Source organism: Cydia pomonella, chromosome 20 (genome assembly GCF_033807575.1).
Source record: "Cydia pomonella isolate Wapato2018A chromosome 20, ilCydPomo1, whole genome shotgun sequence".
In the NCBI taxonomy this organism is placed as follows: Eukaryota; Metazoa; Arthropoda; class Insecta; order Lepidoptera; family Tortricidae; genus Cydia; species Cydia pomonella.
In genome coordinates, this window is record NC_084722.1 from 12,876,425 (window position 1) to 12,998,320 (window position 121,896).

At 39.2% G+C, this 121,896-nt stretch overlaps 9 protein-coding genes across 13 annotated transcripts in view; 4 read left to right on the forward strand and 5 right to left on the reverse strand.

The window, feature by feature from the left end:
- The window catches only part of LOC133529075 (asparagine--tRNA ligase, cytoplasmic), a 14,232-nt gene extending 8,213 nt beyond the window's left edge, over window positions 1–6,019 (forward strand). Inside the window, exons 8-10 of the mRNA XM_061866691.1 lie at window positions 910–1,014; window positions 2,933–3,143; window positions 5,407–6,019. Coding sequence (XP_061722675.1) covers window positions 910–1,014; window positions 2,933–3,143; window positions 5,407–5,591 — 501 coding nt within the window. The 3' untranslated portion in view covers window positions 5,592–6,019. The remainder of the gene's footprint in view (window positions 1–909; window positions 1,015–2,932; window positions 3,144–5,406) is intronic.
- A 6,377-nt stretch (window positions 6,020–12,396) lies between these two features.
- LOC133529076 (apolipoprotein D-like) lies at window positions 12,397–25,900 on the reverse strand. Its single transcript, XM_061866692.1, has 6 exons — window positions 25,586–25,900; window positions 19,530–19,684; window positions 19,053–19,120; window positions 18,072–18,223; window positions 17,272–17,449; window positions 12,397–15,434 (listed from the first exon to the last, which is right to left on the reverse strand). The coding sequence occupies exons 1-6, from the start codon at window positions 25,700–25,702 to the stop codon at window positions 15,301–15,303; spliced, it is 804 nt and encodes a 267-aa protein (XP_061722676.1). The 5' UTR covers window positions 25,703–25,900; the 3' UTR covers window positions 12,397–15,300.
- Window positions 25,901–33,308: 7,408 nt separating this feature from the next.
- On the reverse strand, window positions 33,309–52,456 carry LOC133529138 (putative glucosylceramidase 3). The gene is made up of 12 exons (XM_061866775.1): window positions 52,334–52,456; window positions 47,481–47,608; window positions 44,777–44,831; window positions 43,417–43,558; window positions 42,379–42,535; window positions 41,698–41,858; window positions 41,262–41,385; window positions 39,960–40,076; window positions 38,882–39,029; window positions 37,568–37,647; window positions 36,611–36,900; window positions 33,309–35,766 (listed from the first exon to the last, which is right to left on the reverse strand). The coding sequence occupies exons 1-12, from the start codon at window positions 52,392–52,394 to the stop codon at window positions 35,655–35,657; spliced, it is 1,575 nt and encodes a 524-aa protein (XP_061722759.1). The 5' UTR covers window positions 52,395–52,456; the 3' UTR covers window positions 33,309–35,654.
- LOC133529137 (uncharacterized) lies at window positions 51,695–63,077 on the reverse strand. The gene is made up of 4 exons (XM_061866773.1): window positions 62,876–63,077; window positions 59,527–59,780; window positions 53,828–59,076; window positions 51,695–51,833 (listed from the first exon to the last, which is right to left on the reverse strand). The coding sequence occupies exons 1-3, from the start codon at window positions 62,921–62,923 to the stop codon at window positions 54,072–54,074; spliced, it is 5,307 nt and encodes a 1,768-aa protein (XP_061722757.1). The 5' UTR covers window positions 62,924–63,077; the 3' UTR covers window positions 51,695–51,833; window positions 53,828–54,071.
- Window positions 63,078–63,151: 74 nt separating this feature from the next.
- LOC133529139 (cyclin-dependent kinase 1) lies at window positions 63,152–76,961 on the forward strand. Of its 3 annotated transcripts, none has more exons than XM_061866778.1 (7): window positions 63,152–63,256; window positions 67,859–68,003; window positions 70,003–70,137; window positions 70,431–70,540; window positions 73,398–73,511; window positions 74,054–74,156; window positions 74,639–76,961. In XM_061866778.1, exons 2-7 carry the CDS (start codon window positions 67,920–67,922, stop codon window positions 74,816–74,818), a joined length of 726 nt encoding a protein of 241 aa, XP_061722762.1. In that variant the 5' UTR covers window positions 63,152–63,256; window positions 67,859–67,919; the 3' UTR covers window positions 74,819–76,961. The 3 variants fall into 3 exon arrangements, with proteins under 3 accessions (XP_061722762.1, XP_061722761.1, XP_061722760.1); XM_061866777.1 differs by having other exon boundaries at window positions 63,156–63,283; XM_061866776.1 differs by lacking the exon at window positions 63,152–63,256 and adding an exon at window positions 65,606–66,058.
- Window positions 76,962–83,442: 6,481 nt separating this feature from the next.
- Window positions 83,443–100,348, reverse strand: LOC133529367 (zinc finger protein 436-like). 2 transcript variants are annotated; one of them, XM_061867073.1, is made up of 10 exons: window positions 100,241–100,348; window positions 99,105–99,282; window positions 97,760–97,953; window positions 96,663–96,805; window positions 93,908–94,027; window positions 92,000–92,206; window positions 90,092–90,169; window positions 88,564–88,629; window positions 87,122–87,205; window positions 83,443–83,629 (listed from the first exon to the last, which is right to left on the reverse strand). In XM_061867073.1, exons 1-10 carry the CDS (start codon window positions 100,338–100,340, stop codon window positions 83,513–83,515), a joined length of 1,287 nt encoding a protein of 428 aa, XP_061723057.1. In that variant the 5' UTR covers window positions 100,341–100,348; the 3' UTR covers window positions 83,443–83,512. The 2 variants fall into 2 exon arrangements, with proteins under 2 accessions (XP_061723057.1, XP_061723058.1); XM_061867074.1 differs by lacking the exon at window positions 100,241–100,348 and adding an exon at window positions 100,077–100,191.
- Window positions 100,349–100,384: 36 nt separating this feature from the next.
- Window positions 100,385–111,223, reverse strand: LOC133529368 (zinc finger protein 664-like). Of its 2 annotated transcripts, none has more exons than XM_061867075.1 (8): window positions 110,678–111,223; window positions 110,397–110,571; window positions 109,504–109,656; window positions 107,727–107,867; window positions 106,831–107,073; window positions 104,949–105,115; window positions 104,202–104,310; window positions 100,385–100,594 (listed from the first exon to the last, which is right to left on the reverse strand). In XM_061867075.1, the coding sequence occupies exons 2-8, from the start codon at window positions 110,523–110,525 to the stop codon at window positions 100,385–100,387; spliced, it is 1,152 nt and encodes a 383-aa protein (XP_061723059.1). In that variant the 5' UTR covers window positions 110,526–110,571; window positions 110,678–111,223. The 2 variants fall into 2 exon arrangements, with proteins under 2 accessions (XP_061723059.1, XP_061723060.1); XM_061867076.1 differs by having other exon boundaries at window positions 110,697–110,717.
- On the forward strand, window positions 101,194–103,124 carry LOC133529369 (dnaJ homolog subfamily B member 13-like). Its single transcript, XM_061867077.1, has 2 exons — window positions 101,194–101,516; window positions 102,288–103,124. The coding sequence occupies exons 1-2, from the start codon at window positions 101,273–101,275 to the stop codon at window positions 103,058–103,060; spliced, it is 1,017 nt and encodes a 338-aa protein (XP_061723061.1). The 5' UTR covers window positions 101,194–101,272; the 3' UTR covers window positions 103,061–103,124.
- A 279-nt stretch (window positions 111,224–111,502) lies between the features above and the next one.
- LOC133529370 (Golgi SNAP receptor complex member 1) lies at window positions 111,503–121,214 on the forward strand. The gene is made up of 6 exons (XM_061867078.1): window positions 111,503–111,681; window positions 113,809–113,984; window positions 116,143–116,232; window positions 116,483–116,628; window positions 116,994–117,110; window positions 121,035–121,214. Exons 1-6 carry the CDS (start codon window positions 111,651–111,653, stop codon window positions 121,153–121,155), a joined length of 681 nt encoding a protein of 226 aa, XP_061723062.1. The 5' UTR covers window positions 111,503–111,650; the 3' UTR covers window positions 121,156–121,214.
- Window positions 121,215–121,896: the final 682 nt, after the last annotated feature.

The following is a 121,896-nucleotide window of genomic DNA, read 5'->3' on the forward strand; positions in this document are numbered from 1 at the left end:
CCAACTTCAAGGTCAGTCACACACACAGAGACAGACACGCGTGTTCGCCTCCCTTGACGCGCACCTTATCCATGAGCTCAACCTCAACTTCAAGGTATGTGACTGTATTTTTTATGTGTACAAAGTCAACACACAGGGAAGTTGTCCCTAAAAAATGGGTCTTACGAGGCTATGAGAGTGCCAAACCATTAATGGGTAGATGGATTTTCACCACAGACTACACAGACACCGCATTATGAAGCATTTACAAAGAACACGAAGTCACCACACATATATGCACTTTTACTAGTAAAATGCTACGATTTAAGCATCATAACATAACAGAGTTGTATTTCACACCCCCAGTTAATCGTAAGCTAAATTTTTGTTGATATTTTTAATTTACACGAATACTCGTCATAATTAGGTATGTTACAGAGTTCCGGTGCCGTTAAGTCGGAACTTCCGATTGGTATTACACATCCGCTTCGGTTCCGGTTCCGTTACTTTTGAATCTGAAGTTATATTGGATGTCAAAGCTTAGCGCGGCGGCGGGACGAGAGCGGCGTACATAAAAAACAAACAGGTTTATACCTGTCATTCATCACACATGTCCCCGCTCGCCACGTGCTGCACTAATTAGTTGTTTTGTTTAATTTGGGTTATTAAATTAAAAATACCTATTTGTATGTGTTGTATTGAGTAATGTGTGCCTACTGACAGTACTGACTCAGGTTCCGGTTCATTTTGCGGTAACTTTGATTTTCAAAAGTTTGACAGTTCAGTACAGCGCCTTCTGTTTTGGATGTCAAACTAAGGGGCACGGTTTTTTCTTAGACTACCTCTCTATTGGCTTTGTCTAGCAGTTGAGATGGTCTGTAATTTGCGTAATATCATCTGTATCTTGTAGCAATGTGTTTTGTGCTACAGAGGCCCCAAAGGCCGTTCAAGCGGATGGCGTACACCGAGGCGCTGGAGTACCTCAAGGAGCACAACATCACCAAGGACGACGGCTCTTTCTACGAGTTCGGAGATGTAAGTTCCTTATGGCTGATTATCTGTAGTGACCTGTAATAGTCTGCTTTCATTTTTATGGCATCGTATTTGAATTGTAGAAATCGGCAAAGTATTTTTTAGCTGAAGTTAATAACGTTTATATAAGTCTTCATATACCATCCCTCTTAAAAATTCAAGAGTCAGTATTCATATGAATTCATTGATCGTAATATTTACTACGTCTAAGACATTCGTGCTTCGTTTTTGACAGCTATGCTATGGCGCTGCACACAGCTCTGTTTAGGTATGAAGTCATTCTGGTTGCCAAAAGTTAATGTTGGATAATACAGTTAACACAACAACATGCAACAGTTGTGTGTAAGTACATATGCTGCATCTCGTTTGAGACACACTCTTAAGTCGGCGGGATTGGCGGCAGAAACGGCTGCAAGACTCGAATACGCCAAGTACTCCTACCTACCTTGGAAGTAGGGTACGATTTCGTACCGGTCGCCGTGGAGACTGTTGGACCCTGGGGTAATGAGGCTCTGGAGCTTTTTATGGAGTTGGGCAGGCGTTTGAACGTTATGAATAAAAGATTGTTTTTTTTTTGTTAACACAATATATGTGACGTATGTGCTTCATAAGTAGGGAATGCAAACCGGTATTAACCGAAACAACTGGTTAAAACCGGTTTTTTGACGGAAACCCAAAACCGGGTTTTTAGAATTTGAAAAAACCGGTTTCGGTTTTATTCGGTTTTTTTATTTACCTAAGTTGCATGTTTTATTTATTAAAAGGGTCCTAAACCGGTTGAATCGACATCAAATCAAATAATGTGGTGTTGTGTTCGTTTGATCATTTGTAACGCTAAATGAAATAATGTCCTATAATATTTATTTAATTTTATTATGCGATGCGCTGTAGAAAAAATCCACGTAATCAATTATATCAATGGCAGCTTTAGTGTTTTGTTGGTTCGGTGATAACGACTTACCGACAACCTTTCTTGTCTCTTTCGCACTAATAGGAAAGGGTAGTTCAAACCCTAAAGAATGGAGAATTACTTTGTTTGCCCAGTTTAAGCTAACACCATCAGTTTCTAATATACTAGAAGACAGCGAAAAACTTAGAGCAAGATTTCGGATTGGGCCATTTGATTTAAGACAAATAACATTAAATTATAAATTGATATTGTAATATATTTAAGAAAAAATGACCTATCCCATCGGTGTCTAACCAACAAACCAAAAAAATAACTTAAGAAAATTGGTTTTTTCCTATTCCTAGTTACAAATAACATTAAGTCATTTGACATTCCCATATAATACAATAAAATAGTCAGATATTTTGTCTTTAATTTCGTGATAAAATCGTGTATATACTATACTAGCATTCGTTTTTATACGTGAAGCAATCTTTTCTTTATTCCATGGCGATGAATTTAAGAATTGTTGAAAAAACCGAAACCGAAAATTTTGAAAAACCTCCGGTTTTTGCATTCCCTATTCATAAGGCGAACGGGCACCTCCATCATTTGCAGCTGTCAAACTCGAAAACAAGATTTTTTTGAATGTCTTACACCTTATAATAATAATAATAATAATTCAGCCTATATACGTCCCACTGCTGGGCACAGGCCTCCTCTCATGTGCGAGAGGGCTCGGGCTATAGTCCCCACGCTAGCCCAATGCGGATTGGGGACTTCACATACACCTTTGAATTTCTTCGCAGATGTATGCAGGTTTCCTCACGATGTTTTCCTTCACCGAAAAGCTAGTGGTAAATATCAAATGATATTTCGTACATAAGTTCCGAAAAACTCATTGGTACGAGCCAGGATTTGAACCCGCGACCTCCGGATTGAAAGTCGGACGCCATATCCACTCGGCCACCACCGCTTACACCTTATAAAATCCATAAATCTTTGGTATAAACTGAAACATATCATCGACAGGACATCCCCGAGCAGCCCGAGCGCAAGATGACCGACGCGATCGGCGTCCCGATACTACTGCACAAGTTCCCCGCCGAGATCAAGTCCTTCTACATGCAGCGCTGCGCCGACGACCCGCGCCTCACGGAGTCTGTGGACGTGCTCATGCCGGGGGTCGGCGAGATCGTCGGCGGCTCCATGAGGTCCTGGGACTACGACCAGCTCATGGAAGGTGGGTGACGTTCTATCTGTGACTACAGGACGTGCCCATGCCGGGGGTCGGCGAGATCGTCGGCGGCTCCATGAGGTCCTGGGACTACGACCAGCTCATGGAAGGTGGGTGACGTTCTATCTGTGACTACAGGACGTGCCCATGCCGGGGGTCGGCGAGATCGTCGGCGGCTCCATGAGGTCCTGGGACTACGACCAGCTCATGGAAGGTGGGTGACGTTCTATCTGTGACTACAGGACGTGCCCATGCCGGGGGTCGGCGAGATCGTCGGCGGCTCCATGAGGTCCTGGGACTACGACCAGCTCATGTAAGGTGGGTGACGTTCTATCTGTGACTACAGGACGTGCCCATGCCGGGGGTCGGCGAGATCGTCGGCGGCTCCATGAGGTCCTGGGACTACGACCAGCTCATGGAAGGTGGGTGACGTTCTATCTGTGACTACAGGACGTGCCCATGCCGGGGGTCGGCGAGATCGTCGGCGGCTCCATGAGGTCCTGGGACTACGACCAGCTCATGGAAGGTGGGTGACGTTCTATCTGTGACTACAGGACGTGCCCATGCCGGGGGTCGGCGAGATCGTCGGCGGCTCCATGAGGTCCTGGGACTACGACCAGCTCATGGAAGGTGGGTGACGTTCTATCTGTGACTACAGGACGTGCCCATGCCGGGGGTCGGCGAGATCGTCGGCGGCTCCATGAGGTCCTGGGACTACGACCAGCTCATGGAAGGTGGGTGACGTTCTATCTGTGACTACAGGACGTGCCCATGCCGGGGGTCGGCGAGATCGTCGGCGGCTCCATGAGGTCCTGGGACTACGACCAGCTCATGGAAGGTGGGTGACGTTCTATCTGTGACTACAGGACGTGCCCATGCCGGGGGTCGGCGAGATCGTCGGCGGCTCCATGAGGTCCTGGGACTACGACCAGCTCATGGAAGGTGGGTGACGTTCTATCTGTGACACACGCACGCACGGCTGTCCGCTCAGTGCTTAGCGAGTTGCGTTCGGAGAAGGGCCTAAACTCACTGCATCGTAAACGCGCGCAGTGCATTCCCATTTTTTCAACAAAAGCAGCGTAGGCACTTGGCGCTTGCGCTCGCGAAACACGCTCGGATCGTGGAGCTCGGCCCGGCCTAGTGTCTTGCGCACGGCGCCCGGACTGGCGCGATTTTATCGCCAAGCCGGTCATTATCACTGTTCCTATTCTCTGTACTGCAAACGCTTGTATCTCAAAGTCCTATTCTCTGTATTGAAAACGCTTGTATCTCAAAATGTTTCTCAATTTGCTGTACAATTACATTAAAAGTAGCTGATCAAACTACGCGTCAAAATTATCTGCCATTTTCTAATAGCTTAACGAAAATGATATGTCTATATATGTAGAACAATTAAACTTTAACCGATACTTTTGAACAGATTGTATAGATTTATCTCTAGTTGGATACTTTTGGCGCGTTGTCATCCGCTACTATTGATGCTGACTAGTTTAATTATCACTTATAAAATAAAAATAATAAATTAAATATTATAGGACATTATTACACAAATTGACTAAGTCCCACAGTAAGCTCAATAAGGCTTGTGTTGAGGGTACTTAGACAACGATATATATAATATATAAATATTTATAAATACTTAAATACATAGAAAACACCCATGACTCAGGAACAAATATCCTTGCTCATCACACGAATAAATGCCCTTACCAGGATTTGAACCCGGGACCATCGGCTTCGAAGGCAGGGTCACTACCCACTAGGCCAAACTGGTCGTCATAATTGAATTAAAAGCAAAAGAATGTAAATAATGTATTTTACAAGTGTTTTTTAGGGTTCCCGTACCCAAAAGGTAAAATGGGACCCTATTACTAAGACTCCGAGACAGTTGAAATTTTCCCCTCGGTGAGCGAGTCCGACTCGCACTTGCCCGGTTTTTTCTTTTTTAATAAAAAGACACGTCAAGATAGCTTACCCTCTTTCTAATGCTTAAAACAATTATAATAAAACGACCGGTTTGGCCTAGTGGGTAGTGACCCTGCCTACGAAGCTGATGGTCCCGGGTTCAAATCCTGGTAAGGTCATTTATTCGTGTGATGAGCATGGATATTTGTTCCTGAGTCATGGGTGTATTTTATGTATTTAAGTATTTATAAATATTTATATCGTTGTCTAGGTACCCTCAACATAAGCCTTATTGAGCTTACTGTGGGACTTAGTCAATTTGTGTAATAATGTCCTATAATATAAAAAAAACCCTTGTCCTCAGGCTACAAGCGCGAGGGCATCGACCCGTCCCCGTACTACTGGTACACGGACCAGCGCAAGTTCGGCAGCTGCCCGCACGGCGGCTACGGGCTGGGCCTGGAGCGCTTCCTGTGCTGGCTGCTCGACCGCTACCACATCCGCGAGGTCTGTCTCTACCCGCGCTTCCTCGAGCGCTGCACTCCCTAGGTGCCTTGGCTACTGCTGCAGCTCATCACGCCGGCTGAACTGTGCACCGACTTTTAACACATTCACTGCCGGGAACCCACATGGTGGGCGCTCGTGAACTTTGTTCAGATGCCGGACAACCCGCTGGGCGGGTTGTTTTGTACGCAGCTATAGACCACCGGTTTCTGGGGTAGTGCGCCGTTTTTGTCTGGCAGTGGATGTGTTAAGTGACCACTATACATGTCATTATTTCATAGGAATATGACACACTGCCGCTTGACAGTCCGTCTACGATAACTTTGACTGTTACATAACGCCATAGAGAAATAAGAAGTAGTGCTCACTCCATACATCAGTTTTGGTATCAAAATGATTTTATACGCAGTCGAGATCTAGCATCGAGTAGCGGGACTCTCAGTACTGCTACTCGACGATAGATATCGCGGCAAACCAGGCGCGGATACAAGATTTGGCTTAGGGGGGGGGCATTTTGAGAAAATCATATATTTTTGCACAGAAAATAAAATTTACTCAATTTAGTAATGTGAGAGCCAGGGTTTTAGGGGGGGGCCATTGCCCCTATGGCCCCCCCCCCTTGTATCCGCGCCTGCGGCAAACAAAAAGTCTAATGCTCAACTATTTTCAGCTAATATTATAAACAGAGTAAGTGTAGGAGTTGAAAATAGAGTTCCGGTTACTCTGGTTATAATATTACCGGAAAATCGTTGAGGATTAAACTTTTTGTTTGCCGCGATATATATTGTCGAGTAGCAGTATGTTTTTCAGCTAATATTATAACCAGAGTAAGTGTAGGAGTTGAAAATAGAGTTCCGGTTACTCTGGTTATAATATTACCGGAAAATCGTTGAGCATTAAACTTTTTGTTTGCCGCGATATCTATTGTCGAGTAGCAGTATGTTTTTCAGCTAATATTATAACCAGAGTAAGTGTAGGAGTTGAAAATAGAGTTCCGGTTACTCTGGTTATAATATTACCGGAAAATCGTTGAGCATTAAACTTTTTGTTTGCCGCGATATCTATTGTCGAGTAGCAGTATGTCGACCGCGTATATAATAAGCATTTTGTTACGAAAACTGATGTATGGAGTGAGCACTCTATTACTTGTTATTTCTCTATGATAACGCTAAAGCAAAGTTTGGACTGGCAAGAACTTGCACGAAATTTTCATTATATTGTGGTGTCTGATCAAATTCTTGAATGCAGTTTACCTCAGTAGTCGACAATGTAACGTAAATTGCATGCAAGTTCTTGCTAGTCTAAGCCTCGCTTTACTTGTCTGACTTGAATGGAATAGAAGGACTGTCACTGTCATATTTTTATGGAAATTTTGACATTAATGATGACATTGACATAATTTGTCATTTCAAATACCGTGTAGAAATAGTGAAACTCTAAATCGGTGCAGAGACAGCTTTCTGATGTATTCATCTTTATAAGGGACGTCACACTGCCTCGCATGCGGTGTGAAGTGTCTTATGAAGATTCATACATTATAACGCGTACGTGGATGGCATAATTGGGCGTCTGCGTATGCATCAGGCCTTTAGTGTAAAAAGCGCACTAAAGTGGTCGTATATAAAAAAACATTATTTCATTGAAGTATATTTAAAATGCGATTAAGATGGACAAACACACTTTGAAATGGACTTAGTCTCAATAAATTTACTAACAGATGTATCATTAAAAAAAACTTGCGTGGTTCAATTAATACTCGCTTCACCCATTCTCCGAGCTGGTTGTACGAAATGAGACCTTAATTAAGTATGTCTTTTAAATGAAGTTTATAAACGGTTACTTCAGTGTGCTCATTAAATCTGCAATAGCCATAGACATGTTTAAAATTAAATTGTTCCAGTGTTTTACCATAAATATTGTTTATAAATAAATACTATTTATTTTGCACTATTCTATCGTTGCTAGTTTTAAGGCCAGAACACACCGGCTGCGTATGCGTAGACATGCAGGTGGGCTAAAATGTTTGAGCCGTGCACGCACAGTCGCTCACGTTACGCAAGCGGTGTGCCGTCTCTCATAAGGATTTGTATGGTTCTCTAAATTATGGCCAAAAATTATTTTGCCGAATGTCATTTCCCAACCAATTTTTCGCATAATTTCATTTCGCCGAATGATCAAGTAGCAACTCAATATAATAATTCGTATTATTTCCCAACCCAACAGTTAGCAACTGTATTTTTGGACAACAACTTAAAAAGACTTTTTAAAACGCAATGTTTTAGGCAGCAGAATGACTTTGCAAGTCTAATACGAAACATAAAAAGTTCATTATTGTAATCCAACATCGTTCAATGCAAAAAAGTCAGTTCTGGCTGCTGTTAGGTGTCGCAGTTCACCTAACACGCTCCTCTCTCGCACCTATCTTGTCTCTGTCAAATGACTAGACGTTATCGTGTTATTTTTTTTTAGCCAAATCAATGATTTGGCAAAAGAAATTTATTCCAAATATTGTATGCCATAATAATAATGTACTTAAATAAATAAGATCAAAAATAAATAAAGATAATAATGTACTAAACAAGTAGGCGTAGGGATGTGACGATCCCATCGCCTCTGGTTTTACCAGTGCAATCAGTCAATGCAGGGCAGCCTGTGGCGAGCTGTTGGGGAGTAGCGACCTCGCGTACCCGAGTGCTCCTGGGGAGTTCTGTTTTTTTTTTTTTTTTTTTTTTACTATCTACCTCCACATGGGTCGGAGCGAGCCTATTCTATAGAGTTTCGCTTTCATTCCAGTTCTCGCTATTTTGCTTCTCGCACTTTTATTCAGCATACGTTTCTTTCTTGCATTCATCATCTTTCATTCTGTACGGCTGGGACTGCCGTTACTATTTGTTTCCTTATACTAATTGAGCTACTTTTACTTTATTTATTTACTTCTGGGATCAAGGGGGAGGTATGGTCCTCTGACATGGGTTAGGTCAGAGTCTTTGTTTACATTTTATAAATAAGAATATAAAAATAAAACTATAACACGAATAATAACAGATTTATAAAAATGTAGAGTCAAATAAGTTTATTCTAAATGTAGAGTCAATGACTCTGTCGCTTTTCTGTGCCAGAGCAATGTTCTGGTCTATGTTTGTTAGGCCGCGTAGCTCCAGGGGCCAAAAACGATTTTTTCTACTAGAGACAAAATTCCGACTCTAGATAGAGTTGAAATTTGGTCACCAATAGATAGCCCTTCTTAAGCCCTTTTCAACGATACCAAGCACGCCCGGAATACTCCTAAGGGTTTAGCAGATATTAAGTTATAAAATTTCCGGTACCGAGCTCAAGATGGCCCCCGCAAACCGGTACGTGAGCGTATCTCCGTGAATACTGGGCCAAAAATCCCGTGCTTGGGCTCGATTTAAAGAGCTCAATGGACTCTATCGTTTGGCTCTATCTTTAGGATCTAAAAATTTTGGCTCTCCAAATTGATCCGCAGCTACTTAGGAAGGTAGAGTAGTGCCGGCCGTCGGCACCAAAGAAAACCCCGACTTCCTAGGACTCTCCGTTGAGGAGATATATGGTTTTTAAAATTTTCAAGATGGCTGCTGAGCTGTCAAACTCAAACTTTGACAGGTTATATCTCCCCTTCTAGTGGTCGTACAAAGTCCGGGTTTCCGCTGTCCGCGGTATGTCCGACCTTGTCTGTCGGATAGGACCACTTTTAGAAAGCCAAAATTTCTGATCGGTTTTCTTGCAATTTCCTATGCGGCCTGTACAAGTACTTAATCCTATTTCAAACAGTGAAAACCGCAGGTTCCTCTGGTCTCCGGTTGCGGAGATACAGGTGTTTAAAAAAATTCAAGATGGCCGCCTAGCTGTCAAAGTCGAACTTTGACGGCGGATATCTCGGCAACCAATGACCGCAGGAGGCTCGGACTTTCACTGACGTCCCCTATGTTATCTCGGCTATACAATAGTATTTATTAATAGTATATATTATTAATAGGGCTATTTTTAACCGTTAAAATTTTTGATCGAGATTTTCGATCAAAACCATAGACAGTTGGTGGATTTTAATTTGCACTATATCACTATGAAAATTTATTTTTAATAGTTATTTTGTTAATTGAAATTCCGGTACTTAAAAAACAAAATGGCGATTTTCCGGTACTCCACGGATTCTCGCACTAGACGACCCGCATTTCGTGTTCGGACACTTAATAAAGGTATTCTAAGACTAATGAAATCAAGAAAAAACAGGTATTATTAAGGGGGGGCTAAAAACACTAAAAATACTGTAACTTTGCAACCGCTAAACCTAAAATTACACAAAAAATGGCAAAATTATCTAAAAATACACAGCTATAATCTACAATAATAATCTAAAAAAGTTTCATACAAAATGTTTTCACTATCTGTATTTTACAAAAAAATTTGAAAACTTAAAATTTTTCTAACTAAAATTGTCCAAAAAATTTTCAAACTCCGCAGATGTATTGTCCCAATTAGCGCGCAGCAGGAACTCCAGTAAAAAAGATAGGGTCTGCCTGAAGTTTTTGAGTTATTCACTGCTGAAGTTTGGACTTTATAACTTTTGTAACTTCCACAATATGAGTTCAAAAATTTTAAACAAAATACCGATTTACTCCGAGTGATGTCTTCTTTAATACTGCAGCGTCAAATGCAGCCGTACACGTCCCGATTTTTGACCACGCCACCACGTGGTTTTTGTTTTTCTGCAGTTTGTGCTTCGACGGTGTATCGCCCAGACGCGTGTGAGGTGTCGGCGTGTGGGGCTCGTTGAGGCGCTTCCAACGGTGTATCGCACGTAGTGATATCAATGTCCAGTGACGCAGCGTATTGCTGTTTATGTTCACATAACCTCTAAAAACACGGTTTTTTGCACTTTGCGGTTTTTTCCGAAGTCTCACTTTCACACACTGCAATCCAATAGATGGCTCACACTGTCCCGCACACAACGACACTTGTTTGGGCTCGATACGATGAAAATTGCCACGTCCACGAATTTTTAACTGCGGAGCTCGAAGAAAAAGATGATGCTACGACGCAGGGTGGCACGTGACTTGGGGAGTTCTGTTACCCGCAAGGAGGGCGGGTGGGACAGGATTCTCTGCCTCTGGCTTGCCTTAGCCGACCGCCCAGAGTTGAGTCGTTAGAGCTTTAAACTCCAGGAGTGGAAGTGAAAAATTGCATAAGACGCAAGTTGGCACAGTGGCTGCTCGCAGCCACTGGGTAGAAAGCGGCGCACACCTCTCGATACCCCTTGAGGCGTCCGGTTTTTTATCCCATAGCCCAGTATGTAGTCCATCGCTTTCACCCAATTGCCCAGTAGTTTTAGATTCCATCAACTCTCAAATAGTCCTTACACCCTGGCGGGTGCTGCCTCTGCGTGCGTCCCATGACGCGAGCAAAGGCAACATCCGCTAGATGTACCCCTTACATTTCATTAAAGTGTCAAAAGGGCCTCTACGTGTTGGCTTCGGCTCCGCGCACGCCTCCCAAAGGTCCGGAACACCACTTCCGTGATGGGAAAAATCTACTAAACAATAATTCTACCAAGTAACACGTTGTCTTAAGGAAAGTTTGCCGAATGTTGGTTGTCAAAATAAATCATCTGCGAAAAGTTGGTCGGCAAATGAAATTCGGTTAATAAAACTTCGGCGAAAAGGCAGAACAACGTTTTGTATATTACAACTCGCACGTGCACGTGCAAAGGCCTTTAAACGAGAGTCGAAAGGTAAATCTAGTAATATGATGTACATTTTCTTTGAAATATGAACCCTAATGTAAGGACTATAGAGTTCTTATTTCAAAGTCAAGCATCATGGATGAAGTTCAATAAGCCATGGCATTTCTTGTGTTTTTAAGACTAAATAATGTAAGCATTTTTGTGTTATGATAGATATTGGAAATAATATCTAAAAAATGTTTTATGAAGAGTTTGATAATAACGGAATGTATTGAAGGGAAATACAGCTTGTTTTACTAAGTTACAGTGTGTTTTTTTAAATTAGGATAGATTTATTTTACAGTTTATGACGTATTGTCATTTTTCCCCGCCCCATGTGACCATCACTATGTCACTATGCATGAGGCGGGGACAGATTGGAATGATTCAAATGAATGCACCTATTCCCATCTGTGCCCGGCGGGGACAAATAGGAATACGCCAAGGTTATATATCGGAATAATATGGGCCACATCTCAAATCTGTTCAAATATCATCATATAAAAGAAATATTTAATTATTTTTTACTTCCTAGGGCGATATGTACCGTGGCGAGCGCAAGTGTAGCGATAAATTCATGAATAGTCTCGCACGATCGACGCGGTGTGTTGTACCGCTTAAGTTTTATTAATAACTAATGAATTCATTGTTGACGACTACGTAGTCAAAGTAGCTCTGGATTTACCCGGGACCTCGTGCAGACATGGAAGACCCCCACCACCTGGTGGACGACGGACCAAAGACATCTGAAATCTTTAAAGTCAGACCCATAGATGGCACTAAATCGTGCAGAATGGAAAAAAGGAGGAGGAAGTCCAGGCAGAATCCATTGTTTGTGACACTGATATTTTGCGGTGTCAGCGTGTTAACCGCCTTATTGTACGACATATAGCATTAATATCTCCACTCTTAAATACTGGCTAGTGCAGTATCAGATATATCTGAGCGGCCAATGTGCTCACAAATATTTCACTCAATCTCAAACATCGTTACAGTGGGTGTTCCGATATTTTTGAGCAACTCGGCCGTTCTGATATATTTGATGGAGAGTGTACGAGCCGATTACTTTTCCACACTGACAGTTTCTCTTACACTTAAAAAAAAACGCAATTTATATTTCACTCTTTATTCTTCACAAAAAAATAGTATAAAAATAATGTCACTAGTTAAATATGTCTTCTGTGATATTGTTTTTTTTTTCCACGTGGTTCTTTGGTCTCAGTACCGTAAGGTAAACAATAGTATGTAAATTTAAGTCTCAGGACAAATAGACCAGATATAGGTGTTTTCAATTTGTCCCCGCCCCACGTAACCGCCGCCATGTATGTGGCGGGGACAGATAGGAATTATTCATATGAATGCACCTATTCTCAACTGTGCCCGGCGGGGACAAATGAGAATACACCCAAATATACAATGTTTGAGGCACATATGAAAGGCTTAAAATATTGAGTATTTAGTTAAAACTAGATGTATAACACGTTCGGTTTTTTCAACGCTCCGTAGCGAACGAAACACCAATATCTCTATCGCATTAATATGAAAGCGTGATAGAGAGATTACTGTATCATTCGCCACGGAGCGAACGATTGGCACCTTGGCTAGTCACCCTGGGCTTACAATAGTTGCATTAGATTACCTATTTTATTAAACCCAAAAATAATGTCATTCGTCACCCACGGCCACGTAGGTATGGGTCATGGATTGAATGCTCAAGGCATTAATTAGGTACTTACTATTCAAATATTGATTATGTATTTACTACTGTGTAAATACTGCTCAAATATAACTGTCGGCTCGATTCGAACTCTAAGATCGCCAAAAATTTCGCAATGATACGATATGACAAAAGTGACGTTTTATTTGAAGAAACGTCACTTTCGACACTGACATCTAATCCATATCGTATCTACCAGAGACATGTCAGTCGCTTCGCTTGACAGAAAATGAAGTGTGCGAAAGGGAAGCCATGACGTATATGAACAAGGCATTAAGTGCAAAAGAGGCAGACTACATATGAGAAAACGTAACCAATTTTGAGTTTGAAGGCGGCCGAGGCGGCCAAAATCATATTGCCGTATTTTTTAATGTGAAAAATATAAGCGAATCAAAAAGAAAATTATACATTAAGTAATTTAGTGACGATGGTGTCATGTTGTGTGCCGGGTTGTAGTGTTTCAGGGCCAAAAAACCCAGGAAAATACTCATTTCACAGGTAATTATGATATTCCTAGCGAAATTTTCGTAACGATATTTTATCAAATTAACAGCATAAAAAGTGTAAAAAACCAATTATAACAGTTCATTAAAAGTTTTTCTTCAATTATGTGTTAATATTTCATCATATTAGTCAATAATTTAGAATATTTTGTGTAAAAACCTAAACTGTTACTTTACGCTAGGGCTTGACAAAATGTTCATATGACTGTATCGATAACTTGTCGGTATATTAGTAGGTATGGAATTAGTTGTTCACAAGACATCATTAAGATATTACCTTTATAACCGACTTAAAATAATAACGATTGTTATAATACCTTTTTTGAACGTGTACTTACATGTTTAGCGATAAATTTAAACTTCACTTTCCAACACAGTACTTACATTTTAACCACTTTTCCACGGCTTTGCCGCCAACACAAGGAAACACAAGACAGCGTATACTTGTATACAGCGTATACACATCCAACCCAAGTTGTCAGCAGGAAAAGGCGCGAAATTCAAATTTTCTTTGGTAAGTCAACTCTTTGCGAACACATTTTCAAACAACTTCAACTTTATCATTTTCAACTTTTTCAAACACATTTGAAAAAGTAGTCGATAAAGCAGTTAAACATCGATAGATTATTAATATGTTGTAACATGACATCACTATTTTTGTTCGCACATAGACAATTTACGCACACACTTGCATTTCATTTTTGGTCACACTTTCCAAGTTTGACAGTCGTTCTATGCTATCCTATTTCTATGGTATCTACGGAGGTAAGGAACTAAATCTCCATGTACCTAAAAGTGTCATCAAAAAACTTTAAATAGGTGGCGCTACAATACCTAGAGTACTTGAACAAAAAAATCAAATCATAGACAGCGCAATTCACTCCGTCAATAACGAAGTTCTTAGCTACTCTAGCGCTATTCTGGAGAGATTTGGAACTATTATTTATAGCTGACAGCTGGACACTTTTGCAACAGTTCTACCATAAGAGATGTCACTCCTCGTATCTTTAGCAAATGTTTGACGTATATTAAAGTTCGTATTGGGCCGTATGTGTTTACTACTAGCATATATCGAATCGATTATCGAACTAGAGAGGTCCGCATCAATCAGTCCACGGATTAACATCAACTCGTCATTAGGTACTATTTCAAATGGTTTGGTGCAAGTGATGAGTAGCTACAGGTCCTATTATGCTTAGAATAAATTTATAAGTCGAAAAATTACTGTCTTGGATGAGACTTGGACTCACGGCCTCTGGATAGTAATGTTTCCACTTTTAAATTTATTGTTAAAAAATAATTTAGGTCCTATTATGGTTGCGCTTATCATGCAAAAATGTCAATAATTATGTATGTAAATGCTAAACGAGGTTGCAGTGTCACCTACTGGGTTCACGGTTTCCACAGTATCCACACATTCCACACCCATACTTATTAATCTTGTTGCAGCTATCCATTGCAGTTCTTCTTACAGTAAATGTTGATTAACTATCGTACATATATGCTAGTTGAGAAAGTTTCTATAGTGTAGATAGTTCTCGGAAACTGTTGTATAATATAACTTCACAGGAATCTTTATTGCCGCAAAATGATCAAGCTTCCTTAAAGCTCCGTCCTAATGATGCTGTCGCAAAAGGGGTCAAAATTCCTCTTGATAAGGCGCGAAATTAAGGGTTAAAATTTCTATTTGAGACACTTTTAAAAATGGATAATTTTCAAAAGTTTCCAAGAACTTTCCATGCGTTTATCCATTTTAGAAACTTTCCATCCCCACATAGGTATTTAGGTGAATGTTCAAGGCATCCACTCGGCGTCGGCGTCATAGTTCCTGGCGGCGCCGGCGGGCGGCTCGGTCAGGTCCTCCTTGCTGCTCGCCACCTTGTGGTACACCTTCTTGCCGGCTTCCACTACGTATTCTACGCCGTCGGCTGAAACAATAAAGAATATCTTGAGGACGAGGAAGTCTGAACATGTTGAAAAAGTCCTAACCCTTAATAATTTAGACTGCACAGTACTGCCCAGGAAAAAAAGGTTTCACCTCGGAATGACAGATAATAAGCTGGAAACTCGTATAACTTCATTATGGCGTTCTAAAGGATCTCTTAAAAGTCGACGAAACTCGTGTGCGTGACGAAAGGACACGTTACAAAATTCGGATTTTCGCGAATATCAAGATTTCTTTAGAAATTTCTCATGAGGTTTTTGTCAACTTATCAGAGAATTTGAGAATGAGTTTCCAGCTTCTTATCTCTCATGCTGAGGTTGACCCCCTTTTTCGGCATAAGATGACTGGGCAAAATAGTGGCTCAGACAACAATAACTGCCTTATTTACTATGCAAATAAATCTAGGCAAGTACTTACCTACTTATACTTTAGAATGTTGCATATCAAGGAACATACCTACCTCAATCTGAAATGCAATTTACTGTTTGTTTCTTCCATGTTGTTTGTGTTATAAATCGTAATTATTGAGTCCATCTACCCACGCCAGAGACCAGAGACAATGTAAGACCGCGTCGTGCTTATGTAGGATTTGGTGTCCTGCCTTAATGTATTGGCTTTAATATGGAATCTATGTCGGATGTTACGCTATAGAATAGATAGCTAAACATCCTTCTACCAAAAATGGAAATGAAGATTATACAAAGCCGGAAATGCTTTAAATCACACTTAGATTTGTTCTCTCGTGCGTGACGAGTCACAATAGTATCGTTCATACATTTGGCACGGTGTGATTCACAATATAAATAAGTCTGAGCACATGACACAAAGCGAAAGAGGATTGAATTGGTTATTGCGGTAGTATGTAATGAAACTGGTTTACCTTTAATTACTAGGAATCATATTGCTAAGGTAACAGAGTTTAAAATCGAATAGCTTTTAAGACGAGAAGACAAAGAACAGATGTAGACTCCTATTGTATTTAATATAGCTTGACGGAAATGGATCACACCAAAAGAGTTTGTTACCTAATTAAGTGTTATTATCACGTTAAGCTCAGGTGCTTGTTTCTTAGAAACATACTCGGCTGTTTTAGGCTGTAGTAGCCTGGTCATTACTTCAATAGATGAGTATCTTCAATCTTATGTTGTGCCGATGTTGTGTGACGACAACATGTTAGATTCGATGTTGATGTTGACGATGATGCCTTCAATCTTCAATTCAAATCAAGCCTTCGACGTGCTTCGGACAGTTTGCTGACAAGGATTTTAAATAAATAAATATTTGGGGACAATCTTACACAGATCAACCTACAAACTAAGCAAAACTTATACAATGGTACCCACTAGGCCACGATATACCTACATTACTTAAATAGATAGATACATACTTAGATACGTAGATATAACATCCATAACTCGGGGACAAATATTCGGGATTAGCTCACAAATAAATGCCCTCACCGCGAGTCAAATCCAGGGCCTTCTGCTTCGTAGGCAGGATCACTACCGACTAAGCTAGGAGGCTTTCAAATAGATATAACCGTTTATTTTACCTATGACGCCGCCAGTCTTTCGCACTGCCTCCCCGATGTTGTGTGACGAGAATGTTGACGCCTTCCGTCGTGCCGTTGATGTGCTTCGGACAGTTTGCTTTCAAGATGATGATGATTAACTAGAGATATTTTACCTATAACGCCGCCAGTCTTTCGCACTGCCTCCCCGATGTTGTGTGACGAGAATGTTGACGCCTTCCGTCGTGCCGTTGATGTGCTTCGGACAGTTTGCTTTCAAGATGATGATGATTAACTAGAGATATTTTACCTATAACGCCGCCAGTCTTTCGCACTGCCTCCCCGATGTTGTGTGACGAGAATGTGTCAGGTTCGATGTTGATGTTGACGCCTTCCGTCGTGCCGTTGACGTGCTTCGGGCAGTTGGACTGCGAGATGATGGACAGGTCGTACGGGCTCACGTTGAACGAGGATAGTTTGGTCCGTAACTGTGGACAAGAAAAAATATTTGAGAAATTGCAATTTATTAAATCAAATCAAATATTATTTATTTTCATGGCAAGTAAGGCCTATAGATAAAAATAAAAATCTTATAAGCTAAAAATCATGTTGGCGACACAGTTTCCTGTTGCGATGTAGGTATCCGCAGATTCCCACGGAACCGCCGAAATACTAGAACAACCTTTGGCCAGAAATCCGCGCTCGTGATGGTGTAGGCTCTTAGATCAAGGGCGAGACTTGGAAGAGAAGTGTTCAAATAAGTCGTTATCAAATTCGTATAGAGCGCGGTGAGCTAGTTTTGTGATGGGTAGTCGATAAATATGTCCTCAGAGTAGTAGATTTATGAAAAAAATGGAATTGGATTTAACTTTTTAAGGCTGTTTAATTATGATAGGGTTGTATTTTGGATGGACTATTTTTGATCTAGTCGTAGATAACACATGGGTATAGGTCGTAACAGTGTTGGCCGATCGTTATTTCTAATTAACCATTACAAATTGAACCGTAAACTGTAGCCGTCCATTACGGTTCAATTTGTAATGGTTATTGGTCAATTAGAATGGACGTTCGGCCAACACTGGGTCATAAGTGTAACATCAAAACACGAACCTTATCAACGTAGATCCTGTCGAGCTCCTTGGTACGCGAGAGGATGGTGGCCGACCGTCGGTGGCCGAACAGGATGCTCTGGCATGTGAATATGGCGGCGTACGTAGCGTAATCCGTGGCTAGCACCACGTAGCTCGCGGAGCCGGCCACGCCTGCAAACAATATTAACTAAATTACAGAGGCCACATACGGCAAGTAAAAAAAACCGATACATATAAAATCCAGCCGATCTAAGACCTGTGTAATGTTTTGACGGTAGTCACATTAAACCAATAGATAAGCAGGATAGGTTCGTTAGGTTGCTTCAGATGCCCGAAGGGCAATGTGTTCAGAAATTTCATGATCTGCCGGATTTAACGATCGGCCTACGATGTATAACTAACTGTATTGCTGTAAGATCGTTTGTTGTTTATCTCCAGTCCGCGTCTTGTATTGTTTTCTTTATTTGCAGTGTGCACATTTCTATTTGTGTACCTTGCAGCAATTGGACAAGGGAAGCCCTGGATAGGTAGGTACGAATAATGCCTAATTAGCTTGGGTTGTTGTCTGTCGATTGTTTTTTAACCCAAGTGCCTAGCCAAAATGACAATCGTTTGCAGAAAACGAAACGAAGCGCCATTATTTTCATATATACATATTAGCGTCTCGTTTCTTTTTCTGCAAACAAGTATCATCTTAGCTACGCCCCCAGCCCGCGTAGCCAACGTGCATATCGTTTACGCTCCGTGGCGAACGAAACGCAACTGTCACAGTCGCGCTAATATGGAAGAATGATAGAGAGAGTAGCGTAGTCATCTACGCTACGCAGCGTTAACGATTGTAACGTTGGCTACGCGGCCTGGTTAGAATGTGCGTCGAAATGTGAAAAGGGCATTCAAATAACGAATTTAATATCTGGTCAATAGAATGTAATATCAATTCTTATCAAGTTTTCTAAAACGTAAGTGATTATGAATGATCAATAAAAAAGATAACACTTACTAAGAGGGAAGCGCACTTTCATCCTCGCAGGCACCGCAGGGTCGGGCACGGTGAGCACGCCAGTGTATCTGAAAACATATATCTCGTAGTTAGTACTTTACTAGACGTACACGTAGAGATATGAAGCTATTAAAATACAACTTAAAACCTTCGATGGCCGAGTTATGCATAAACTAAGCGGCCTATGGCTGTATCGCACTCGAGTATTTTTTTATACTACGTCGGTGGTAAACAGGCATACGGCCCGCCTGATGGTATGGTCTCCGTAGCCTATGTGCGCCTGCAACTCCAGAGGAGTTACATGCACGTTGCCGACCCTAACACTTCGCACCCTCGTTGAGTTCTGGCAACCTTACTCATCGGCAGGAACACAACACTATGAGTCTAGTGTTGTTTGGCTACGATTTCTGTAAGGTGGAGGTACTTCCCCAGTTGGGCTCTTCAAAGAATGTAGATGATGGAACGACTAAAACCAACCTATAGTCATGCTTCAACGGCGTGAGCCCCAACACGAGATGCTGCGAGACCTGCTCGAGCTCGTAAGTTCCAGGCTCCGAGGTCTTGGTGAAGTTGTATGTGATGCAGCTGGAGCCGGTTGAGGTCTTCTGGATAACGTACCACACGCCGAGGAACTGAAACAATCGGCAAGTCATTTTCTGTATTTTTCATTTCTCATGCTCGGAAAGTAGTTTTTGTTAGATGAAGAATAAGTGTGCAGAAAATGATACGACTGAACTTTTAAGTGCGTTTTTTTAATAATATAAGCTTGAAAATTATGGTTTTAAATAGATTTTCCCCATACCAACTGGTAAAGCCCCTCTTGATTGTTCAAACACTAATGAGAAAGTTGCATTTTATCCACATGTGGGGCAAAGTAATCAGATGCACATTTTGAGTGGTTTTCTTATGTTAGCTGGTAGAATTTACTTTTAAATGATGATTTTGAATGAAAAAATATTTTATCACGTTAATTTAGATTTGATTTGGTTTGATTTTTTTGGTACTTCATAGTTAGTAATTTTCTCGCGTTGGTGTGGTGAAAAATTTTGTGTTTCTCTCAGAGGCAAAGTTTGTTCAACACTCGTGCCTTGGAACCCTCGCAACGCTCAAGATTCCAATTCTCGAACCACTCGCTACGCTCGTGGTTCAATTTTGGAATTTTTCGCTTGCTCGGGTATCAATATTAGCACGAGCGGTTAAACAACAACTTTGGCCGCTTGTAAAACAAATAACTATTGTTATACAATTTCCATTCTGGAAAATAACTCTCCATTCCATAAATAACGATATTTTTACCTAAATTGTTAATCGAAAGTACCCTCAAGAAATATTACTAAAGTTTATACCTGTCTTTTTAGCCGTGCCTTTTTAATGCACATGTAAAATACATCGTATATTTGAAATGAAAAGTAGACTCAGGTGAAAGGCACTATATAGGTATTTCAGTCTCGGACCACCAACTTCCTCTACATTAATGCCTTTCACCCCTTGGTTAACAATCTACTATAATTTAGAAATATATTAGTATCTCTGTTTATTTTCAAGTACCTACAAGTTTTTCTTGCCCTATAGTTTTTCTCATCCGACCTAACCTTAATTAAAGAGAGCACGTAGGTCACATTTAACGAATGTTTGTTTAAATTGGCTCTACGGTAAAAATGATGGTGGTGTGTCGTTAAACAGGCTATTCAAACAGAGTAAGCGACAAAGAAGAAGGTCCAACACGTCATTCAGTTAACAGTCAGTCTGAAATCTCCTCTGAGGTATTAAGTATTAATTAGCTAGCGTACCTATAACCGCGGGGATCCTAGTCGAAGCTTGACTCACTGACAAATTCTTAATTACATTTATCAAAAATCCAGTCCAAATGATTTCGGATAATAACAATTAAACATTAAAAAACGGTTATAAAAAGACACGGTTTGAATCTGAACACTATTTGATCCAAAATAACATTGATTCAAAAACAAACAATGCACTTGTGAATGAAACAATGGTATTCATTACGACCAAGTTACAATACACGCGAATGCCAATGTGGCGAGGAAATTAGTATTTCGAAGACAAAAATGACTTTGGTTTTCGATTATGCATCGCGCGATCGCCTATTATGGACCTGTAGTTATTTACTTATATATATACCCTTTCATAATAGGAATGTTTGTATTGTACAGTCGTCATCAGATATATCGGAGCTGGCGAGGTGCTCAAAAACTGAATACGCACTCTAATGCCTTGAAAATAAAGGCTATGTAGCTGTGGTATTACCATCCGGCAGGCCATACCCCTGTTTCCAACGTCGAAGCGTAAAAAATATTAACATGCGTCACCATTTTATTTTTATACTGGTTGACACCTAACTTTCATTGCTAGCGTTTTCAAAGTGAGAAGTGCTATGATAAGCATAGGTATCTATCCAGAAAATATGAGTCATTAACTAATATTACTAATAGTACCTGGGCGACCGAGCTTTGCTCGGTTATAACTATTTATTGTAATATGGTGGTGTATAGGTGATAATCTTAACTACATTTTTTTACTAAATTAAACTTGTCTAAAACAATAAAAATTTAAAAAATTATATATAACCTTGAACATATAAAAAAAAAAGTTAATCACCGGGCGAGATTCGAACCCGTAACACTTGTTTCTAGCCGTCCGCGTTTTAACCCGCTGGACCAGACGGACAGTGGCCGGCAACACGAAATTAGCGACCATATTCTGCGCCGAAAGAAAAACGCATGAAAACTCGAAAACACGCGTTTTCCCAAACATAAGACTAATCTAGATCGATTGTTTACCCCCAAAAAGCCCCATATACCAAATTTCAGCAAAATCGTTAGAGCAGTTTCTGAGATCCCGGAAATATATATATATACAAGAATTGCTCGTTTAAAGGTATAAGATTGACGACGACGTGCAGTACGATTCTAAGACATACACAAGAAGGTCAATGTACGATAAAAATGAAATTTAAGACGTTTTCTGCGTCATTATTGACATGACGATCTATCCTGAATGCGCGACTGTCCTTTTTTCTTTTGATATTTTTCTTCCACCGAGTAATTAGTGGTTTGCTGATAAAATAATATTATTATCATTTTCCGTTCCTAGATAAAATGATATCTCGGAAACTACTAGAGTCAAAGGTTACGCAAAGATATCAGCGATCGTTTGTTGACTTTGTTGTTGTGATGTTTTTCAAAAACAATTATTTTTGCAAATGCCCGTGCCCGAGAGGAAAACTAGTGAAAATATACGAGTAGCTACATAGCTCTACTTTTCTCTTATTGTACTTTTACTTTACGGCCTGTAGTCTACCTACAACCGATATATTTTCTTAGAAGTTTCTTGATTATGATATGGTGGCCCTGTTGTTGTAAAATCTGTGCAAATTAAGCGTAGTCCGTCTCTACTAACATAACCACAACATATCAATTAAACACCTATCCTAAAACCGTCAAAGTGTTTCAAAACAACTAAACTAACGTGGCTCAACGACCCAAAGAGGGTCTTGGCTTCCGAAACAGGAACACGCCTCTTTTATCCCGATACTGCGCCGCTTCCTGCCAAATATTGGCTTCGAGCTGCCGCAGCAGGTCCGCTTCAACACTGTCTCTCCAGCGGTCTCTCTTCTTCCATTCTAAGTAGGTGGCCGAACCAGCGATGTCTGTGGGATTTGATTTCGCCGGTGATATTAGGTTCAAAACAAGTTCTTTCATTTTCTGTGCTAAATAAAGTGAACCTACGTCATGTCACATGACCCATATTATTATCCAAGCTCGTACAAGAAGTCATAAATTTATATTTCTTTAGCGACAATGCATTCGTTATACACACGATCAATAAGACACGTCTAAATTCATACTGTTCTGATAGATGTATTGAAATGAATCTACAGATAGAGACGTCTAGATAACACACAAAGCAAACTTGACCTGAGAGTCACTTTGGTCCGATAAGAATGACTCACGTCAGTGCCGTTAACTTCGTCTTAAATAACTTATTATGTTCTTGGAAACTGTTAAGTGAAGATAAACCATTAACTACTCGAGTACCTACCTATTTGAAGATAAAAATAATGACGACTGTATTTTAAAAGACTTTCACTAGGCACCGATGCTTTGATAATTTCTATACCTATTTACCTAATGTCGGATCTATAAACTTTCGAAAAGACAACTGCATTAAAAAAATGTATAAATCATGATTGTTATTTTGAATGGTCGTTATACTTTAAATGATGTACAGTCAGCATCAAAAGTAGCGGATGAAACAACGCGCCAAAAGTATCTGATATTCCGGATAACTTTTCCAATTATAGATAAATTTCTCAAATTCGGGTCGAAAGGTATATCTTTTACGGTCTTAGTTGTTCTGTATTAAAGACATCACCTTTTGTTAAGCTGTTACGGAGTGGTAAATACTTATGAGGCGTTATTTGATCCGCTACTTTTGATGCTGACTGTACGTAGTTATTTATTATATATATGGGTGACTTAAAGCGCCGCAATTTATTTACCTCTAAAGAGACTCGATCGATCGATTGATCCTGACATAATTTGAGTTTATAAGTACTGTGCAATTTTCTTTCATCAATCTTCTTTGAATTTATAACTAAAACATCGTCTTAAGCAATAGCGCCTATAGCGCGTCCCACTGCTGCTGGGCACAGGCCTCTTCTAAAAAGCAGTAACTGAAATTTAGTTTAGATTTATCGGTATTCTTACTTATTGGTAGACATATAACCCTGTGGCCCAATAGTTGAAGTTTTTTACATTTTATCACACAATAGATAACTATTGATTTTGTAGGTTGCTATATCTACCGTGTCATTGGGACATTCACTCTTTGATAGAGTAGGTACCTACGTTGTCCTCGATTTCTAAGTAGAAGTAGGAAAATATACATAAGTACAGTCAGCAATGATAGCATCAAAAGTTGATATCAAAATAATCTTTACTTAATTTAGTCGTTATCTTTTATCTATTTTTTTTTTTCAATTTGTTCACTCTATATTATTTTATGTCTTTTTCCTTTTTGTCTGTTACCTTTCGTGATTTTTTTTCACTTGATGGTCTCATCGCAAGATCAGCGCTGGAAGCCACCAGCAACATGCTGAGATGAGGCCATTTCGTGGCACTTTATACTTCCTTTGTTTTGTTATATCATGTAATTTAATGTGTCTTGTTTGTGTCTACGAATAAAAATTATTCTATTCTATTCTATTATAAAAGTAGCGTTCAGACTATGCGTCAAAAGGCGTTCTCTGATAGTTAAGCTATCAGAGAATGCTATAATATTGTAATTATGTCTCTGTGTGTAATATACTTATAAATAGAACAATTTAAACTTTTGCAGATACTTTCGAACGCAAACTGTCGAGGTATCGTGTCATCCACGATGACGCGCAATTTGTCAAATCTAACCTTTAATAACATGACATACGCGACTTCCGGTTCGAGCGCCATCTTGATAGTCACACCTCTTGATTAATTGCTTTGTTTTTTGCTCATTAATATTGTTTAAAGTGTAATATCGGTAGCTTATTGTACAGTAAACTAATGTGGTAGTGTGCAGTGAATGGAGAATTAATCTTGAAACGCGTTTAACCACCATTTTGGAGTCAACGGCCTACCGGTCGACATGCTCCTTGTAAAGTCCAGCTATCGCTTTACAAGAGCTGATAAAATCACCGTACACTGTCTTGTACTAACCGTACAATTTTAGCAGTATTTAAAGCTCCTAAGACCTTGATACTGGCGAAATAGTCCCACTGGACTGAAGCGATAATTTAAAAAAAGAAGATGAAGAATGACAATACGAGGCATGGCACGCGTCGTCGTGAATGACACGATCTATTTACATATCTCTAATTCGAAAAGTATTCAAGAGTGGCAGATACTTTTGTTCCGTGGTTTGGTATGCTGCTATTGATGGTGACTGTACCCAGTTATTTTTTTAAACATGTTGAAAGCAGCGTTAGTAATATATATACCTAAAGTCATCCATGTTTTATTCTACGTTTTATAATTTTAAGCACTGAAGTTTACATAAACTAAGCTTTTTAGGGTTCCGTAGTCAATTAGGAACCCTTATAGTTTCGCCATGTCCGTCCTATAAAAAATATGTGGGGTATCGTTGGGTAGGTCTTTTAAAAGGTCTCCAACAACCACGGAAATAAAATCGCTCCGAAAGAAAATATACATGTTAAAAATATGAAAAAATCGCAAAACAAAAGATTATTTTCTGTGAAAACTATAGCGAACATGATCGGTCCAGTGGTATTCGAGTTATTGCAAAAAGTCTTCTCTTCTTACGCACAAAGCGCTGCGAAGGTACAGTGAGCTGCAAAATTGCATGGAGAAATGATGAATTAATTCATTGATAAAGTCACCATGCAGTTTTGCGGCTGATGGTACTCCCGACCCTTATGCTTGTAATGTACACGATACTGACTAATAGCTAAGGAACCCTACACTGACCATGGCCCGACATGCTCTAGGTCGATATATTATTTATCTACAACTGACCTTGTTCATTTCAAATCCAGGCATTGGCTCGACTACGGGACACTTCCCCAAGTGCATCGTATGTGCCGCCGCACCACCCCACAGCGCCACCAACAACAATCCCCAATACATCTTCATTCTTTCAATCACAACGTCGAATCCAACAATCTTACAACCCTACACAGATGAACGTCTTCGAAATTCAAATTAAAAACGTTCAAAACAAGCGCCGATCACAGCCGAAGAAGTCAAACAAATGGTCGAGTATCGTCTTCGAAATTCGAATTCAGAACGTTCGAAACATACGACGATCGCGAGCCGGCGCAACGGACTGACTGGATCTGTCGCTCTACGGTCATTTAAGCCGACCTCAAAGCGCGTGCAATACCACGAATGTGCTTAAACTAGTTCTGGAAAATTGTTTTTATTTTAGTTGTTTCTTAGGTAAGTGTTTATTGTTTCTGTTTTAATTAAATTAAACGGTCAATAGCATGAATGTAAGTTTCTTAGAACTTAATTTGTAGGCTTATTTGTTTGTCGCCCGTAACCACCGTAAACTGTGAGGGTTAAGATATCTTAATTCGACTATTCTTAAGACATTTCTAATTAAGTTTTTGGCTAGAGATTCGTTTTTGGTAGAAGCTTTTATCGTTGACTGTACTTTTCTTTCCACTGGCAACTAATACTCATCCAGACAATTCTAACGACCCCAAACACAATTAGTTTGTGTTGTTTTATCACAGATGAGTTCCAATGGCCACCTACTCCATCATCAGATCAGCTCCATTCCGTCATAATATTGTATTGTCATCCGATTTACTTATATATGTATGCAAAACTTCAGTTTAATTGGAATTCCGAAATTTGACCCACACTAACAGAGCAAGTTAAATAGTTTGACAACCGGTCTGACCCAGTGGGTAGTGACCCTGCATATGAAGCCGATGGTTATATATGTATTATTCACATTTAAGTTAAGGCAGACGAACCTGAGATAAAATAGGAGAAATGCAACACTTTTCGAGTATTTTTGTTGGACCAAAATATACCTCTGCGAATAATATTGGCCCACATAATAGGTATGTAGGTATATTCTTATTGGTAAGCTGCAAAAATATTTTTCCAAAAGAATAGGATAATGACATAAGTTCGTCAATTATTCATATATGCATATTCAATGCTCTCCTATCTAACTTACTAGCTATTAAGCTGTCAACAGTAACGTCAGAACTAAGTGGACCACCTTTTGTTAGTACTGATAAAACCAAAAAATATCTTCTTTCGATGCTGCAAGCTGACCAAAATTCGTTGGCTCGGACTAGACTCCAGGAGACCTACCGCGAAAACCGAAATTCGCAAAGTGCGGGGCTCTTTCTCTTTTACTCTCACTAAGTCGTAAGTCGTATTTAGAGTGACAGAGAAAAATGCCTGCAATTGACGAACTGTCCCGCGCGGTTAAGTCTCGTTAGCTAACTTGGTAGAGTGACCCGGCTGGTCACGAGTTCCGATGTCACCCGAAGACTGCGTCGGGAATAGTGGGCGTATATCAGACTATCGGAACCACATCCTAACCTTCAAATTGTGGATTATTAGGGCTCTCAATGAAATATCATCTTAAACTCACAGTCTTTACTGAACAAGACTGATTACAAATCACAGCACACGTTACATTTCTTATCTCAAGCAAACCACTTAGGAGATTTGTCCAAGAACCGCCACAGACGTCATCTTCTCCCGTTCGTTCTCTCCTGAAGATTGATTGACAGCATAACTTCAATTGTTCTGGATTATATTTGTTTTGACAGCGCACTCTATGACGCCATGGTGGCACTAAGTCGAACGCCACTCAGGTGTACGTAACACCCTAGTTATTTCACTCTATTTGTCAAATAGAGAATGCCAGAATTTCTCACTTTTTCCTTTATTTAGATCATTGTGATTTTCATATACTTAGATAGGTAGCAGAAGTTTATGCTTATTAGTGCTTATTACAAAATTAATTTACTAATGAGATTTACCTAATACCCAACACTTTTAAACACGTTGAAATTGCATGTCAAAGTGTCAAGACTCGTCAAGCCATTGTGTTTAATCTATTGAAAATTAGGCCCTAATGTAGGGCAACAATCAAGTCTATTGTGACCCCGATACCATTGTGATTGGTAGACGGACCCTATCCCTGAATGTAAACAAGTAAATGAATGAAAAAATATGGATTTGAAGCTTATTACCTCACTTCCCAACGCTTATCTGCACAAATGTGAATATGACACATTTGTACCTAATGTCGAGCATCAGTTTACGTCCATACAATGGACGTACTGTTGAGTTTGTGTTCATGTAATGCGAAACAATGTCCGGTGCACTCTTTAAGGGTTTTTCCGTCAGGGCACTTTCTGCTGAAGGCTGAGGGTACTGAGAGGTGCTGAGAATAGTAGATTGTGTCACAAGAGAGCAAAATGACATATTTTCGGCGAGGGCGTACATTTCTAAAGGAAGGGAGAGATTCTATTATAGAATACTGAACGTTGTGAGAGGCTCAAGTGTTAACGCCCAAGGTGAAAATAATTTTGCTGCCCTGTAACATATACTGTTTTTCACATGAGGAAATTATTGTTTCAATATAATATATAAGCCAAAAAAATAGTATGAACAAAAAGTGTCCTTGAATAGAAAAGTGCCACTTTGATCAACCCTAGTAGGAAAGAAAAAGCCCTTTTCCGAGTAGGTGATGGGAAAGGGTATATGTTGTTTTTCTGTCGCTCTGAATAGCAATTTAGCAGAAAGTGTCCGTCGAAAGAATCATATCAGCCGAAAGATATCCACTGCTGGGCTATGGCCTCCCCTGGGTCTCCACAACGACTTCAATACTTGTATGCAGGTGAATTGTACTTTGTTACAAATCCCATTATTGTCATATCCAGACCATTTCTCGTCTGGGAACTACCATCTTAAGAAAGTTTGCTATCCATTCTGGGGACTTGTCTTTTATTTGTCGCATTCACTGCCAGGGGGCGTGGCCTAGGAACAAACTTGTATGACGGTGAACGCATATATGCGTCGGTGGCAGTGAATGCGTTAAAATCTGCATATGCACTTGGTACTTATAGGCAAAGTAAAATGAAAATTTACCTTGCCTATACGTACCAAGACAATACAAAGTATTTATGCATGTTTATTGATAATAGTATTGTTTAGATAGTGACTTTTATCTCTCTGTACTAATTTTCTTTTCCGCACCAATTGTAAGTTTCTGTTTGGCCCAATGGTTGACTGGTAGAGAATGCCTTAAGGCATTAAGTCCGCCATTTGTACTTTTTTGTATTGTGCAATAAAGGTTAAATAAATATATAAATAATAAAATTTGTTATTTATTTATTCTTCGTCTTTCCTGTAGACATCGCAAATTTAAGGGAATCTAAAGCTAATTTTACCCAGCACCTTTACAGGCGGGATACAAATACGGACAAATAGACTCAAATACGGAATAAAACGGGATATCTATGTACCAGAGTCGTTAACTTTTAATGTATTGTCCACAGAAGAGATCTTTTTTAAAATGTGTTTCATCGACCTACCCATACAATCATAGTCTAAATTTGAAAATTTTAAGACATGATACCTAATCGGGGCTACAGTTTTCAATCCGAGTCAAATTTTATAACATTATAACTGTCGTCACATCTGCTTCTAAGTATCGAGTGAATTAAATATTAAATTGTTTATTTTCCTATTGTCCTATTATAATTATAAACGCTAAAGAGTATTAAGTTCATAAGTCATCAAGTATTACAAAGATGTTTGGCTGACGCACACATTTGTTAGCCTACTTAAATCGTTGGCCAAGTTTCATCTTATTCATATACTTTCTGATTTAATACATAAACGGGTTCCGTATGAATACATGGGAGTTTTTGGAAATAAATATTGAAAACCAGATTTTTACAGATCTGGACATTCTTGGGCTCATTCTACTCAGAATTTACAGCATTCTCCATCCTATCATTAAAAAAAGATGTTCCAAAATGTCCTTTCCATTAGGTATAGGTACGTCAACATTTTTCACATTTTTTCACATGTGCGTGAAGTAGTGGAACTACAAATTTCATTTAAAAAATTGGGATAGGTCTTTTTGCAACAGAATTTAATATGATAGCGATTCTGAGTTGAAAGAACCGAAAAACACCAGGATCTGTGAGATCAGATTTTCAATACTTTTTTTTTAGAAAAAGTGAGTAAAGAAAAAAGCCACAAAATTATTCTATGAAATAAAAATAATCATACCAACTAGTTACTATGGTCTACTGAGGGCCTACTGCGAACACCGAAGTTCTTGTTCTAATTACCTACGCCGTAATAGGAGTTTATTTCCTTTTTTGCGAACTTCGGTGTTCGTGGTAGGCCCTCAGTAGACCATCCCCCAAACCCCCTCCCCTCTGACCCTCTGAGCCTGTTCATCAAAAAAATTTAAAATCAGATTCTGACCGTTGCGTCTGCCTAAATATCTTAGGCATATAGAATCTCAGTAGAATAAACGCTTTTTTGTTTTTTAAGACGATGCGAACAAAATGATGAGTAATTCTCATGTAATTTGTAAAGCTTTTTTTTAATTTTATAGGTGTACGTAGTTTTAGTAAATCGTAATGTGATTTTTTGGTATTATGCAAATAATATGTAATTGTCTACTTAGGTATTCAATTTCCGTTTGCGGAACTCTAAAAATGAATCACACGCAGACAGTGCAAAGGTAAACATCGCGTTTATGAATGACTAAGCCCCCATCACAGCCGTCACACTTCTCGCTGCGATAGCGAGTTCAGCAGAAACAGGCACATTCGCGGTTTTGAGCGCAGGAGGAAGGAGTAAGGCGATTTACTAGTTATGAGTCATAGTAGTGAAGCCGTAGTGGTGGTAGTGTGGCGTCCAATTGGCATATTTGTGGATAACAAAGGCTGGTTTCTTTTTTTTAGTGCTACTTTTCTTTGTTAAACATTTGTACTTATTGGGTTTTCCTTTATTTTTAAGAATGTACGTTCCATCAGCTGCTATCCCGACTGATATGCGGCTAACAAATGTGCAAGTTGTGGAAGGTTCATAATTTTAAAACTAATAAAGGACTTAATCGCGTAAACTTACGTTTATTATATGGCCTGACGTTTCGAACGTGACGTTACGCTCGTGGTCACAGGCCGACTGGCGAGGAATTGTATCAACATCTTGCTGCGCGGTATTTTGCGAACTACCCGCACTTGATCTTAATTATTCACTTGTACGCTAGGCTTGTCACTTTGCCTACACACAACACTCACGACATCCGATGGTATGTGTTGGAAAGTTTTTTCACCCTTACATTTGCTAATCACTGGATTCCACGAAGACGAAATTCCCTATCCCTCATTTTGATTGAAATTTCTGTGTTTTCTTATTTCAAATGCTTCACGTACTTTCCTGCTGTAGTAAAGACGTTCCGTTGAGAGGACTTTGTGATTGTGGAGCTCAATCCAGTGGTTTGGTTCCGACTGTATCAAGTGTTCGGCTACCGCAGACTTATTTATTTGACGTTTTTTAACAGCCGCGATATGTTCCTTGACCCTTTCCGCTATGGTGCGTTTGCGATGGTCTCCCCAATATAGGAACTACCACAGCTGCATTCAATCTTATAAACGCCCAGAGTTTGATAAGGGATAACATCTTTTGACGACCGGTCTGGCCTAGTGGGTAGTGACCCTGCCTATGAAGCCGATGGTCCCGGGTTCAAATCCTGGTAAGGGCATTTATTCGTGTGATGAGCATGGATATTTGTTCCTGAGTCATGGGTGTTTTCTATGTATTTAAGTATTTATAAATATTTATATATTATATATATATCGTTGTCTAAGTACCCTCAACACAAGCCTTATTGAGCTTACTGTGGGACTTTTTCAATTTGTGTAATAATGTCCTATAATATTTATTATTTATTATTATTTATTATCTTTTGCTGACCTTAGTTGCCCCGCCAAAATGAACGAAAATCGTGTTGGTTTTAATCAATATATTGTGGAAGGTTTCCAAAAAGTTACAAAGTTGTCGGAACATTTAGGAAAAAATCACAGGAAACAAAGAAAACTTTCATTTTGGAAATGGAATATTTCGATTCCTGTAGGTACAAAACTATGAAAAGTTTCCGAATTTTTTCCAAGTCGAAATTAATGCAATTTTGGAAACTTTTCGACGGCACATGAGCGTGTGGGCCACAAGTATTTCGACGGGTACTTAACTTACACAAATATAAAAAAGCTTAGAAATAAATGAAAAATGGACAAATTCACTGTCTTTCAAGAGACGAGGCTCGAACTCGCGACTCTACTCGTAGATCACTAGCCCATTGCTCTGCCAACATTGACATATATCTAAGGACGGGCCTTACGGGCACTAAGAATGGTGTGTGGGTTTCATTCGACAGCACCCTTCCTTGCGTAAGGGTTTGAGGGGTCTCTTCCGCATCCCTGCTTTGGAGACTGTGTCCGTTCGCGCCCCACCGTGTGGAGCGGTCATTCGTCGTCGTTTTGGGGATGACTGTGTGATTTGGTGTGGACCAGCTTTATCGCTACCGGCCGTTATCCAACCCCGCGACCCCCGGCCCGGCCTAGCCCGGTGATACCGTTTGAGCGGGGCCGCAGTGAAGGTGACCGGTAGCTTAGGCTGGCGTCTAAGAATGGTGCCAGTTCAGTGGTGTCAATCACGAATTCTTACGCATCTAGTTGCGACCAATCGCGTTGTGGCGTTAGACTGCGCGATTGTCGCGAATTCGCATGCATGACACCGCTGTACTGGCCCCATTTTTATCGCCCGTAAGGCCTGTCCTTAGATATCTGTCAATGTCTGCCAACTGAGCTACCAAGACTTCACTCGAGGACAGCTAATATTTTCGCCATATGCGCCTTAGGGAGGCGCCTAGCAACATTTTGTTAGAGTATTACACATCTTAAACGGCTACTGGAGTTCCAAGTTATAATATTGGAAATCAGCAGTAACGATGCGCCACCTCTGAATAATATTTTTCCACTTTTAATTGATTTCTAAGCTTTATGGCATTGTTGCAGACGTTTCTGCGAAATATTAAGGTCATAACGGTACCGCACATACAGCATAAATTATAAACAATACTATCAAGTTTGACCTGAGCCAGCAGTGTCAGATGGTATGTTATTCATAAATGCGAGATGGTCACCCGAGCGCACAATCTAGTAACATTAGCTGCGATTGACGCGACGATGATGCGCCTGCGTCGAGTAACTGCGTTCTTCCTGCCATCAATGTCATAGAGACCCCTTTATCGCTTGTATTTTATTATTGTTTATAAAAGAATCATTCTCTAGCGAGAGGACTAGAACTACCGCTTGGCTTTCGCAAGTATATCTTTGTCATGTTTTTTTTTGCAATGGCGTCCACAACACTCGTTTTTACTTTTATATTCAATACATTTAATAGCAATGTTGTAAAGTTGCAAAATGATGCTGCATCGTGCGACGATAAGCAATGATCGTTTGTCCGTTTACTTATAATCAATGCCAGAATAATATTGTTCATCACTCATCCTCCTTCCCCGTTTTTAAAAATAGGAAAGTTTTTTATTTTGGGTAAAAATTCTTTTCGTTGTATTGTTTCTGACCACTGTCACGCTTGTATTTATGTTTTCTATCAAAAAAAGAACGAGTGCTATTGTATGTCTTTCTAGCTGTAGATTTAATAATAATACGAGTATAATAATAATAACGTTTATTGCTTTCACATTGGTGTTCATACAGATTCTTAATAATATAATGTTTCACAATATGACACCCTGTAGGTAAGGGTATTGCAATTTTATCTAACACTAACACATAAAACAATTCTATTTTTTTATTTACTTAAAGGCCATAGTCGGGTTTCCATCGTAAGTCGGCCCTTAAATCAATTTGACTCAGTGTTTTTTTTTTGTTAGTACCTCTTATGGTGAATGATTTATCCTAAGTATCAACATCCTACCTACTAGTCACTGTTTTTGACTAATGATTTTTTTAAATTTTTCTATAGTGTATTACAATACACTCAAGCGATTTGCTTAAAATTTTAAAATGATGTTTTTTAGTGAGATATGCATCGATACTCAAAAAACGAGTAGCAGTTAAAAAATAAAACATTTTTTTTATGTGGCTGTGAAGTAGTGACACCTCAATTTTTTCTTCTAGTTATAGACCATATCATTGGCCTACTATTTGCCTAAATAACAAAATTTTCCAGGCGGTACTTCCTACCAAAAATCAGCAAAATTAGAGTGACAGAGAAAAATGCCCGCAATTAACGAACTTCGATTTTCGCGGTTATAGCCCAGAGAGCATCAGAGATTATATTAAACGTGTGAAAATTTTAAAACTAAATCTCATCTCATACAAAAAGCTTCACTCCGGCACATTTTTTGGGGACGAAAAATAAGACAATGAAAAGGATTTTGACCCTTTTACAATAATTTGCACAGTATTTAGTGTGCATGGAGCCTATGAAGGGACCTGGTCTTCAACAGGACAGGATGTTACGATCCTCGGCATTTAAGGAACGACTGAAGAAAAGATTGTGCATGGATCGGCGGGTGGGTGAAGCAGACCAGACTAGGGCATCCAAAAACGGACGATTGTCAATACCGGTATTCGATATTGGCTCTCAAAACCGGAATTCCGGTATTAATAATGGTATCTAAGATGACCATTTAAAATAGTTTTAAGGTAAAATCAGTCAAGTAGTCAGTGAAAATGCTTCGTATTTGAGTAATATTTTGTTAACATAGGTTAACCTTTAAATTTTCTGTCCTAACAGGCATTTTTTTTTTTCAAAACTTTTACAGTTTTCGTGTCCTGGGCATGTTCAAAACAATAAAATGCTAAAATTATTTAACTTTGACTCTTGCACGGAGTTGAATTTTCCAGTATGGACCGCAAGTAGGTGTTTTTTTGAAAAATTACTAAGTAAGAAATCTTAATTTATTATATTATGCAATATTACGAAACTTGGCGATCGTTTATTCATTTTCATAAGATACCGGGAATAAGGGTAAAGTGAAAAATCACAGATACGTTAGGTACTGAGATGTAAACATTACAATAGGCACCTATTTATAGCTTTCCATGGGTTAATATAACTAGATAATACTTATAGTACAAATTACCTCAGCGATTAAGTTGCACTCGTCAACTCACTTCTAAAATCGATTAAGTTTTTTGGCGTTCGTGACCCATCCGTACAACTATGTTTGCGATATAATGGTTTCCCCTGTGCCATTATTGTAGCGAATACGCAGGAACATAATCCGATAAAATTACGCTAAATAATTACCGATACAGACGCAATGCACAATGCACATGTTACAAACGTTTTTTCAATATATTTGCTTTACAAGCACCAGCTGACTTTGCCAATTCGAACGGAACTCCTTTATGACGCAATCTTTCAATTTAAGTATATATATATTCAATTGTTCGACTGTCGTGTTGTATGTCGACAGAATGACGTACTTATATTATTATGTCCACAGTTTCTTAAAAGCAAAACCTGTCAGCTCCATCTTTGACTCCGTCTTTACTCTTTACTTTCCGTCAAGTGCGGCAAGGGTCAATCGCCGGTCAGTTTATATAAAAAAATCGTTTTAAAGCGAGGCCGAAAGCAGTGCTTCCAAGCGTTCTTACAAGTCAACTCTGTTGATAAGCGGAGGTTTATCTGGTTAGCCTAAAAAAAATAACATATTTATTCCACAGATACTGGGAAACTTTTCACTCTTTCCGGGCCTTTCTACCAACCTACCTATATATGTTAATACGCGTCGATAACAAATAAATTCTCACCACACCAGCTTGTAAAGGTTCTCTATTTTCTTCAAAAACTGATGAGAGAGTTGCATTTCATCCAAGAGATGGGCAAAGTAATTTGATGCTAATTATGAGTCGTTTTCTCATGTAGGCTTTTTTTATAGTGATAAATTTGAATAATAAATATTTAATAACGTTCACCTGGATTTTATTTGTAATTTTGTATGATTAATATTTTTCAAAACTTTGTTTAACTTCGCTACGGCGTCCTACGATGAGATAGAAGGAGCCAGGAACTCCAGTGTGGTAACAGAAGCCATCTCCAGAGCGAGAACGGTGTGTTCTTCGCCTAACTGCACGCGGATGTTGCGGGCGTTGCCCCTGCGCATAATAATACAACAGAATTATGAAAAGATAACTAAATTTTATGAAGAAAAAAAACGTTCAGACCCACAACAAATTGTTAGTTACAATTCCTTAGACTATATTAGTACCTACTCGTGTTCAAAAAGTAATTACAGTGAAATTATTAATAATTAAAAATGAAAATAAATAATACAAAATAATAATATTCCACAATTATCAAATTTCTTCTTCTTCCTAGGCTTGTCCTGGCATATTGCCACGGCTCATGGAAGCCTGGGGTCCACTTGACAACTAATCCCAAGATTTGGCGTAGGCACTAGTTTTTACGAAAGCAACAGCCACCGACCTTCCAACGCAGAGTGTAAAACTAGGCCTTGTTGGGATTAGTCCGGTTTCGTTCACTAAAAAGAGACTGGTAAATATTAAATGATATTTCGTACATAAGTTCCGAAAAACTCATTGGTACGACCCGGGGTTTGAACCCGCGACCTCCGGATTGAAAGTCGCACGCTCTTACCGCTAGGCCACCAGCAGTGGCAGCATGGTTACATTTTTATCACTTGTCACTATGTCCGTCACTTTCGCGCTTACATACTTGTTAGAACGTGACAGGCATGGTGACAAATGATAAAGATCCGATCATCTTAGCCCTACAGCGCTTGTTATCCCACAATAATTAAATAAATAAAAATAATCAAATTAATAATTCAAAATACAATACATAATTTTTAGGCCAAGCATTATTTGCCTCCATTTGTCATAATTGGGACAGTCAAAACTATAACTAGTAGGTCAAATTTAACTTGCAAGATTTGATACAGACATCGGGACAGAAAAAAAAAAGCTTGTAAGAACTTACGTGTTATGAAGAACGACAACAATAGTATTCCTGGGAGTCAAGAACGCGACGTGATCAACCGACTTCTCCAACAGACCCTTCTGTTCCTCCACGTCCAGCCTCACGGAACCCCTCGGGATCCACTTGGAGAAGTGTCCCATAGCGTAAAACATGGGCTGCTTCACAAACTCGTTATTCTCGGGGAACACGATGATAGGGGAGTCCACGAAGTTCTTGACCCAGTTGGGTCCGCCTGTCTTGTCCAGGCAAAGGTTCCAGTCGATCCAGCCGACAAGGTTGTAGTTGAGGTCCTAGTAAACATTTTTGTTTAATTGTCACAGTACGGTTTTCTGCAGGATTCAGTTTTCTGTAGTATGCTATGCGTACAGTATCCCGCAAATATAATGCTCGTGTGAATGTTACTATATTAGCACGTATACTACAAAAACGGGATCCTGCAGAACACCGTCCCCGCAAAAAACTGGACATCAGTGGGAAAGAGCTCATAGTTGACCTAATCCGCAGAACCCTGTACGTAAGCTGCACTTATGACGATAACTTTTCATACTCGTAGGGACACCACAGCGGGGCCGATTGGTTGCGCAACAAAGTGGAGTATAGTGGTGATATACCCTACATAGAACTGTATACTTTGTTGGTGCTGTATACTTTGTTTGGTCTAAAGCCAACTTTGGTCTTTAGACCAAAATAAATGGCAATACGTAAGACAGGCGGCTAACGAAGTAAGAAGGAGGAAACAATTCATCGTGTTGCCCAACTGTGCTCAAAGCACCAAACGAAATGAACTTTGATAACTTAGGTTTGGTCCCTGATATGATACCAACTGAGACTATATTGGGGCAATGCATGTCAAAAGACTAGGTCCTGGTCTACTACCTGCTTCATATTAGATTCTTTTAAAGTTTCAGTTCAGAAAGGGACCCTCATATCATATCATAATGTAGTAAAGTAACTTACTTCCAAGATGTCATGGATGTAGGACTGGGCACGTGACCAGTCTCCGAGTGACACTTTTTCCGTCTGCCAAGGCATAGAGCCTGTAGGACAATACGTAAATTCGTTTGTATGTGGTTTTTTATTACTTATTGATGAAATTAATGATTCATTTTAATGTAATGATGAAAATTTGATACAAACTGATAACTATAATTTGTAATATTTGCACAGATAAGTTCTCTTTTTAATTTAATATTTTAAAAGTCCTTGTCAAACGTGTTAGTGTAGGCTAAACTTATAAAATAAACTTGTGAATACAACCTTATATGCATATGCTGGGTGTTTCCTGTAACACGAGCAAATAGTTAAACCATAATATATATTGTAGGTACTCCTAAAACGATTATGACTCTAAAAAATAATGAAATCTTTAGATTTTAACTTTTTCATACAAATTTAATATTATTTTCAATGTACGGTCGCGGAAATTGATTCTTTAGCAACTTGCGGTTCAAGTAAATTTGGCTGTACATACTTATGGTAAGAATTGTCCATTGTAACGTGACACGTTAACTGCTAAAGAATCAATTTCCTCGACTGTACGCTGATATCAGTGTGTTTGACTTTGACGTTGCTTATCACGCTTTAAACATAACAAAATTCGTAATACATTGCGTCTTAGAATTAACTTCAATGTGTAATAAATAAAAATCAAAACATAAATTATTATTATTATTATTATTTTTAAGTTTATGTATAAGTTTTTTAAGTTTAGTATTATTTATGTTTACATTATGGAAGTTAATTTTGTAATCTCTAAACATAAATTATTTTTCAAAGTTGTTGAACAAATGTTGGTCAGTCTGAGGAGTACAACCTACAGTTTAATTTAGTGCTCCTGTTACAGGAACACCCGGTATAAAACCTCGTCATAATAACCAATGTCAAAAGTAAACTGTCGATGACAAAAAGTCTATTTTTTAAGCAAAATGTGCTTTATATATATGTTCATAATTAATATTTTTTAGTCAACCTTAGAGCCTGTTAACAGTGAACATCGAAAGTACATCCGTTATCTACTATCGCTCGAATATGCGAGAGCGATGGAAAAATAGTAGGTAAGTTCGTGGTAACCCTGTTAAATATACACAGAGCGTTTGCCATAAATGCATCTATTTGTGACCTCAAAAAATCAAATCGGGTCAGAAATGACGGAGTTCTGAGGTAACTACACGTACATACAAAAAAATACGGTTCAATACGGCTAACATACTCGTACATACAAAACAAAAATAAATGTGAAGTTAATTAAAAAACAGTTGTAATAGGCATCACCTTCGCAGGCTTCAGTAGCAATGACGAACTTATCTGGGTGGTTCTTGACGGTTTCCTCGAGTATGAAAGCAGGCGTGAATTTGTCGGTGTACCAGTGCACGCCTATACCGTCGATCCAGTCCAATACTTCTGGATGCTTCGCTACCATCTGTGGGCAATATCTATCTAAGTTTATATACGGACCGATTTCCATTTTGTTGTAGATTTTTTCGTCTAATTCCGATAAATTTTGGTGGATTTAGGGTGGGATCACATCCAGCAGCATCGAGCCGTATTTTGCCTATGAGGAATCGCTCGTTAGTATAAAGATGCGCACGCATGCTTTCAGTTTTCCGATGCTTACGTATCACATCTTCATACAACAGCAATTTCTCATAAACAAAATCCCGCTTGATGCTGATAGATAATTCCACCCAGCTCTGTACATAATAAGCGCAATTTCAAGGTACGTCTTAAAAATTCTTCCACTGAGTTACGATTCTCGTACTCAACGGAAAATTACATAGGTACATTAGGGTTCAAAATAGAATGGACAAGTTATGAATGAAATCATTCATAAACTGTCCATGGAAATTTGAACCTGATGGTACCTATTTTGTCCCAAATTGGGATTTTGTGCCTATTTAATCCATCCAGTATTCGTTCAAACATTCGTTAAAACTTTGGTGATCTAATAATTATCTCCTAAAAAATATATTGAAATTTATTTCAGGAGCTTAGGAAGGAAGAATAGCTTTGAGATCCTAGCGAAATAAAGGTACTTTTTGTATGAAATTTCATTTCGGAAAAAAACGTTTTCCTTGTTGTCGATCGCTTCAGCAAACTATGTTCTAGGTTTATAGGATTAGGTTTAAAAAGGTTTTTCAAAACTTTTGAAAACTTAACAAGTTTTGAAAGAAAGTAAAACCTATAAACCTGTTTTTTCATTGTGTCAATAAAATAGAAAATAATCATGGAAAATAGAAAATATTTAGAAATGGAAAAACGTTTTAACGTGACGTAAACGTTTAAACGTTCTATATGGACGATCACGTCGTAGTCCCTATTAATCGTTTCTAATATACCTACGAGTACTTACCACATTAAACCATAATGGAATAGTGAACCTCTGGTCATCTACTGTCAGAATCTTCACGTGGTTAATATCAGAGGAGTTCTTTATCGTAGGCCCCAAGTTGTTAATAATCCACTGGCCCTAGTAACATATAATCAATATATTTAATAAAAATAAGTAATCTTCAGCCCTTATATCTTAGATACATCTGCGACGACTGTAGAGACTCCACCTACATTACAATGTTGAAACTAAAAACAACCGTTGCTTTATGGTCTTGATGTTATAGTTGTTCGTTTTGTAGGTGGCCCTGAACGGCTAATCCTTTGTCTATTGTAAGTTAAACTGCACGTGCTACTACTTGCAAAAAATAATTCTAATTGGCACCTGAGCGCGGGCTAGTCCAACGGTCAAAAAACAGTGTAAGTGCGCTCTCCGATAACGCGCCTTTGTTACGCATCTTGAGAACACATTTTAGACTGGTTCTGTAGCGTTCGACTCACCGGCACTCAGTAACCGTAGAGGGACACACAGCCTTGCTACATATTTTTCCATTAGTTCATTTTGAATCTTATTGCAATTCCCATAGACTCGTAATTACATTTATTTATTTATTTTTTTATAAGCCATTTGGAGCCAGCTACAAAACGAACCACTATGACAAGAGTTTAATTTTGTGAAATAAGACCAAAAGGATTATATCGCGTATAATGAATTTAAAATACATCCCGACATTTAGAACTCTTTACAGCATTCGTGATCAATGGGTGACCGAGGAAAAGTATTAACCTGTGTCAAAATGACAATGTGCATACTTACTTTTGGTACAGAAATATGACTCAAAATAATTGCATGGATACGTGATAGAATCCGTTTAAATAGTTTTATTTCCTGAATAAGTATCGCGGTAACCGAAGACAATATTAATGTAATTTCTATTGAAAAATGCGATCGTGTACGGAATTTCCTGCAGATGGATTTGGCGGCATTGATTTACTCGTTGCCACACTAATAAATAAATAAATAAATAAATATTATAGGACATTATTACACAAATTGACTAAGCCCCACAGTAAGCTCAATAAGGCTTGTGTTGTAGGTACCTAGACAACGATATATATAATATATACTTAAATACATAGAAAACACCTACGACTCAGAAACAAATATCCGTGTTCATCACACAAATATATGCTCTTACCATTACATTTAAACCCGGGACCATCAGCTTCATAGGCAGGGTCACTACCCACTAGGCCAGACCGATCGTCAAAGCTAATATTAGAGCAACTAATATAATAGGAGCATCAAACCGAAAGTATTAACCATTTTTCCAGGTGTCCATCCCAAATCTTGGAATCTCGTGAATGGTAAAAACGCGTTCTGAGGCTCATTGGTAGTGGTGACAGCCCAAACGTCGATATCGTGCTTCTTATATTCACGTATGAATCTGAAAAAAAAGAGCTGTGTAAGATTGTACCGGTATATCACTGGATTTAGTGTTTCATCCAATTCTTCAGTTACACAGAACCTATAAGGGCGTGCGGGTGAACGGATTAACGAAGAATAGAATGAGCAACGCTAACTGGCGTGGCGTGGAGGTGTACGACGGATTTTACCTACAATGGCACCCGCACAAGCAAGCGGACGCCCAGAGGCCAGTCAGCCTGAACAGTTAGCCAAATAGCGAGTTGAGCATTGTCGTATTTTATACAACAGGTAGCGAGCCTTGTAAACGTTTTAAATGCGAGACAAATCTTACTTCGCGATGTAATCGGCATATGTTTGCATGAATTCATTCTTGATTACGCCGGGGCCTGAGGGCTTCTCGTTGGTCTTCATCCATTTCGGTGGGGACCACACCGTGGCCACGATGTGTATATCCGCCGTGGCCACTTCTTTGATATGCTGGATCATCGGGATCTGCATACAAATTAACAATGTTGTTATTCCATCTCGAGAGCACTTAAACTGGGACTATTCAATATACTCTATGACTGGAACTCTGGTTTTGGTATAGATATTTTGCTGAGGAGAACCATTTACAAATAGATCACGTATCACGTTAACGCATGTCGCTGATGACGTTTTCTTCTTCTCGCTCACTATTGTTAATTTTGTGTGCCTTTAATAGCAGTAGTCAGCTGAGCGCGCCCGAACAATTGAGTGAAATACCATTGGTTGTGGGATTGAGGGCGGCTTAGCGAAATGGCCAAGCCACAATATTTTGACCATTAGGCCGGTTGTAGATGTCCGGTGTTTTCGCCGGACAATTGTCCGGGTTAGGCGACGATGTCTGGTTTTCTTGGGTGTAGCTGTCGCTAGCCATGTACAAAACCGGACGTAGTCGCGTAACACGGTCCGGTTTCCGGCGAAAACACCGGACATCTACAACCGGCCTAAGACGAAAAGTTTTATAACATAGTCAACAATAAAGTCGGACCTTATAGTTGAAGTCCTCCGGCGCAAGCGTGTAATTGGTGAGCTGCCCGTCGTTCCACGGCAGCTCGTTATACGCGTAGAAGTGTGTCGAAAAGTCGCAGCCGCCGATGGGTACGCGCAGCATGTTGTATTCGAGGCCATTCTTGCCGAAATATGAACTAGGTGCAACAAACATTGAATTATTTAGTTTATAAGAGTAATTAAAAAAGGTTGTGTGCATTGGTTAATATAATCTTAAGCTCTACGAGGCAATATCTATGGTTAAAAGAACCCAGTAAGGACCTAGGACGTGCGCACTTTTTTATTGATGATAGTTATACTGTTGAAAATTACAATTAGAGTAGGCGCTCGGTAATCCGGCACTGAATAATTTTCCTCCGTGCCGGATTATGGGAAGTGCCGGATAATTGATGCTGACGACGTATTCATATTCATACTCTACTGCAGAGACATGAAGTATATTAATCCCTTCCCATAAGAGAAACAAATTGTCCACGCAGCTCTGTGATGAATCTAGTTTGAACAATTGGGTTTATAGGAATATGCAGTGCTCGTTATGAAGGTGGTCGAAAGTCTTTGCTTATGACTCCAAAACGGCAGCAGAGACGATACACCCTCAAATTGCTTGTAGAGTAACAAGGCGCAAAAAGAAACACCATACATCGTTCAAATGAAAGACACTGGAACCCACCGATAGCTCAAATAAGAGCCACCGTTTATTTTAAAAACCAACAATTTTTTTACAGCTTTTGAGAGAAAACTGCGTTACCTATACGGTGGGGTCAGCTGGGGTAAATATAAGACACGGGTTAAAATAAGACAAACTCAACAACTAACTCGTATTATAAGTATTTCATTTCTATTCCACTAAAAAAGAAGCCTTCTTATAAATGTAATAGGAATGAATTAGAATAAGTTTATGAGTCTTAAAAACTTTGTTTTATTTACCCCACCTGACCCCACCGTATAGGTAAAGCAGTTTTCTCTCAAAAGCTTGAAAAAAATTGTGGGTTTTCTCCTTGTTCAAAATTACACTTACTTGATCAGATAGTCTTGCAAACGCGCAGACGAGAAGTTAGACCAGTGAATGCCGGCCGCGTCCGTAACCGCGCCTCCGAACCCTTCGATGGTCTGCCTCTTCTTCGATAGATCTATTACTAGAGTATGCGAAGCTCCTTCATCTGAAAAGCAAATCGCGGGTTACGGTAATCAAATTTCATTAACACAATTGAGTCAATCCAAGTTAACTCTACACCGACTTCACATGCGACAGAGTATAGAGGTGTTGCCGTCAATCATTTATTAATTGAATGAATGTGCAAAATAGGTAGGGACGGTAGGGTAGGTGGACCGTTGGTGGTGGGTACGCGGGAAAATGGGCATCGGGCATTTTAGGTGGTATATCAAACAATAGTCATCACTGGTCTGACTTGAAAATCGAGGTCGGAGCGTGTACCTACGAAAGGACTTTTCATACAAAATAAGGGTCAACAATGGACAAAGTTCGCCATCTTAAATTGCTTCATAATTGATCCAACCAATCATGACCAAAATTGATAACAGGGAATCTGAAAAGCCGCCTAATATGACTCCGTAGTCAAAATTGGCACAACCGGCCACCATTTTGAATTTCTTCATTTTTGGAATAATCATGTTGAAATCATGTGTCTGAAAATCCGAACTCCGAACGAAATCCGAAGTAAAAAAACTATTTATTGATAAGAGTCCGTAAACAGAATTGTAAAAACTGGCCGCCATTTAGCATTTCTTCATTTTTATCCCGATCATAATGAAAATCACGGAACATGTTTTGTGATGAAAATTTATGTCTGAGCATCTGAAAGGCCCATCTTGAACATCTACATTTTTTATTAAATTGCATTGAAAATTAAGGGAACATTAAAAAGTCTTTGAATCAACTGGAATAAATAATTCTGTCTTATTTGATAGCCCGTTTTGACGAATCCCGAGATTTTAGTTCAGGGCGAACTATATGTATATAAAATAGAGGTATGTATTACATAAACGCTTATAATATGCTTAAAGCAGCGGTAGCATCATGGTTCCATTTTTATCACTTGTCATTGTCACTATGCCCGTCACTTTCACGCTTACATACTTGTTAGAACGTGACAGGCATGGTGACAAATGACAAAGAGCCGACCATCTTAACCCTACAGCACTATGCCCGTCACTTTCGCGCTTACATACTTGTTAGAACGTGACAGGCCTGGTGACAAATGACAAAGAGCCGACCATCTTAACCCTACAGCACTATGCCCGTCACTTTCACGCTTACATACTTGTTAGAACGTGACAGGCATGGCATGGTGACAAATGATAAAGAGCCGACCATCATAGCCTTACAGGTATAGGTAACATTTGACAAATACACTTACTCCATTTGTAGTACGAAGTAAACTCTCCTTCGTGTTTCTTGAAACGCGATCCAGCCTGAAACGCAACAACATGTTATATAAATAATATTTGACATGATTTATAGGTACGTTATGTATATTAATATATGTTGCAGTAAAACAATCACTTTTGCAGAATACGTATAATTTTAAACATTTTTCAAAAAAAAAATAAAAACAAAATTGAATTTCATCCTGTATAAAAAATTTAAAATTTACAAAATTTACCAAAATCACTTTTTAATCGTAAAACTAAAAGTCTGCCTTCCGCATAAGGGGGGGGAGGGGGGGGGGGGTAAAACTGAAAGGTAAATAAATATAAATACGGCTGAAAATTTAGCTGGAAGGAAAAAAAAACCGACAGATGTTGATTATGTAGCAATTTTGCTACAGCTATTAGAAACAGCCAGGAGTTACACGAAAAAGGTCGGCGTTTTTTTTTTTTTTGTATGAGCGCCATCTAACCATCAACGCCTGAATTATGAAACCGCATAGAGAGACAACAGAAAGAGAACTGAGCCAGCTGACAACTAGTCACTGGAGAAGTTCAAAAATAAACCGACAGATGTTGATTATGTAGCAATTTTGCTACAATGTATATCAAGGGAAATGACACTGGCTAAATTGTAGTCAATATTGTGTTGATAAAAGTGAGAGTATTTTAACTACTAAGTACTATTGATAGTAGTAATTAGGTAGGTCTTCGTTTATCTTTGTTATTATATCTTAAAAATATAAGTTTGACAGTCAAACAGACATAGTTTCGCATTTACGAGTATAAAATTGTCACTTACCTGAGGAGGTATTGATATATCATTATCATAACGACTACATATAATATATTTATCTAACTAATTCATTTTCGATACAGCTGGCAACTAAAAAGAAACAACATAAAAAATATACATACAGATGTACTTGTATGCTCTACATTATGTCGCTATTGTTGCGATGCCAATAATGCTGTGGGTACATGGATCGAAACCGGTTTTTTTGCAAAAAATTTGGAAGAAACAAATATTTCGGTTTATTTTATATTCCAAATGTAGGACTCAGTTGTGTTTTTAGATACCTAACTACTTTGTATATTACATTTCCAGTTAAACAGGAAATAATTAACAAAGAACGAATAAATACCGTTTTACTTTACCTTACCTTAAATACCTGTAGTTAAAGTGGAGTTCAATAGAAATGGCAAATAATGTAAACAAATCAATTTAAATCCATTTCTTCGTAATCTCACACTTTTGATTTTATCAACAGTTTATTACTGGGTGTTTATTTACTCACCTGCAATAATTTACGTGCTGAATATACAGGTCATACTGAGTAACTTTTACCGTGGGACCAACCACGAAATCACGAAAAATAATTGAATATTTTCATACATTTTGGCTGTCTGACCTTGACATTTTCTATGGGAGAGTACTTTTTTTCGCAATTTCGGGGTTGGCCTCATAGTAAAATTTGCTCAGTATTACCTAAATATTTACCCCGTAAATTATTGCAGGTAACTAAAAAAACAACCTGTATATATTTTTATTTATTTAAGTATATCAATCACTAGTTAAAACATAAGTCAATTTAATAATTGAAAATAACGTGACATGATAAGTTTAGAGTCTTAGGAGTTATTACATCTACTCTTGCACAAAGAAAGCCAAGAAACCGATTCAGTTTAATAATTTGTTACGATTTTAATCTTATTTTGATACCACTATGATACGTTCACAATGACTGGTGCATGCGAAATGAAGATCGTCGTGCGTGAAACTGAGTAGCGCGTAAATCACGAAGACCTAGATGATCGTCAAATTCGTGTCAAAACCAGATACCTTAACTAATTGTTGAATAACAATCGGCCTCTATGTTTTCAGTTTGACAAACGTGAAACAATAACATGTTCAAATTTCCGCGTGTCGTTTTAACATGGTATAACTACGATTGTATTGCGGTAGCTATAGTTCTTGTGACTCTTAAGACGAAAGCACGGAATCGCCTTTTCATACAATCGTAGTCCTCATTTTCCTCTCTGGATATTAACATTATTGACATATGATTATTGAAAATATTTCGACACAATTTGTTGTATATCAACTACAGGTTGCCAACTACAAGCCCCTACGTTTGAATATATTTAAAATATATAAGAGCAAGGAGCATTTAAAAATTTGTATAAATCTCTTAATTTTTACAATAATCAAAAAATCTAAAGAAGTCAAACATAGGGCATATCTATAGTTACATTATACATCAAATTACCTTCGTAATATATTTTCCATAATGTCTATAGAGAGGAAAATGGGGACTAAGTTTGTATGGAGAAAGGACCGTCCCCTTTCGCAAAGGTCGCATTCCAGCGGAGTGCACAGTTGATTCGTACGGGTAGTATCTGCCGCTCGCGGGCTCCTCTGCTCTCGTGTGTGGGTTGTCTTGCACAGTCCACACGCACACTACGGAAGCAAAAGTATTAAGTAGGATTAGTCTGATTCTAAAGCTGGCCATACACACTAGGGTAATGCCTATGCCTGCGCAGTTTTATCAACTGCACAGGTAAAACGGAGCGTGTGTGGCATTCGACTGTGCAGTTTCCTATACAGCTTTACCTGTGCAGTTGGACTGTACATGAAAACTGTGCAGCATACCCTAGTGTGTATAGCCAGCTTAACATTAAGAAAGTACCTACCTCAGATGAAGTGTAGGCGACGTATTTGCCGCTCGCGGGCTCCGCTCGTGTGATCTCGTCGCAATAGGTCGCGTTGCACACACACACTACGGACCTTTTCTCTATCTGACGTGGTGCACATGGTTTGTCTGTGAACACATAAAAATGGTCAGGTAAACAAGTCTGCCGTGGCTGAGCATTTATTGGAGTCAGGACCAAACCACTGGATTACCCTAAAATCTTTTCCGCGGTTCGCCGTTTATGCAGTATAAAAGTGCGGGAACCCACATTAAAATCGAAACAACATTGCAGTTTCAATCCGGACGAGGGTTTTAGGATCTCATCCACATGGAATACAGTCATTAGAAATTCTTCTCCGAGACCACGAGGACAACGCCGTCCTCGAAACGAAGGAGGTAAATTTAAAAACTTAATGAACTATACGCGATGAAGTTTTAGAAAAGAGAATATGAAATGAATGAATATGAAACAGCCACAGTAATTTTACTGCCATCTTTAGACACATGATTAAAACATTCAGAACGCCATTTTTTTTATGATAGAGGAGGCAAACGAGCAGACGGATCACCTGATGGTAAGCGATTACCGCCGCGCATGGACACCTGCAACACCAGAGGGGTTGTAAGTACGTTGCCGGCATTTAAGATGGGAGTACGCTTTAAATACGCTCTGCTCCTGCTTCATTTGACTCTGATCCTCATTCTTTTTTTTATACTACGTCGGTGGCAAACAAGCATACGGCCACCTGATGGTAAGCAGCCTCCGTAGCCTATGTACGCCTGCAACTCCAGAGAAGTTACATGCGCGTTGCCGACCCTAACACTCCGCACCCTCGTTGAGCTCTGGCAACGTTACTCACCGGCAGGAACACAACACTATTCTTTCACTGATACCTATGTGTTAAATTTCTTAAATATCAAAAAGTGACGCAATCTAATAGATCAAAGGCCAAAGCAAAGGTATGGCGGCATCGTTTCGAGCGATGGCGCCACAACCTTTGGGTTATGTCGGGTAAGATGGCGCCGACTCTATTTCAAATTCTGTTTGGTTTTACTAAATAATAATCACAGACAGAAATAATCGTCATAGGTACTCCTCCTGCGATTAGAACGGGCTTAGCGAGCGGTTTTAAAAGTAATGTTCAAAAAACCTTTCTTATTTCCAACGGTTCAACATTATCGGGACTGTAAAGTGCTAACTGTGCGAGGCTTATTTATTCGGCAGGTGATTAGTAGGAAGCATAAAACATTGCCATTTAACTCAGAACTAACACGTAATAGGCGACGTTCGGACCAAGTCTGTCTTGTGCATAATTATAGGATGAAGCACTCTGGTCGTCATTTCCACTACCTGAGCCCAAAGTTATATTTATAATCGTATTAATAAAATAAATGATATTTATAAATTAACACTTAAAGAATGCAAGTCAAAACTTACTTCCTGGCTGATGACCCTAACCTATGATGAATTGGAGGATCTTGTAAAATGAAATTAAATATGCCATATTTATGGTCACCCCCCCCCCCCCACACACACACACACACGCACGCACGCACGCACGGACGCACACACCCACACACACACGCGCACACACACACACACACACACACACACACACATACATTAAAAAAATAAAATAAAATATCTTTATTTCAGAACCATAAAAATTCCATAAAACATTGTTAGTACCATTCGTTATAGCTAGGGGTTAGTAAGTACATTAAAATCAAATCTAAATATAATAAGAATAATAAATAATGAATAATATTGAAATCATGATTTAAAAATTAGTTAAAATAATGAATACAAAAATAATTAATAAATTAGCATGCAAATTCAAATTCCTTTTAGTTCACTTTTTCTTCTTCTTTTTTATACCAATGTGATGTTTTTGTTATTTTAATAACCTCACTAATGTAATTCTAATACATTGCAAATTATTTCTTAAGAGTAAATCTTACTACTAGTTTCCGGGGTGAGGGCCTGGAGATCTGTATTACAGGTTTACGCCTAGTTCAGACTCCAGTCTCTCACAAAGGGTATAAATCTAATTTGCCTTTGCTCTATATAATAGCAATTGTTAAATGTACCTATCCTTTGTGAGGTGAAAATAAATATAAATTTTTTTTTTTTTTTTTTATTACTTAGCTAGTGGATGGGGCGTAAATTGCAATCTCTGATCCTTCATTAGTCGAGACTGTAGGTTATATATAGTTTTGGAATACGAGAACACTCACATAACTCACATTGTTTAATACATCGGGAAGAATGAACAAAAGCCAATTAATATCAGAATTGTATTTCAGTAGCCTTACCTCGAATTTGACACTGACATGTTCGCTAGGATGTGCGTAACTTACTTTCTATGCATCTCGCTCTGGCATATTAGCGCGAGCGAGATGTATAGAAAGTAAATTACTAAGACGTTAGCGAATACGTCAGTTACGATAAGGCAGTAGAAAGGTTACATATTCAGGGGGCTTACCGTGAAAATCGAATCAAATTAAGGGGATCTTTCTCTTTTACTCCAATGAAATTGTAATAAGAGTGACAGAGAAAGATGCCCGTAATTTTCGAATTTCGATTTTCACGGTTATAGCCCTGAGTGCGTAGACAAGATGCCAATCGTCACGCTCCGTTCTCTACTGATGATCTCAGTCCCGTAACCCGTAGCCTAAGCGAAGTCTAAATAAAATATGTTTAGAATCCGTTAATATTTTCATTAATAAAATTATATTTTCTATATACTTATAGATAATATTATTGTGTATGATAATGTTAATCGAATTGAAACTGTCGTGAGTCATACTAACATAAACAAATTTTACGGTTTAACTAACGTATAATCGTGACCGCTACTCATGCACTGTTAAGGCCACCCCACACTAGCGTATTGTCTGCGTCTAGTCAACTCGATGGCTGCTGCTCGACGCAACGTCGGCGCAACTGCGCAGCGACACCATTTTCCATAGTGCTGACTAGACGCCGACGCTCAAAAGACGCTAGTGTGGGGTGGCACTTAGTGCTTGAATATGGAATCCTTGGCACTCCGAAACATGTCGCGCGAGTGACTAAAAACAGGTAAAGCACTTAACACTTATCCTGCCGTCAGGCCTTACGATCGTGACCGATTTCTGCGCCGACGCACGACGCTGAACCAGATCGTTTTGCGTTTCACGAAATATAAGAACATCGTCAACAATATTCGATATACTTACCGGGTGTATCCTGTAACAGGAGCAATAAATTAAACTGTAGGTAGGCTGTACTCTTCAAACTCACCAACATTTGTTCAGCAACTTTTAAAACAAACTTATGTTTTCATTTTTATTACACATTGAAGTTAATTAACTAAGACGCAATGTATTGCGGATTTTGTTACGTTTAAAGCGTGACAAGCAACGTCAAACACACTGATGTCAGCGTACACTGAAAATAATATTAAATTTGCATGAAAAAGATAAAATCTAAAGATTTCATAATTTTTAAAAGTTGTTAATCGAAAGTTAAATCGTTTTAGGAGTACAATATATGGTTTAATTATTTGCTCGTGTTACAGGAGACACGCGGTATAAGAAATACTTTGTCTCGAATTGCAATAATGTTTGATATTTCTGCAGTTGAACTATTTTTTTTACATCAAGAAATATTGTAAACGATGTGGTAAAATTTGGTGAAACGTAAAACGATCATTTGGCCCGATATCGGGGCCGATGTTATCCGTCCGAAGGCAGGATAAGTGTAATCAATCCTTAAGAAAAAATCCGTAAAATTAACTTAATCTTTGACGTTGTACTACGACGGGTATTAGAAGAAGTATTATAATACCTAATCAATATTAGGTAATTTAGACCGCCCATTCTCTACCATAGTCTAAGTTGTTTGTTTAATTTGTATGTCATTATGTTCTTCTCATATTGGTAAGCAATAAAGCATATTTGTATTGTATTGGTTTGTATTGTATTTTACTTTGACTTTTGAGTAACGTATAAAATAAAATAAAAAATAAACGCAGCAAATTAACCTTAAAGTCTATTCATCTGTCTTTGATAATTAATATACTTAATCGTATTAAATTATATGTAGATAATAAATAAATTATGTTAAATAATATAGTAACGACCAGACTCAACCGGTGATTACAAGGAGTTGACTCCAGGGATCGGAAACCGGTATTTTTTGTATGGGAACGAAAACGGTATTTTTTCGTTCTTTGTTAATTACTTAATTTCTAGGCAATCTAATAATACGAAGTCGTTATCTGAAAACACAACTGAGTCCTACATTTAGAGTATAAAATAAACCGAAATATATGGTTATTTCGATGTTTTTGCAAAAAACCGGTTCCGATCCCTGGTTGACTCACTATACTACATACAATGAACGAATTAGGTACCTACTTAGGTACAACATGTATTATTGATTCCATAATTATCCACAATGTGGTCGTGTATAATCATTCTAGCCGAAAAGTTACAACCAACCAAGGTTAAGAGGAAATGGGAGGACTTCTGCTCCACACAAACGTAGTTCCCATTTCCCTCTCATGATATTGACATTATGGAAAATATGTTTATACAATTTGATGTAAGTGTATTAACCATAGCTATGCTCAATGCTCATTCGTTTATTTTTTTTTCGATTTTTGGATTATTATAAGAGTTAGGAGAGAAAGATAAATGCATACAAAATAAAAGCTCCTAACTCTTAATAATGTAATTAAAAATTCTACAAAATCAAATGAATCCTCATTTTATGAAACTGTCCACAGTTTGGCGAAAAAATATGTATACCTAGTATACCTACCACTTAAGATTTCTCTTGAAATAAATAAATAAACATATGGTTCTTACCAGCAGCGACGATTCCCGAAGTAATCAGCGTGAAGATTGTCACGGCGATCAACGACGCCATTTTAACGTGTCTCCAGCTCGATAGCCGGAAACGAACTGGGTTCCGCCGGTGTTCCGTAGATTACTTTATCTGCTTGTTGGTACCTACAGCTGAGTAATCATTAAAAGGCGATTTTTTGCGAAAACAAACGCCGATCAATTGTTGAGTACATAATAAATACAACCGGCAAATATGAGTATATCGTATATCGATATGTGATTGATCAGGCAGGGGGCTGATTTTTACCCGACTGCCAAAGGGAGGAGGGTAATGTTTTTCGAGTGTACATTAGTATACAACTATACCTACCTACATCTCATTTCGTCAAATATGCATAAATTTAATGCATACATTTTACTCCGAGTACTCGCTTTCAGAGTCCAGGTTTCCGAAAAATACAGAAATATAAATAAATAAATAAATAAGTTGTATGGTTTGGGTTGCTATGGTTGTTCTGTGTTCCGCGGAGATCCAGATCTTTTATAACCGCCTTACGACCTTGCCTTCCCTCGCCTTGCGGCTTTTCCTGACTCCTGAGCTCTTCTGATCATATCCCGCTCACAGTCGCAGTAATCTGGGATAAATGAAGTCCTGTACGATATCCAGATTCGATAGTTAAGTTTAACGGGTCCGTCCTTTGCACAAACATCGGCTTGATCTTAGATCTATTAATAACTTAATAAGGAGACCGTATTCCGCGCTCTTTTTTCGTAACTCTTTGTGGAAACACAGCAAATAAGATTCGTGTGGGCCGTAGATTATTAATGAGGAGCCCGCATATTCATATGCCCCTAATCAAATATCCAATCCCTCAAGACCCTTCTCATGATTTGTCTACGACCCTTGAATAATTCTGTTTTAGACGACAGCGGCGCGGCGGCCGCAAGCCGCGTGGCCCGCCGCGCCGCGTCCAGTCCTCGGCCTTAGGGTTCACAAGATCTACAGCGAACAGGGGCCCATATCTCGAACGATATTAGTCTAATATTATTAGTGTGTTGCCATGGTAACCCATATGAACTAACAATTCCTGGACTAATATTATTTATACTCCCTTCGGTCGTGTTTTAATTTATCACCGCTCGTTGCGAATTTTCTATTTTCTGCACTTGTATCGTAAATAACTATAGTCTAATACCGTTTGAGAAATGGGCCCCAGAACTACCTAGGAACAAGTTTATAATTATCTGTGTCAAATAACAGATAGCAGCAAGACATTATGAGAGGTTATGTTGACGGACTCGGAAATAATACCCATTGAATAATCAATTATATTTTATTACAATAACGTATAAAAATAATTGCTACTATAATTTAAATTTCTATTTACACTTCACATTCCCACTTATATTAATAATTTAATTTCCTTTTTTACACATGTTACATACACAAATGCCGATCTCTTACAGATCGATCTCTTACACTTACATTATAACAGTTTTACATACATACCAAACGTGGTAAGAACACAACATTTTTATATAACGTATCAGCCTAAAACACATACGGTATTCATGACGTGCAATATTGGTACAATGGGGTTGGCCGGGCAAAGTATTTACGCGAAATCTCATAAAGCTAAACTTGAGACAGGGACAAGCTATGATGGTGCCATCCATGCAAACCTTCGACATTGTTGATGATAGTACAATATTTATAGCTCATTTCAACACTTTAAAAAATCCCTTACACGGCACATCACTATTCTTCGTTTAAATCAACTTTTACACACATCATCTTACATTTGTACGGAACATTTTCTTTCATGGGTTCCTCCAAAGCTACGACCTTTTCAAAACGTTCAGAGGCGGATGGTGCCATTTCTTCAGTTCTCGCTCTTGGGGTCTGGCTCAACTTGCTAAGAGGTTTACTCTTTAATGCATCCGTTAATTTTGTCAATAAAGGACTTTTAGGCTTATTTAGACCTAGTTGACTGGGAGCACTCGCTCGACCTAGTGTCCGTGGAGTTGTTTTTAAAATTGGTTTTGATGTAGACTGGGGTTTAAGTTTTGATTCAGGGGACAAACGTGACGTTCCTATTTTGATTGGTTTACTAATTGGTTTTGCTGATTTTGCTTTTACAGGAGTTCGGAGAGTTGGAGCGGTTTTGCTAGGAGATGTTAAAGGTTCGCCTAAACGCTTCGGAGCGGTTCTCACCTCTCCCTTCCCATGCCATGGAGTAGGTTGTCGTACAAGTGGCTTAGGCTTGAAACGTTTGTTAGCAGACACTTTTGGTTTAGCAGTCGTTGGAGATCCCTTGGATTTACCAACAAGACTTGGACGTTGTGTTGTAGAACCGAAAGTGATCGTAACTTTATTTTTTGTTAAAGGTTTTAATTTTGGCAAAACCGGCTTTTTTAGCTCTTGCAAGCCTTTGATTGACTTTTTAGAGGTTAGTGACAGAGTCGGGCGTTCTATACGGGTTTGGGTCGGCAAGCTTGCTGTAGAAGACATTCTAAAGGATTTAGAAGGGCTGCTTCCTTTTGAACCTCGCATAGAATTTGGCTTTGCGTTTTCTGTTCTTGGTTTTGTTACGGTAGAAGCTGTTTTAGGCTGTTTCCTTTGTGACGCAAGTACCGGTTGCTTAGCTTGCAGTATCAGCCTTTCTTGCTTTGGTACGCTTATACTCCTGGAACTCATAGGTAACGGTATAGCAAATAATTCAAAATTCATATTTCCAGGAGGGGACAAAATAGATCGCAGCCTAGCAGGATCTGTGATCTCATTGTGAATCGATTCGAGTCGATCATTTAAATCCGTATGCAAAGCATATATCTTGTCGTTGATATCAGCGTGATGATCGGTTAAGGTCTGAATTACGTCATTTGGATGAGGAAGTGGTGGTAAGTCTTTAATGGGACTATTTCTGAGGGTCGCTTTTAATGTTCTCTGTAAATCTTTTGCAACCTGTTCTGCATGTGGTGTTAAGTTGATTGGGCTACTGGCTTGTAATACTTGCTTGAAAGCGTCTCGCCCAGTAGAAGCTACTGGTGAATTTAATAAATTTTGTGCGTGCTTCTGTACTGTTGTACTTATATCAGAGAGAGTTGGGGCGTTTAAAGAATTTTGAATAGTTTTCATAGTATTTTGAGTTTGAGATCGTAGATTATCAACGACTGTATCTATTGAAGTAGTTGGCTGTAAGGTACTTTTAAGCATTTGTGGCCTGTTGTTCGTTATTGGAGAATTCAACACTTGCTGTGCACTTTTCTGAATAGATGTGCTAATATCAGATATAGTTGGTGTATTTAAAGTTTGTTGAATGTTTCTCAATGTACTTTGAGTATGGGATCGAAGATTACTTGTTACTTCATCTATAGAAGGCACGGCTTGCATAGTACTCCCTAATACATTTCTTGTGGGATTTATAGCAGCAGAAGACTTTAAAATGTTTTGAGTACCTTTGTGGATTGATTCACTTAGGTCAGCCAGTCTTGAAGTGTCTAATGTTTGCTTGACGTTATTAAAAGTATGTACAGATTGAGCTTTAAGATTATCGACTGCAGCATCCAAGGAACTCTTCGGTGATTTTAAAATACTATTTGTATTTTTTAGAACATCACTAGCGGCTCTGGGAGAATTTAATGTATTGTGTAGATGTTGGATCCTATTTTGCGTTTGTGATTTAAGGTTTTCTACAACAGAATCGATCTGTGAAGGAGTCTGTAGAGTGTTTTGCAAGTTTTTTCTGCCGGAAGCTAACAAATTGTTAGCATTCTTCAATACATTATTGTGTACTTCAGCTAAAGCAGAAGGACTCATTGATTCATGAATACTTTTTACAGTGTCTTCTGCGTGAGATTTTATTCTCTCAGCTAAGTTCCCTACTGTATTACTTGCTTGTAAATTTGGATTTTTGGGAATATTCAATAAATTCAATGCATTCTTATGCATGGTTGAAGTTATGTCAGCTAAGGTCGGATTATTATTTAACGCACCACGAGACGATACAAATTGAGCATTTTTATGAGATTTTACTTGAGTTGTACCCGTTTTCTTTTTTTTCTGTGGACCTATAGTCAATGTAGTGCCAACAAGTCCACCATTATTGCCTAATGTTGAAGCCAAATTCAATGGTTTCAAATCTAACGACTTGGGAACTGCTAGTTTAGCTTTATATCTATTCAAATTTAGCCCTGGCAGGTCTGTGGTTTGTGAACTAGATCCTAGCAATGACGGAAGAGGCTTTAACTGAATGATATCTAAGTTAATGTCCTCCAATGGTTTCAAAGGTGAGAAAATAGAAACAGGATTAGAAGAACTTGGACTAGCAGATTGTACAGGATTAACGTCTGAAGCAAAATCGTCTGAGTCTAATTCAGAAGAACCATCGTCGTCGTTCGCCGTTCTAGCCAAACCGTCTAGAATTTCGGAGACCCTTGTTCTAATATCATCTAAAGTAGGAATATTAGTATTTAATGCAGACAAATCTGGAAGATTGAAACTAGGGGTACTAAATATATTGAAGTCGTTTGGGTTTATCAAAGGCGCTGGTTGCACGATACTTTGACGCAATTTCGTCCCGAAATCGTTTAGATGTTCAACTAAGGATTTAGAATTGGGCCGAAGTATATTGATAATTGGTCTGCTAGATAATGAAGTCGGTCGAAGTATATCCATTATTGGGTCACTTGCCAAAGTTTCTAAGTCGTTTTCAGTATTTACATTATTTATTGAATTACTTTCTTCAAGTTCAGCTTGTTTGGATATCTTAAGTAGATCGCTTGGGCATAATAATTTGTCTGTTTTAGTGCTATCATCAATATTCTGATTAAGGTCATTCTTGGTTTCTTTTCCATCCATACCAAGGATATTATCAATGTCACTTTCATTTGCTTCTTGTGATACGGTATCGTCTTCTTTCGATTCCAGTATTTCTTCGTTTTGCTCTTGTGCTCTCTGTTCATGATTTTCACTTGCCATTAAAATAGAATCAGACATATTTTGAAGATCTTGAAAACTGACTGCTTCCGCTGATGCACTCTTATCTTGTAATCCTTCTTCAATGGGATTACCAGATGTAGGAGATATGAATGTTGATTCTACGTTAGAGATTTGGTCAATGTTTTCCTCAGAACCTTGGTTTCGTGTTTCGGCAGAGTCTCCAAGAGGAGATATCTCTTCAACGTTGTGTTTTATGCTATCAAGTGCATTTATGTTACTTTTTTGCAGAGCTTCCAATTCCTCTACAACACTTCTTCTAATTTCCTCCAGTGATTTAAGTGGATGAAGTATTACTGGCACAGAATTACTTCTATCTTCTGCTTCGTTTATTTCGCTTAAGTCAACAGAACCGGGAGCAACATCACTTATATCTTCTTGAGAGATTATTTGTGTATCACTCTCGCTTTCTAGCGTTTGTGTATCATCTATGATATGAAAATCTTCCGAATCATCAACTTCTTCATCTTGAAAGATTTCACTGCTTTTTAATTGTACAACTTCAGCGCTATTACTAGTTATAATATCTGTACTCTTAGCGATTAAGTCATCGGCCCGCTCATTGCCAATTTCACCTGTTTCAGTACTAGAATCTAGCAGTGAATCCTCCAGCTGCTCCATATCTACTCCTACTGACTTATTGGTTTCTGGTTTCAGTCTCACACAGTTATCGTCAGATGGACTTGGAACAGCGTCTAAAATGTCTGTAGCTACCGGTTTTCTTTTTGGTATAATTTGTATATTGGCTGACTTGGATTTATTTAATTTGTTTAAGACAGTTGTGATTTTAGACGGCTTAGTTGTCAGTTTGACAGGCTGTCTTGCTTCTGTTTTTTGCAATGGATGTAATTTTAAGCTAGGTATATTAATTTTTGTTTTTGGTTTATTGTTCAGCACATCCAAAGGAATCAATTCCACGTCCCTTAGTTTAAGCAGATTTTTCAGAGGAAAAGATAACCCTGGTTTTTCATCATTATTTCGACCAAACAATAGAGACTGTAATGGACCTGTATATTTTGCGCTCTTATCAGCTATAGTTTCTTGGTTAATGGAAGGAGATGTGTTGCAATCTAAATCATTTTGCCTATCCGACTGACGGTTAAAATTATTTTCCATGAGTATATCATTATTCACTTCAAAAACTTCACTACTTATTTGACCACTCAACGAGTCTCTGGTATCTGCATTTTCCATCTCATTACTCTCTGAGTTCGCACCACTTAAAATATTGTTAATATTTTCAGTTATTGTTTTAGGGTCTAAACTGAGCAAATTAGGTTTTACTTTTAACTTAAGCCCAGGTAAAAGTGTATTTAGATTATCATCTGCAGTAACTACACTTTCATGAACATCACTCGCAGCAAAACCACTGTCACGTTGTCGGTGAAGCATACCACTTGGCAAAGGTAAATTAAGTATATCCTCCAAACCTTTACTTGGAGTCCTATAACTGAGAGAATTCTTAGAGTTACCTAAAAGGGAATGTATACACCTAGTTTCTTGTACGTGAGATGCTTCAGGTATGGCATCACTGTCATCCATGTCTCGAGGACTTACTATTACTGTGACTACGTTTCTGGCTTCCTCTGGTGTACCATCGATGAGGTCGGCTAGTGACGCCACGTCGACGGCTGTCCTGGTAGCATCTCTTTCGAGGGCGTCTCTATATTCTTCGTCTGTGGCCTCGCGAAGAGTCTCCAGAACAGATGAGGCGAGACCGACTTCCGGATGCAGAAGCGGCTTTGATTCCTCTTTGGGGTCTGGTCTGGAAAAAAAGGATTGTATAAGCGCTAACAAATCTACTTTTCCAAAACTCGTAAGCATCATAACAACCTAAAGGTAGTTAATTCCTGAATTCTAAAGCCGATTCCAATTTACCTTGACCATGACAAATGGTATAACCTAAAACGCACAATTATCAAGGCATGGTGAGCATATATTAATCAATCAATCATTTATTCAACTACCGGAGCGAAATGCATTGAACTCGTGATATTAATCATATGTCGTTCAAGTGGATTAACGAGAAAGGATACGAATCGACGTAAAATCAGGTATTTTCATAACTAAGCAGTGGATAGATCAATTAAGATGGTTTACCTCATGAGTCTCGTGACATTTCCAAAAGAACGGACCGCGTGAGGCGCGAAGTAAAACATTTTTGCAACTAAGCTGCTACCTATTAATGGACTATTTAGAGTATCTAGTGACTCACCTCATGACATTCCCAAAAGAACGGACCGCGTTAGGAAAGAAGAGCGATGCGGCGCCCTCGGAGTCGGCGTCGCGAGCGCGGCACGGACAGTCGTCCACGCCGTCCACGCCGTCCGCGCCGCGAGCCACGGCCACAGCTCCGGGAGCAAGAGTAGACGCCGCGGCGTCCACAGGGACGCCAGTGACGCCGGGAGGACACGGGCAACACAACGTAGTCTGTGTCTCAGTAGCGTTGTTGTCATCTTGTGCTGATATCTTTGTAGAAAAAAATTAGTGTTATGTGATTGCTTTCTGAAACCTGTGCGTATAAAAGGAGACCTTTGCCTAGCCTTTTTTTTTCATTGGTTTACGTTGGACCATATCAACCAGTTTATTCAGCCAACAAAAACTCCCCAATGTCACACCATAAATCCAGTCTAGATCACAGACCTACCAAACGCTTCGCTTAAAGACAGATGAAGTGTGCGAAAGCCATAACGTACCTACCTATATGTTGTGGTATCATGGTTGTTAAGCTCAAGTATATTTTCAGCAAAGCTATTGTAAAAAAGGCATAGCGATAATATTCACGGTGCAAACCTCAGCAGCTCGAACAAGGGTAATTTACTGCATTAAAAATAGTGATCAAAATCCTATTTTGCTAACAGAAAACCGCAGCCAAATAACACTAGACCCTACTCATAGTGTTGTGTTCCTGCCGGTGAGGAAGGTTGCAACTGGTGTTAGGGTCGGCAACGCGCATGTAACACATCTGGAGTTGCAGGCGTCCATAGGCTACGGTAACCGTTTACCATCAGGCGTGCCATATGCTTGTACATATGCACCGACGTAGTATAAAAAAGGGGTTGTGATTTACTGTATGTTTAAATTTATGCATGAAACTTATTCCTTTTTTTTTTCATGCAAAGTTTTCTGATATCGGTCATGTTTTAGAGATAATCAGCCCGATTCGAAAAATGATTAAGATCTTGGAACGATCTTTAAAAGATCGATAACTACAAACGACATGTAAAAATTAACGTTTATTTCGATTCCGCTGTGATCTCAATCAGATCTATCTACGATATTTCTAACGTCAAAGTGACATTAGTTGCCCGAATCGAGCTGTTTTTGTCAATTCTACGACGTACAAACGATATCTAAATGAGAACTTATCTTTATCGTATTTCATGCTTCAAATCGGGCCGAATGACAATTCTTGTGAACATTTGCTTCTGTAATAACTTCATGAAAAACGCCTTTTTGGCTTCGACGCTTGCACCACGTGTCTTGATGTAGACATACCTACTGACAGACAAGTTTTAAAGGAAACTCGCAATTTTTATCCCACCCCGGTTAAAAATGTGGCTTAGCACTTGTTACCACAAATAACGAATATACACTTTATTTATTAAAATCGAAGTAAATGTAATACACTTGTTAATTCTAGTTTGTTGAAATCATATTGAATCGCCCACGTGTTCATTACATAGAAATATGCCAATGCTTTTTATTAATTGCAGGTATGAATAATAGCTACGATAATAAAAGAGACGTAAGCAAAATATTTGTGTTTACAAAATAAATGGTAGGTACAACGTCTCGTACCTAAGTAGGTACCTACCGTAAAATGGGTTGAGTAGGGAAACTGACAATACTGACATTTAAACCTCGATAAAACTTTTTTTTTACAAGTGGCAAACTGATTTTTATACATAATAAATGGTCCGGTCGTTTGAATTTTAGTTTTTTATGATTTTGTGTAGTTTCATTTCATAAATTTAAAGATAAATACGAAATGGTAGGAAATCCCAGCTCACCCCGTAGTAGGGGTGAGGAGGGATTTCCTACTAAGGTGAGTTTTGAAAATCGTTGGATCGACACTTTGGGATTATGAACATTATAAAATAGCTTGATTTGTTATTAGAATATATTATTTACGTAGCAGTAGCCTGTAAAAACCGACGCACCCTTCGTAATCCCTACTCACCCCATTTTACGGTAGTAATAAAATTTGGTGAATTTAATTTGTCACCATTTTAACCCACCCAAGACATTACTTATCTATCTAAATATATAAACTAGTTCCAAAATATAGATACTAACAAATAATGCTCAACCTAAACCTCTGAATATCGGAGAACCTTGAAATATGAAATACACTTCAAGGTATAGACTTACAATTACAGGTCAAAGATCACTAAGATAAATAAATAAATATTATAGGACATTACACAAATTGATCAAGTCCCACAGTAAGCTCATAAGCAAGGGACCTGTTCGTTCAGCCTTTAAATGGCTTAGTCGTTCATCGAATAGCCCCAACGATTGACTTTCCCGTTTATTTGAATGGGTTTTCCATTTCAAAGATTCAAACAATTATGACACCTGTGGCTGTGCTGTCAACGCGCTAGACAACCAGTCCATCACTTACTTAAACACAAATAAGCAATTTACGAACCGAAAATGGCATAAGCGTTATAATTTATAATCGATCGATACCCCTTCGGCCTTCAAAAGGTTAGCGCTTAGGAACGGGTATCAGTTTACCCGTATTATGAAGCGTATAAAAAACCAATGAAAGGGTTTTAGTTAGCAACGGCTTTGGTAAACAAAGCTTTACGAAATACCCGTCTCAAAATCCTCGAAGGGAATCAGGGAAGGGTCCGATAGGACCCGTCCCTGCTCATGAGGCTTATGTTGTGGGTACTTAGACAACGATACATATAATAAGTATATATAAATATTTAGACGTACATACTTAAATATATACTCGTAGAAAACACCCATGACTCGGGAACAAAAAGTCGTGCTCATCGCACAAATCCTTGTGATTTGAACCCGGGACGATCTGCTTCATAAAAAGGGTCACTGTCCAGTATCCACTAAGCCAGACAGGTCGTCAAAGACTTTTTGAATCTACTCTCAATTTTTTTTGATATGGATATAGGCAGATATATTTTATTATACCTACTTTACAGTTTGTATCGTACCTACTTATATAGTAACACACCCCTGTTACCAAAGAAATATGGACCCCATACATTGGGTTCTAATACACCAGATAAGGTAGGTGTAATGAACCTCGATCGTCAAGGTAAAAATGTTTCTTTTTAATTTTACTTGTATCGAATTTACACACTAATATTATTAATGTGTTGCCATGGTAACTAATACGATTTGACAGTTCCTGGACTAATAATATTAGTCTAATACCGTTCGAGAAATGGGCCCCACTATTAGTCTAATATTATTAGTGTGGTTTCATGGTAACCCAAACGACTTGACATCAGTTTGTGGTCTGACAATATTAGTCTAATACTGTTCGAGAAATGGACCCCTGGCCAAACAAATAACAAAAGAATACTCACATTGTTTATTATCGCCAAACTAAAAACCAAAACTGCCCTCCACCACATTTTTCCACCGCGGTCACATGGATACTCCCAAATGAAACTTCGCCATCTCACCTTCACCTTATAATATTTGATCAATTATCTCATGTAATCTGTAGAGATAGCCTATAGAGATAGTGATACACAGCTCCGGGCACGGTATGTGTGACCGATAGGGTGGACGTGACAAAATTGCTGATTCGTCAAAGATGATTAGTGTCTAGTTATCTGGGTTACCAGTGCGTTGCCGCTCGTCTTTCAATGTGACCTGGGTCATACATAGAATGGCTTTCAACGATGCGACTTTTAGTCCTGGATAATCAACTGCCTGTTAGCCTGCCTACGAAGCAGGTCCAGGTAAGGAGGTCCCGGGCTCAGATCCTGGTAAGGGCATTTATTCATGTATTCATCACAAATTATAGTTTCTGAGTTATGAATGTATTTATATTTAAAAATGTCGGCGCGAAGAGTTGATTTCCCATAGAAAATATTAATTTCGTCCCTTTTTCCCAAGTTCGGTGTTTTTCACTATACAACACACATACATACATTATTATACAGTACCTGGGCGACCGAGCTTAGCTCGGTTATAACTATTTATTGTAATATGGTGGTCTATAGGTGATAATCTTAACTACATTTTTTTACTAAATTAAACTTGTCTAAAACAATAAAAATTAAAAAATTATATATAAACTTGAACATATAAAAAAAAAAAACAAAAGTTAGTCACCGGGCGAGATTCGAACCCGTAACACTCGTTTAGCAGTCCGCGTCTTAACCCGCTGGACCAGACAGATAATGGCCAGCAACTCGAAATTTGCGACCATATTCTGCGTCGAAAGAAAAACGCATGAAAACTCGAAAACACGCGTTTTCCCAAACATAAGACTAATCTAGATCGATTGTTTACCCCCAAAAACCCCCATATACCAAATTTCAGCAAAATCGTTAGAGCCGTTTCCGAGATCACAGAAATATATATATATATATAATTATATACATATATATACAAGAATTGCTCGTTTAAAGGTATAAGATTATGAAGTTTTGAAAAGAAGATTCGCTTCGCCACTTTGTCTTCTGACATTCGAGACACGTGCCCACACCACCGCAGCTGCCGCCTCATCAGATACACCTCAATGCCTCCGACATTTGCGCGTCTCAAGACGTTTGTATTTCTAACCCGGTCCGTCCATTTGATGTTCATGATGTGATGTCTGGGAGGCATTTGAAGTGGAATCTGTCGAGTGTACGGATATGCTTACGGTAAAGGACCCACGTCTCAGATGAGTAGAACAGATTCGGCAGCACTGCTGCCATGTATACTCTAATTTTAGTGGAGAGCTTTAGGTCATGAGAGCGAACTACATTGCGCCGAAGTTTCCCGAACGCCGCAGCCAGTGCCGGATTAACCATTAAGCAAAATAAGCACTTGCTTAGGACACCACGTCTAGGGGGGCACCAAAATCGTAGGAAAAAAAAACGCACAGGCTGCATCAGCATCGCAGTCGTAGTGTAGTACTTATGTACACGAAACTTTTTGGTATGTGTCTACCAATCTAATTACGAAGGGTCGTAAGAGAGTGAGGACACGTAAGCACATCTCCAACCTTACGCGGAGGCCCTCAAAGATCATGGTCAAAAAATCTTACCGTCGGGCTTGTGGCCAACTGATTTTCTCGACGATTATTTTTTTGATTACCGATTTTGTAGCGAATTTTGCTCTCTTGAACACCAGATGTGTCGGCCAGGCCGAGTTTCTGCAGAGCCGCGATCCTGCGATCTAATTGTCAAAGTGTTATAAAGGGCCCCGCGAAGGCCGAAAACCAAAAGTATCTTATCAAGTTGCGCTTTCGAGGTAAGCCAAAGGCTGAGCAGTAGGAGAACCGTGATTACATAGGTTCGATTTCAAGCCACTCTTTTGCAGTTCGGCGTTAAGTCTTATACGACGCTAGGCCTTCTACTTTATGCAAATTGCCTCATTTTCACTTGGCTATGGATCCAAGATATATTTCTGTGATCTCGGAAACGGCTCTAACGATTTCGCTGAAATTTGGTATATGGGGGTTTTTGGGGGTATACAATCGATCTAGATTAGTCTTATGTTTGGGAAAACGCGTGTTTTCGAGTTTTCAAACGTTTTTCTTTCGACGCAGAATATGGTCGCTAATTTCGTGTTACCGGCCACTGTCCGTCTGGTCCAGCGGGTTAAGACGCGGACGGCTAGAAACGAGTGTTACGGGTTCGAATCTCGCCCGGTGACTATCTTTTGTTATTTTTTTATATGTTCATGTTTATATATAATTTTTTAATTTTTATTGTTTTAGTCAAGTTTAATTTAGTAAATGTACTTAAGATTATCACCTATACACCACCATACGAGATCCACTCGGTACGAGATCCAGTTAAGCATTATAATTGATACAAAGATGCCTGCACTACCTAATGTACTTTAACAGCCTGCACTATGGTCTTAATGTTTTAAAAATCTGCGTAAAATGGATTGATTATATTATATCATTGCCAGTATTGTTATGATCGAAATTAGGTAAAATAAATGACAGAATAAATACGTAAAAGAAATAAAAAATAGTGTTGCTTCATTCATATAATTTCAGGTCTTACATATATAATTTTCACATAAAAATTTACATGTCACTCTCATTTTCAATGTACATTTTTTGTCAAAACCAATATAAAAAATCTTTAGTGTGGTATTTGTTGCGATTTATATGGCAACATTTAAGCGTACACAAACCAACTGCTCGTCAAGAGAATTTTAAAAAGTTTTCGTTTGAAGTCGTTATTCGGGTACGTTACGGCAATAATTATCAGAAACAAGAAGAATTGGCGGGATATTAACCATAAACATATAATTGTAGTCTTAGAAACCGGGTTTGTGAACGAATTTATCCATGTGCTCGTAAAATTAAAAGAGATCTATTGCTTTGTCTCTAGATCTGAAACTGACAACGTTTTTTCATAGGCTTAGAATTTTTATTTAGAAATGGAAGACTTCATTAAGATAGAGAAAATTGGTGAAGGTACTTATGGTGTGGTGTACAAAGGAAAAAACAAAGTGACCGGCCAGTTTGTGGCTATGAAGAAAATTAGGTTGGAGGCCGATGATGAAGGCATACCCTCTACCGCAATCAGGTTAGTTTTCATCCTCTAGTTACATCAAATATATTCACAGAACACTGCTATATTACGAATGTCTACATCTAAAACTAAACCGTAAAAAATTAAGTCTTCTATTTTCCTAACCTAACTCATTTCATTTCCTGTTTAATTCAAGTATTTATCTATCATATTATCCTATGTAAGTCTCTCACTAATTTTAATGATATTCGTTAGAACTAGATCGTATTATATGCAAAATATTTATGTTTATGCTTAATTTGCAAATGTAGCAGAATGAATTGACTAAGCTGACATAAGCATTGACTTAATAGCTTATGAAATGACATGCAATTATATGTTTATTATTTTTTACACTATAATATTCATGAAACGTGGTTTATAATTGCTTGGAAAGCTTGTAATAATAGTGTTTCATCCATGTACACTTATTTGATAGCCAACTCAAATACGAATGTCTTTGCCTTTATATCGGCCAGCTGTGGCAACATGGTTCCATTTTTAACACCTGTCAATATACCCGTCACTTTCGCGCTTACATTCTTGTTAGAATGTGACAGGCATGGTGACAAATGATAAAGAGCCTACCATATTAGCCCTACAGTAGTAGGTCTGCCGTCTGTCTCAGTTTCCTTAGATTTGTCCTTGTATAATTTGTCCAGGGAGTGTCTGAGGTCTAAGAAAACAAGGTATTAAAAGCCTCTGGGGAAAACAAGGACATTTTGCATTTCTAAAAGTAATAAGTCAGGAAAAATGTGATTTCACTGAAACATCTAACTTCAACTTTTTAACTGGCATTAAGTGGTTACTTCTTTTAACTTGTAGTCTCCCAGAGGCATACGAAAAGGTCTCCCATTCCATTCTTTAATGAATAATTATTTTGACAAATCATAATTGCATTTGTCTTTGTAAGTTTAAAAAATAGCTAGAAAGCTTAAAGCTAGATAGGCATAGGTCTCACAGTAACCCATACAAAAACATTCTGAGCGACTGAGTAGTGAGGGCTTGGAACAAACTCCCAGAAGAAGTGGTTTCAGCACAAAATGTGAACCAGTTTAAAAAGAAATTAGACAAGCATATTATATCTGCTACTCATTCATGATAACTATCTTTATGATTACTGGATATAGGTCATATCAGCTGTCATAACTGCCTGCCTGCTTATTAAATAATAAAGTTTTGGCATGATGGTGGCTAGAGATTATGGATGGTTAGGTAGATTCAGTTAAGGCCAAGGCTATGTACAATATTTTACATTTGGTCCATGAAATGTCTTGGTCCGTGTAGAAGTGCCTCGGCCAGGCCAGGTGGCGCGCGCGTTTTCTTCACTTGAGCATAACACCTCGGCCTACGCATGTCTACACTGGCAGACACTATGCTTTGTGTGGACCCGCCTACTTAAGTAGACCTGTAAGTGTGTGTTTTTCTGTCTGTATGTTTTTTTACAATCTTATATTTAGTTTCATCTGTCCCAATGTCTGTTTGTAATTTTGCAAGATTTGATTACAGAAGAAAAATTTTTTTTTTTTTTTTAAGTTAAATTTGACCCACTTCCTGGTTTCCAATATAGCTTAAAATTTGCATACATATGTAAGTTAAGTGACAATGCAATATTATGGTACATTTGAGCAGATCTGATGACCGGAGACAGGAGGTGGCCATTGGAACTCTGATATAATACTGCAAACTAATTGTGTTTTGGGTTGATAGAATTGTTTCAATAAGTATTAGTTGCCTGTGGAAAGAAAAGTACAGGCAGCAATAAAAGCTTGGATGAAAAATTAAATTTTTGACAAAAACTTATTTCTTTTACAGAGAAATATCGCTACTTAAGGAACTTAATCACCCGAACATTGTGAAACTGGAAGATGTGCTCATGGAGGAGGCCCGGCTGTTCCTCATCTTTGAGTTCCTCTCCATGGACCTCAAGAAATACATGGACTCCCTTGGCTCCGGGAGGGTAAGTACCTAATATTAAAGGTAGTTTATTTTTCAAGTAGGCATATTATCACCTACTATAGTCTCCTAGACATGAGACAATGATTTAATTGCTAGTCGGTTTCGTTAGTTTCTGGTTTGGACCATGCATGTGTCTGTCAGTAATCTGTGGCAAAGTTTCCATTAAACTTAATACCCACCAGGGATAATACTTATGTCTCTGTTGCTTCTTCATGCTTAAGAGTCCACAGCAAGCTTGATTCTCCATACAAACGGAGTTTAAAACAAGTAGCTAGATTACTGATACTTGGAGTAACCCCAGACAGCAGATCTTGCAGCAAGGACTAGGGAGGGAGACTACAAGGGGGAGGCGATATTGATACAAAATAGCACTGTATGTTGCTGCAGCATGACTGCTGATTCAACCTAAGCGGCAGCGAGTCGGTGGATTGTGTCACCTTTCCACCATCACACCGGCTAAGTCTCAAACGCAAACAGAATATGCTCGCACACCGGCTCATTACGTAACAACCCCTGCCACCCCGCAACCCGAGACACCGGAGCACCCAGTAGATAGGTAGGACTGAAGTGTAGGGTTTGCAGTCAAGATAGTAGGAGAGACAGGAAATTTTCAGCCGACCTGAATACAAGGCATCGCGTGAAGTCAGCATTGGGCAGATAGATACTTCACTTTGTGTGTAATAAATACCAGGTGTAAAGAAAACTGCACTATATCACTTTTAAAAAAACCGGTCAAGTGCAAGTTCGTTTTACTCGCGCATTGAGGATTCCGGACAAACTTTGAATTATCTCGTGTAACTATAAAAGTGAAAGGCTTTTGATCAGAAGTACCTATGCTAAGTATCACTGGACTTAATCGACCCGGAATAGGAACCGTGATTCTGATTATGTACCTTTTATATCGTTTTGAGCTACCGATATTACCCTGATATTCCTGGTGTTACCAGATAAGAAGATGCATGTAACTGCGTCGAAATATCGGGAGTTCAAAAACAATATAAAAGGTAATCACGATTCATATCCCGGTCGATTTAAGTATAGTGAAACTAACCGTGAATAATTCAAAACTGTTACCTATACTAAGTATAATTGTGTATAGCGCTATCTATCGGCTAATTAGCTCGATGTAATGAATGAACATATTTTTATTTGTAGAACTTACAGCAAACTTAAATTTAAAATAAATCAACACTGATTGGGGAATGCAATCCCTCAGTGCGACAAGTAGGGACAGTCAACCCAATCCGCCATCATTCGTAGGATGCTGTTGGGACTGCCACGCTTCTGGCGCATCAGGGATGCTTCGCGTGCACGCATGGTAGCATAGAAACAGTCCAGGCGTGTTATAATCAATACCTTTAAGAGCGTGTCAACGCCCAATGCCCTTGAAATTTATGTTTTTTTTTTTAAGAAAAGCTATTTGTTTTAGAAAAGAAAAAATGTTAATATTCATTATGTTTCAAAGACCGTGGCCATACTCGATACATGATTGAAATAAATCGGCTCAATAGAAAATAATTAGTCTCAAAATCACCATTAATCGGTTCTGTCTTAATTTTTTTAACTTATGGGTCTGTAATTAAAATCACAATTTCAAAACATTTATACACCTAAACCACTTAACAAGTAATATTATACAAATAATCCACATTTTATTTTAATTTCAATAGTTTTCTTATCCAAGGCTCAGTAACATGCGTCAGTGCTATCTCTATTACTCCGATACAAATAGACAGTTTTAGGCATTGACAGCCTCTTAAGACCGTGGACTGGACGCAAGCAACGCATACATTACGCTCGACCACATGTATGGGCGGCCTTGATTGCTGCTCACCGCGCCGCGTCCGCTTGCGTCCAGTCCGCAGCATAACATACTCATTAGCCGGGTTCACACAGGGTCCAAACCACACAGAGAGCGCCGTACTGTGCGTAAGGAAATTGCCTCGCGCGTATGCTTGCTCAGTGTGGACCCGGCTATTAGCATTTTTTTGTATTAACAGATGATGAGCCCTAACATAGTGAAGAGCTACCTGTATCAGATCAACAGTGCTATCCTGTACTGCCACCAGCGAAGAATCCTGCATCGTGACTTGAAACCACAGAATCTACTTATTGACCAGACTGGTATCATAAAGGTATGCTCTTTGTCTTTATTTAACCTTTTGAACACCACGCCTATCGCAAGCGGCGCGTAATCGTAAACCTTGTCGGTACGCATGAAGGTTGATATTGGGCTGTAGCCGCGCGCGTCATATGACGTCTTTGGCGGTCAAAAGGTTAAACTTTTTTCGCACCGTGTCTGAAATAAATCTATTTAATGGAATAATTAATGAACGAAATAAACAAGGAGGTCCCGCGCTGCCTCCAACAGTTTTAGCACGCTTCCTAATACATAGTTACGTGTTCTCATTGATTGTTGATCGCCCAGGTGGCGGACTTCGGGCTGGGGCGCGCGTTCGGCGTGCCGGTGCGCGTGTACACGCACGAGGTGGTCACGCTGTGGTACCGCGCGCCCGAGGTGCTGCTCGGCAGCCAGAGGTGAGCCCCGCCGCCCGCCACTCGCGGACACGTCCGCACCCTAGCTCCCTCGCTCCCTCACAGTCTACCGAGCGACATAGATGTCGTGTACACGCACGAGGTGGTCACGCTGTGGTACCGCGCGCCCGAGGTGCTGCTCGGCAGCCAGAGGTGAGCCCCGCCGCCCGCCACTCGCGGACACGTCCGCACCCTAGCTCCCTCGCTCCCTCACAGTCTACCGAGCGACATAGATGTCGTGTACACGCACGAGGTGGTCACGCTGTGGTACCGCGCGCCCGAGGTGCTGCTCGGCAGCCAGAGGTGAGCCCCGCCGCCCGCCACTCGCGGACACGTCCGCACCCTAGCTCCCTCGCTCCCTCACAGTCTACCGAGCGACATAGATGTCGTGTACACGCACGAGGTGGTCACGCTGTGGTACCGCGCGCCCGAGGTGCTGCTCGGCAGCCAGAGGTGAGCCCCGCCGCCCGCCACTCGCGGACACGTCCGCACCCTAGCTCCCTCGCTCCCTCACAGTCTACCGAGCGACATAGATGTCGTGTACACGCACGAGGTGGTCACGCTGTGGTACCGCGCGCCCGAGGTGCTGCTCGGCAGCCAGAGGTGAGCCCCGCCGCCCGCCACTCGCGGACACGTCCGCACCCTAGCTCCCTCGCTCCCTCACAGTCTACCGAGCGACATAGATGTCGTGTACACGCACGAGGTGGTCACGCTGTGGTACCGCGCGCCCGAGGTGCTGCTCGGCAGCCAGAGGTGAGCCCCGCCGCCCGCCACTCGCGGACACGTCCGCACCCTAGCTCCCTCGCTCCCTCACAGTCTACCGAGCGACATAGATGTCGTGTACACGCACGAGGTGGTCACGCTGTGGTACCGCGCGCCCGAGGTGCTGCTCGGCAGCCAGAGGTGAGCCCCGCCGCCCGCCACTCGCGGACACGTCCGCACCCTAGCTCCCTCGCTCCCTCACAGTCTACCGAGCGACATAGATCACGTGCATATGCATAAAGTTCAATTTCAGTTTTGATACTTCGGTGATGATTTTGTGTTTGACACGGCGTCGAAAAGGTTAACCTATTCACTGCAGGAGAGCCGTTTCAACACGAACCAGTTGGTGAGTAAAGATATGCCGAGCTCCGAGGTAAACTCGTATGCGGCCGCGATGCCTCGGACGAGACACGTCTTTATGTACTAATGTCGTTATTCGTAAAAGAGCTAAAAGCCTCAATTAGCTATTTATCGTTTGTCTTCTATATTGGGTGTTCTGCCTTTTCGCCGAAATTTTACTGTCCGAATTTCACTTGCCAACCAATTTTTCGGGGATGATTTACTTTGGCAAGCAATATTCGTCAAATTTTCATTATGATAACATTTTACTTGGTAGAATTATTGAATTGAAAATATTTATTTCAGTTTGACATCCATATTTGTTAGTATAACTTAGGAAATAATGTAAATTTTTGTACATAATATAATATAACAACTATACAATGTGTTTGTCTACGTATAGTGGAACCGTTAACCACGTATAGTACGATGAATTTTATCGACAAATCACCCCCCATACCTATGTTTTTTCTCAATCATTTTAAAACTGCACCCCTTCAAAGGTTTATGGCGCTAAACACGACTGCCCTTGGTTAATGTACCATTATCCGTCCATTTACCTATCACAGATTTAAAAAAACAAGATTCATTCGATAGCTTATGAATTAGGGCATAAATTTGAAGCGTAAATGTCACAGAGAATTTTCCACAAGTACTCGAGAATTAATAACAAAGATAAAAATTGTCTTCAAAAATTTTCTTTTTTTTTTACATTTTATCTTTTTTTTTCGAAAACGAGGTCGTTGACCTGTACTTTTTTTATTGTTAAATGATAGTACAGGATATCAGCTAAAAGTTGACATCAATATTATAACACTAGTTAAAACATTTCACAAGTTACTCGAGTCCAAACAAGACCTGCGTGTGAGTACATTTGACTCTCCAAATAATTCAATTAGCTAAAAATGTATTAATACAATTACGTGACAGAGTCAAAATAGGTGCGACGACGAGCGAAACGAGGAGGAGCATGTTAGGCTAACTGCGACCAAACAGCGCGCGAAGCGAGCGTGTCTCGGCAGCGGCAGTTGGGCACAAGAAGACTTTTTTTGCATTTTACGACGTTAAATTAAAAAATAAACCTTTTATGTTTTGTATTAAACTTAAGAAGTCATTCTGCTATCTAAAACGTTGCGTTTCAAAAAGTATATTTTTTAAGTATATTTGTTGGCCAAACATATTGCACACTGATTTAGGGATCTTGACTTATGCATTTGCAAGAAAGGCTTGAGGCTAATAAAGTTTTATGAATAGGGTATAAGCTGTTACCCCACAAGGCGGTAAGGCTGGCCGCAGGCCTGATGATGACTTTATGATACCAATCTGCCATGATGCACCATCCCTGCCGACGTGCGCAAGGCTGAAATCGGAAATTTACTGTAACTACCTACGTTCCTGATACCTGCTGTTTTTAAGCTTTTATTTAGTTTTTACCTTTGCTAATGAAAATGAGTCGGGTTCACATAGAACGAGCCGCCTCGGGAGGAAATTTCCGTGCGAAGCAGCTACTGAGCTGCTGCGCGTCCGCGGCCGCGGCACGTCTACACAGACTGCTGCAGACGTGCTGCTGCTGCGGCCACATTGCCTCGGGCGCAGCACGTCTCCGTCTCTACCAACCGAGCTGCTACGCGCGGCAATTTCCTTACGAGGCGGCTCGTTCTGCGTGGACCCCGCCTATTATCTAAACGAAAGTTCATTTGAAAAAACAAGCCCATGTTGTAATAGTTTTTATTGTATATGACATGTGTTTTATTTCCAGGTACTCGTGCCCAGTTGACATATGGTCACTCGGCTGCATCTTCTCCGAAATGTCCTCCAAGAAACCACTGTTCCAAGGCGATTCTGAAATAGACCAGCTTTTCCGAATCTTTAGGTATGTAATTTTTAGGAATCTAGGAACCTAGTCTGGCTTAGCAATTGTAAAAAAACTGTCACTTAAGAGGGAAGAGTTGCTTTCTGAATCTAACGACGTAACGGTAATTTTTCTTTGAAATTATATTTCGGGTTTCGACTAACTAAATCTTAACAAATCACTTTGATTTTGATGTCAATCGCTTCAGAATAATATATTCTATATTATATAATATATTCAGAATAATATAATATATAACTTTTCACATCGTTTTTTGCGAAAGTTTTGCATAGTTTCTACATTATATGCTTCTCGTCCACTTCGAAATACGGCGGATTATTTTGTTCGGAAACATGGAGGTAGATCATAAAAAAATAGTTTCGTGTGGATTCCTTTCAGTCCGAGGGATCTAAATTTGCCAGGCCGAAATAACCTTGAGGTATACAATTTATAATTGAATTTTGACTGTAATTGCCGACCCGAATCGCTTTCGTGGGACTCGCGGCGTTAAATCAAAAGAAATAATATGCGTCACAAGCCAGTCATAATGTGCATACCTGCAGAATGTTGCGCACACCCACGGAGGAGATCTGGCCCGGCGTCACGTCGCTGCCGGACTACAAGCCCACCTTCCCCAACTGGAACACTTTTAACCTATACAACCATGTGAGTACTCATTCATTATTAACCAAAAGTGGTGCAGCTATATGTGGCAGTGTGGCAATGTCATCAGTAATGTAATATTTTTATTAAACTTTGTTATGTTCAAGCTGGTGCTCAGTTAGCTCAGGATGGTATTTCACCTGTTTTTTGTTTGTGTGTGTTGGTACTTGCATCTTACATTTTGCTAAGTGAGAAAATGAGACGCAATGCACATTGGACAGGTGGAATGCCATCCTTAGACGGACTTCAGCGCTTAAATTCTTTAAGTTCGAACTTCCGTAATTTTTAAGGTTTAAAATAATAAAAAAGAACATTTTCTTGTTAACGTGTAATTTTTTAGAAATATAGTTGTTTTATTCTGCGTATTTAAAATGGTTGTTTTCTTTTAATGTGAAATAATTGACTTTGATCAGTCATTAGAATATAGTTCAACCGATCCCTCATTACTGCTGTATCTGCTTTTTAACCAAAAACATCACGTTCAGGTACCAAACCTAGACCAGGTGGGCATGGACCTCCTCCGCAAGATGCTGGTGTACGACCCGATGAAGCGCATCAGCGCCAAGGACGCGCGCCGCCACCGCTACTTCCGCGACGTGCGCCTCCCGCCCGGCCTGCGCGCGCCCGACGCGCCGCCCGGCGACGGCGCCGTGGCCAGTCTGTGACACGGAGCGCGTTGTAAACACTTGTTTAGTGTAAGAAAAATTCTTCCTTCAAAGGCAGTTGACTCCTTGTAAACGATACTGTCCTGTTAAGGCAAATAGCGCAATTTGAGGCTGTTTTTGTCGTTTTCTTAACTTTGTTACGTAGCTAAGGTTCATTCATCGAGTCGTGGGGGCATAACCTTTTTCTTATACTTTACAACTCTTCTACAATTAATAGTGTTGGGAATAATACCTTAGTCTCCTGCTGAGCCCATACGCTTTAAGTCTAAGTTAGCAAAATATCTTTGAAATGTGACACTAAGCAGCGTGCGACCTCAAACGGATTCCAAGGTAAAATATTACAAGGGACTTGTCACATCTCGACGACATTGACGAATAAATTAAAATTAAGCGGGTCCACATAAAACGAGCCGCCTCGCGAGGAAATTGCCGCGCGAGGCAGCTCGGTCTGTGTAGACATGCCTCGGCCGAGGCCCGTAGCAATGTGTGTAGGCTTTTACGGTTTCGGCCCGAAGAAAATATTCTACGGATACGTCGCTAGAGTCAGACCAAGATAAGTTGGCAGCGATTTTGACAGCCCAGACAGTACAAGTGTTATTTTTAACGTCAAACTTCTATGAAATTATGACATTTACTTACACTTACACCGGCTGGGCTATCAAAATCGCTGCCAACTTATCTTGATCTGACTCTAATACACTTTGGACCTAGAAATTTGACAGGTGGAATACCACTCTAAGACAACCTGTGACTTCATAACAGGAAAAGGTTTATTAAAGTTTTATCTTGTTTATTTTACAGAATAATATACTTTGTTTTCCTCCTATTATGAGACTATGAGAACACTTATTTAACTAAAGAAATAAATTAACTCTACAAACATCGCTCACACAGCAACTTTTACATTCGGACCAATAGACGGGTCCACACAGAGCGAGCACGCGCGAGGCAATTTCCTCGCGCACATAACGGCCAGTGTAGACGTGACCCGGCTAATCCCGCAAAAATGTTGACTCATAGAAAATATTGACATCAAATTAGACAAAATGTATGAAACAGCTAATTCTTGGTTGTTTCGTAAAATCTGGGGGTTGGTCCCATATAGTAAATGTGGCTCAATATGACATACAGTACCGGCCAATAATATATCACCATGGAGGTGAGGAGGTTTTTAAGGTAGAATAGCGAATGAGTCCCACTAACACTACAATAATAATTGCTGTATGCTCTTTTTCTCGGAGCCTCGTGTCTGGTACGCAGGCGTGTGTGTTTATGTATGTGCCAAAGTGTGTAAACGTGGGCAAGCGTCTACACTAGAGAGAAAGGAAAACGGATCAGTTTTTTATGGTATTGCTATAAAAAGTGCCCTGTTGTAACTGATCTGAGTTTATTGTATATGTATAATTTTTGCCAGTTATCCCTTTAATAATTATTTTAGTTCAAATTTGAAAATATACGATGAATGCCTAATCTTAATCTAATCTTGTTTAATCTTAGTCTAACCTTGTTTTATTCGATAGCAGAGGAAAGTAATGGAATTTAGAGAAAGAAATCGTTGGTTAAGAGTGTAAACCTGCTAAATCCATTTTGAAATTAATTTATTTTTAACTTTAATATCTATCAAATTAGGTTAATCTCTATTTTCAAAAATAGATTTAGTAGGTTTACACTCTTAGCCAACGAAATATAAAGACTGCAAATTTCCCTCTAAAAGCTGTAACACACGGGCGTACCGGACCGCGACCTTTGTCTGGTCAGTATATCTCATCTCGCTCTCGCTTATAGATCCTTGACGGACGTACGGCGGACCACTTTCCACACGATCGAACAGGCCTCAGGTCCGGTACGCCGACCTGTTACAAATATAACACTTAAAATAAATTTCATAATCGTAAGAAAAGCATATCACGAAAGACTCGACGAAATACTAATCTATAGGATATTTTCTCATTTAAATTCGAAACAATTTTAATTTGTCCCTAGAATTAAAAAATATAGAATAAATGTTTTTGTCATGTGGGTAAACTGCTGTATCTATTATGTTATTGGAATTATGGAATGAAATGCATTTTTTAACAAATAAGATTGATTTAATTTGTCGGTAATTGTAATATACTGTAATAATAATTGATATTTTTAGTAATCTGCTCTTTTATTTATATACCTATCACATACATGTATAGTCAGTACCAGAAGTTGTTAAGCAGGACATCTTAACCGTTTGACCACCAAAGATGTCAACTAAATTTACTCGCGGCGTTATGCCCTTTAAAGAGGCCCAAAAAAATCAAAATATCAATATCCAGTGAGTTATTTCCAAAAACTGACAGGCCGATATCGTCCGGCGAACAAGTAATCAGTGGGCCCCCTAACCCTTCCATCTCTGGAGCCATTAGCTGTAACGACTTCTCTGGACGACCAATTTTGAGCCTCTTTAAGGGCCATAAAAACCGGTGTAACCGATTATTTCTTAGCAGTCGCTTAGCTGTGAGCCTCGTATGGTAGTTATAAGATCTTTCGATAATGGGTCATCTACTTATTAGTAGAACGTAGTATAACATATCTATGGCTGGTGGGACAGATAAAAAAGAAAAAGTTGACCCATGTAGGTATTATAATTTAACCTTTTGAACGCTTTGTCATAAACACAAACATGACTCGAACGCCAAGCTCCCGGCAGTGGGCGACACTCCTCTTTTCGGCTTCTCCCGGCACCATTCGGCTCAGCATTCCTCCGAGCAATTATTAGGGTTGGCACAACTTGACGTCCCTATACGTGAACGACCACAGATAGGATGACTTGAATTTTGACAACCCTAAATGGCCGAAAGGAAAAGTGCCATACATTAGAAAGGGACAGCATAATTCGACCCTGAATCGCTGTCAAACTTCGGTTTAGCAAGTGTTATTTCTGTACGATAGTAGATACTATTGTTTATTATGTGCTCCCGGGCGCAAGCGAGCTAATGTGATCCTTACTTGAAAGCATCTCGAAAGTGTGAAGGTTACTTTGACAGCGTACGTCATTGACACCTATAGTTGTTCTTGGCGCTGTGGGCACGATTAGTAACGACGCCTTTAGGGGTTCTTGGCGTTCAAAGGGTTAAGTAATTTAACGATGTGAAATAAAAAATACTGCATATAATAAAATATATTTATTGCTTTATTGAACACTACGTTAAGTTATACTAAATGACTGTAAACAGGGCATTTGCTCTTAAGAGACTCCTAACTTATACTAATAACGGCTTCAACTCGTGTTAAACAAAATGATTCCTTGTACTAAGAAATATATTAAATATTTCTTTAATATCAGGTTACAAAACTACTACGCAACATATCTAGCATATATATTTGGCAGTTTCCACTAGCTTTTTTGACAGGAAATTATTAGGTGTTCCTAATTTTTTTATTGCTGCTTGTAGAAATAGAAGATAAATAGGTAGCATAGAGAAGTAAGTAAAATTATACATACATACATAGATCAAAACCCGTTTATAAGTTTGAAGAGGAAAAAGGACAGCCGATTCTCCGTACAAACGTAGTCCCTATTTTACTCCCTGGATATTGATATTTTGTTTATTTTTTTTACATAATTTGATGTATATTAACCATACCTATGTCCCTACGTTTGACGTTTAATGATCATTGTATTATTATAAAAATTAGGAGCGAATATTTACACAATTTCATAAAAAAATTTAAACTCCATTAAAAATTTGAAAAAAAAAAAAAATTTTTACGTAGGGGCATACCTATGCTTGATATACAACAAATTGTGTCAAAATATTTTCAATAATGTTAATATCCAGAGAGGAAATTAAAAACTACGTTTGTATGAAAAAGTGGTTTCGTGCGACACCTCCACTTTCGTTTTAAGCGATGCAAAAACTTATTTGTAATAAGATTTTAATGTAATAAGTTTTAACCGAGTTTTAAACTTATTAATAATACGTTTTACCATACCTCCCACACAAAACTTATTATTTATTAGGTAAGAAAACTGGTGTACGCAGAAAGTTTACTTATTTCTCTAGGTACCGAAAGATCGTCAGCTTTATACAGTGGACTAAATGCCGTAATAACCGTTAACATGTGCTATGGCTAGATATTACTAAAGTTATGTAAAAGGTATATCGTCTGTGTATGCTGTATGTGTACGGTCACGTCTGAAAATATCGATACGAAAAAAGTGCTAAAATATGTATACACGACTTTATTGCCCATATATTAAGGTAGTGTATACATAATTTTGGCATATTTTTCGTATCGATATTTTCAGACGTGACTGTACATTATGGTATATCAGTAAACACAAAATATGGACCAACAAAAATTTACATTCAGTTCTCCCACAACGCACTTCGCAATAACTGAACAAGTGTATACAAATTTTGGAGAGTCGGACCAAGATAACTCTGCATTTATTATGATTTAGGAAGCAAACGAGCTGACGAATTGCCTGATGGCAAGCGATTACCGTAGTCCATGGATACCCGCAACACCAGAGGGGTTTGTAAGTGCGTTGCCGGTCACTTAGATAGGAGTACGTTTTTTGACTTTCTATGAAAATATGACGTGTATAATGACACTCCCTTTCTTTGTTTTGTCCAAATCGGTGCAATTTATAGATCGTATCATTCACGAAGACGCGTGTCTTGACTCGTATTGCTATGTTTTAAAGATTAAATTTGACAAATCTGCGCGTCATCGTGGAAGACACGAACTATAAAATAAATGTAAATGTGGGTAAATAGGCACAGAAACTACGAGTTATTCCCAACTAGTTACCACCAAGTTGTTACCAGTGGTAACTACTGGGATTTTTTTTCCACCTTTTACCACTGGTAACTACTGGAAACGAAATCCCACTAGTTACCACCAACTCGATTAGGTGGTAACTACTGGGATTTTTTTTCCCGGTAGTTACCACTGGTAAAAGGTGGGATTTTTTTTCCCACTAGTAACCACCAAAATTTGGTTAGCATTCAATACTAATAAAACAGTCTAAATATAGAGTGCTTTAATTAATAATTAATTAAATACGAATTAATTGTAAGTTAATTAGTTTAATTATAAGTCGATTACTGTTTCAGTAAACTGCCTTAGAAGTGATCAAAAATAGTCGGTCTTTGACTGATTTGTTTGTTCGTTCGTATAATTGTTTAAATGTATTTTATGACATGACGTGTAGCTAATCCATAATCACATAAGTAATTATTATTATTAGTATTTTTTAACATATATAATATATATTGACCTTAGTTATAAGAAATGTAATGTCTTAGGCTAGTCCTGTATTGTTACATTTTGAGTTTTTTTTAATAAATTTGAATTTAATAAAATTGTGACGTTATTTATTGAAACGGACCTTATTATCGATGGCTCTTACGCCATTATCAGCGATGCTCAGAGATGGGCAAAATGTAATCGACTAACGATCAACGATTAAGACTAAAATAATTAGTTGCGACTGACGATTAAAAACGACGACTCAATCGTAGTTGTATAGAGTGCAACTAATTTAGTTGCCGATTGATTACGGACAACTAATTTTTGTAATCGACTAATTAGTTAGGTTAGACTATTTTTTCCGCGACTAAAGTTAGAAGCAAATTTAATGGAAAACCTCGGTATGGCTGTGTTGATAGCCAGCAGATTAGAACATTTTAACGCATGTATAAAAATGAATCAGCACATGTGTTACTGGCGATATTTTGACCATTTTTATGGAGTGTAAAATTTCTCTTATCTAAGGGTAAATAAAAACTGGATACTATGTGCATTGACACTTAAAACACAATTTTATAAATAAAACTTTGTATTTTGTTGTTAATCAATGTCAATCGTAAAAATAATAATTAAAATAAAAAAAATATCAAATCAACGTTCTATATACGATAAAATGTTCATATCATATGTTATGATATAAAACATTAAAAAACGTGTTCGTTTACAACTTAAGTATTAACAATGCACCAATCTACATTATTGTTTGCAAGTTGTAAACATAGCAGTTTTTCGCTATTTATCGTTACCTGTATCCATAATATAACGATATATACTACACATATATCGTTATATTATTGCCCATAATATTACATTGTCATGTCAAAACCAGCGATGACATAGTTTTAATATAGATTTAACCGTGAAATTTAGTTGATTGAAACTAAAACTAATTTAGTTGTTAGTTGTACATTCTCACAACTAATTTAATCGCAACTAATCGCAATCGCAATTTAAATCGCGATAAAAAAATGACGATTGATATTTTTAATCGATTGATTAGTTAACTAAAAAATTAATCGATTAATGCCCATCTCTGGCGATGCTCCTATATAAATACAACGCTGCTATAGGCAGTCCGGCGTAAGCGCCCTCTTTAAAAGATCCAGGATTCATAGAAAACGTCACAATTAATTCAATTTACAATTAATAAGATAAATTTCAACCAAACGTTAATTTCTCTTTAACTTTTAATTTTATGACACTTTTAAAGCAGTTAACTGAAACACTACTCGACTCATAACTATTTATTAAAGCACTCTTTATTTATACTTTACTATTTCTACTGTTTTTATTAGTATTGAACTCTAACAAAATTTTGGTGGTAACTACTGGGAAAAAAAATCCCACTTTTTACCCAAAAAAATTCCCAGTAGTCACCACTGGTAACAACTTGGTGGTAACTAGTGGGCATAACCCGAAAATTCTTGATTGATTTAAAACTTATTCGCTGAGGTAAAGATAAAGATAGTTATTATTCAAGTAGGCATATTACCCTAATTAATACCCCCCCTCAATTGGACCCACCCCCCTATTTTGTGATATTGTCACTGTTTTATTACATAAAAACTCCACGAACGGCTCTGTCGTATGGCATTTGACTATTGTATATATAAAAACTAATCCCAAGTAAAATGGTGTATCAAAAAGTGTTTAAGCTATATTGTTTCTGATGACGATTGTAGCAACTGATATTCGGCTTAACAGTGATGAATGAATTCACGATATTCAGCCGTACTGCGAGCGCCGCTAGTGGTGCAGCGTGTAGACGGCGGGGTGCTGCGGCGGCTGCAGGATGATGCGGTGCTGTGAGCGCCGCTAGTGGTGCAGCGTGTAGACGGCGGGGTGCTGCGGCGGCTGCAGGATGATGCGGTGCTGTGAGCGCCGCTAGTGGTGCAGCGTGTAGACGGCGGGGTGCTGCGGCGGCTGCAGGATGATGCGGTGCTGTGAGCGCCGCTAGTGGTGCAGCGTGTAGACGGCGGGGTGCTGCGGCGGCTGCAGGATGATGCGGTGCTGTGAGCGCCGCTAGTGGTGCAGCGTGTAGACGGCGGGGTGCTGCGGCGGCTGCAGGATGATGCGGTGCTGTGAGCGCCGCTAGTGGTGCAGCGTGTAGACGGCGGGGTGCTGCGGCGGCTGCAGGATGATGCGGTGCTGTGAGCGCCGCTAGTGGTGCAGCGTGTAGACGGCGGGGTGCTGCGGCGGCTGCAGGATGATGCGGTGCTGTGAGCGCCGCTAGTGGTGCAGCGTGTAGACGGCGGGGTGCTGCGGCGGCTGCAGGATGATGCGGTGCTGTGAGCGCCGCTAGTGGTGCAGCGTGTAGACGGCGGGGTGCTGCGGCGGCTGCAGGATGATGCGGTGCTGTGAGCGCCGCTAGTGGTGCAGCGTGTAGACGGCGGGGTGCTGCGGCGGCTGCAGGATGATGCGGTGCTGTGAGCGCCGCTAGTGGTGCAGCGTGTAGACGGCGGGGTGCTGCGGCGGCTGCAGGATGATGCGGTGCTGTGACCGCCGCTAGTGGTGCAGCGTGTAGACGGCGGGGTGCTGCGGCGGCTGCAGGATGATGCGGTGCTGTGAGCGCCGCTAGTGGTGCAGCGTGTAGACGGCGGGGTGCTGCGGCGGCTGCAGGATGATGCGGTGCTGTGAGCGCCGCTAGTGGTGCAGCGTGTAGACGGCGGGGTGCTGCGGCGGCTGCAGGATGATGCGGTGCTGTGAGCGCCGCTAGTGGTGCAGCGTGTAGACGGCGGGGTGCTGCGGCGGCTGCAGGATGATGCGGTGCTGTGAGCGCCGCTAGTGGTGCAGCGTGTAGACGGCGGGGTGCTGCGGCGGCTGCAGGATGATGCGGTGCTGTGAGCGCCGCTAGTGGTGCAGCGTGTAGACGGCGGGGTGCTGCGGCGGCTGCAGGATGATGCGGTGCTGTGAGCGCCGCTAGTGGTGCAGCGTGTAGACGGCGGGGTGCTGCGGCGGCTGCAGGATGATGCGGTGCTGTGAGCGCCGCTAGTGGTGCAGCGTGTAGACGGCGGGGTGCTGCGGCGGCTGCAGGATGATGCGGTGCTGTGAGCGCCGCTAGTGGTGCAGCGTGTAGACGGCGGGGTGCTGCGGCGGCTGCAGGATGATGCGGTGCTGTGAGCGCCGCTAGTGGTGCAGCGTGTAGACGGCGGGGTGCTGCGGCGGCTGCAGGATGATGCGGTGCTGTGAGCGCCGCTAGTGGTGCAGCGTGTAGACGGCGGGGTGCTGCGGCGGCTGCAGGATGATGCGGTGCTGTGAGCGCCGCTAGTGGTGCAGCGTGTAGACGGCGGGGTGCTGCGGCGGCTGCAGGATGATGCGGTGCTGTGAGCGCCGCTAGTGGTGCAGCGTGTAGACGGCGGGGTGCTGCGGCGGCTGCAGGATGATGCGGTGCTGTGAGCGCCGCTAGTGGTGCAGCGTGTAGACGGCGGGGTGCTGCGGCGGCTGCAGGATGATGCGGTGCGCCACGCCGCCCAGCTCCGCGCCGCCCAGCCCCGACACCGCCACCGTGCCGCCGCCCAGCTGGAACGAGGACACCGTCAGGATCATGGATTCAATGCTCCAAAAAAAAGGGGGTAAGGCTGTATCAGGGACACAGCGGCAATAGTTTTCGTAAACGTATAGTGTGAACCACTCCTATTGCAAAGGCCTATGGCTGAAGTCACAGCAGGAGTGTCTAAATGCGAAGGCCGAGCACCGCGTAGGGCCGAAGGCCCGAAGCGTCCAAGAGGTCAGTGCTCAAACACAGAACAATAGCACAAGTGTCTAAATGTAAAGGCCGAAGGCCGAGCTCCGCGTAGGGCTGAAGGCCCGAAGAGTCCAGGAGATCAGTGCTCAACACAGAATAAATAGCACAAGTGTTTAAATGTAAAGGCCGATGGCCGAGCTCCACGTAGGGCTGAAGGCCCGAAGAGTCCAGGAGATCAGTGCTCAACACAGAATAAATAGCACAAGTGTCTAAATGTAAAGGCCGAAAGCCGAGCTCCGCGTAGGGCTGAAGGCCCAAAGAGTCCCAGAGGTCAGTGCTCAACACAGAATAAATAGCACAAGGTGTCTAAATGTGAAGGCCGTAGGCCAAGCTCCGTGTAGGGCCGAAGGCTCCATACGTCCAAGAGGTTAAGGCTAAACACAGAACCATATCAGAAGTGTCTAAATGTGAACTTTGGGTAGGGTCGAAGGCCCGAAGCGTCCAGGAGGTCAGTGCTCAAACACAGAACAATAGTAAAGGTGTCTAAATGCGAATCTAGTACCCAGACACAGAATAATAGTACACTGTGTAGTACAGTATGAAGAATGTCAGAGTGCGCAAGGCTTACTTTACAAAGATTACTACGATTCGATTACGAAGATTATTTATTTTTATTTACAGTAAAACCTGGTTAATTGGGACCTAAATGGAAAACCACAATAGATGCAACAACTAAAGGTTTGGTTCCGGTCCCTTGAAACCAAAAGGCCTCTATAGTTGAAATTATGGAACCCCTTTAAATGCAATTTAGATTTTATGCTTTTCTTAATTTTGCCTCTGTAATTGAACAAATGTAAAGGGCGTCCCAGGGCTTCTCCCGCTCTGAACGTCAGGCTTCGCCCGGCGTTATAGGTTATTCCCACTAGTTACCACTAAGTTGTTACCAGTGGTAACTACTGGGATTTTTTTCCCACCTTTTACCAGTGGTAACTACTGAGAAAAAAAATCCCATTAGTTACCACCAACTCGGTTTGGTAAATTTTGTTAGTGTTCAATACTAATAAAAACAGTAGAAATGGTAAAGTATAAATAAAGAGTGGTTTAATAAAAGTCGATTAATGTTTCAGCTAACTGCTTTAAAAGTGATCAAAAATGTTAAAACCGGTATAAGTGCATAAAATTAAAAGTTAAAGAGAAATTAACGTTTGGTTGAAATTTATCTTATTAATTGTAAATTGAATTAATTGTGACGTTATCTATGAAACCTGAATCTTTTGTCGAGGGCGCTTACGCCGCACTGCGTAGCGCAGCGTCGTATTTATATAGGGGCATCGCTGATTATGTCGTAAGCGCCATCGACAATAAGGTCCGTTATAATAAATAACGTCACAATTATACGAACGAACAAACAAATCAGTCAAAGATCGACTATTTGTGATCACTTTTAAGGCAGTTTACTGAAACAATAATCGACTTATGATTAAACTAAGTACTACGTCGGTGGCAAACAACATACGGCCCGCCTGATGGTAAACAGTCCCGTAGCCTATGTACGCCTGCAACTCCAGAGAGTTACATGCGCGTTGCCGACCCTAAACCCTATCTTTTATAAAAGCTCGCATAGGGCAAGGGCAAATGGCCCTTGACGCCCTGTATATAAAAGCGTGGTTCATGCACTCTTACAGTGTGCAAGGCGCCGCAGTCGCCTTGAATATCAGAGCACGTAAAGCCCTCGGCCTTCGTAATTAGACACTTATAGGTACTATTATTTAGACACAAAAGTTGCGCCTCTCTCGGACGCTTGATGTATTATATGTATATCATTTCGAGTATTATGTACAAAAATATCGTAAATTCTATCATTAAATAATTTTTTCGGTTATAATAATCAACAACTAAATTATTAAGAAGCATTTGATGCGAAATTGTATACCTATTATACACAATCACAGCGTCGGCTATGCGATCAATAAGTATATTTGCGAGTAATAACTTTCTTCGATAGTGACTAGCAATAGGAACTCTAGATTGTCAATCAGCCGGTGTATGAGTATGTTTTATGTATTCTGACCGCCCAAGAAAGCGGTGGGCGGACAGAATAACGTCAGAGACAAAGACATTATTATAGACTAGCAAACCCCGGGTCCAAGATAGATCCAAGTCCAAGGCTTGGGGGCACTGGGAAAGAGTGTCCACAGTCAGCCATGAGGATACGACAAAGAAGAAGTATGGGATAGGCAAACAAGAGATATACTCTTTGTTTTTATAATTTTGTCATTATTATTTTTTTATAATTAAGAGCAAAAATGACTGAGATTTTTTCATAAATATATTGTTCATGGTTGGCAATATATGGAAGATAATTTCTGCCAAATGTCTACCTCTAGCAGCAAGAAAGTTTTTCTCAAATGTTTGTGTTGTTTAAAACACGTTGTTTGCTTGATAATTTCAAGATTGAAACACAAATTCACCAAATTTTGCAGCTCCTGACTTATTTCTGTGGGGCTATCTAAAATAACGTGTCTATGCTGATAAGCTGATGAAATTTAAACAGTTAAAACCGACCATCCGATACAAATTTACTAAGGTAACGCCGATGTGCGAAAATATGCTAAATATTGCGATGGTAATGGCTCACATTTGCCTGTTGTTAGTGATGGACAGTCAGACATTATGTTCCGCATGTATTTGCCAACCCTGAATAATATATTTTTAACCCTTTTCCAGGCTAGTACGATTTATCGACCACATACGCGCCATTAGAATTTCAACTGTAGCATTCCGATTTAAGGTTCAAATTAGATTACTCTTTCAGGAAATGTTACTTGTCTTCAAATGAATCATCAAAGCTGGATTAATTGGAATATGTTTGGATTTTTTGGGAACACCTTCTAGATTGGTGCGGCCTGGAAAAGGGTTAAAACAATACTTAATAATCTTTGAACTTAATATAGTTAAAATTTAAAAACAAAATGTATACTTCTTATTCGTCCACGTGTAGTCTGTAGTCACAAAGTAGTTTCGAAAACCGCAGCCAAATAACACTTGACCCTACTCATAGTGTTGTGTTCCTGCCGGTGAGTAAGGTTGCCAGAGCTCAACGAGGGGGGTGGGGTTAGGGTCGGCAACGCGCATGTAACTCCTCTAGAGTTGCAGGTGTACATGGGCTGCGGAGACTGCTTACCATCAGGCGGGCCGTATGCTTGTTTGCCACCGACGTAGTATAAAAAAAAAAAACCTGTAGTCCACTATCCCCAGGATCACCACCACTATGTTGGATGAGAGCTGACAGTTGTTGAGTCCTGAGACAGCATGAAGTATCGTACCTGCAGTATGTTGGGCAGCATGGTCTGACAGCTGGACGTGGCCACGTGCAGCTGCTGCTGCTGCACCTGCTGCACGCCCACCGCCTGCAAGGAAATCAATCATTTGCTAAAAGCTCATAAAGTGCTATTTTAAAGCCCGACCCGAAATATATGATAATTGTCAAGAGGGCGCTGTTATTTTCATGTGTAGAGTGACAGTTCAATTTAATTTAGTAAGAAGTTTTTAGTTTCAATGAAATTCCGCAATATGGAGCGTGATCATATATTACTGGTCAGGCTTTACGTAGCTGCTTAGCGTTCGCAAAGTAGTTTTTTCAACTTTTTTAAATTTATTTCTGACCGTAATCCATACATCCACACCAAAGAGTTTGGATGTCCAAAAACTCTATATTTTTTTTTATTTCGCCATTACACGTTTATTACGGCCAAAAATATTATTAAACTATATACTCGTAAATTGAATATTTATTTGTTATTATATAAATTAAGTGTTATAATTATAATACGATATTTCAGTTTTTTTTTATTATTGGCTGAATGATAGTATCATTGCCATGTTGGCTGTCGTTAACAGAAAAAAATTAAAAAGTAAAATCGTCGCTCGCCATTTTCAGTATTTTCACTTAAAATTTAGTTGTATCAAAATAATTCAACTTTAATTGCAACTATGAGAGTGTTTTGTATGAAATGAGTTGTGAATAATTTTTTCAATGTAAATCATCGCTGCTGAATGAACATTCAAGTTCAAAGAAAAAATCGTAACTGTAAGGTCTTTAAGCCGTCTCTCAAACAATATTTAATTTTGTTTTATTGTTATTTTTTCACAAATATATTAGAAAACGTCGTTCAATGTACGTGTGCAAGTGTCATTATTTACGAGTCCCGCGATGTCTTTTATGAGCCGTATGCAGACACTTTGCACACTTGCATTAAAATGTACTATTATACCAATAAAATACATTATTTTCTTTCTTTCCACGGTGACGTTGCAAAGTTTTGTTCAGAAGTTATAGCTGGGAAGGGAATCATTTAGCGAAACTTATATATTTAGCAGTTTTTGTCAAACAAAAACTTAAATAGACATTTATTCCTATAATTTAATGGAATACAATGGAAAGGAAATCCTTCGCAGTCCAAGTGTTCAAGTGAAACTACTTATATGAATTTGATAATCGATTCTTTTTTTATGTAGCTACGTTCATATTTGAGATTTTCACGTTGTAATAAGTATACAAAAAAACAAGATATAGTTTAGATTTTTTTTTTTTATAAAAATAATTTACGGTCACTGTCTAGCTTAGCATGTATTAACCAATTCAACGCTATTCATGACACGTTGTCGTTTTGCCTCTACGAAGCATTTTTGCTACATACCGGGAAACCCATGTTATCCGCAACGACGTAGCGCAGCGGTGAATGTGCTAAATTAAAGCTGCACTTACATGAATCTGTATCGGCTGATGCTGGGGATGTATCTGTATGGTCTGCACCTGCAGCTGCGGCTGTTGCTGTAACATATTCAAATATTAAGTCTCAAGTGCTCAGATGAATATGCTCGGTGGGCTCTGTAACACGAGCAAATAATAGTATTTTATACAATCGTGATATAATGTAACCTTAACCTTTTGACCGCCAAAGACGTCATATGACGCGCGCGGCTACAATCCAATATCAACCTTCATGCGTACCGACAAGGTTCACGATTACGCGCCGCGTGCGATAGGCGTGGCGTTCAAAAGGTTAAATAACATGACATTACGACTCAAGGGTAGTGTTGGTTAAGACTCGAGTCCTTTGTGTCCTCTGTTTTAAGTCTCGACTCAGTTTTTCAGACTCTTATAATTAGGACGAGACTCGAGTTATTTTCGACCTATTAGAGTCCCGAGTCTTTTGTATAGACTTGAGTCATTTTCGGAGAACTTGTATTTTTTTACAAATAACTTCGAAATGCGTTGTCTTTATGTAAAATTCATGGATTTACATAACATAAATACAATAACGCCTATCTCCTTTACTGTAGTTTAAGTAAAACCTATAAAATTGTTGACTGAGTCTTTATTCAGAGACTCGAGTCCTTTTGAGTTGCGCTTAAAAAAGACTCAAAAAGGACTCGACTCGGGACTTAAAAGACTCAGAAGTTTTTTAAGCTCTTAGTCTCGTAAAATCGAGTAGAGTTCTTCAATTTAGACTCAAAAGACTTGAGTTCCTACCAACACTACTCAAGGCAAGCGTCGTCGTAAATTACCCGATCTATATCCAATCACGTGCGGCGTCTACTATTACATATTTTGATCTATGTGGATAATGGGTAAGAGATTTAAGATTTCATTGGCGGTATTCAAGAACTTGCCGATGACAGACCCTAACGGCTACACGGTTTTAAAATATCCCACTCAAAATTTGCAATATATAAATAGTAATTGGCCTCAGGAGTCCAAAATGATCATAATTCTCCAGACCGATTTCAGCCACAGCGCAATTTTGTACATACTTCAAAATGTATTATGAGCTTTCATTGAGCAAATTAAAAAACCAAACAACTTCTAGGTCTCAGGAGGCTTACGTCTTCCTATTAGTAAAATTAGAGTGTAATTGTTCCACGCTCTACTTAAAATTAGAGTGTAGTTGTTCCACGCTCTACTTAAAATTAGAGTGTAGTTGTTCCAAGCTCTACTTAAAATTAGAGTGTAGTTGTTCCACGCTCTACTTAAAATTAGAGTGTAGTTGTTCCAAGCTCTACTTAAAATTAGAGTGTAATTGTTTCAGGCTCTACTCAAAATTAGAGTGTAGTTGTTCCACGCTCTACTTAAAATTAGAGTGTAGTTGTTCCACGCTCTACTTAAAATTAGAGTGTAGTTGTTCCAAGCTCTACTTAAAATTAGAGTGTAGTTGTTCCACGCTCTACTTAAAATATCCATATAAACAGAAACGACGTATATTTATTACTAGATAAATATGTAAAATGGGTACCGTGTTAACGTGTTGCTGCGTTTGCTGCAACTGCAATGATTGCACTGACGATATCACAGGGTACGGGGAGTGTCCAGCCTGGAAATAACGAGAAATAAAATCCTTGGTTACGGGCTCATTTATAGTAAACGCCACTATAATGGAACAGGCACCAGTAATGGGATGGTATAGAGAAATCCTGTAAGATTTTAAACTCTGACAATATTTTACCATAAACATAAGCTGCTTAAGTTTAAGGTTCAACCGGAGAGCTGAAACTCAAGTTAATTTAATCATGCCCGCCCCAAAACTAAAACTGTACCGTAAAAACTGCTACTACATGGCTTGTTTGATCTATAACTCTATACCAAAACAAATTACGGATATGGATTATAACAGTTTTTGCAAAAAACTTAGTTTATGGTTGAAAGAGCAGTGCTTTTACTCAGTGAAGGAATTCTTAAAAGAAACCAACTGTAGATTTAATAATTATGCGCAATAAAGGGCTGTAAATTTAATTGTATTTAAAATGTTTGTACCTAATTATAATTTAATTAATGTAATGTATTCTGTAGGACATTTGTTAATATTATCATACTCATTTTGTTTTTTTTTTTTTTTTTTGTAAGTAACAAATTATAAATATTAACATTATTAAATAATAATTAATCGATGAAATGTAAATATAGAGTAAATGCATGTTAGTCATTAAGTATTTATTGTGGCAGAATTTTGATGTAACATCTGTGTTAACCATAATTCTAGCAAATAAAGATATACTATAAAGATATACTATACATACATTGTTTTTCTTTTTAATTTAAAATGAATGGCGCCATCTCATGACTGGAGCAGAAAACCATAGTTTTAATTTGTTAATAATAGTGAAACCAATTGCAGTATCTTTCATTAAATACATTGAAAACATCAAGGACGAATAGAACATTCAACTTTTAACGCATAAAGTGGTAGAAATTTTACAGGTGCCGAGAAAATATCAAAATACTCCAAATTTCCTATTAAATTTTCCATTACTAGTGCCGTTAACGTAGACGGCACACGAACTCGCATGCGATTTTAGTTACGTCGCGGACTATTGAGGTTACATCTGATTCAATACCGCAATGTAAATGTGTCTGAATCAGCTTTAATATTTGATATGAATAAATAAATAAATATTATAGGATGTTATTGGGCATTCTACTTTATACTGTAGGTTTTTTTTCTCCCCATAAGCAAGTATTTGATTTTTATATTTCGTCAGGTGACAAAAAAAATAATTTTAAAAAATCAACCTTGTTTTAGTAGCAATATGGTTCATTATGGCTACGAAGTTGTGGTGGTAATTAGTGAGTTTTGCTTGTCACCTGACGATTTGTAAATTATGGATTTTTTTAAATTGTATATCAATAAAGCACACTTTAATGCCGCACTAACGATACCTTGGAACGAACGTAAAAAAATATTGTATCTATTTTCATATTTATTTTTAATAAGTAATAAACTTGTCATTATAAGCAAGGACAGGGGCGGTAACATAGCTGTACTAAAAATAAAAAAAGTCAAGGGTCAAATATTAAGGCATATTCTGTGCTCATGTTTTAGTAGCTGTAAGTTAAAACGCATTACGAATATAAAAGTTGCAAGATTATTTGAAATTGCACAAACCTGCAGTAAAGTAGAATGACCTTATTACACAAATTGACATAAGTCCCACAGTAAGTTCAATAAGGCTTGTGTTACAATGATATTTATTATATATAAATACTTAAATATGCACAAAGAAAACACCCATGACTGACACAAATAAATGCCCTTACCGGGATTCGAACCAGGAACCATCGGCTTCATAGGCAGGGTCACTACCACACATAAAACTTTTTTTCTCTCTCTCTCTCGCTGTCTCTCGTCTCTGTCATCTGTTGTTACCTGGACGAATGACGGCTGCTGCGGCAGCGCCAGCTGCTGCACGCCGCCGACCTGCAGCACCTGCTGCTGCAACTGCGCGCCCACTTGCTGCACCGACACTTGCTGCTGCTGCTGGACTTGCTGTTGTTGCACTTGGATTTGAGGGACTTGTTGAACTTGTTGTTGTTGTTGTTGTTGTTGCTGCTGTTGTTGCTGCTGCTGTTGTGGCTATGGAAAGTAAACGTAAGTGAGGTGGGGGTTCCAGTATTTGGATATTTCATTCGAATTACAAATTCATTGAATTTTTCACTAGGCCCTACTCATAGTGTTGTATTGCTGCCGGTGAGTAAGGTTGCCAGACCTCAACGAGGGGCGGGAGGGGGTTAGGGTCGGCAACGCGCATGTAACTCCTCTGGAGTTGCAGACGTACATAGGCTACGGATACTGCTTACCATCAGGCAGGCCGTATGCTTGTTTGCCACCGACGTAGTATAAAAAAAAAACGAATTGCTGTAGATGAGTATTAAGTGTACATTATTCGGTTCATATGTACCTACCATTCTAATAAACCATTTGAAAACGTTTCAATTAAATTAGCAGCTAAAGATAAAATAGAAAATCCGTGAAACCTCCATAATCCGGCATTTCGATGGTCCGGTATAGACGGTAATCCGGCACTAAATTTAGGGTCCAAATGATCATTCTATGTTCTAATTTACTATGTGCGTCTACATTCTCGTTATCGCACTTCTCTTCAGACTTAAATGGCTAAGTTCCAGATAACAGTACAATTTTAGTAAAATGTATTTCTACATATAAAAAATATATTAAAATAATATGCAGATTTGCTCCAACTTTCAGTAATCCGTCTCTTGTGTCCACATTAGTACCGGATTAGTGAGGCTGTACTTAAAAATAATTCCTTAAAAGTGAAAACCGCAAAGGAACTAGTAAAGTTTTTTTTCGACGCTAAATAATCAAAACAACCATTAGCTAACCATATTAATGGTTCAACATGTCACATTATGTTTTAATAACAAGATTACCGATGGAAGAGAGCACTTAAAAAGTCCTGGAAGCGCTGATGGCCTAGCGGTAAGAGCGTGCGACTTGCAATCCGGAGGTCGCGGGTTCAAACCCCGGCTCGTACCAATGAGTTTTTCGGAACTTTACCAGTCGCTTTTCGGTGAAGGAAAACATCGTGAGGAAACCGGACTAATCCCAACAAGGCCTAGTTTACCCTCTGGGTTGGAAGGTCAGATGGCAGTAGCTTTCGTAAATATAAGGGCCTACGCCAAATCTTGGGATTAGTTGTCAAAGCGGACCCCAGGCTCCCATGAGCCGTGGCAAAATGCCGGGACAACGCGAGGAAGAAGAATAAGACTAACATAATTAAAAATATTTGCAGAATATTCGGCACTTTAACCTAATAATTCGGCCGTATAAAGAAAACTGGAAAACTTGCCGAATATGCTGCCCATATTTAGTTATAAATATTACAAATTACAATAAAATACCGATGTCTGACGAAATATAAGTGGACCTCACCAAAATACTACTGAAAACACCTCGACACCAACTACGTAAAATAGTAGGATTAATTACAGGACATAACACACTTAACAAACACCTACACGATATGGGTAAAACAGACAGCCCCATGTGCAGAGCGTGCATGGAAGAAGAAGAAACAACAAAACATATTCTCCTAGACTGCAAACAGGTAGAAGTATACAGGAACACATACCTAGGGACTCCGTGCACACTAGGAGAGGCAATTAGCAACCTGAAAACTTTGCTAGGCTTCGTGGAGGAGCTGGGGTGGTTAGAGTAGCGTTACCTCGTTTCACGCAAAATAGGCACACTGGTTGTCGATTTGCGGAAAATGCCCATAAGCACTAACTAACTAACTAACTAAGTTGACCTCACCTGCACATGTGTAGCCATGTGTTTCTTCAAACTGTGTAGATACATGTAAGTCTTCACGCAGATTCCGCACTTGTATCTCCTCTGCGCCTGCGGCACTTCTACTTCGATCTGATCTTGAACCTGCACAATAGGCTTCGTCATTTTCCCTTATGCTAAGATACAATTGTGTACTTGATACATGTTAAATATTATAACAAAATTTAGTTAAATGGATAGAAAATGAGCCATCCATTATAAAAAAAAGGAATTTAGAAAATTATATTGTGATTATAAAAAAATACAAGACTCCGAGTCTCAAAAAAATTTTTTTTTGTCTTTAAAAAAAAAAGCGGCCAAGTGCGAGTCGGACTCGCGCATGAAGGGTTCCGTACCATTTAAGACGTATTAAAAAAAAAATCTACTTGCTAGATCTTGTTCAACATTTTACCACTTTGGACACACATTTTACCACTTTGGGACTGTCTCTCGCGCAAACTATTCAGTTTAGAAAAAAATGATGTTAGAAACCTAAATATCATTTTTGAAGACCTATCCATAGATACCCCACACGTATGGGTTTGATGAAAAAATGTTTTTTTTAATTTATTGACGTATTAAAAAAAAACTATTCACTAGATCTCGTTCAAACCAATTTTCGGTGGAAGTTTGCATGGTAATGTATATCATATATTTTTTTTAGATTTTTCATTCTGTTATTTTAGAAGTTACAGGGGGGGGGACACACATTTTTTCACTTTGGAAGTGTCTCTCGCGCAAACTATTCAGTTTAGAAAAAAATGATATTAGAAACCTAAATATCATTTTTGAAGACCTATCCATAGATACCCCACACGTATGGGTTTGATGAAATTTTTTTTTTTTTTTTAATTTTTATGACGTATTAAAAAAAAACTACTTACTAGATCTCGTTCGAACCAATTTTCGGTGGAAGTTTGCATGGCAATGTATATCATATATTTTTTTTAGATTTTTCATTCTGTTATTTTAGAAGTTACAGGGGGGGGGGACACACATTTTTTCACTTTGGAAGTGTCTCTCGCGCAAACTATTCAGTTTAGAAAAAAATGATATTAGAAACCTAAATATCATTTTTGAAGACCTATCCATAGATACCCCACACGTATGGGTTTGATGAAAAAAATTTTTTTTTTTAATTTTTATGACGTATTAAAAAAAAACTACTTACTAGATCTCGTTCGAACCAATTTTCGGTGGAAGTTTGCATGGCAATGTATATCATATATTTTTTTTAGATTTTTCATTCTGTTATTTTAGAAGTTACGGGGGGGGGGACACACTTTTTACCACTTTGGAAGTGTCTCTCGCGCAAACTTTTCAGTTTAGAAAAAAATGATATTAGAAACCTCAATATCATTTTTAAAGACCTATCCATAGATACCCCACACGTATGAGTTTGATGAAAAAAGATTTTTTGAGTTTCAGTTCTAAGTATGGGGAACCCCCAAAATTTATTGTTTTTTTTTCTATTTTTGTGTGAACATCATAATGCGGTTCATAGAATACATCTACTTACCAAGTTTGAACAGTATAGCTTTTATAGTTTCGGAAAAAAGTGGCTGTGACAGAATCGGACAGACAGACGGACATGACGAATCTATAAGGGTTCCGTTTTTTGCCATTTGGCTACGGAACCCTAAAAATGGTACCATTCTGTTCCTTACATTTTATTGAAAAATAAATTGTTTGACAACTATACACATAAACGCAATATTTCAGGGTCAAAATGGCAATTTCCTTGATCTTCCATACATTTAGGACAGACTTATATGATGTGACGTCACATCACCTTATCATTTTGTTAGAGGCGTTTCAATCGTCGAGTGCGAGCGTCAGACTTTAACTCACATTTCTGATCTTTGTGTTGCTTAAATGCCATGAGTCCCATATAGACATTTTGATCCTCAGGAAAATCAAGATCGTTTGACATTATTTACAAAAAACAGTCAAGTAGCCAATTTCATTCAAAAAATTATAATTATCAGGCGGGTTCACACAGAGCGAGCATACGCGCGAGGCAATATCATAATCATAATCAATTTATTCATAATAAAAATTACAAGTCACAGTAATTGCCTATATCCATAGGAAATAAAAAGTTACCCATACAATAATTAATACCATAAGTTTCAAGACACAGGCTCGACTTAAGTTCGCATCGAGGCGTGCGATTTCCTCGACCGAGCGCGCCGCGTCGGCCGAGGCACGTCTACACTGACCGGTTTGTGCGTGAGGAATTTGCCTCCCGGCCTTTCTCCCGACCCGGCTATTCTCGTGAAATTTTGTGAGTAGGTTCTATCGATTATTATTGTCGATTAAATTTTTTTTTCAAAATGCATACATTTATTGTGTTTTAAACTATTCTCGCGAGGTCTACAGCTAACAGGGTCATTAGTTTTATTATTTCAAAATAGTTGTGAAAATGAGCGTGTGTGGGTACTTATGTGACGACCGGTCTGGCCTAGTGGGTAGTGACCCTGCCTATGAAGCCGATAGTCTCGGGTTCAAATCCTGGTAAGGGCATTTATTCGTGTGATGAGCATGGATATTTGTTCCCGAGTCATGGGTGTTTTCTATGTATTTAAGTATTTATATTATATATATATCGTTGTCTAAGTACCCTCAACACAAGCCTTATTGAGCTTATTGTGGGACTTGGCCAATTTGTGTAATAAGGTCCTATAAAATTTATTTATTTATTATGGTAAATATAAAATCTTAATTAATTCATACTGACCTCGGACTGATTGCTCTCCTGCTCTTCCCCTGTCTGGCTGTCTTCCTCTTCCCCCTTATCTATTTCAGTGGACTCTGAAGAATCTTCAGGTTTTGCTTCGTGTGTTTTTAGATGCTTCTTGTATGAACCAGATTCCATGAAACCTGTAAATTTTTATAATTAGTATGGTTTCGGAATCTACACTGAAAAACCACTTAGGTTTAAGCGTCTGATTTTTTTCGAACTACAAATATGTGTTTTCGTATTAAATGGGTTATAGCAACGTGTTTCGAGTATTAAATGGGGTAAACAGCGTAATAATAGTTATTTGTTTTACAAGGGAGCGAAGTTGTTTAACCGCTCGTGCTAATATTGATACCCGAGCAAGCGAAAGATTCCAAAATTGAAACAAGCGTAGCGAGTGGTTCGAAAAGTGAAATCTTGAGTGTTCCGAGGGCTTCAAGGCACGAGGGTCAATCATATTTTGCCACCGAGTCAAACATATTCTACCAGCCAACACAAGGAACAACTCAAAATTAGCATCAAATAAATTACTTTACAGTACATATGGTGCTACTTTACCGCACCAGTGCGATAATTACCACATTACGTACCTATGTCGAAAATTCTAAGGACCATATGTACTGTAGAACGTTGTACGATACATGTGCGAATTACCTATTTTTCGCACTTGTATCGTAATGTACTATTACCACTCTTGTGGATAAAATGTAACTTTCTTATCAGTTTTTGAACAATCAAGAGAAACTTTACGAGCAGGTGTCATGGAAATTAAATGATTCAAGTGAAAATAGTGAATAACCAATTTTAAATCCTTATAGATCCTAGCGGTGTAAGTACCTAAATTAATTGAGAGCCGCCGCAAGAATTGTACTGAACTGTCAACATCAAGCAGACTTATCAGTATCGCTACTTGACAATCGAGGGCACGAGTGTTGTCGACTGGCAAAAAGCATATTATTGAGCACAATTTGCAATTAATATTCCAAGCAGGAGTTGAAAATAGCGTTCCGTCACTCTAATTACGTCTTAGTGAGAGTAAAAGAGAAAGGTTCCCGCAATTTGCGAATTTTCCCGGTAGGCCTCCTGGTACTGACCTCGACCACAAACGTTGCAGCTATATTTCCGTTCACCGGTGTGATGCCGCCTATGCACGGCGAGGTAGGACGCGGAGCTGAAGCGCGCCGAGCAGAGCGTGCAGCCGAAGAGCTTCTCCCCGGTGTGCTTGCTGGAGTGCACGCGCAGCTCCGCGCGCGACGTGCAGCCCTTGAAACACACCGGGCACACGAACCTGAAAATAAATACCAAATGCATTCTGACATAGAGAAAATAAGTTTATAAAAATAAAGATTTACACTACATTGTAAAAACGAAACCAGTAATTCGTTCGAATATGTACTCCAAGAATCAGCACAGCAAGTTTTTTTTTCCCAAACTTAAATGATAAAAACTAAAAAAGCTACTCACCGAAAAGTCGTACTACGCAATTGACTAAAAAAGCTACTCACCGAAAAGTCATACTACGCAATTGACTAAAAAAGCTACTCACCAAAAAGTCGTACTACACAATTGACTAAAAAAGCTACTCACCGAAAAGTCGTACTACACAATTGACTAAAAAAGCTACTCACCAAAAAGTCGTACTACACAATTGACTAAAAAAGCTACTCACCGAAAAGTCGTACTACACAATTGACTAAAAAAGCTACTCACCGAAAAGTCGTACTACACAATCGATGAATTTTTTAATGATAATAAGTTGTTAGAATGAAGCCCGTAAGGCAATATGACCTCTTTCATCTTTTGTTATTTTATAATGTGAATAATTGTAGAAAAATGTGACATTAAATCGTTGATTGAGTTTCGGATTGACATAAAGCATAACCATTAGTATTAACTGTGACATTGATGAATTAACCTAGGTAGATATGCGTTTGTATAATATTAGAAATAACGTTGATAAGCGAATATGACATTTAATTATTAGCTTCTTATCATATTGTAAAGGTGTTATATTAGATATGCATGAATTTATAAGTACTATAGTATATTAGTAGGTAATTAGGTACCTCATAAGTACTAACATTATGCGCCCTACCCGGGTGTCATGTACCGACTACATTCAACTAACATCTTCTGTAATGCACATGACTTTTAACGTCGATGATATTGAAAGAATAAGGCCAAATATAGTTGATTTTAAAATAGAAATTAATGTAATTAATAATTAATTAATTAACGATATTGCCGAAAATTGTTAGTGGTACATACTTTACTGATGACGGTTTCCTACCAATCTAATCAAACACAGTTACATAAAACTTACACTAGCTTGATAAGTATCCTGGTTACAAGACACCAAATTATAAGTGACCCCCTGTTGCTATAGCATCCAACTTGAACTTATGATAGACAGATAAAACGTTTATTTGTCATACTGACCTCTTGTTGCCCGTGTGTGTGACCATGTGGTTGTTTCTGGCCGATGAGGTGGTAAACCGAGCTGCGCAGAGCTTGCAGCTGTATGGTTTTTCACCGGTGTGTGTACGCCGGTGATAGATCAGCGCGGACTGTTGGGCGAAGCGACGCTCGCAGTATTGGCATTCAAAGGGGCGTTCACCTGATAATATATTATATAAGTTATGGTTTTGAGTTTTTTTGAGACTTGTATCTACATACAAGCCCAGTTTCGGAACAGGAGCAAGTAAAAAAAATCTACGACAGATGATGATGATATTTACTAGACTATGATTCGGACACAGGAGCTTATGGTATATTTTTTGTCATGATTTAAGTAATACATGTTTAAATTTGGGATACGTTAAGCGTGAAATTGAGAAAAGACATGTTTTTAAGATCCCTACATAAATATGGAGTGTTGAGAATCATGTGATACTGTAGGATATGATACTAGTCATTATGGACTCTCATGTACGCATTAAACTTAGACACTTCATAGAAGGCCTTATTGTAGACATTACACACGTCGTTACGGATGCCTCTGTGTTTCTAAATGTGTTGGTTTGAGACGAATATTTATCAGTAGTGTTGTCACATTAAGAGTGCTAGTAGGATCTCTTGCTTACCAGTACGAACCCTCATGTTCGCATTAAGCTTGGACACCTCATAGAAGGCCTCATTGCAGACATCCAACACGTGGTTACGGATGCCTCTGTGTTTCTTCATGTGTTTGTAGAACGCTTCTCAGTATTTTGTCACATTAAAAAGCGCTAAATGATCAGTTGCTTATCAGTATGAAGCCTCATATGGGCATTAAGCTTGGACACCTCGTAGAAGGCCTTGTTGCACACATTACACACGTGGTTACAGATGCCTCTGTGTTTCTTCATGTGTTGGTAGAACGCTTATCAGTAGTTTTGTCAGACTAAGAGCGCTAAAGGATCTGTTGCTTACCAGTATGAACTCTCATAAGGGCATTAAGCTTGGACACCTCGTAGAAGGCCTTGTTACACACATTGCACACGTGGTTACAGATGCTTCTGTGTTTCTTCATGTGTTGGTAGAACGCTTCTCAGTAGTTTTGTCAGACTAAGAATGCTAAAGGATCTGTAGCTTACCAGTATGAACCCTCATGTGCGCATTAAGCTTGGACACCTCGTAGAAGGCCTTGTTGCACACATTGCACACGTGGTTACGGATGCCTCTGTGTTTCTTCATGTGTTGGTAGAACGCTTCTCAGTAGTTTTGTCAGACTAAGAATGCTAAAGGATCTGTAGCTTACCAGTATGAACCCTCATGTGCGCATTAAGCTTGGACACCTCGTAGAAGGCCTTGTTGCACACATTGCACACGTGGTTACGGATGCCTCTGTGTTTCTTCATGTGTTGGCAGAGCGTGGAGTGGCGGCGGAAGGTCTTGTTGCATTCGGAGCACTTTAGGGGCTTCTCGCCGGTGTGGAGGCGGAAATGTACCTGAGATAATAAGCTTTTCTTAATAAAAATATGCTACACAAGTTTTTATCGCAGACTGTACTAGTGACTAGTGTATTCTTTAAAGTTTAAACAGGTATATTATAAACTATTTTTTGGGGTTTCTTATTTATCGGTACTTGTTACTATACTTGTATGCATTTTATATTAATATTTAATGACCTTGTTTTATCAAATACGAAGGTCATGCCAAATGTGACAGTACGTGTTAAAGATTTAGTAAAAGCGTGACACGGGGAGAGGGGGCCAAAAAGTCAAAATTTTGTGTGATTTAATAAATAGATGAATCTTTATGATAAGCGACAGTGCGGTACCTTTTGCTTGAGAACGTCACTAATATTTTCCAGTCGCCATTTTGAAATTCAACCGGAAATGGCTTTATCTCAACTTTAATCTATTTCAAATTTATATACAGTTAGTTTGTTATAAAAAAATATTTTTGAGGTTTATTTCTAGTTTTAATTTTTTATCAGAATGCATTTTGCTGTGAAATAAATAAATATTACTAAAAAAAAATTAAAAAAACCTTATTTATAAAGTTGTAAAGCAACTGGCCACTTCCAGACATTTGCTTGACATTTGACATTTACGTGTCATTCAGATCACAACAAGTTTGATATTGACTAACAATTTTATTTTCAATAATTTTAACACATTACAATGGGTTTCGACTACTATGGTATTTTAGGCGTGAAACGATCGTGTTCACAATATGAGATTAAAAAGGCATATCGTCGCTTGGCGTTAAAGTATAACCCGGAAAGGCATGACGGGGATGAAGGCATGAAGCGAATCTTTGCTCTGATCGGGGAGGCTTACGAGGTGCTGGTTGATCATAAGCATAGGGCAGTCTTTGATCAGTATGGTGAAGAAGGTCTGAAACGAGGGGTCCCGGGGCCTACAGGTATTTGGCAGTTGTATTATAGACGTTTAGATCATGATCATATAACATTTCTTGATTATCATAAGGCATGAAGCGACTCTTTGCGCCGATCGGCGAGGCTTACGAGGTGCTGGTTGACTATAAGCATAGGGCAGTCTTTGAGCAGTATGGTGAAGGTCTGAAACAAGGTGTACCCGAGGCTAAAGGTATTTGGCAGTTGTATTATACACATATACTCGTATAGAATAGATCATGAAATCATGATCATATAACATTGCTTGATCGTAAACCTTTATTTGAGCAGTCCAAAAAATTGAAGCAGATAATTATTAACTCCCGATGCAAAAAGAGGGGTGTTAGTATACGTTTGACGCCAATGTCTGTGTGTGGCAACGTAGCTCTTAAACGGAAGGACCAATTTCGATGCGGGTTTTTCCACGTGAAAGCGAGTTTCCTTGCGGTGGTTCCTAGCTATGATTGGTAAAATTCGATGTAGTAGTTTGAAGAGTATCAGCTTTTTCCAAAATGATGTAAGGCAGGTTTTGGCATAATTGCGTAGGGGGTTTTTAAAATTTAAAATTTGGTGGTGTTTTCATCGTTCTGACCAGGTGGTCGTTTAGTTATGAAATGAAATCAAAAAGCGCTGTCGAACCAAGCTAACGCTGCATGGTATTCATTATTAATTATTAATTTCAAATTTCTATGAAAATAAGACGGTTATGACACAGCCTCACTTTGTTCTGTTCAAGTCGTCGCATTTTATAACAGTTAAAATATACTTTAATTTTACAGAATACATACAGCCTTACGCCTACCACGGAGAGCCGCTTAAGACCTTCCATAATTTCTTCGGCACGACCAACCCATACGCCAACTTATTGGACTACTATGAAAACCCACCTCCAATGTTCGAGTCTCCTCTAGGCCGAGGCTATAAAGAAAAGGACGTCACTATTTTCAGACCACTGGCTTTGTCTTTAGAAGAAATTTACAAAGGAGGACTAAAGAAAATGAAAATCCAACGCTTAGTGTTCACTGATGAGACTTGCTCAGAGCTGAAGTTGCGAGAGAAAGTGCTTTCTATCCCTTTCCCACCTGGTATCTATCCTAATACAGAAATACTTTTTAAATCGGAAGGCGACCAAGGACCAACTAGGATTCCAGCAGACGTTATATTCGTAACGGAAGACCGTCCGCATGATACGTACGTACGATGTGGTCTGAGCGACTTACTAATCGTCAAACCAGTAAGTTTAGAAGAAGCTCTTTGCGGTCTCGATATAACCTTAAAAACCTTAGACGATAGAGTGGTCAGAACTAAAATCTCTGACGTCATCACACCGACTTATGAAAAAATAATAGACGATGAAGGTCTTCCAGTACCCGCGTGTCCTAAAAAAGCGAAAGGTAATTTGATAATACGCTTCAAAATCGATTTCCCGATTTATTTAGCGCCAAAATCGAAGAAAAAGTTTGCAGAAGCGTTCAGATCGAATGAGGAAGAAAATAAGAAGTTTGATAAGATACCGTGCGGCGCGCTCGCCTCTTCGGAAGTTTCGATTTAAAATAAGTTTTTTTATATTGTTATAATTACTAATTAATATAAAAAACGAAAGGAAAGTTTCTTTACGCATCTATTTATTATTTCTCAACGTTTCAGATCAGCTCTTCATATGTGTACATTATATTAACACCGAAATTTATTAATTGCTGCAATATTGAGCTCAATCACTAATCAGACACCGAAAATTGGTTCATATTGAGCTCATAAGTTTTTTAGGGTTCCGTACCCACAGGGTAAAACGGGACCCTATTACTAAGACTCCGCTGTCCGTCCGTCCGTCCGTCTGTCACCAGGCTGTATCTCATGAACCGTGATAGCTAGACAGTTGAAATTTTCACAGATGATGTATTTCAGTTGCCGCTATAACAACAAATACTAAAAAGTACGGAGCCCTCGGTGGGCGAGTCCAACTCGCACTTGTCCGGTTTTTTATGATAGAGGAGGCAAACGAGCAGACGGATCAACTGATGGTAAGGGTTAAATATTTGAATGAAATAAATAACCGATATTTGAATGCAATAAATTAATAGTACATTGTGCAACGAGGGGGGTAAGTGAAATTTTGGATGCGGGGGCGACAGCTGCAGGCTGGAGGGAATTAAAGACCCGAGTTTGCAATATTCTTATCCCCGGAGTTACACACAATGTTTTTCATCACACTTACGAAGAAAAAACTAAATTTTAAGCGAAATCATTCTTAACTACGGTGACATACCAAACTTTTGTCCGCCATTTTGTAATTTCTCGACAGGTTAGGCATCGAAGGCACAGACCTATTCGGCATTCAACCACGATTGAAAATTATGTAAAAATATTTATACAGCTGTTAAATTAAATAATTTTAAACATAAACAAAAATATTAAATTAAAAACGTCAGTATTTTAAAAGTAAAACTCGTTTATGCTACTTGGTTTGTATGAAGTGACATAATTTAAGAAAAAAGCTATAACTCCTTAGGGAGTTATAGCTTTTTTTTTCACAATCCATAACTCACGCGGGAACAAAATAGGCCTTTGTCCTTCAGTACACCTGCATTAAATAAGATCTTTTTCGAGCAAGTGTGATGAAAAAATATAAATAGGCATTCCGACGGGATCAGTACGCGCCTCAAATATTTGAGGGTGGCTGTTTTATGACTCACCTTTAAGTCAGTCGGGTTGTAGAAGCTCTTCGAGCACATGGAGCACACGTAGGGCCGCTCGCCGCGGTGCCGCGCCATGTGCGACCGTAGCGCGTAGCCGCTGTAGAACCTACCAAAAGAAAGTCATTTAAAATCAGTATGCATAGATTCCTCATAGCCCACCCATAGACGGAAAAATAGGGGAAGTAATCCGTGTATAAGCCAATTTTGGCATACTTGTAGGTTAAGGTATCTTAAACAAAAATACTAAAATTACTGATGGATGGGGACTGGGGTTGAAGCTAACGGGTAGGGGTGTCCAATGTAAAGGTACCTTTTTTAGATTTGCGTCTTTACCAACATTTTCTCGCAAATTGAGCAAAGTGGGTCTGCCGGTGTCGGTACAGCAGGGTTTTGGTGGGGAAATTGCGTTGTCAGACCGAGTATTCCTGCTATTAATGTTTAGTTTCTTATAGTATCAACCTTTTCTCGCAAACCGAGCACTGGTGTGTCTTCTGTTCGGAATGAGTCTGCCTGTGTCGGTACAGCAGGGTTTGGGTGGGGGAGTAGCGTCGACCGACCGAATATAATTGCTACTTGTGCGTTTAATTTCTTATAGTACCAAACCTTTTCTCACAAACCGAGTACTGGTATGTCTTCTGTTCGAAGTGGGTCTGCCTTTGTCGGTACAGCAAGGTCCAGGTAGGAAAATTGCGTTGTCAGACCTAGCGTATTTGCCATTTGTGTTTAGTTTCTTATAGTACCAACCTTTTCTCACAAACTGAGCACTGGTGTGTCTTCTGTTCAAAGTGGGTCTGCCGGTGTCTGTACAACAGGGTTTTGGTGGGGAAGTTCCGTTGGCAGACCGAGCATGTTGGCTGCTTGGGCGGCCGCTGCTCGTGTGTCCGCATGTGCATTTTCAGCATGCCTGGACCCTGTGAACAAATGACATAGGTTGAAAGATCTGTCTATCAGCAATTTTATGAGCCTTGATGGTCGTGTGGTGGTGATAGTACTGATAATTTTTACTGGTGAGCTGTAACTGGCTTTTTGTATCACATTTATAAATCCTATAGACCAGGGGTTCCCAAAGTGTGCGCCGCGGCGCCCTGGTGCGCCGTAGAAAGTAAAGAGGGGCGCCGTGAGTTCTATCATTATACGAAACCACAAATATTCGCGGGTACCTATTTGAGCGCTCGCATCGGCAAATAATATAGCGTCGTGTCACTCTTTTTCGACCGTGATTTTAAATTTACAAGGGCGCCGTTGCAAAATACTAAACTTGTAACTGCGCCGCATGTTGAAAAAGATTGGGAACCCCTGCTATAGACATATTAACAGCTGTTGGATCTCCGAATAATAATAAATAAATAAATTGTGTTTTTGTACGGGTTGCACCAAGTTTATCCACGGATCCCACAGTCAAACTGTGCAAACAGTTTTGTGGGACGTTGTATTTAATATTAAGTCAGTACCCACTGTATTTTATTGAAATAAAAATAAAATAAAATATTTTTGACTTACGTACTTACGTAAATTGATAATTAGCGGATCTCTCCAGTAAAGGAAAACGTCGTGTCGTGAAGAAACTGGACTAATCCGAACGTACTACTATTAAATAAAGTACGGACTGTCAGCCCCCATACAACGCCGCGAGAATCGTCAATGATCGTCGATGAGAATCGTCAAGGAACCTGTTTCAGAACAGTTTATGCACATGAAGCATGAGGACCTTTCTCTGATGGAAAGCCAAATACTAATTTTATATTTTCAAAACTGCTATTCTACGGTTCAATACTCTCTCTCTCTCTCCTTAGTCTGTTTGTCTCTGTTTCTCTCTGTTATAATCTGCACATACCTTGAAAGACATAGAGGCAGCCTCAGTTAGAGTGAGACCGCATGTGTAGTTTCAACCAGCGTGCGTGTTTGAATTCCTTGTGGCAGATGTTGTCTCTCGCTCTCTCCCCATGTCGGACTGTCTCTCTCTCTCTTACAATCTGTACATACCTTGAAAGACATAGAGGCAGCCTCAGTTAGAGTGAGACCGCATGTGTAGTTTCAACCAGCGTGCGTGTTTGAATTCCTTGTGGCAGATGTTGTCTCTCGCTCTCTCCCCATGTCGGACTGTCTCTCTCTCTCTTACAATCTGTACATACCTTGAAAGTCCTCTCGCAGATGGGGCACATCGGCGGCTTCTTGCAATTAGCCTTGATCCAGTTGAAGTGACTTCGCATGTGTAGTTTCAACCTGCGTGCGTGTTTGAAATGCTCGTGGCACAGTTTCTCTCTCCTCTAAATCTGCCTCTCTTTCTCTCTCTCTCTCTTACAATCTGCACATACCTTGAAAGTCGTCTCGCAGATGGGGCACATCGGTGGCTTCTTGCAATTAGCCTTGATCCAGTTAGAGTGTGATCGCATGTGCAGTTTCAACCAGCGTGCGTGTTTGAACGCCTCTCTCTTACAATCGGCACATACCTTGAAAGTCCTCTCGCAGATGGAGCACATCGGCGGTTTCTTGCAGTTAGCCTTGATCCAGTTAGGGTGTGATCGCATGTGCAATTTCAACCAGCGTGCGTGTTTGAACTGCTTGTGGCACAGTTTCTCTCTCTCTATGTCTGCCTCTCTCTCTCTCTCTTACAATCTGTACATACCTTGAAAGTCCTCTCGCAGATGGGGCACATCGGCGGCTTCTTGCAATTAGCCTTGATCCAGTTAGAGTGAGACCGCATGTGTAGTTTCAACCAGCGTGCGTGTTTGAACTCCTTGTGGCAGAGGTTACACACGTGACGGCCTGGGGCGACTGATGATGTGGCTTGGAAGACTACTAGTTGGAGGTAGTTTTCTTCGTCTGAGTTGAGGCCAGATTCTTCTTTGTTCGGCTGTGATGTGTCAATCTGAGGAGAAAATAATAATAGATAAACTTCTTGTTTACAATTATATTTTTTTATTAAGACAAGCTTTTGGGATATCCTTTTTACAAGCTTTTATTGAACTTGCCTTGTTAGTACGAGTATGTATGTTAATTAGTGTGGGTCAAATCTTGGAAGCTAAATTTGACCCACATCCCGATTTTCGATTGAGCTGAAATCTTGAATACATATGTAAATTGGATGACAATGCAATATTATAATGACTTGGAGCTGGGGCCTTGGGAACTCTGTGATAAAGCAACTAAAACTAATTGTGTTTGGGGTTGTTAGAGTCGTCTTGATTAGCATTAAGTAGTTGTTTATGGAAAGAAAAGTACAGGCAGCGATAAAAGCTTCCACCAAAAATTTATTGTGCTGTTTATAAATGCTTTATCTCTAAGGCTGCAGAGTGGACGAAAGTGCCGCTTGCGTCCACTCTGCGGCCTAAGTACGTAAAAAAAACGACCAAGTACAAATCGTACTCGCCCATATTTGTTGTTATAGCGGCAACATAATTATCACGGTTCATGAGATACAGCCTGGTGACAGACAGACGGACGGACGGACAGCGGAGTCTTAGTAATAGAGTCCCGTTTTACCCTTTGGGTACGGAACCCTAAAAAGAACAAATGAAATACCTGCTTGTTGGGATCAACGAACTCCTGTTTCTCGGGCAGTGGTTCAAACAGTCCCTCCAGCAGCTGCGGCGTGTTGTTTATCGGTAGCTCTATGTACTGGATGTACTGGGCGGCGTCCGGCACCAGGCCCAAGACTTTGTCCTGAAATAATGTGAAGGCATGAAAAATTTCATTCATTTGTGCCTTTTTTTTTAATACTACGGGTGGCAAACAAGCATACGGCCCGCCTGATGGTAAGCAGTCTCTGTAGCCTATTTACGCCTGCAACTCCAGAGGAGTTACATGCGCGTTGCCGACCCTAACACTCCGCACTCTCGTTGAGCTATGGCAACCTTACTCACCGGCAGGAACACAACACTATGAGTAGGGTCTAGTGTTATTTGGCTGCGGTTTTCTGTAAGGTGGAGGTACATCCCCAGTTGGGCTCTGCTCTAGGTCTGGAATGACATCTGCTGTGCTGTGCCCTACCACACAAAGCGAGATGACATTCACATGCCCATACCTCTTTTGGACGTAGTTTAAGGACATTACCAGGGTCCAGCTTTTCTTCTTATCTAAAACTTTCTTGTTCAGTGTTGACAAACTAAGTCGGAGTTAACCTTTTACCTATAAACTGTACTGTATAATTGGTTAACTCTGAATTCGTTGGCTAACCCTGGAACGCGCAAGTGGTCCTAAGCTTTTGATCCTGGATAAAGTGGAATGAAAAAAAGAAAGTAATTTTTTTTTTCCATAATGCACACATACACAGGACAAAAAGATGAAAGAAATAAGATGAAAAGAAAATGATAAGAACAACAAAACAAAAAACAACAGATAAAATTATGTACACATTCATAACTGAAAATTACACACTTGGGTCCAGCAATGTGTGCAGTAGGGAAAAGACTTTGTCTTAGGATATTGTTGCTAGTCGCAAACGAGGCAAATTGCAACGCTATACGAATGATTGGCATCAAAACTCCCCAAGGCCTTGGCAGAATAACAGCGTTACAATTTGCCTTGTTTGCGAATAGGAACAATATGCTGAGACAGGGTCTTTTACCTACTGCACACATTGCTGGTCCCAAGTGTGTAATTTTCGATTTTTAATGTGTACATAATTTTATCTGTTGTTTTTTTTTGTTTTGTTGTTCTTAACTTCTTATCATTATCTTTTTATCTTATTTCTTTCATCTTCTTGTCCTGTGTATGTGTGCTTTACGGAATAAATGTCATTCTTTCTTTATTTCAAAACATTTTTTTGGTAAAAAGAATTAGTTTGTCGACTGTACATTTTTTCAATATCTGTAAATGCCAATCGCCGTTCCTTAAAAAGGTAGGGAAAGGTCTCATAATATTATATTTTATGGACCGTATGATGGGCATTGTGAATATCATCTCGCTTTGTGTGGTAGGACACAACACAGCGGATGTCATTCCAGATCTGGAGCAGAGCCCAACTGGGAAAGTACCTCCACCTTACAGAAAACCGCAACCAAATAACACTAAACCCTACTCATAGTGTTGTGTTCCTGCTGGTGAGTAAGGTTGCCAGTGCCAGAGGTCAACGAGGGTGCGGAGTGTTTTTTTTAATACCACAATGACGGCAAACAAGCATAATGCCCGCCTGATGGTAAGCAGTCACCGTAGCCTATGGACGCCTGTAACTCCAGTGTTACATGCGCTTTGCCGACCCGGTTAGGTTACCATCAGGCGAACCGTATGCTTGTTTTCGGGTAATAGCATGGGATTAGGTAGCTGCCCTCAGTGTCCCATTTAAAATCAGTGTACCAACCTCATTGTTACGCGCCTCCTCAGCGACGTTTTTCGCGTGCTCGCGTAAAGTTACGTCGTTCCGTTCCACGAGCTCCTTGAAGGCGTGGCAGCGGGAGATCTGGTGCACGCACTGAAGGCACAGCTGAGAAGGCAGGCCGTCACCGACGGATACCTATTTAAACAAAGAAATTACCTTTTTCTTTAATTCAAATTGACATACAAAATTAGAATAGTAAGTACGCAAATTCCGCTATATTTATTTGATTGTAGTCCATTTTACTTTTATTTTTTTAACGTTAATGTCTGGCGTGATGCTTTATGAATCACAAAACAAATCCGAGTTTATTTTTTGCATAACTTCCATTTCCCACAAATACATTTTAACGTATTTGCCTGAGAATTATATCAAAAAAACCTGATATTTAGTATAATGTTATTAATATTCGTTCTAGATATATTTAGGGTTGTTGGTTTTCCATATACTAAAATAAAATAAATAAATAATTAAAATAGTTTTACCTTCTAAAAGTTTTAAACAAATTCATTCCCGCCATTCTCGTTATCAACTTATCAGTCCGTTGTGATAAGGATGACAACACGAGATAAGTTATTCAATTAAATATCCGTCTCGGTCCCCCATCTCCCGGAAAATATTTAAGTTATCATACATCGACGTTACACCATCTCACTCGCACTAATTACCACGCTCGCGCCAGACAGTGACAGAAAGATATTTCTCAATCGAATTTGGTGAATGAGCAATGCTGCCACAGTAGTACAAATTGGTTACAGAATTCTAAACAAAGATGACGCGATGCGTGGACTTCTGTCGGTCAACCAACGTTATACACTTTCCCTACGGGTGCGAAAGAGAGCAACACATTCCCAAAATATCACAATTCGTTATCTCACCTGCACTTTAGATATTCCCATCAGCATCGTAGCAGTAAGTTGCTCGAATAAAGGCCTCATGTCTTTCTTGATTTGTAAGCACGCCCGACATATTTTATCAAATTGCAAAGGTTTGTTAGCAGCAGCCATTTTGGCTGGCTATTGCGTTGATTTCGTCCTTGCCACTAAAATTGTACTGAAAAGTAATAGAACGTTATGTATTACGAACTATTAAATGCCAACTCTTAGCTAAAAACTTATACACTATACAAAATAAATAATAAGTTTATCGTAATAATTACACTTTAAAATTGAACACACAGCTCACTATGTATCGCACTACACTGCACAGTGTACTGCTTGCTTGCGAAACAGCTAAGGGGAAATCGACGTCGACGAATCGAAAACAAAGAACACACGGGTGGGTGGGGGAGATAACGAGTGAAAGGGAAAACGATAATTTGGCAATTATGAAAACATATCGCTAGTAATGATACGTTTCCAATGATTTTAACTGACTATTTACTAAATTGAGATCATATACAGTGCCTGTAAAAATATGCCTTTTTCGGAACAAAACGTAATAAAAAAACTTGCTAAAAATTAAACGAAGAAAAGAGATAGACAATGACAAGTTGAATCAGTTCAATACAAGATGGCAGGGGTCAATGGTACATACATTTTTTAACCCTAAAAAGATCGTGGAAATCGGCTGTTTATTAATGTTTTGGTCAGGTTAATAAACTGACGTTAGTTAATTCAGAACCAGTTTGTTTCTTACTTTAAAACGTGAATTAGGTCAGAATATATATCCCCCAGTTAATTTTAAAGTAAAAAGATATTATTATCTCTTTCGCACTAGCGAGATTTTACCCTTTGGTACGAGAGAGATATCACTAGGTATATCGTTAAAAGAAATATACGTACAAAAATTATAAAAATACCCCTTACACGCAAATTTTATTAGAGTTTTTTGATATTGATTTTTAATTTATTGATTGTTTTTTAAATTAAAAGTAGAGTAAAATATAATGAAATAAAATTGACTAATGGAAAAAAAGACAAAATTACGATATATTTCACTTAAGGTAACACTCATTCACGAAACGTCATTTTGCACTTTGTGTCTGTCGTCTGTCAAAAAAATTATATACTAGTACTTTCTTCAGTTATTGCAAATGAGTAAATGTATGTTCTCCTTAAATTGGATTAAAGTAGTGTTTAAGAAAATTATATCAGAGAAAAAGTGATAATTGTGTTATTAAAAAAGGAAAAATGGCTACTCTCGGAGGCTCCTCCTGGGAAGGTAACGTTGTTCTAGTGTAATTTTATTGTTGTAAACAGTAATAAGTTGACATTATCTTATGACGTTGCATGAATCACTTTGGCCATTCGATGAAATTTTACCGGTTCAAATGATTTTATAAGAATATTCAGAACTACTTAGTTGTAATATTTAAGCACCGTATGGTTTATTTATTTATTGTTCTGATTTTAGCAAAGAGTAAACATTGTCACTTGTCAAAGTAATGGCCTTCAAAAAGGTTTCATTCTCTTAGGGCCTGTTTCACAATGTCCAAGTATTGTCCTGATTATGCTACTTGCTACTTATCTAGGGCTGCCATCTCGAATTTCGCCAAACCCGGACAAAGATTTATAAAAACCCGAACATTTGGCGTAAATCGCATTTTTCCCCGGACGAGTCCGAAAATAATATTTTTAAAAAACAAGACCTCTAATTTTACATGTAGTTTTAATGTGCTTCCTTACATGAAAAGTGTCCCCTTTTTGACACCCCCCCCCCCCCCCCGGACGGCCTCCAAACTAGGACAAATCCGGGAAAACCTGGACGGATAACAGCCCTATACTTATCTGACAAATAAAGCCATAGTTAGCGTTTCACAATCTTCAAATAAGCTTGACTGGTAGATAAAGTGCTAAGTTTTGCTGGAAGTTATCCAATACTTTAACATTGATGTAATCTCCTTTCGAGAAGTCTACTTGATAATAGAAAATAAAAAATGTCTTCAAACATTATATACATAAAAACAAGAAACAACAAAGATAAGTGATAACATTTCAACATACTTGCAATGTGTGTCATCATTAAATCCTGTTATCAATGTTGATTTCGAAAATAAGGGTTGACAAAAATAAAATACATACCCTGAATTGAGTTGCTTAACTTCAAACTCAGATAGTTAGTTAGTGCTTCTGGGCATTTCCTGCAAATCAACAAATGCCTATGTTGCGTGAAATCGAGGTAGCGCTACTCTTACCACCCTAGCTTGTGTGCACGGAGTCCCTAGTTATTTGCTCCTGTATACTTCTACCTGTTTGCAGTCTAGGAGAATGTGTTTTGTTGTTTCCTCCAACTGACAGATTATGCGATATTGGTAATAAGAAAAGGTAACAGGCATGGACCTAGAATAGGGTGATATTTCTTAAGAGGGTTGAATGGATTTATGGAGGGAGGAATGGAGGTTGAAGGTAAGCAACACAATTAGATTAGTACATAACTTTGCCTTAACTAGTATTAAATTATAATTCCACTAGTTTATAACTCAAGATATAAAATTGAAGAAATTTAAACCTAAAATAGAATTGCACAAGGTTCAAACTTCTTTGGAATTTGAATTGTGTCATGGGATCCATGGCATACCTATTCAACATTTGGGATTAGAAATAATTTTTAGTATAAATTGTATAAAAAAGATAATGCGAAGAAAAGGGACGGGTGGCGGTTGTCTCGAATTGCCAAAAATGTTTAATGTTTGATATTTTTGCACCCCAGTAACCAAGAACTTTGTAGAAAACTACCTCAGGCTCACATCAATACTTGTTCACGCAAAAACTCGCTAAAACATATTTTCCCAGAAATGAATTCAGACATGAGCTGGTTTTCAAAAAGCCAACATAGCCATGGCAAAAAGCTTTGCCATGGCTATGTTATGATTACATACCAAGCATTACACACTTAAGAGAAGGAACAAAGGATCAATTAAATTCTTCCTTTAACTTGTTGGTTTTTATATCAAGCATTATTATTAATAATCAAAATAAAATATAAAAAATCTATCAGCGTATGGTAAGCACATTTGAGTCGTTCCACAGTAAAGGTACTTTATATGGCGGGTGGCTCTTACGTGGCCACCGCATTAGTACGAGCGTTGTTAATAATAGCGCATACGTCAACCGCCATAAGGTACCGTACCAGGTAACCGTGGAACGTCAAATTTTTCTATGTGGAGCATAATGGAAAAATAAGGCCGCTAACTGGACGCAAACGGCGCGCGTGGCGGCGAGCTGCAAATCTAGGCCATTTATACATTGCGCTCGACCAAATGTATGAACGGCCTTGATTTGCCGCTCACCGCTTGCGTCCGGTTCGCGGCCTAATGGGCAACCATCTAATAACATTCACACTTTTCAGAGCTTCGTAAACAGGCTCGGACACTAGAAAATGACATAGACATGAAACTGGTGGCGTTCAGCAAGCTGGGCATCAGCCCTGTAACCTCAGGTCTCAGCTCCGAGACGGTGCCGCTCATAAACAGCGAGGACATGTTTGATACCATGTCTATGGAGCTACAGCAGTTGTTGAATAAGGTACAGTTATTACATAGACATAGACATTGGTCCAGCAAGCTGGGCATTAGGGTGACCTCAGGTCTTAGCTCAAAGTCGATGCCACTCATAAACAGTGATACCATGTCATGTCTATGGATCTACAGCAGTTGTTGAAGGTACATTTATTATATAAATTGACATAGATATTGGTGGCATTCCGCAAACTGGGCACAGGTTTCTCTCTCTACTAACGACGAATCTGAACTAACGCAGAAGGCGCTGCAACAGTGGCGTAGCATAGGTCACTCGCACCCGGTGCGGATCCCAAATTTGCCGCCCTCTTATTTTTGTCATCCATTATAAAAAAATTGGGCATGGTGTAAAAAGAGTACTTTTATTAGTTTTATTGAATAGAAAAGTGAAATTAACATTTTTTGACATAGAATAGAAGGTAGAATATCACTTAGAAACATTACAGAGAAAACTTAATAGAATAATCTGAATAATGGAGAAATCGCCTACTTCACGAACGCTATTTTACGCACGAGTATCATTCTAAGCTCAACTCCTCAACGACCTCAACTGAACTGAAAGATTAAAATTTAACTTTTCTAGTCTTCCTTTCAGCAAAGTTTTTGATCACACTTTCAATATCGATTGCATCAGTGAGGTCTTGTTCGATCGACAATATAGCTAGATTAGTTAATCTCAGCGTACTCATTGTAGATCGCAAGTAATTTTTGATCAATTTCAGTTTCGAAAAGCTCCTCTCACAACTAGCATTACTTATAGCAGTTGTCAAAAATATTCTGAGCATGATGAAAATGTTAGGCACGGAGATTTCGAGCTTAGATTCGACAATGAACTTCAATAATTCGAGTGGACCTACATTAGCTTTGCCTAATTTATCGAGATCTCCAGTAGCAATGGCGAAACTTCGAAGTCGCCCTCGCTCGAGTTCAAACTCCTCCTTGTCAATGTCGGTAGCATGGTCAAGCTTACATTTTCCAGTAACATCCAGTAGTTTTGCTGGTGTAAGAAATGAAAATTTCTCTGCTAAATTATCGAGCTGCTGAAATCTCGATCGAATCTCAGAAATTACTCTGTCCAAAGAGGAAAACAGGCTTCTTCTCAACTCATTTTCGTAGGTCAAACAAGCATCCGTACTTCCGTCACCGAATGTTTGTTTGGTCAATCTACGTCGACGAGGTTCCATAGATAAACCCAGTTCGATTGCCTCCAAGGTGTAATTCGTGTTGCAACAATGTACGCGTAACGCGTATCTTTGATGTTTTTCTACCAGTATATTTTAGCTCAAAAGGCCGTTTACCAAAATATTATATTAGTATATACTGCCTAGTTTCATACGAGAAGCCGCGAAATCGAAAAATTGGGGCAGCTGCAGCAATTCGCTAATTCGCAAGCTTGTTTTTATATCTTGCTTTTTACTCAAAGTCATGTGAAACGACGGTCTGTCATTGCCGTATTACGGTGAAGTACAAATAATGCGTAAGGAGACATTTATTTAAAATAACATTGAAACGAAATAAGTTTCCTAAATAATAGTTATTGAGAAACCTTGTGCTTGCATCACCCATGCATAGAACCTGCATAGGTACCCGGATTTGGTAACAAAAAAAATGACGAAAAAAACACTGGAAGAAATTAACTTTAATTTTTTTTTTTTTTTAACTGACACCTCCGCAGCGCCGCCCCCGGCAAAGTGCCGCCCGGTGCGGACCGCACCCTCCGCCCCCCCCATGCTACGCCACTGCGCTGCAATCGTTTAAAAAAACATGTTTTTAGATATGCCTATAAGTTTTTTAGTTAGTTTTTAAGTTTTACAGTTAACTTTTGTTTGTCTCTAAGTCAGTTGGAACCATTTATTATCTGTGGGTTTTTAAACGTATTTACCTACCTGTTAGTTGCTGAGTGTAAATAGCCCCAGAATTTTATTCTAGCTTAATAAAAAATAACCTACAGATATATTGTCAGGTGACAATCAAAACTCACTATATAATTGCAAACAAATAATTAAACAAAAATTAAACCTTAATATTTTGTACTAGTACGGTTCACTATGGCTCTTAACTTGTGATAGTAATTAGTGAGTTTTAGTTGTCACCTGGCGATATAGGTTTGGTACTTAATGATTACTGATACTTTTCGCAAGTTAATTTTGTGTTATATATTTCAGCTATCATCAATAAACGACAAAATGGGTGAAATAGCCCCGAATAGCACGGCAACAATGCACACTATCAAGAGGCACAGGGAAATCCTTATGGTAAATATGTTCCTCATTTTAATATTTTTTTAAATTTTGTGTCATTAAATTGCATCTAATATTCTAGCCTTTTGTTATTGTCGGCTGTCCCCTAACAAATATATTGAATCTAATCTTAAGGCAATAATGGTGAAAATCCTATAAAAACTAGGCATATACTTATTACTTTTACAAGTCTGACGAATTGAGAACTTCCTACTTTTTTGAAGTTAGTTACGAAAATGGCCAGTAATAAAAAAAAACTCTCCAGGACTACCAGCAAGAGTTCTCCAAAACCTCAGCGCGAGTGAGCGCGAGGCGAGAACGTGAAGAATTACTGCGAGGCTCGAGTCCGCCTCCCGCCGCCGGCCTCAGCCGCCGCGACCAGTACACCAAGGAGGCCAACCATCTGCACAGGTAGACATTAATAAACACTCTTCACTGCAGCAAGAGTTCTCCGAAACCTCAGCGCAAGTGAGCGCGAGGCGAGAACGTGAAGAATTACTGCGAGGCCCGAGTCCGCCTCCCGCCGCCGGCCTCAGCCGCTGCGACCAGCACACCAAGTAGGCTAACCACTTGGATAGGTATTTATACTTCACAACCTGGGTTATACTCAAACAGAATAAAATTACGGTAAAAAACTTGTTTTCTTAATACTAATTGGAGTCCCACATACTTCCTGGAGCAACGATGGAAAAAACATACCTACATAAATCTCTATCCTAATAAATTCCCGTAGTCAAGTAAAAATTTCAATGTAATCTGCGTCTTTATTGTTCCAGTTCCCACATACTAGTGGACGAGCAGATCAACATAGCGATGGAGGCGCGGGAGCACCTCACCTCGCAGCGGCAGACCTTCAAGAGGATGCAGACCAGGTTCAACGACATCACCAACAGGTATTGGATAATATACAACAAGATACGTTCATCCAGTTAGAGCGGTACAAACTTGCCTAGTGCGGGGACCACCAGTACCCCTAAATGTATTGTATTAAAAGATTAGCCTAATATTACTATAGCCAACTCTTTATTTCATTAACACTTAAGTTTACAAAATGTGTCTTTGTAATTTATGCTTAAATAATAAATAATAATTCAACCTATATACGTCCTACTGCTGGGCTCAGGTCTCCTCTCATGTGCGAGAGGGCTCGGGCTATAGTCCCAACGCTAGCCCAATGCGGATTGGGGACTTCACATACACCTTTGAATTTCTTCGCAGATGTATGCAGGTTTCCTCACGATGTTTTCCTTCACCGAAAAGCTAATGCTAATTTAATTTATGCTTATCGTGCAATAAAGTTTTTTAATGATTTTTTTTTAGTTCTCACATATTAGTGGAAACATATCAACATAGCATGTAGACAAAGCTGGGCACCGTTAATCAAATATTTAACTTCGTTAATCGTTAATCCGCTACAAAAAAAGTTAGCTTCGTTAAACGTTAAAGCGTTACATTTCGGAAGAATTAACGCAAGTTAACGTTAATCTTTAATCCGTTAATATGTGTAAAATTACATTTTTATATCGTTGCGTTAGTGAACTTAAAAGAAAGGTTATGAATAAAACAAAATACTTGTATAATTCAAATGTGTAATTTAATCGTCGGGCATAAGGTGCATATTCCCCTTCATGAACATTAACATGTTGAAGTTCTCGTCTGAAAGCGAGGCTCTTTTTGGTGTCAAAATGTCTTTACCCGTGGAAAATAAACGTTCAACTGCAGCGCTTGAGGGTATAGCAGTATTGTATTTAATAAATAGATTTATGAATATTTGTTCCCCGAGGAATGCAGCATCGTTGAACGAGTCTTTTGATTTCATGTCCAGCCACATTTTAACGAGACTTTGCGCTTTATTCTTGAAAGAGTTGGAGCTCTTTGGTTTTTCTATAGACTGTGTGACAGAATTGAAAAAGTCTTCCTCCTCGTCATCATCGTTGTTACTCACATTGCTCCCTCCGCCACTTAAACTATCTCTGTCCTTCGAGTTTTCCGCTGCTTCTTGCCGTAAGGCATCTTCTACCCTTTTTTCCATGCACTTTCTTACTGCATCCACTCTACTGCTGTCATACGTTTCCAGCCATATCAACCGGAACTTTGGGTGAAATGCCGCGGCAAGTTGGCACTGTTCATCATTCAGGAGTGGTCCAAAGCTTTTCTCTATGCCATTTAATAAGGCATTGGCTAAAGCTGTGCAATTTACTAGGCCCTTAGATTTAATATTTTTTAATTTATAGACAGTTGCTGCAATCGTCGGTAATAGTGATCCGAGATATGCTTGAGCTTCTCCTTGGATACGATCCAGGGCATTCGCGACAGGGGCCATAACCTGTAAATAAGTATTTAATATAAGTATTGATACGATGTGGAAAGAAAATAACTTTACTAAAATGTTATTTTAAACTATGTACATATATAAATTTACCTTTGCGTACTCCTTCATTACAGTCACATCTTGGTCATTGAAAGTTACAATTTTTAGTTGAGTCATAACTCTGTGAAGAGAAGGCCTTTTTGTTTCCAATATAGCGTTGAGAACGACAATAGCATCATAAAGAGAGTTCCACCTCGTCGAATTTGGAAGGACAAGTCGTCTGCTTAATTCAGCGTGAATGATATCTGCTGCTACCGTGCTACGTGATTGCTGATTCCAGAGAGTACGTGCCTTGGCTAAGGCACTTCTGTAGGGAGTTTTGAAAACAGTTATGTGTAGAGCAGCATCTGCATCTTTGCTAGCGACCAAATTGAACGTATGTGCAGCACATCTCATGTGAACTGGCAAAGTATTAAAGTTTTCTAATATCTGTTCATTGATTTCATTGCACTGGAGACGATCAGGAGCATTCAGTATGTTTTCTACTGAAATAAATTCTAAGTCATCATTTTCTTCTGAGTTTGGATTTAAAAGATTGGCAATATCAGGGTCAGACTCAGACTCTAAATCACACGATGGCAACTCTGGAAGTATGTCGATCTCCGAGCCGAATTGCACAAATGCCTTTACAAAGTTACTGCCATTATCCGTAGTAGTCCTAAAATAAAATTAAGCCAGCTTTTTAATGTATGTATGAATGTGGTTTGTGGTCTCACTTGTATACGTGCGAAAATAAAATAACCTAACCAACTTGAAAAGTTGAAAATCCCCCGACATTTACATTTCAAAGTACAATATCTCCTAAATAAAAGGCTAAACCGATTTTGATCAAACCTAGCTAAGAGCATTCTCGATCAAGCCAGCTATCAAACCAAAAAAACTAAATCGAAACCGATTCAGCCGTTTAGGAGCTAGGATGCCACGAAAAATAGTAATAGTAAGTCTATTTTACTGACCTTGTGATTTTTTTATCTATGTGAAATTCATAGTGAATATCTATCATTGCTTGGGCCAGGATGTCGTATGTATGATGACCTTTTAGGCGTATGCACGTTAATACTGCATGCATTCTGGCTCTTGTGATAGGATCTAACCAGTGAACTGTCATGCCCAAATAACTTTTGTTGTGAGCTGACCAACAGTCAGCCGTCGTTGCCACCCAATTAATTTTTCCAAGTAAACTGAAATTAAAATCATAAACAACACGTCACATTTAAAAAAAGCTATAATAATAAATGAAAATTATATACCTACACGCATACCTATTTTATGAACCCCTAATTATTTTAACTTTCAAATAAAATTATACCTACGTAGGTTACGTAAGGCGAAATTTATCTTTTAAAAATAAATAGAAAATAGGTATTTATTTTAGTTACTTACCTAATCAGGTGTTGCTTCAATTCAATGTGTTCGTCAGTAATGCGTCTACCTAAAGTTCTTCTTGAAATTGAATTTTTGCTCGGGTTTAAGGTTTTTATCAACGCACCAAAAGACTTGCTTTCGACTACATGTAAAGGAATCATGTTTGAAACAAATAAATTTACTATACATTTTTCCACTTTGGCTTGGGGCACACCGCTGCCAGTAGCTGCAATCCCGAATGATTCCCCGATGCTCAGCTGTCGTCCCTGTTGTATTCTTCTTTTAACAGGATTAGGATTACTGCTACTTGTGCTATCATCGTCACCGTCAGAATGAGTTCTCCTTTTTGTCTTGCCCCGGCTAGAGCCCGCCTTAACAATCTCTTCAAACTGTACGTACTGTGACTCATGTACCCTTCTTACATGTTGTTTCAAATTATTCAGGCTTGATACATGAACTTTTATTTTGGTGTCTTTCGGCAAGCATCGCTTACACGCAAAAAGTATTTGCTGGCCCGATCTGGATACAAATTCCACATACTCAGTCAAATGTGGCCATGGATTCTCATCAGCATTGCTGGAATTCGATTCCATATCTTCCATGATACGGTTTTAATTACTAAACTGCACAATACACTATTTTTAACTAAATTACACTCGCAAACAAAACACTCGTCACTGTAAGCACCGGCTCTAAGTAATGAAATGATCAAACGAAAAAAAAATTTTCGCAGTTTTCTTACTCGCACGCGCCGGCCAAATATATCTAGTTTTGTTTTTGTTTCACGCGCTGCCACGCGCCGCCCGGCACTTGTCATTTCATACTTGTCTGAACCTGTTTTTCGCGCCGCGCCGCGGTTTCGTGCGGTAAATAGTAGGCATTGGATTAACGATTAACGGACTTCTGCACATTAACGGAAGTTAACGTGTCCGTTAACATTTTTAAAAGTTAACTTAAAAGTTAATCCGTTAATCAAAATGTTAACTTCGTTAATTAACGATTAACGGATTAACGAGTTAATGCCCAGCTATGCATGTAGAGTATTAATTTTGGTTAGAAAAATGTATATGTTTATTTCCAGGTTCCCAATGCTGAACAGCCTGATGTACCGAATAAACGCGCGGAAGCGGCGCGACTCCCTCATAGTGGGCATCGTGGTCGCAATCTGCACATTCTTGATGCTGCTCTACGCGTTCCACTGATTATACTGTTTACGCACAAAATGTTACACACAAATTGAAAGGGGCTACTTACACTTCAATGAGATTTACTCTTTTCTACACCGTTTACACGAAAAATTTTTTATTTTTCTTAAAAAAAAATCCTTCCTTCAAATTTATGATGCAAATGTATAAAGTTTGCTCGTAGAGCATGGCGTTGTTCGGTAGTTGCTAGCAAAGAGAATTTGAAATAGGGGTGGAATGTCAAAGAAAACTTTGTAGCCACAGTAGAGGCCGAAGATGGCAGTAAATTTACTGTTGCTACAAAATTTTCTTTGACAATTCACCTCTATTTCAAATTCTCTTTGCTTTTAGTAATAGATAGCTGGACTTTACAAATAGGTTCAATTGATTTCCGGGTGTTGACTAAATGGTTAATCGCGTTTCAAGACTATTTCTTTATTAGCTGTACACTTCTACGTTAGTTAACTAAAGCTATCAATATTACACTAAACAACATTAATAGTAATAGAAATACTTGAGACTTCGCCATTTTGAAGTTAAACCAGGGGGTGAAACTGATCCTCGGGCATATGGCTTCGTGCAAGTATTAGGGTTGGCACAACTTGGCGTCAATTTGCGTGCACAACCCTGTGGTTGTGCCCTATTTTTTGTATGGCGACTTGTCAAATCTCTGTTAAAAAAGAAAATGACAAAAAAAAACAAGAAAACGAATAAAAAACTAAAATATCGTGATACAAAATCAATTTGAGTATAAAAATG

Coding starts and splice junctions, on each gene's coding strand:
- LOC133529076 (XM_061866692.1), bottom strand. CDS start 25,702: ATGAAGATGTATTGGGGATTGTTGTTGGTGGCGCTGTGGGGTGGTGCG. Junction 19,121..19,529: donor CCGTTGAAGCATGACTATAG/GTTGGTTTTAGT, acceptor ATATGTTTTCAG/ATACACTGGCGTGCTCACCG. Junction 18,224..19,052: donor GAAAGTGCGCTTCCCTCTTA/GTAAGTGTTATC, acceptor TATTGTTTGCAG/GCGTGGCCGGCTCCGCGAGC.
- LOC133529138 (XM_061866775.1), bottom strand. CDS start 52,394: ATGGCGTCGTTGATCGCCGTGACAATCTTCACGCTGATTACTTCGGGA. Junction 40,077..41,261: donor GATGGACACCTGGAAAAATG/GTTAATACTTTC, acceptor ATATGTTACTAG/GGCCAGTGGATTATTAACAA. Junction 35,767..36,610: donor GTTGTCGTTCTTCATAACAC/GTAAGTTCTTAC, acceptor TATTATGCGCAG/GGGCAACGCCCGCAACATCC.
- LOC133529137 (XM_061866773.1), bottom strand. CDS start 62,923: ATGTGGTGGAGGGCAGTTTTGGTTTTTAGTTTGGCGATAATAAACAAT. Junction 59,781..62,875: donor GTTTGGCGATAATAAACAAT/GTGAGTATTCTT, acceptor TTTTCTACAAAG/ATATCAGCACAAGATGACAA. Junction 59,077..59,526: donor TCTTTTGGGAATGTCATGAG/GTGAGTCACTAG, acceptor CTTTTTTTCCAG/ACCAGACCCCAAAGAGGAAT.
- LOC133529139 (XM_061866776.1), top strand. CDS start 65,910: ATGGAAGACTTCATTAAGATAGAGAAAATTGGTGAAGGTACTTATGGT. Junction 70,138..70,430: donor ACCAGACTGGTATCATAAAG/GTATGCTCTTTG, acceptor TTGATCGCCCAG/GTGGCGGACTTCGGGCTGGG. Junction 74,157..74,638: donor CTTTTAACCTATACAACCAT/GTGAGTACTCAT, acceptor CATCACGTTCAG/GTACCAAACCTAGACCAGGT.
- LOC133529367 (XM_061867073.1), bottom strand. CDS start 100,340: ATGAAGAAACACAGAGGCATCCGTAACCACGTGTGCAATGTGTGCAAC. Junction 90,170..91,999: donor AGCAGCCGTCATTCGTCCAG/GTAACAACAGAT, acceptor CGTTATTTCCAG/GCTGGACACTCCCCGTACCC. Junction 88,630..90,091: donor CGCAGCAACACGTTAACACG/GTACCCATTTTA, acceptor AATATGTTACAG/CAACAGCCGCAGCTGCAGGT.
- LOC133529369 (XM_061867077.1), top strand. CDS start 101,273: ATGGGTTTCGACTACTATGGTATTTTAGGCGTGAAACGATCGTGTTCA. Junction 101,517..102,287: donor AGGGGTCCCGGGGCCTACAG/GTATTTGGCAGT, acceptor TTAATTTTACAG/AATACATACAGCCTTACGCC.
- LOC133529368 (XM_061867075.1), bottom strand. CDS start 110,525: ATGGCTGCTGCTAACAAACCTTTGCAATTTGATAAAATATGTCGGGCG. Junction 107,868..109,503: donor AGGAGGCGCGTAACAATGAG/GTTGGTACACTG, acceptor ACATTATTTCAG/GACAAAGTCTTGGGCCTGGT. Junction 107,074..107,726: donor TCGTTGATCCCAACAAGCAG/GTATTTCATTTG, acceptor TTTTCTCCTCAG/ATTGACACATCACAGCCGAA.
- LOC133529370 (XM_061867078.1), top strand. CDS start 111,651: ATGGCTACTCTCGGAGGCTCCTCCTGGGAAG. Junction 116,233..116,482: donor GGCACAGGGAAATCCTTATG/GTAAATATGTTC, acceptor AAAACTCTCCAG/GACTACCAGCAAGAGTTCTC. Junction 117,111..121,034: donor TTCAACGACATCACCAACAG/GTATTGGATAAT, acceptor GTTTATTTCCAG/GTTCCCAATGCTGAACAGCC.